Raw genomic sequence first — 144,179 nt, forward strand, 5'->3', positions numbered from 1 at the left:
CCCTGTCTCTACAAAATACAAAAAATTAGCTGAGTGTGGTGGCGGGCTTCTGTAATCCCAGCTACTTGGGAGGCTGACACAGGAGAATCACTTGAATCCGGGAGGCAGAGGTTGCAGTGAGCTGAGATCATGCCACCACTGCATTCCAGCCTGGGTAACAGAGCAAGACTCTCTATCCAAAAAAACAAAAACAAAAAAGGACCAGACATGTTGCATTGTTAACAAACTAGTTGTTAACCTTGTGACCTCTGTAAAGGTCTCAGGGATTTCCAGAGGTCTGGGGACCACACTTTGAGAATCACTAGATTAAAAAGGAGGAAACACAGGAGGAAAAAAGGTCACATAATGGAAACATATTGTTGAATTGAATTTAGTGTATAAAAACTCTTTAATGAAATAAAGAGTATAGACTTCAAGTACTAAGAGAAGCTAGAAGAGGAGGAATCCCTACAGTCCCTACAGAAGACTGTTAGGGATTGATCAGGTCAGGAGGCAGGGTTTTAAATGGGCCTTGAAGGGTTGGTGCAGTTTGGAAGGAAGGGATGGGAGGGAAAAGCTTGCTGAATGGTATAAATGAACAAGACCCTGATGGTGAGCTCTTGAGGATATGAAAGGCAAAAAAGCACTACGGAGGGGCTTTTGTTCCCCTGTGGCCCTGCATATATGAGGAGGTGATGAATAATTCTACATTTTTGTCAACTTTACCGTTTAAAACTCCAAGGGAGGAAAACGCTTCAAACTGATAGGCTTGGGGCTTGGTGAAGGTGGGCTATTAGTGACAAAGATGTGAAGTTTCTTTATCGAAAATACATGTATGTTCAAGAAGTTCTCTGTAGATAAAAACTAACTAGAAAAAGAGTTTGTCAGAGAGGAGAAGTAGTTTTACTAATATATTTTTGATCATTTGCAAAGCCCATGGAAGTGTGTGGCAAGACGATTGTGGTGTCTTAGGATATTCACAGAGGTCTGAAACAAGGAAAACATACTTCTGTTGAAAGCACCATTCCAACATATTGTTATTATCAGTCCCTGGACTAACGGGTAGTGAGTGGGTACTGTGTCCATCAGCTCAGCGAACCGCAATTGCCTCATTGACAGCAAGCCCAGCAAGGAATCACTTGGAATATTAATTTTCGTGGCCTTTCGCAATCACATGAAGCTTGGCTCCTTGCGCTTGCCGTAATGCGGCCTCTACCATTGCTTTCCGGTGGCGGGGGGGGATTTGGCAGCAGCGGAAGAAGGAGACCGGAGGGTGTGTTTTGGGGAAAGCCGGAGGCAGAGGAGGACGATTGTTTTACGAATCCCGTAATCGGCCCGTCCTTCTCCCCTTCCCCCCTCCCTACCGCCCCTGTCCCGCCGGGCAGCGGTGGCGGCCTTGGACTTCGCTGTCTTTCCTCGCGGAGACAGGTGAGTGTCGGCGCGCGGGCTCCCCGGGCTTCGCTCCCCACCCCCCGCGTCTCCGGGGCCGGTGGCGGCGGCCGGCCGGGGAGGCGGCCTCGGCGCACAGTAATGGCAGCGCTGTGAACAGGGGAACGCGAGCTGACAGCCGCCGCCGCCGCCTCCGCCCACCTTCCTCGCCGGGGCTTCGTCTTTCACTCCTTCGGGCTGCCTCCCCCTCCCCTTGTCCCCTACCCCTTGCCCTGCTTCTGCAGAAGGTAACCCCGCTGAGGGTCGGGGAGCCGGGCTGCAGGCGCCGGGAAACTTCCCTTCCCGGTTAATGGGTGGCGGGGCTGGGGCGGAGGAGAGGAGTTGGGGGCGACGAGGTGTGGGGAGAGGGATGAAACGGGGAGGCCCGGTAAGATGGTATCCTGTAAGTGACCTCGGCTCCCCAGAGCGCTGACCCCTAAGCCCTGCCACCCCCTGGACTGGATCCCGGGCCTCCCCAACCCGATCTTGGCCGCCTCTCCCGCGGCCCCATTTTCCTCCGAAGGAGGGAAGGTGAGAGTGCCTGTACTCTTCTAAATATTTACGTGCTCACACGAATACACAACTCTGTGTGTTTGTGTGTGTGTGGGGGGCATCTCATGCATCCTTACCACGAGTGTTTTCACTTTTGTTTCTGCAGACTGCAAAGATTGATAGCTTTGGGGAGGAGTATCCTACGTGCATGCTAGCTAGACCTCTTGTCTCAACACTTAGGGTCTGGTGAAATAAGATCCTCACAGGCTTTCTAGCACTTGCTTACCCTCTAGGGAGTCTGGACCATTCCCTACCATTACGTGCAAGCAAATAAAACATCTGTGAATTGCAGACTGTTATTAATGTTAAGCCCACATCTTTGCCCCATGGATTAATATTAACAGTTGAAGGCCAGTACCCTGGGCGTTTAAATTTTGAAGATAAGATGCAAAATATTAACATTCGCCATAGATTGTGACCGTTCAACATAAACGTCTTTGAACTAGACCTGGCCCAAGCCTACCTTCGTAGTAAAGTATGGGAAATAATCACTTTGATTTGATTGACAACTGACTACATAATAATCGCTTAAAAACATTCAAAACACTGTTGCCTACCCTTTAGAATCTTACATCCCTTTTCAAGACAAACACATGAACATAAATTAGCTATACTTTGCTTCTTTTGCCCATATACAGTATCTGGAAGATGCTTCGAAAAGAGTCACGTGAGGTAACAGAAGTACACAGGTTGTTTGTTTTGAGATGGAGTTTTGCTCTTGTTGCCCAGGCTGGAGTGCAGTTGTGCGATCTTGGCTCACTGCAACCTCCGCCTCCCGGGTTCAAGCAATGCTTCTGCCTTAGCCTTCCATGTAGCTGGAATTACTGGCATATGCTACCACGCCCGGCTAATTTTGTATTTTTAGTGGAGACGGGGTTCTCACTATGTTGGCCAGGCTGGTCTCGAACTCCTGACCTCAGGTGATCCCCCTGCTTAGGCCTCCCAAAGTGCTGGGATTACAGGCCTGAGCTACAGCACCCAGCCCACAGTGTTTTGAATTACTTGTTTTTTTCAGTTGCTGTTTATGAGTTGGGGGAACATTTCTACAATGTGCATGCACATAGCGTAGGAAAAATTCCTTTTCAATTGCCTTTTAAGTATTTGGATGTTCTCCTGCATCTGAAATACTCTTCATTCTCCATCCTTTCTGGTGGCTTTAAGTGTTCTATAATTGTGAAGATTATCCATGTCTTTTACCCTCAGCAGTTTGTTACTAGATTAAATGTTATGGACCTTCTTTAAAGTCGTTTTTGTGTTGTCTGTCAGTTGACAAATATTTATTAAGTACCTGGTTTATTTGTCAAGCAGTGCTGCAGGCATTAAAGATACAAGAGTAAACAAGACACATTACATTTTTTTTTTTTTTTTGAGATGGAGTCTTTCTGTCACCAGGCTGAAGTGCAGTGGCATGATCTCGGCTCACTGCAACCTCTACCTCCCAGGTTCAAGCAATTCTCCTGCCTCAGCCTCTTGAGTAGCTGGCACTACAGGTGCATGCCACCACGCCCAGCTAATTTTTGTATTTTTAGTAGAGACTGGGTTTCAACCTGTTGGCCAGGATGGTCTTGATCTCGTGAGCTCGTGATCCACCCTCCTCAGCCTCCCAGAGTGCTGGGATTACAGGCGTGAGCCACTGTGCCTGGCCGACCCATTAAATTTCTGTCCTCGTGGAGTGTCAATTCTGGCTTGGGATGGAGAGACAGATGGTAAATAAGAAGTAATCTCAGAGAATAAGTGCTGTGTGGGAAATAAGGTAAGGAGTTGTGGTAGTAATTGGGGGATTACTTCAGATACTGTAACCGGAAAAGACCTTCCTGAGGTAAAGTTTGAAATTCTGGGGGAAAAGTTTTCCTGTTTTAGGGAGGAGCAAATGGAAAAACCCTGAGGTGCTATCAAACTTGGATCCAACAAACTGAAATTGGCTTAAGGTGGACCCTTATAGAGATTAAAGGTGGGTCCTAGCCAGGGGCTGGATCATGTTGGCTTTTGTTCTTGTGATACATTAAAAGGCTTTTGGAACTCTTCTAAACTGGGAGTGATAAGGTCTGATTGAGAATCAGACTCAATTGGAGAAGAGGAGAGACGCAAGGAGACCAGTGAGAAGAGCAGTGGCTGTGGAGGGTTAAGGTACAAGTGAAAGGTTTTGAGATTTATTTTGGAGTTGAAGATACTTATTGAAATTGTCATGTTTTAGATGAGCATGCAGTGGGACAGGGGTCACTCCCGGGCTTTTGGCTTCCGCTGGAGAATGATGATGCTGTGTACTGAGATGAAGGTTGGGGGGAAGCAGACTGTTGGATGGGATGGGGTTGGGTTGGACATGTTAAGTTGGATCTCATTGTTCAAGTGGAGGTGAGAAGTAGGTGATTGGAAATAAGTGTAGAACTTAGTGAGAGGTTGAGGAGTGATTCACTCATTCAACAAGGGCTTCTCAAGCACCAGCTTTAAACCAGATGTGTGGATATAGTAGTTTAAAAATCTCTGGCTTCATGGAACTTGACTTCTAGTGAAGAGAGAAAGATGGATATGGAGAGTCCTCAGCATTTATTTATTGGTATACTAATGTTTTTAACAAAAACTATATTCACGTGACTCGAAATTTAAAATGTTAGTCTGGGCAACATGGTGAGACCACATGTCTACAAAAAATAATTTAAAAAAAATTTGCCAGGCTTGGTGGCACATGCCTGTAGTACCCACTATTGGGAAACTGAGGCCAGATGCCCAGGTTGGAAGTGGCAGTGATCTATGATTGCACCACGGCACTCCAGCCTGAGTGACAGAGTGAGACCCTGTCTCTAAAACAAACAAACAGAAAACCAAAATATACAACTGTTAATAGGGAATACAATGAAAATCTCTCTCCACTTCTTGTACCCTTGTCATCCAGCTTTCCTTAGAGCCAAACATTGTTAGCTGTTTCTTAGATATCCTTGGAAAAAATATTTGTGGACATATAAGCAAATATTGTCCCCACTTTGCAGAAATGGGAGTACACTTGCTTTGACATTTGTATTTTTTAGAGTGTTAAGTAGTACTTAAGTTACGACATAGGATGAGAACACAGAGAATGTAGAAAGAAGAGGAGAAAACTGGAGTACTGCAGTGTATTCTGATTTGGTCCCTGCCCTTGTTAAGTTCATTTGTTTATTTATTTATTTATTTTGAGATGGAGTCTTGCTCTGTCACCTAGGCTGGAGTTTGAATTTTTAGTAGAGATGGGGCTTCACCATGTTGGCCAGGCTGGTCTCATTAAGTTTTTGACCTACAGGTGTGGAGTTGTTTAAAAAGCTGTTTCCGGCCAGGTATGGTGGCTCAGGCCTGTAATCCCAGCACTTTGGGGGGTTGAGGTGGGTGGATCACTTGAGCCCAGCAGCTTGAGACCAACTTGGGCAACATGGCGAACCCTGTCTGTACAAAAAATGTAGAAAGTAGCCAGGTGTGGTGGTGCATGCCTGTAGTCTGAGCTACTAGGGAGGTTGAGATGGGAAGATTACTTGAACCCAGGAGGTGGAGCTGCAGTGAGCCACTGTACTCCGGCCTGGGTGTCAGAGCAAAGAGGAAGTCATTGTGTTACCCAGGCTGGTCTCAAACTCCTGGGCTCAAACAATTCTCCCACCTCAGCCTCCATAAGTGTTAGGATTACAGGTGTGATCCACTGTGCCCGGCCTTTTTTCTTTTTTCTTTTTTTATTTGAGACGGAGTCGCTCAGGCTGGAGTGCAGGGGCTCAGTCTCAGCTCACTGCAGCCTCCGCCTCCCTAGTAGCTGGGACTACAGGCACCCTCCACCACTCCCAGCTAATTTTTGTATTTTTAGTAAAGATGAGGTTTTACCATGTTGGCCAGGCTGCTTGTTTCTTTATTTTTATCTTTTTGAACTTTCATTTTAGATGCAGGAGGTACACACGTCGGTTTGTTAGCTGGGTATATTGTGTGATGCTGAGATTTAGGATACAATGATCCCGTCCCTCAGGTGCCGAACATAGTACCAAACGGTTTTCCACCCTTACGCCTTTCCTCCCTCACTGCAAAAAGCTGTTTCTTTTTGTGAGACTTTACAAAAGTTTGCACTGTTTCTTTTGTGTTCTACCTTATCTGCCTGTTCTTTGTGTATTCTGGAAAAATGTCTGGCTATGATTGAAAGCAATGTTTCATATGCACTATCAGTTTTGGGTTTTTTTTGAGATGGAGTCTCGCTCTGTCTCCGCCTCCCGGGTTCACACCATTCTCCTGCCTCAGCCTCTCGAGTAGCTGGTACTACAGGCACCCGTCACCATGCCCGGCTAATTTTTTGTGTTTTTAGTAGAGACGGAGTTTCACCACATTAGCCAGGATGGTCTCTATCTCCTGACCTTGTGATCTGCCCACCTCAGCCTCCCAAAGTGCTGGAATTACAGGCGTGAGCCACCGTGCCTGGCCCAATCAGTTATTTTTATTTTTATTTATTTATTTATTTTTTTGAGACGGAGTCTCGCTCTGTCACCCAGGCTGGAGTGTAGTGGCGCGATCTCAGATCACTGCAAGCTCTGCCTTGCAGGTTCACGCCATTCTCCTGCCTCAGCAGGGTTTTTTTTGAGATGGAGTCTCGCTCTGTCTCCGCCTCCCGGGTTCACACCATTCTCCTGCCTCAGCCTCCCGAGTAGCTGGAACTACAGGCACCCGCCACCATGCCTGCTAATTTTTTGTATATTTTTAGTAGAGACGGGTTTTCACCGTGTTAGCCAGGATGGTCTCAATTTCCTGACCTCGTGATCTGCCCACTTCAGCCTCCCAGAGTGCTGGGATTACAGGTGTGAGCCACCACGCCCAGCCAGTTATTTTTTATTATTATTTTTTGAGACAGAGTCTCGCACTGTCATCTGGGCTGGAGTGCAGTGGCGCAGTCTCAGCTTACTGCATTCTCCGTCTCCGAGGTTCAAGCGATTCTCCTGCCTCAGCTTCCTAAGTAACTGGGATTACAGGCTGCCCAGCTAATTTTTTTGTATTTTTAGTAGAGATGGGGTTTCACCATGTTGACCAGGCTGGTCTTGAACTCCTGACCTCATGATTCACTTGCCTCAGTTTACCAAAGTACTGGGATTAACAAGTGTGAGCCACCACGCCCGTCCTACTATCAGTTATTTGTAAGTAAATTGATGACAGGATCGGCCCTAGAATCTTAGGAAGACTTATGACTGGCTCATGTTAAATCTTAGAAGAACAAGCTGTGATTTGGAATGTTGTGAGATTTATTACAAGTTATTGATCTATGAGATGTATGACTGAACCCTCTCTCAGTAATCAGTTAATCACAATATCTATTCAGAGTGATTTGGCTCTGTGCCTGGGTTTGAATCTTAACAGTAATGTATCTGTCATATTGCAGTTAGCATAATCTTTGGGTTACCTTTAAGAATGTATAGATTTCTATGTCAGTACTTTATATTTGGCTTTTCATTGGGAAAGGCTTATTGGAGACAATTCCTTTGATTCTTAAAAGTTTTGAGACAGTAGTATGTTAGGTTAAGATTGTCGTGTTGAATCTGTAGAAACTTTTGGGGTATCTTGAACCCTGTTGATTTTTCTTTTGGAGGAGGAGAGGTGGGGTATTTTCTTTTGCTTTAAGGTGGGGTATTGTCTTGTTTGCTTGTTTATTTGAGACAGAGTTTCACTCTTGTCACCCAAGCTGTAGTGCAGTGGCCCGATCTCAGCTCAGTGCAGCCTCTGCCTCCTGGGTTCAAGTGATTCTCCTGCCTCAGCCTCCCAAGTAGCTGGGACTACAGGTGTCTGCCCCCAAGCCTGACTAATTTTTGTATTTTTAGTAGAGATAGAGTTTTGCCATGTTGGCCAGGCTGGTCTTGAACTCCTGACCTCAAGAGATCCGCCCTCTTCGGCCTTCCAAAAGTGCTGGGATTACAGGCGTGAGCCACTACACCTGGCCTCTTTTATATAGTTTAACATTATAAATAATATTAGTTATATCTATTAATTCAGTGACAGTCTTTTTATATTGTAGGTTGCTTTTCAAAGAATGAAACATGGATTTACTATATGTAAATTTTAAAAAATATCTTAGCCTTGTTTTAATTCAGTTGAAGGAGAGAAAGTACAGGTTATACTCCAGGCTGATTTTGAACTTCTTGGCTCAAGGATTCCTCCTGCCTTGGTCTCCCAAAGTGTTGGGATTACAACAGGCATGAATCACTGTGACCCGCCTATGTTTTATAATCTAATCCTATCAGTATTTTCTTGCTCTGATTTGTTCCAGTTTTGACCTTTAGTTTAGCCTGTGTCCTTTTGACATGCCCCCCACCCTCATTTTGTGGGGGGAAAGCACCTTCTGTTTTCTGGCATCATAGATGTTCTAGGTTCAACTTGTATTTTTTCCTGCTTCAGCCTTGGAATCAATCACTTTTCCAAGGAGGAGCTCTGGTTCCTTTTATTGGAGAATAATATTTAGAAACCAAGATCTAAGTTCTATGTGTGCTCATTGCCACCGTGGTGTCATTGCTCCTGGGCCCTTCTCAGTGAACAGAGCTAGAAATATATGTGTATTCATCCATGCATACACAAACATCTATGTGTATATCCCTTTATCTGCATGCATATGTGTGTTTGTGTATTCAAAACCATGAGTTTGTAAATGATGCCTTTGACTACAATTCATTACCACAGGATTAATGCTTGCCTTGCCCCTTTATTTATAACTGCTGTTCTCTGACGGTGGGAAATAGAAGATAACTTTCTTTTTTCTTTTTCTTTTTTTTTTGAGATGGAGTCCAGCACAGGCTGGAGTGCAGTGGCTCGATCTTGGCTCACTGCAACCTTTGTCTCCTGGGTTCAAGCAATTCTCCTGCCTCCACACCTGGCTAATTTTTGTATTTTTAGTAGATACGGGGTTTCACCATGTTGGCCAGGCTGGTCTCGAACTCCTGACCTCAAGTGATCTGCCCACCTTGGCCTCCCAAACTGCTGGGATTACAAGCATGAGGCACTGTTCTCAGCCAAAGATACCTTTCTAATAGTCATAGTAATTATGTAAGTAGTGTATGGTTACCAAAATAATGAATAATGTGACATCAAGAGAAAGATCCCCAAGTAGAGTAGTCCTGAGCCTTCAGAAAAATTTTATCTCAAAATATTTCTCTTTTATTTGATAATAGTCTGTCTGAACCAAAAATAATATTTTGTCATCATAGTTCCAAGTATTGTTTTGATTAGAATGCATCCATTTAAAAATTTTTAGAGAGCATTTTGCAGTGAGATTCAGATACTTCTCTGATATCAGAACTTTGTACCTGTGGTCTAGTTTTTAAGCACTTCAAACGTGCGTAACATAAAATTTACCAATTTAACCGTCATTAAGTGTATAGTTTAGTGGTGTTAATTGCATTTACAGTGTCATTGTGACCCTCACCAGCATTTCCAAAACCACCATTTCCAAAACTTTTTCGTTACTAGACAGAAACTGTGCAACCATTAAGCAGTAGCTCCCCATTTCCCTTTCCCCCAGCATCTGATAATGTCTCATCTTCTTTCTGTCTTTATGAATTTGCCCACATATATACTTTTGTTTAAGTAGGACCATAAGATATTTTTCACTTTGTGTCTGGTGTATTTGACTTAGCATAATGTCTTCAGGGTTAATCCTTGTTGTAGCATGTATCTGAACTTTTTATTTTGAGAGACAAGGTCTGGCTTTGTTGCCCAGGCTGGAGTGCAGTGGTGTGATCATAACTCACTGCAGGCGAAATTTTTTTTTTTTTTTTTTTTTCAGTCAAGATGATGTCTTGCTGTGTTCCCAGGCAGGTCTTGAACTCCTGAGCTCAAGTGATCCTCCCATGCTGGCCTCCCAAAATGCTGAGGTTACAATCTTGAGCCGCCTCACTGGCTCTCTTTGGGATTATAAACAGGAGGTGTCAAGAAGGTTGCTAGAGGGATAATTGATATGCATCTGCCATAACTGTATCCCCTGTTTAATTATTCTTCCGTGCCTGTGTCTTCTATAGCAGTGTCAGGACATAGGTTTTAATGTATTATATAGAAGCCAGCAAATACAGTAGATTGTAGTGGTGCGGTCACATCTTGGGCTCAAGCGATCCTCCCATCCCAACCTCCCTTGTAGCTGGGACTACAGGTGCATGCCACCACACCTGTCTAATCTGTTTGTATTTTGTAGAGGCGGGGTTCACCATGTTGCTCAGGTTGACTGCGAACTCCTGGGCTCAAGCAATCTGCCTGTCTTGTCCTCGCAAAGTGCTGGGATTATAGGTATGGGCCACTGCACACAGCCAAAAAATGTGTTCTCAGTGTTTTGATAATTTGTGTAAAGGCTGGTTGGTTCTAGCTTTGTCTAGTATTCATACAAAATGGGCTTACTTGTCATGAGGGACTCAGAAATTCAAATTCTCTAACTTACCTGAGATCGGGGATACATATATGAGAATAGTTTTTAAAAAAATGTCGGTTTCTTAAATTCATTGACTAGATTATTGAACAAAAAATGAGAAAGCAGGTGAAAATGGCATTAAACTTCAAGCTGATAAGAGCGATGTGAAAACTTAAAGTACAGACTGTGCAGGCTTATATGGGAGTCTAAAGTTCATTGCAGAGAGGGGTCTTTTATTCTGGTGCAGTGGGTTTATTTTTGGAAGCAGGTAGCTGCTTTTTTGAGACAAGATCTTGAACTTTTGGCCCAGGCTAGAGTGCGGTGGTGCCATTGTAGCTTACTGTAACCTTGAACTCTCCCTGTGCTCAAGCCAAGCTCCCACCTTAGCCTCCTGAGTAGCTGAGACTCCCTGCAGGCATATGTAACCAGAGGGCCTAACTACTGTAATTTTATTTTTTGTAAAGACCAGGTCTCTTAGACCTCTCACCAGGTCTGTTCACTCTTTTTCCCAACTCATTTCTTTTTTAAAAAAACATACTACTGGCCGGGCGTAGTGGCTCACACCTGTAATCCCAGCATTCTGGGAGGCTGAGGCAGGTGGATCACGAGGTTAGGAGTTTGAGACCAGCCTGATCAACATGGTGAAACCCCATCTCTACTAAAAAAAAATACAAAAATTAGCTGGGCGTGGTGGCACACGCCTGTAATCCCAGGTACTTAGGAGGCTGAAGCGGGAGAATGGCGTGAACCCGGGAGGCAGAGATTGCAGTGAGCCAAGATTGCGCCGCAGCACTCCAGCATGGGTAACAGAGCGAGACTCTGTCTCAAAAAAAAAAAAAAAAAAAAAAGCAAAAAACGTACTACTAGAAATTCTATGCTGGGTGCAGTGGCACATGCCTGTAATCCTAGCACTTTGGGAGGCTGAGGCTGGTGGAAGCTTGGAAGCTTGAGCTCAGGAGTTCAAGACCAGCCTGGGCAGCATCGTGAAACCCCATCTCTACAAATACAAAAAGGTAGCTCAGTGCAGTGGGTGTGCCTGTAGTCCCAGTTGCTCAGGAGGCTGAGGCGGGAGGATCACTTGAGCCCAGGAGGTCAAGGCTGCAGTGAGCCAGGATCATACCACTGCACTGGGCGACAGAACAAGACCCTGTCTCAAAAATAAATAAATAAACAAATAAATAAATAAAAGGAATTCTAAAGCAGGAGAGTCATGATGGAAATGATGTTTGTGGAGTACTTAGAGCTCTGTGGGTCAAACCTTACTGCAACAAAAAACATTGCACCCTTAACCTCCAAGTAAGAAAGGGAATTCTTAGTTATATCCAATGGCTTGCTCATTTGATACAGCAAGATGAAAATGTTTAGATGCATTCTTCGAGCTTTTTTTTTTTTTTTTGGGATGGAGTCTCGCTCTGTCACCCAGGCTGGAGTACAGCTCACTGCAAGCTCCACCTCAGCTCACTGCAAGCTCTGCCTCCCGGGTTTACGCCATTCTCCTGCCTCAGCCTCCTGAGTAGCTGGGACTACAGGCGCCCGCCACCTCGCCCGGCTAGTTTTTCTATTTTTTAGTAGAGACGGGGTTTCACCGTGTTAGCCAGGATGGTCTTGGTCTCCTGACCTCGTGATCTGCCCGTCTCAGCCTCCCAAAGTGCTGGGATTACAGGCTTGAGCCACTGCGCCTGGCCTCTTGGAGCTTATTTTAATATTAAATGATGGCAACATATTTGGTCAGTGTGCACCACTGGGAGCTTTGGGTCCACCTATGGAAATGGAAAATAATGCCAAGTTAATATGGTATTCCACCTGCCTGCCTCCCTTATTCGCAGTTTTGTTTTCTGCATTTTAGTTACCCATGGTCAGTGGGGTCTGAAAATATTACATGGAAAATTTCAGAAATAACTCATAATTAAATTCTGTACTGTCCTCAGTAGTGTGATGAAATCTTGCACTGTCCTGCAAAGACATGAATCATCCCTTTGTCCAGCATCTCTACGCTGTCGATGCCTCCTGCCATTATTCACTTAGTAGCTGTCTTGATTATCAGATAGACTGTTGCAGTTTTGCAGTACTTGTGTTCAAGTCACCCTGATTTTACTTAATAAGGGCCCCCAAAGTACAGGAGTAGTGATCCTAGCAATATGGATACACCAGAGAGGCTTCTGCCATAGAGTGCTTCCTTTATGTGAAAAGTTGAAAGTTCTCAATAAGGAAAGAAAAAAATAATAGGCTGAGGTTGCTAAGCCCTAAACAGGCTTAATAATAGGCTGAGGTTGCTAAGCTTACTAAACAGGTCTAGTAAGAATTTTTTTCTTTCTTCACAATTATGAAGGAAAAGAAATTGTGAAGAAAGACATTCTTACCAGTTTTGCTGTCAAACCTCAAACTGTAAAAGTGATAGTTACATTGTGTAATAAGTGCTTAGTTAATTTGGAAAAGGCATCACACTGGTGGGTGGAAGACATGAGCAGAGACAAGTTCCACTTGATGGCAACCTACTGCGCCAGAAAGCATTGAGCCTATTTGAAGACTCAGCAAGGGATCCCCAGAAACGAATGACACCAAGCCATGTAGTCTAAGTCAGGGACGGTAACACATATTCAGGAATACAGAAGGTTAGTAGTAAGTAGCCTGATGCCAACCTTCTGATGCCTGTGTCACTCACTTTACTTCATCTCATTACATAGGCATTGTATTTTCTCACACCTTCACAAGAAGGGCAAGTACAGCACAGTGAGATATTCTGAGAGACCATACTCATGTAACTTTTATTATAGCATATTGTTATAATTGTTGTATCTTATTGCTAGTTATTGTTAATCTCTTACTGTGCTTGATTTATATATTAAACTTCATCATAGGTATGTATGTATATGGAAAAACATAGTTTCAGGCATCCCTGGAGATCTTGAAATTTATCCCCTTGGATAAGGCAGGGGACTACTGTAAGGCTCTTTATTGGATCTTAAGTATTTTCTCATTTTGTGCATTTAGAAGGAAATCTGCTCTAAGCCTATTGAGTGGCATTTAAATTGTGGTGTCTTAACTATCTGAAGTCAGTTTAGAGCACTCTATTACATCTTACTGGTAATTTTTGGATGCCAGATTTTTATTGCTGCTGATGATCAATACTGAAATAAATCATCATTCAGGAGTTTTATTCACTATAAAGAGAATCAAAATAGTAAGAGGTTAGCCATTTACATTATTGATAATTATACTTTTAGAAGGTAAGTAAAATACGAAACACCAAAATCAATCTTTTGAGAGACTGTAACTTTTACCTGCTGAAGTTATCTAAATTGTTTATTTTTGCTCCAGCAAGTGAGTTCACAGGAACAAATCTCTTTATATGAAAAAAGTCGGGCTGGGTGCAGTGGCTCACGCCTGTAATCCCAACACTTTGGGAGGCTGAGGCAGGGGGATCACCTGAGGTTGGGAGTTTGAGACCAGCCTGACCAACATGGAGAAACCCCGTCTCTAGGAAAAAAAAAAATACAAAATTTTCCCGGTGTGGTGGCGCATGCCTGTAATCCCAGCTACTCGGGAGGCTGAGGCAGGAGAGTTGCTTGAACCTGGGAGGTGGAGGTTGCAGTGAGCTGAGATTGTGCCACTGCACTCCAGCAGCCTGGGCAACAAGACTGAAACTCCATCTCAAAAAAAAAAAAATTTCATCTGATCTTAAAAATATATATATATTTTTTATTTCTGCTATTAGTAATTTAAATTTTTGGGAGGTGGGCATTTGCCAGGCTATGTTAACACATCATATTTAGGGACAGTACTATGTGTTTTGTGAGCTCTCCTACAACTTTGGAAACCTAAAACTCACAGGAAAGTTAAGATTCTCAGAAGGGAAGAAGGTTAGTAACACCTTTCAGTTAGTAAGAAATGATGTGCTTTCTCCCCTAAATTTATGAAAATATTAATGATGTTTATGAGGAGTAGGATTTTTAAATTCCTTTATTATGGAAAATTGTAAACACATACAAACAAAAGAATACTGTAATAAATCCACATGTCCCTGTTATTTATCCTTAACAGTTATCAACTCATGAGCAAGCTGTTTAATTGTGAAGCGGATTTCAGACAGCATATCATTACATCTGTAAATATATATTTTTAATGCTATTTTTATTTCTTTTCCTTTCTTTTCTTTTTGAGACGGAGTGTCACTCTTGTTGCCCAGGCTGGAGTGCAGTGGCGCGATCTTGGCTCACCAAAACCTCCACCTCCCAGGTTCAAGCGATTCTCCTGCCTCAGCCTCCTGAGTAGCTGGGATTAGAGACATGCACCACCACACCCGGCTAATTTTGTATTTTTAATAGAGACAGGGTTTCTCCATGTTGGTCAGGCTGGTCTCGAACTGCTGACCTTAGGTAATGCGCCCGCCTTGGCCTCCCAAAGTGCTGGGATTACAGGTGTCAGCCACTACATCTGGCCTGATTTTTATTTCTTTTTACTTTATTATTACTATTATTTTTTGAGACGGGATCTTGCTCTGTTGCCCAAGATGGAGTGCAGTGGCATGATCTCGGCTCTCTACAACCTCCACCTCTCAGGTTCAAGCGATTCTCCTCCTCAACCTCCTAAGTAGCTGGGATTATAGGCAGCCACCGCCACACCCGGCTAATTTTGTTTTTGTTTTTGAGACGGAGTCTTGCTCTGTTGCCCGGGCTGGAGTACAGTGGCACGATCTCGGCTCACTGCAAGCTCTGCCTCCTGGGTTTCTGCCATTCTCCTGCCTCAGCCTCTGGAGTAGCCGCCCACAACCACACCCGGCTAATTTTTTTGTATTTTTAGTAGAGACGGGGTTTCACCATGTCAGCCAGCGGGTCTCGAACTCCTGACCTCAAGTGATCCATCCACCTTGGCCTCCTGAAGTGTTGGGCTTACAGGCGTGAGCCACTGCATCTGGCCCCAAATATACTCTTAAGAGAAAAAGGCAGATATATAACAATCTGAATAGTATACCATTTATGTAAAACAGATGAAAAAAAGATCATGTTTGTGTTATGTAAAAGGGAATAACAAATCACATATATGTGTAAAATACACCCAGGAACATATAACATTTATTGCCTCTGGCGATGGGAGGTGGCAGCCAGGGCGTACACGGGAGTGGTGGGAGAGAGACTGAAATTTCAGAATTTTATGCTAAACGACCGTGGGGATGTATTGATACTTATTTCCACCTCATCCCCATTAAATTGCTCTAAAATTTTTGGTAGGATTTTTATAATTCATTTTTAAATGTATAGCAACTTTATTGAGATATACATCACATACCATTCAATTTACCTATTTGAAATATATAATTTAGTGGTTTTTAGTATATTCCCAGAGTTTTGCAACTATCATCACAATCAACTTTAGAGCATTTTCATCACCCCGTTGGCAGTCATTTCCCATTTTCCCCCCAAGTTCCCTAGGCAACCACTCATCTACTTTCTGTCTCTATAGATTTGCCTATTCTTGATACTCCATATAAATAGAATCATACATTATGTGGCTATTTTGTGGCCCTCTTCATTCACTTAGTAGAATGCTTTTGAGAGTCATCCATGTGATAGTGTGTATCAGTACTTCATTTCCTTGTATTGCCAAATAACAATTTATTGTATGGATATATTGCATTTTATTTAACCATTTATCAGTTGATAGACACTTGAGCTATTTCAAGGTCCTTTATGAGTAATACTGCAGTGAACATTTGTGTACCAGTTTTTATGTGAATATGTTGTATTTCTCTTGGGAGTTTTATTTCTCTTTATACTTTCGGAGTGGAATTGCTGGGTCATATGGTAACTGTGTTTTATAATTCACTTTTGTAATTATTACTGACAGTCATGCATATTTAGAAATTATGCTGTGAGGAAATCAAATCTACAAGTGTTTTCAAATGTAACAAAAATGTTGCAAATATATTAACGTTGACATATGTTTTCTGGAAACAAGTAATTAAGTAGAAATTTTTATTTTGCAGTTTTTTAAAATGTGGAGCGTGTGTGTGTGTGTGTGTGTGTGTGTGTGTGTGTGTGTGTGTGTGTTTTAGGGCCCATAAGTGGCCCTAGCCACTGTACCTGTGTGCCTAAAACCCCATTGTTGGAAGGGTGGAACTCATAAGAAAACTAAAGGGGACTGGTGATTTCAGGAGATTTGGATTTTTGCAGTTACTTGATGGGACACAATCTGAGTGCTCATGGGAATCTTATTAAGGCACAGGAATGAAGAACAAGACTGATTTATGAGTTGTTTGACAGCTTGGGAGGTAGAAGTAGTGTGACTGTGGTCCTCTTTCTTCTTTGCTGTGTCTTTCACATCCTTATGTAAACTTTCCCTAAATGTTATTACTAAGCAATTTCAAGGAAACAAAGAAACTTAATTTTCCTAGTTATGTGAGCTTTCTGCTGGGGAAGCAGAGAATCTGATAGACTGTCTCAGCATACTTCCTGCTATTGGTTTGTCAGTTTTTGGTGTATTTCAGGAGGCTGGTGCTTCTCGCACCTTGGCTTCCAGATTTTCTGTCCATCCAAGCATGTATTGTAACTGTGTATTTTCCTATAGTACCAGAAATCTATCAGTCTCAACAGAGAAGTCAGTGTCAGTCTGATTCCACAAAGCAAAAAAAGTCTCTGCAACTGTTCAACTAATTTACAAGCAGTATGTATAAAATGATTCCATTTTATAAGAGGAGAAAGTGAACGTGAGGGGAGCATTGCCAGCTTTTTAGTATGCAGTTACAGAATTGTCCCCACTCTCAGAAACACTCAGGTAATTTCAGTTCAGAGTGATGAAGTGCTCTGATAGAGGAAAGTGTGGAGTTCTCAGATAATACCTATGCTAGGACACTTTACCTAGCTTAAATGGTCCAAGAAAGTTTCTTAAAAGCAGATGTAGGCCAGGCACAATGGCTCACACCTATAATCCCAACACTTTGGGAGGTCAAGGCGGGCGGATCACTTGAGTCTCAGGAGTTCGAGACCAGCCTGGCCAACATGGTGAAACCCTGTCTCTATTAAAAATACAAAAATTAGGGTGTGATGGCTCACACCTGTAATCCCAGGTCCTTGAGAGGCTGAGGCAGGAGAATCACTTGAACGCGGGAGGCGGAGGTTGCAGTGCACTCCAGCCTTGGTGACAGTGGAAGACTCTGTCTCAGGAGCAAAAACAACAAAAAGCTAATGGACCAAGTCCCAAGACTGTCAGTGGGAGTTAGGTGGAATGGGTGGAGGGGGCAGCTAAGGAAGAGAAGAGCACTTCAGGTAGAGAAAATAGGAAGGGTAAAGGCAAGTGTATGAATCAGGCTGATGTGTTCAGTGATCTCTAAGCAGAGAGAAGTTCCTGGATTATGATGTCACGGTAGGGAGTACCAGGAGGAGAGGAAGCTTGGGTGCCATGTTGCAGTTGAGCCTAAACTGAATACTGTCTATAGAAGGAAACAACAAACTTCATACTTTATGTACAAAGTAACATGGCCAACTTTTTGGCTTAGGTAGGTTATTTTTGTGTCTTTGATAAGGGCAAGGTCTGAGATTCTGATCTTGAAGTCAAGAACTTTGTTTTTGTCCGTTGTATCCTCAGAGCTTGGAATGGTGCCTGGCAAGGAGTAAGTATTCACCAGGTATGTTAGTGAGGCAGCATGGTTGCACACAGCAGCCGAGAGCACCGGCTGCAGCGCGGGTCTGAATCCTGATGCCACCATTACATAGCTTTGTGACCTTAAGCAAGTTTCTGAATCACCTGTGACTCAGATTTCTTATTCAGAAAATGGGGAGAACACGCCAGGCACGGTGCCTCATGCCTGTAACCCTAGCACTTTGGGAGGCCAGGGCGGGTGGATCACTTGAGGTCTGGAGTTTGAGACCAGCCTGGTCAACATGGTGAAACGCTGTCTCTACTAAAAATAAAAAATTAGCCGGGCGTGGTGGTGGATGCCTGTAATCTCAACTACTTGGGAGGCTGAGGCAGGGGGATCACTTGAACCTGGAAGGCAGAGATTGCAGTGAGCCGAGATTGCACCCTTGCATTCCAGCCCAGGCCGACATCAGCGAGACTCCGTCTCCAAAAAAAAAAAAAAGAAAAGAAAATGGGGAGAACAGTGGGACCTACCTGTCAGAATGTTGGAAGGATTAAATGAGTTTGCACGGGGTACTTAGACTAGTGCTTGACTCACAGTACACATAATGTAAATATTAACAGCTGTTACTATTTCTGCTGAGGGCCTAATTCTGAAACATTTGTGGGGCTACACAGGTATGGATGGATTCAGGAAATACTCATATGCACAGTTGATGATAGGATGTGGTAAACAAGGAAGGGAAGGAGGCATGGTTAATTCCCTTATATAGAGCTTAGGAAACTCAGTAAGTTCTCCCACCACCTCCTCTCCCACCTTCCCAACTTTGCACAGTAAAAAATCACTGCTAACCTGTTCTAGATAGTTCAGGAATGAGTTGAAGGCCAGGAGGTGGAGGCTTTGGTATGTTGAGGAAAGAGGATGTGATTCAACATGGCTTACCCTCTTTTGGATATTTGGCTTTTCTCTGATCTTTTTCATTCTTTTCCATGGAGTCTGTTCCTGAACTGTCTTCTCAGCTGGGAACGGAGAAGGGCCTCTCCCAGTCCGTGGCTGGTGGTGTGGCCGCCGTCCTCCCCACTCCCTTTGCTCGTTCTCTTTATGCATCATTCCCTCCTCCCATTCTCTGCCTCCCCTTTCCCCCATGGTGGGGGACAAGAGAAAAGATGTTTCATCCTTTTTTGGCCTTGGCTACAGACTAGGTTGGTGCCTCACAATCCTGCTAATGAGGGGAGACTTGAGGAAGGTTGTTAAAACATTTGCCAGAAAAATGTTCCTTTGAGCAATTAAATTTAACTTACAAAGTTTCTCTTTTAATTCTGATCATCTGATGTGATATTGAGAAAGATTTAGAATCTAGCTTGAACCAAGTTTCTGTAACCTTGGGACCCTTTTGTTCCAGAAACCAGCTAATTCCTAAATGCAGTTTGTCTGTGAGGCAGGAGTCTTTGAACTCCCTTAAAAGCTCATTCAGGGCTCACACCTGTAATCCTAGCACTCTGGGAGGCCGAGGCGGGCAGATCACGAGGTCAGGAGATCAAGTCCATCCTGGCTAACATGGTGAAACCCCCGTCTCTACTAAAATTACAAAAAATTAGCCAGGTGTGGTGGCAGGTGCCTGTAGTCCCAGCTACTCGGGAGGCTGAGGCAGGAGAATGGTGTGAACCTGGGAGGTGGAGGTTGCAGTGAGCCGAGATTGTGCCACGGCACTCCAGCCAGGGCAACGGAGTGAGACTTCGTCTCAAAAAAAAAAAGCCCATTAGGTTCACTGGAGCCAGGGGTTCCATGCTAGAGCCATGCTTTTCATTAGACCTGGGAAGTAGATATCCCAAGAATCTGGGAAGCTCTCCACTACAAACCTTAAGCTCTCCACTACAAACCTGACATTTCTTTGGAATCTTTTTTTAATCTTAAAAGGTCATGGGAATTTTATATTCTACTCCATAATTCATCCCTGTTTGGTTTAATATAAATGTAAATTTCTTCCCTAATCTTTTACCAAAACTGATGCTCCGGGAAGGTAAAACCTTTCATTTTCTTGTGTTTTCTCATATTCCCTTGCATGCTACCTCATTCCCCACTTTCAGGAGTGCAGACCACAAGGATTTGGGGCCAAAACCTTTCAGTTGAATGTCCTGCATTATTTCCCATGATGGAAGTTGGCTTGTTAAGTGGGTCCCCGTTTCTTTCCCTCGAGATATTAAATGAGGACTATAACTCTTTGAAATTATACCCTTGATCATAAATAATTTGTACTAGAAGCTTTCCATTTCCTAGAGTTTGTAATGAATGTAAATAGTCTATGAAATTTCTTGTCTGGATAGTCATGAAAAGATGGTAGCTTTCTCACTCCTTGCATATATCATGCTATTTAATTATGTAGTGCTTTAAAAACAAATAACTAAGCTTATGGAATTAATGCTAACTTTGTTATTGTTTTTAATTGACAGATTTCAACACTACACTTGCACAATGTCTTTGAAACCAAGAGTAGTTGATTTTGATGAAACATGGAACAAACTTTTGACGACAATAAAAGCTGTGGTCATGTTGGAATATGTCGAAAGAGCAACATGGAATGACCGCTTCTCGTATCCTTTTAATGGCAGCTCGATCAGTGTTCTAAAATTGATAAACTTGTTGAAAAGTGAGAAGATGTTCAATGTTATGGAGGAACTTTCCCATGTAACTATTTTCTAATATATTATTATCTATATTTCCAAGTTTGTCACCTCTTTTATGGCAATCAGTATTTGATAACCTTTCATTCAACAAGTATTTATTGAGTACTTAGTATCTGTCAAGGACTACTTTAGGCTTTGGGAATATAGTTGGTAAACAAAAAAAAATTCCTTTCTATTATAAAAATAGAAACAGACACTAAGCAGGTTAAAAAAAAATCTAATGTCATTGCTTTTAAGAAGAGGTCGTGATAAATGAAAGCAGGATAAGGAAGTGGGGGAGGCTTTAAGTACCTGTGTGTGTGCTGCTCTTTTAGAATGGGTGGCCAAGGAAGGCCTCCCTGAGGATGGTGACATTAGAGCAGAGACTGGAATGCAGCGAGGGAGCAAGCCATGTGATTTTTGGGGGAAGAGTGTGCTTGGTGGAGAGTGAACAGCAAGTTCAGTGACTGGGGTGGAAGTGTTTTTTTTTTTTTTGGAGACGGAGTCTCGCTCTGTTGCCCAGGCTGGAGTGCAGTGGCGCAGTCTTGGCTTACTGCAAGCTCTGCCTCCCAGGTTCACAACATTCTCCTGCCCTAGCCTCCTAAGTAGCTGGGACTGCAGGTGCCCACTACCATGCCCGGCTAATTTTTTTGTGTGTTTTTAGTAGAGACGGGGTTTCACCATGTTAGCGAGGATGGTCTCGATCTCCTGACCTCACGATCCGCCCGCCTCGGCCTCCTAATGTGCTGGGATTACAGGCATGAGCCACCACACCCAGCTGGAAGTGTGTTTTTCATTAGATCGCCTACATTTGTGAATTGAGAGCTTTATGTAACAATGCAGATTGGTGATTTCTCTAGGATGCCCTGAAGCCTAGTTTCCTGCATTCCTCCGTGACAGTGATCTGCTAGACCTAACTAGTGCTGCCCTCTCTAGTAATCTTCTGGGGCTACAGAAGGGCTGCCCTCATTATATGGGGCATACATTCTTTAGAAAAGCTCTGATTTCATAAGATAGTGGTTCAGCTTGTTCTCAATGCCTAATTCAGTTGTTAATATTAAGCTGAATGTGGATGCAAGAACAGTAAAGTTCTTTAGACCAACAGAAAACCATTTAATTCCTTACAACTCCAGTAGGCAGTAAGGGAAGTTTGTTAAGCCAACTATGTTCTGGGCACTGAAGACATGTAAAAGGGTGATGACATTTCGGAAGGCTTCATAGTTTGCAAAGATCTTTTATATTTTTTGTGCTATTTGATATCTCAAGTCCATCAGATCAGTGGTGCAAAAATAATCACTTGACTGTAACAGATGAGGAAACTGATGTCAGAGGTAAGGGACTTACTTGTCCAGGGTCACACAGGTAGTAATTGATGGAGCACAGACTTGAATATAGTATCTTAAGCATCCAATTTCCCATGCTTTCTAGTATATCTAGAGGATAACCAATGCAGATTCTGCCTTTGAATTAGATAGCTAATCTTTCTGTGGAACCTTATGGATTGGGGCAAGAATCTTAATAAAAGTTGAAAAAGTGTTGCTACTTGTATAAGTGTTACTACTTGTGAGATTGGTCTAGGCATGTTTTTAGGTGCTTTTAAGGATATTTTAACTAAAGGAGCAGAGAGGGAAGAGGAGTTGGTTATAGATGACTACAAGACGAGCAAGAGGAGGGAAAATGAACAGGAGGTAAAGAAAAAATAATTAAAATGTGTTCCTCATCGTTGTACAGAATTGACAATTTCTTGGTTTTTAAGTGGTTTTGAAATAGATTACGTCCCTGGAAAGTGACCCCTTCAGTCACTTTTATTTCTCTGATGTTACTTGTTTGGTCCATCTAATATGGTTTAGTTAGTCTTTTTTTTTTTTTTTTTTTTTTTAATCTTTACTTTTTAGAGACAGGGTCTCACTCTGTCACCCAGGCTGGAGTACAGTGGTGTGACCACAGCTCGCTGCAGCCTCAACCTCCTAGGCTCAAGAGATCCTTCCACCTCAGCCTCCTGAGTAGCTGGGACTACAGGCATGTACCACCACACCTGGATGATTTTGTTAATTTTTTTCTAGAGATGAGGTCTCACTATGTTGCCCAGGCTGGTCTTGAGCTCCTGGGCTCAATCACTTCTCCTACCTTGGCCTGCCAAAGTGCTAGGATTACAGGTGTGAGCCACCTTGCCCAGCTGGTGGCTGGGCCAGTTATTCTTCACTTGATCCTGAATTTTCTTTTCCCCCAAAATAAAAAAAAAGTCTGCAAAAATAATGATTAAAGAGTATAGACCGGGCACGGTGGCTCACGCCTTTAATTCCGACACTTTGATAGGCCGAGGTGGGTGGATCACGAGGTCAGGAGTTTGAGACCAGCCTGACCAACATGGCAAAACCCTGTCTCTACTAAAAATAAAAAAATTAGCCGGGCGTGGTTGTGGGTGCCTGTAATCCCAGCTACTCGGGAGACTGAGGCAGGAGAATTGTTTGAACCCTGAGAGGCAGAGGTTGCAGTGAGCCAAGATTGGGCCTGCACTCTAGCCTGGGCAACAAGAGCAAGACTCCATTTCAAAAATAAGTAAAAGGCTATGTTACTGATTGTTATAAGGTAAAATTCCATCATTTTTCCTGTTATTTTGCCCAAGAATATAAAATTCACTTCTGACCCTTAATATCTTAAGTAGAAATTTTAAGGGCCATACAATGTAAATATTTTGAAAAGGAAAAAACAGGTCCCCCCACATTGTTTCAAATATGCATTATTATTTGAACTTTTAGCATGCATTTGTGGGGAGTGTGGGTATATATATAACACAAATATGGACAAGTTCATAAAATATACTGTTCCACAAATAATTATAATGCAAGCAATTATGTTGTCAATAGAACATTGAACAATAAAACATTGTCAACATTCACTATAACCCCCCCGAAACACGTGACCCTCTAAGTTCACAATCCCACCCGTTTCTCTAGGAACTAACTACTATCTTGATTTTTGTGCCTGTTGTTTTTGTGGTTCTTTTTTTTTATTAGACATAATGCAGTGATCTCAGCTCATTACAGCCTCCACCTCCCAGGTTGAAGTGATTCTCATACCTCAGCCTCCTGAGTAGCTGGGATTAAAAGTGCCCACCACCATGCCTGGCTAATTTTTGTACTTTTGGTAGAAATGGGGTTTTGCCATGTTGGCCAAGCTGGTCTCGAACCCCTGAGCTCATGTGATCCAGGCACTTTGGCACTTCCGAAGTGCTGAGATTACAGGTGTGAGACATGGCTCCCAGCTTTTTGTGGTTCTTAAATGGTGAATTTTTTGATTCTTGGACTTTATATAAATAGAATAAATAATAATGGTGAATCTTTTTTTTCTTTTTTGTGGCAGGGTCTCTTGCCCAGGTTGGAGTGCAGTGGTGTGATCTTGGCTCGCTGCAACCTCCACCTCCTGGGTTTAAGTGATGCTCATGCCTCATCCTCCCGAGTAGCTGGGAATACAGGTACGTGCCACCATGCCTGGCTAATTTTTGTATTTTTGGTAGAGGCGGGGTTTCACCATGTTGGCCAAGCTGGTCTTGAACTCCTGATCTTAAGTGATCCCCCCCTGCCTCGGCCTCCTAAAGTTCTGGGGTTACAGGTATGAGCCACTATGACCAGCCAATGGTGAATTCTTTGATTTTTGGACTATGTATAAATAGGCTGTATCTGGCCCTGTTCTGGTTTACTTTTACTCAAGGTTTTCTCTCTTTTAGTAGCTGTTAGGACAGATTTCCAGACTCCAGCAGCATAATGTAGACATTTTTCTACTTGAGGAGAAGTGGCATCTAAAAGGTTATAGTAGGTCCAAAGTGATTGTTAGGGGAGACTTAATATTGTCTTCCCTCAATGTATTTCTTCCAGGTAGGAAAATGAGTTCATCCTCCCACCATTTAAACCCAGGCATACTGTTGTCTTCATTTGTTGTTTTTGTTTGTTTGTTTGTTTGTTTTTTCCTGAGACAGAGTTTTGCTCTTGCTGCCCAGGCTGGAGTGCGATAGTGTGATCTTGGCTCATTCCAACCTCTGCCTCCTGAGTTCAAGCGATTCTCCTGCCTCAGCCTCCCAAATAGCTGGGATTACAGGCATGTGCTATCACACCCGGCCAATTTTGTATTTTTTTTAGTAGAGACAGGGTTTCACCATGTTGGCCAGGCTGGTCTTGAACTCCTGACCTCAGGTGATCTACCTACCTTGGCCTCCCAAAGTTCTGGGATTATAGGCGTGAGCCACCACACCTGGCCATCATTTCTAGTTTATATTCTATCAGGCATCTCTTTCAAACAGACCAATTTTGATGTCATTTGAAAATATTGAGGCAGGTAATCTGTATCCTTGACACTTTTCACAAGTGTTAGAAGGAGAAGGTCTTAGTAGCCATGGAGTCTGTACATAGCAGCCCATCATTCTTCCTTGGATTTTACTGATGGGGAAAGATTTTATCTATAGTCAGGTGTGTTTGGTGCATCAGCAACTGCCTCACCCTATTCTAAATTGTATCAGGCTAATTGATATTTGTTCACATTGATTCACTAGCTGTACACTTGAAAATTTTCGATTTAATTAGTATTTTTTATCCTTGCTTGCTAATTCATGATTTCATAGATACCGCGTTTGTATTCTTTCTCATTAGAAATGTCAACAAATCTGGCGGGGCGCAGTGGCTCACGCCTGTAATCCCAGCAGTTTGGGAGGCTGAGGCGAGTGGATCACCTGAGGTCAGGAGTTCGAGACCAGCCTGGCCAACATGGTTAAACCCCATCTTTACTAAAAATACAAAAAAATTAGCCAGGCATGGTGGCGCTCAACCGTAATCCCAGCTACTCGGGAGGTAGGCAGGAGAACTGCTTGAACCTGGAGGGTGGAGGTTGCAGTGAGCCGAGATTGTGCCACTTCACTGCCTGAGCAAAAGAGCGAAACTCTGTCTCAAAAAAAAAAAAAAAAAAAAAAAGTCAGCAAATTCCTTTTTACTGTTAATTTAATTTAATTTTTTAATTGTCAAATCCTTTTTTGGTTGTCTTACCATTTTCAATTTTTAGATAACCTTTACTTTTACTCCATTGCAAAACTCTTACCGTTTTTGACCCACAGCATAATAGAGTTCATACTGTTAAATCTCAAAATTAAGCCCAATCATAGGAAACACCTTTTAATAGAGAACATGAAATAAAATAAATAACTTTGCTGCTGATTAGGACTATCTTTTGGTTGCAGCTAAGAGCTTTCATTCTGGAACAGCTTAGTTTCTGATTGAGACATTTTTAAACTGGAAAGTTCATAAATAGAAGAGTTTTTGTATTCTGGCTCCCTAAAAAATGACTTAGGAAAAGATAAGTCTAGTGAAAGAGTGTTTAAGTTGAAATCTGACCTCTAGTTATTTTGTGTTTTGTTTTTTTGTTTTGTTTTTTTTTTTGAGATGGTGTCTCACTCTGTTGCCAGGCTGGAACGCAGTGGTATGATCTTGGCTCACTGCAACCTCCGCCTCCCAGGTTCAAGCAATTCTCCTGCCTCAGCCTCCCGAGTAGCTGGCATTACAGGCATGTGCCACCACACCCGGCTAATTTTGTATTTTTGGTAGAGACAGAGTTTCACCATGTTGGCCAGGATGGTCTTAATCTCTTTTTTAAATTAATTAATTAATTATTTATTTATTTTGAGATGGAGTCTTGCTCTGTAGCCCAGGCTGTAGTGCAGTGGTGCGATCTCAGCTCACTTCAACCTTTGCCTCCTGGGTTCACGCCATTTTCCTGCCTCAGCCTCTCCAGTAGCTGGGACTACAGACGCCTGCCACCACGCCTGGCTAATATTTTTGTGTTTTTAGTAGAGATGGGGTTTCACCATGTTAGCCAGGATGGTCTCAATCTCCTGACCTCGTGATCTGCCCACGTTGGCCTCCTAAAGTTCTGGGGTTACAGGTGTGAGCCCCCACGCCTGGCCTCGGTCTCTTGACCTTGTGATCCGCCTGCCTTGGCTTCCCAAAGTGCTGGGATTACAGGTGTCAGCCACCATGCCCAGCCAACGTTTTTTGTCTTTTAAAGTGTCTTTGTCTATAATCGAATCATAGCTGAGTGTTGGAGGTTGAAAAGCTCATTTTCATAGGTGTTCTTCATAAGGGCTAAACATTTCCTGGTTGGTTTGATATTTAAATAGGTTAGAGAAAAAGAACATATTTAATTGGTTAAAATTATACAGTGGTTTGAAACTCAAAACTATGGTGAGTTAAAACATAAACTTTAAAATTTTATTAAGGTGGATTCACTCCATTAAAAAAATACGTATATTCTGGAAGAGTCCAACAGTGCAGAAGTACTATGTATGGAATGAAGTAGGAGAGTCTACCTGTACCACCTCTCTTGTGTAGCTCCTTTCTCCTTAAGCTGGAGATGTGACACAAATCCTTCCAGTAGATTTTGTTTACATTTACATGCAGTGGATATATTAATTTTGGCATTGTGAGACATTTGGGCACATAATTAACATATGCAAAAATCATGGTATTGAATAGTTTTAATTTTTCAGTACCAATTAAGTCATATCTTTTAGAAGGAAGTGTGTATATGGCTTTAGGAAGACATAGTTGGAGCAAATGACATCATTATGTTGTATGAAAATTCTAGAAGTAGGTATTCAGAACCATAAGACATAATCTTTGTTAAAATGTCCACATAGTCTTTGTTACAAAGTCTACGTAATCTTTGTTAAAATGATTTAATTACTAATTATTACTAAAAATAAGTAAAGCTGGGTGTGGTGGCTCATACCTATAATCCCAGCACTTTGGGAGGCCAAGGCAGAAGGATTGCCTGAGCCCAGGAGTTTGAGACCAGCCTAGGCAACATGGTGAGACCCTGTTTCTACAAAAAAATTTTTTGAAGTAAAAATATAAATAAAGCTTAAAAATATATAAATAGAACCGATCAAAAATTTATAAATAAGTAAATAAATGTGGAGAGGGCTGCTTGTGCTTTCTGGGGTAAGGGAGCATGTGAGACTGATTTTCCATCTCCTTTCCTTCGGTAGGATTTAATAAATCATCATGTGCTAGGAACTGTGCCTGGGAGCTGGGAGTATGGAGTTGCTGAAGGATAGGCTAATGTGGATGGGAAAGGTATAAGTAAATTTTACTGTATAAAAATAAATTTTGTAGAATAATATATAAAGTGTTGGGGGGGACATAGAGGAGGAAGAATTTGCATCCTTATTTTTAAGTTAACGTTTTTATTTCACAGTATTTCCTAATCTTTCTATTAAACGTAAACACCTGACTTCATCCTGAATCATCATCCTTATTATCAGTTTGTATCAGCATCTTTAGTTAGGCTGATCTCAGGTTGCTCATAGGTCCTTTATCTTCTACATTTGGTTAGTGATGGGCAGTTTTTAAAGTACTTTAACATATATGAGTTTATTTGGGTAAACTATGGAGATGTCAGGGAAAGGTTCCTTATCTTTACCTTGGAGACACTTGGTGGTGGTCATCGTACCAATCAGATGGCATAGCTTTATCATGGAATAGTCCTGGAGTATAACCACCTGGAGGTCCTGACCTCTGTGTTGCTCTGGTGTCAGTGTTCCTGTGGACAAATGAGCTGTTACCCCCAAAATGCCTTGTCACAGTGGTTGGAGGCAGCATATGAAACACCTAGTTCCCAGAATCATAATCTAATACCGTGTCTGGCCCCAAAGTTGTAAATGGGCTTTGCCTTAAGTCTTATCTTTTGTTCTTCTTGGTCTATAATGTTTCTAATTATTGGAGATGTTGAGAAGATCCAATAAAGCAAAGAATATTAAAAAAAAGAAAAAAAGGAAAAAGGAAATGCCACCCCAGAGAGGCTAGAAAACTTGGTGAAGATCACTAGCTAGTGAAAGGTAAAGTTTCAGGCCTTACTTCTTTCCACTCCTGTTATCAACCTCCGGTGAGACTTAGCAAGGTACTTAGTTGATGTTCAGAAACTTAATTGATATTCCTATTCATGGTATATTTCTTCTGATAGAATAACAGTAGAGTATCCTAACTGCTATGATGTAGGAGGCTGTGTCAAATGAATAATTTTTGTTTAGTTTCTCAGAATTGCTTAGACATATCTGCCTCTTGTCATATTCCATAGCCCCTCATTGATACTATGCTAATATCCATTCTAATATAAATATTATTTTGTAGGATTCTGGGTAATTTGAATTTCCAGAAACTCCCTCTGGATTTTAACCTCTCTGATAAGAACCGTTTTCCTTACAGTATCTTCAAATAATTCTCAGTAAATACTTGTGGAACAAATAAGTGAATGAATCTTATAGTGCTTTTTAAAGTAAGCGTGGTTATGTATTCTATCTTTGTCATATATATAACAGTATTATGTATATTATAAGCTAAACCATGGAAAGAAGTAATGTTTTTTCATTTTTTAATGCCAAACAAGGTAAATCTCATTATGTTTTAAACTTGTCTCCAATAAATATGAAAACCTTAATAATTTAACTAGAGATATCTATGCTTTATGTGTGGCCTATCCTGAACCCCTTGGAGAAAGACTTTATACAGAAACTAAGATTTTTTTGGAAAATCACGTTCGGCATTTGCACAAGGTAAGCAATGATACATACATGATATAAATATGTTGATAGTTGTGTACCTTACTAGTATACTGTTTTCCAGTGTAGAACTTTTATCAAGGTGAGCTTGTTTTGCTGCTGCTGCTGCTTTTTAAATTTTTTTTATTTTTTTATTTTTTTGAGATGGAGTCTCGCTCTGTCACCCAGGCTGGAGTGCAGTGGTGCGATCTCTACTCACTGCAAGCTCCGCCTCCCGGGTTCACGCCATTCTCCTGCCTCAGCCTCCCGAGTAGCTGGGACTACAGGCGCCTGCCACCACGTCTGACTAATTTTTTGTATTTTCAGTAGAGACAGGGTTTCACCATGTTAGACAGGATGGTCTCCATCTCCTGACCTCGTGATCCGCCTGCCTCGGCCTCCCAAAGTGCTGGGATTACAGATGTGAGCCACCGTGCCCAGCCTGCTTTTTTTAAATACAGGAGTAGGTAGGAATACAGACACACACCACCACACCTGGCAATTTTTTTTTCTTTTTTTTTTTTTGGTAGAGACAGGGGTCTCACTGTATTGCCCAGGCTGGTCTCAAACTCCTGGGCTCCAGTGATCCTCCCGCCTTGGCCTCCCTTGTTTTTGCTTCTTAATCGGCATTTAAAAAATATATACATATTAAGATCTTTGAGTCAAGCACTGTGTTGTTAGGGAAATCAGTTGACTTGTTCAGCATCTTGTAATTAGTAAATGAAGGACAGGGTCAGCTCAGAGTTTGTTGAGTTTTAAAACTCATAGGAATATCCTATTCCTCTGGATATTGTTTAACACAGCCAAATTTTCCCTTGTTTTTTATTCGTATCTCTTGGTAAATCTCTGTCTTTATTATTTTCAGCTTTTTAGCTGCCTTTCATATGCTATATAAAGTCTTCCCAAAATCTAAAATTAAAGAGAAATGGTAAACGATGATAGAAGCTGTCTCTGTGACCAGTTTTTTGATTAGTATGCTACACATAGAGGGGCAGCATCACAGACATGATCTGTGTATAAACAGTGAATTTCGCAGTATTTTGCTATAGACAGCATTTCTAACTTAATTTAGACTACTGATCTAATCAGGAACTGGGTGAGATAATTTTGTGCCTGCGTAAGAATCTTCACTTTGCTTTTTATTAGCTGTTGTAACCACAGGCAACTCACTTAACAACTACCTTATGGACTGAGTTTTGTCTGTCTTTATCTATAAAATGGGAGTAAAACAACACAGTTTATTTAAACTGTCTAACCCTGCACGTGGTCAGGAGTAGATACTTTTTTAAATAGTAAGAATTGGCCTGGTGTGGTGGCTTATACCTGTAATCTCAGCAGTTTGGGAGGCTGAGGCAGGAGGATCATATGAGGCCAGGAGTTCAAGACCAGCCTAGGCAATATAGTGAGACACTATCTGTACAAAAAGAAAACCAAAAACTCATAAGTAAGGCACAATTGATTGTGTGCTGTTTCCCTGAAAATACTGGAAAATGCTCTACTTTTGATTGTATATGGCATGTGCATTTTAGTGTTCTAATGTGATCGTTTATCCACTTATGAAAGCGCTTTTGATAGCAAGTGTGTTAAAGTGGTCTTAAAGTGTTTATGTTTAGTATGTTAATTTAAAGTTCTACTATTGTCAGCTAGTGAGCTTTGGTTACACCATAAATGATAACTATGTAAGACATTAATAATTTTTTTGCAATTTTATATTTTAGGTTACATTGTGTGAATTTTTTTTTTTTTTGTGAGAGATAGAGTCTTGCTCTGTTCCCCAAGCTGGAGTACAGTGGTAGGATCTTGGCGTGATTGAGTTCAAGTGATTCTCCTGCCTCAGCTTCCCAAGTAGCTGGAACTTACAGGCATGTGCCACCACGGCTGGCTAATTTTTTTGTATTTAGTAGAGATGGGGTTTCACCATGTTGGTCAGGCTGGTCTTGAACTCCTGACCTCAGGTTATCCGCTTGCCTCTGCCTCCCAAAGTGCTGGAATTACAGGCGTGAGCCACTGTACCCGGCTCACTTTATTCTCTATTATGGATGTTTCACTTTCATATTGAAGACTCACATCATTCCCAGTTGTTTCATTTTTAATAAGTGTAGTTAATATGTATTGTGTAAATGTAATTTATACAGTTTTAATTATGTAAATTATTTTAGAACATTAATTTTGATACATTTTATGGTTCACAGTGAAAATGATTATTGCTTTTCAAGTAAAAATATTTTTCCTCTTTATATAGAGAGTTCTGGAGTCAGAAGAACAAGTACTTGTTATGTATCATAGGTACTGGGAAGAATACAGCAAGGGTGCAGACTATATGGACTGCTTATATAGGTGAGTGTGCCTTTAAAGTCTAGACAAGCTAAGCAGCGTTGCCTGCATTCAATAGTTGACAGGATAATTTTTTTATTATCTATTTCTCATTCACATGTGCAGAACTAAAGCATCCTCTCTGACATGGACTTTTCTCTGCTATGGGGAAAGGTCTATAGTCAGGGTAGGGTGGGTATTTAGGAGCCAGGGAGTGTGTGGAATGTTCTGTGAAAAGTAAAACTGTACTCAATTGCATGGCTCTGTTTCTTCTGATTGTTTGCAACCTGTAGCATGTGTTTAATCTCAACAGAGGTCAATGTGAAAATTCAACTTGCTTGAAACTTAGTGGGAAAATCTCAGCTCATGTCCCCTCAATATGTTCTTATTTGGCTCTAGCATTCAGTATTTTATGTTTGATGCAAACGATGTTAGATAAATTACTGGGTTATTTTCCCCTTGAAGTTCTGCATTCCCCATGCTCTAGGCATATTGAATTACTTGTAGTTTCATGATGGCCCATGGTCTCTCCCATTTTCCTGCCTTTCCTGGTGCTGTTCCATCTGCCTGAATTGCTCTCTCTTTCTTTTTCTATTTTTCTTTCTTTTATTTAGTCCTTTTTTTTTTCTTTTTTTTTTTTGAGGCAGGATCTCACCTAGGCTGCAGTGTAGTAGCATGATCTCAGCTCACTGCAGCCTCAACCTCCTGGGCCCTAGCAATCCTCCCACCTCAAACCCTCTTCTCCCCAGTTGCTGGAACAACAGGTGTGCACCGCCATGCCCAGCTAATTTTGTTTATTTTTTGTAGAGATGCTGTCTCACCATGTTGCCGAGGATGGTCTTGAACTCCTGAGCTTAAGCAGTTCTCCCACCTCAGCCTCCCAAAGTGCTGGGATTACAGGCATGAGCCACTGTGTCTGTCTAAATTAGTACTATTAAATTGGTGCTACTTATGAACTTTTAGTCAATGTTGCAGCATATTTAGTATGTGTGTGTAAAATGATATGAGTAGTTAGTATCTCCATTGTTTACAGAGGAAGAAAGCAATGCTGAGAGCATGATTTTGTTGAAGGTCACTCAGCTAATGAGTCGCAAAGGCAGGATTTAAACCCAGATCAGTCTGAATCCGAAGCCCATCCATTTAACTACTTAATTCTACCATAATCTTGTTCCAGAAACATGCTATTTCACTTAAGTAGATTCTACTCTCAATCTTTTTCTTGTATAGGCATACTTTGGAGATGTTGTGGGTTCAGTTCCAGACCACCACACAATAAAGGGAATATTGCAATAAGACAAGTCACACAAATTGTTGGGTTTCCCAGTGCATATAAGTTATGTTTATGCTATACTGTAGTCAAAGTGTGCAGTAGCATTGTCTAAGAAAATGTGCACAACTTAATTTAAAATTACTTTATTGCTGGAAAAAAAAATGCTATTGATCATTTGAGCCTTCAGCAAGTTGTAATCGTTTTGCCAGTCTTCTTGCCTGGGTGTTGAGGGCTGCTGACTGATCATGGTGGTGGTTGCTGAAGGTTGGGGAGGCAATGTGGCAATGTGTCCGAATAAGACAACAATGAAGTTAGCTGCATCAGTTGACTCTTTCTTCACAAAAGATTTCTCTGTAGGGTGCAATGCTGTTGGATAGCATTTTACTTGCAGTAGAAATTCTTAAAAAATTGGAGTCAGTCCTCTCAAACCCTGCCACCACCTTACCAGCTAGACTTACATGATATTGGAATCCTTTGTTGTCGTTTCAACAGTGTTCATACCATCTTATTAGGAGTAGATTCTATCTCAAGAAACCACTTTTTCATCCATAAGAAGCAACTCCTTATCCATTCAAGTTATAGCATGAGATTGCAGCAATTCAGTCCCATATTCAGGATCCACTTCTGAGTTCTCTTGATGTTTCCACAACATCTCCAGTCACTTCCTCCCCTGGAGTCTTGACCCTCTCTAAGTCATCCATGAGGGTTGGAAGTGTTAACCAAAATGAGTGACTGAGGCAGGTATCTCAATCAAGGTTTATTGAGCCAGCTTAAGGATGCACCCAGGAAAATGCAAGGCACAGATGCATCTGTGGCTGTTTTGTCCAAAGAGGTTCTTAGGAGGTTTAGTGTTTGTACATTTTCCTTAAAACATGAGGGGTGGTGGCAGTGAGGCAAATAATTATCTACTTGTGAGACTAATTAATGCCCAGTAAATCTACATTTTATATAAGGTAAACCTTTGAAGAAAAAGGGTATAGAGGAAGAAAACAGTTGTTCAGACATCTCACGGAGAGGTAAAGAATGATTACTGTCATCTTGCCTTTGCTCTGTGCCTGGGAATATCAGCTAAGAATTGACACTTACCAGGTGGATGCTAACAGACCTTAGGTTTTAGGAACTAGACTTTAGATTACAGATCTGGAGTTATAATTGACCTGTCCATGTGTTATGGGAGGATTTACATTTTAACAGTTTCGAGGCTGGCAAAGAATTTACGTATGAGTGACTTTTTGAGGGGGGGTAGTCATAAGGAAATGGCTGAGGTTTTTTGCCTTACCCTAGGGGTCTGGCTAATATATAATGTTTCCACACAAAGTTGTAACAGTTATCCGTCCAGGAAAAGGATGACCATTTAGCATGACTCAGCCTCCAAGGTTAAATTCCTATTTTGGCATAGGAATTTTGGGAATCCTGAGATTTTATTTCCCTTTACAGAATTGGCATCTTCCAATCACCTGTTCGTAATGATATTTAGACCTTCTCCCATGAATCATAAATGTTCTTTTATTTTATTATTAATTTTTGAGACCGAGCCTCGCTCTGTTGCCATAGCTGGAGTGCAGTGGCACAGTCTCGGCTCACTTCAGCCTCTGCCTCCCAGGTTCAAGTGATTCTTCTTCCTCAGCCTCCTGAGTAGCTGGGATTAGAGGCACGTGCCACCACACCTGGCTAATTTTTGTATTTTTTTTAGTAGAGACAGGGTTTCACCATATTGGCCAGGATGGCCTCGAACTCCTGACCTCAAGTGTTCTGCCCACCTCAGCCTTCCAAACTGCTGGGATTACAGGCATGAGCCACCGTGTCCAGCCGCATGTCTTTATTAGGAAGCAAATATGTGGTTAATAAATTTGATTGTAAAATACTACAGTGACTTATAAAATAAAATTAATAATGGTGTCCATATTAAAATGAAAAATGGCACTGTTAATATTTTAAATCATGACTTAATTTAATTTAATTAATTAATTAATTAATTTTTTTCAGACGGAGTCTTGCTCTGTCGCCCAGGCTGGAGTGCAATGGTGCGATCTTGTCTCACTGCAACCTCTACCTCCTGGGTTCAAGTGATTCTCCTGCCTCAGCCTCCTGAATAGCTGGGATTACAGGCAGCCACCACCATGCCTGGCTAATTTTTGTATTTTTTTAGTAGAGGTGGCATTTCACCATGTTGGCCAAGCTGGTGTCCTGATCTCAGGTGATCCACCCGCCTCGGCCTCCCAAGGTGCTGGGATTACAGACGTGAGCCACCTCACCTGGCCATGACTTGATTTTAAAACGTTGTATTTCAAGCTTAAATTTACCAAGAGTAGCAATCTGCAATAAGAAAGACATAGTTAATGTAAGTTAGTTTAAATTTTATTCTGTGAGGAAAAGATAATACTGGTTTGTCCTAGCAGATACAAAGCATGTAAAGCTGCACTAAATTAGTAACCTGGCTCGAGAATATACATCCAGATCTTTGGAATGGATTAGTGAATTCAGGCCTGATCTGCAGATCTAGCATCTGCTTCTATGCTAAGCAGTTTACACTTATTACATAGTTAAAGAAAGCTCCTGTAGAATTCTGAATAGGGAAGTGACATCCTGACAGCAGAATTTTTAGATGAATTAAAGATGCCAGAAACTGAAGTAGAGCCCAGTCATAAAAGTGTTTCACATGATCGGGGTAGAGGGTAAGCAAGTACATTGGAAGTCAAAGGAAGTAGTGGGAGGAGGTGATGAATACTTTAGGAAGACAGGAAGACTGACTAATTAAAGCAGGCAAAATGAAAGGATGAGATAAGGGATTCTGATGTTTTAGGTGAGGTTACCGGAATGGTCTTGGTTCCAGTGACCAGAAAATAAAACCGGTTTGGAGCAGAGATTCCATATTGGAAGGCATATGTAAATGGTAATGATATGACAACTAAGTACCCTCTACTGAGGGAGCACCCCTCCTTGACGAAATCTTACATTTGTTTCTATATTCTAGCACAGAGTGAGCTCTGTGTGGGCAGAGATCATGTTTTTGCTTTTCATCTTTGTGTTTCCGTGCCTCATACTGTACCTGGCACACAGTACACCCTCGGCTGATGCGTATTGAATGGGAGTGGAAGACCTCCTGAGTTTCCGTGCCAGCCCTGCCACTTAGGAGCTGATTGACCTTTGGCAAGCTCTTTAACCTCTCTAGGCTGCAGCTTTCTTATGTATAAAATGATCATAGGAGTACCACATACATCTGTCTTATAGTATTCAGCCTCATAAAATGCTTAGGGCTGTGTCTGACAGGTGATCTCAATAAATTTAGTGATTACTTTTATTTCCTGGTATTCATGGCTTTTATGATCTGGCTGCAGGCTGCTTTTCCAAGTTTGTGTTCTACTGTTAGCTTTTGCTATCCTGGCTGTCTGGAATGTTATCCGTTTATTTATTCAGTAATTCATTCAGTAAGTATTTTTTGAGGACTTGACTTTTGCCTGCCACTACTGTGGATGCTGTCTACAAGAGGGGGTTCTTGCTTTTTAGACTTTACATTCTAGAGAGGAGATGAATGTACAAAAAAAGAAACCAATAAAAGCATAGGATTATTTCATGTAGTAGCAATTACTGTGAAGAAAGTAAAACAGTTGTGCGTTAAATAGTTACTTGCTTAGGGGCTGGGAAGTGAAGGCTAACTCCTCTGCGGTTCAGGGCGGGCCTGAAAGGTGTGTCTGTGCTGTGAGACTCAGATGAAAGGGGACTACCCTTAGATTATCTGGGATGGGGCACTTAGGTAGAGAGGCCATCCCGTCTCTACCTTTTACTTCTGTCTCTCAATCTTACTCCTCTTTCCTCAGCTGGAAGGCATGGTTGGAAACTCAGCATGAAATTTTGAGAATTACAGTGAGGATAGAGAGGAAGGAATAAATGGCATTTTAAAGGGGGAAAAAAGGAGTATGATTTTGTAACTTATGGTCAGAGGACACTAAAATGTCAAATGGTACATCAAGGTTGTAAGCCATGGGGTCTAGAGCCTTGACACTAGTGAATATGGAGGTGGAGCTTGTGTAAATGGTTGTGTATATACCACTTTGGAGTCAATTTTCTAGGAGTCATTATTTCTTTTAGAAACAGTCTCGCTGTTACCCAGGCTGCTCTCAAACTGCTGGCCTCAAGTGATCCTCTCACCTCAGCCTCCCAAAGAACTGGGATTATAGGCGTGAGCCACCACACCTGGCCAGGAATTATGTGTTTGTTTCCCAAAATTTTTGTCTTATTTTAGTTGTCTTTGTTTTTAAATTGTCTGAGTGGATGCTTCATTTTGGTATAGTGAACTTTGAAAAGTGTATATATTCACATATAGATTTCATGGGTTGTTGCCTAAAATGCTGTATTATCAGTAGCTGTTTACACTAGCGGAGGCTTTCAAATGAATAGTTTTAGGTGGTGATCATTAAAGGCATTAGAGTGAAATCTGGGGTCCTAAAAAGTACACATTTGAACGTTATGAGTCCTTTTTCCATGTTTTATTTTAGAATTCTGTATTCATCTCAGTTATTCTTAAGGCTAATCACATTTATTAGTCTTAAAATATATTAAACATTTTTATTATAATTCATATTCCTTTGGTAGACAAAGTCATCTTATCTCTGTCAATCTTGCCCATACTTACTATCGGTAACACTCTGTTCCATTTTCTTACCTACTGATTGTGATCTTTTTTGTTTAAAAATGAAAAATTGCATTTCTTCCTGGTGATTAGAATATAAATTAGAAAGCTAACTTGACTTTGATCTTTTAACCATTCTCTGTTTAATTTTTGGAAAGTGAACTTTATCTTGACTTTCCCAAGAAGAGTCTGGGAAGTAGCAAACGAGATTGTAGAAATTCTGAAACTTGGATAAGAGCTGTTGGCTAGAAGGGTAAGGGCTTGCAGAGAAAGGTGGGCTGATAATTTTAATTTTTATTATATTTCTAATCTCTACCTAATTCATTTCTTTTGGATTTATTAGTAGGCTATTCCATGGTTGATATGTAACCTTAAAAATATTCTTCTAAAGTTGCAAGTTATTTGCTTTCCTATTGACTTTAACTTAATATCCATTGATATTACATTTATTTTCCAGGTATCTCAACACCCAGTTTATTAAAAAGAATAAATTAACAGAAGCGGACCTTCAGTATGGCTATGGTGGTGTAGATATGAATGAACCACTTATGGAAATAGGAGAGGTAGGAAATTCTTTAAATGACTAGCAAACATAAGTATGTTTTTATACATTGAGGTAATTTGTGCATCATTTTTTAAGGACACTTAAAAAATGTGTTTGGCTAGCTTAATATGGTCAGGATTTAAAATATCCTAAATAAAATGCTATAGTGATTTCCTAAGAATCCTTAGAGGGATGAAAAAGATGTGACAACTACTCTTTTGATAATTAAATTTATAATGGATGAATGATAGGGTTAATGGTTCTGCATTGTGAAAAAACTCAAAAACAAGTATAAAGTGTTGACGGCCCTGTAGTTAAAAGTACAAGGGACAAGTACTTAAAAGACAGGCTAGAGGAGAGGAAACACAAATTTATGAATTTAACAAATTTATTGTAACTTTACTATAAAAGTAATTAAATTCAGAGTAAAACAAAAATCGGCAGTTTGGTCAGTTCATTCAAGTTCTTGAGGTACAGTGCAAATTGAAATATGGAAAATTATGCTGACTGTGAAAGAAATATTGTACAAGCTTGTTTATTCATTTAATACATCTTTATTGAGTAGCCAGGCACTGGGAATACAATGATGAACAGACAGAAGGTCCCTGCACACAAAAACTTGTAAGTTCATGTAAGGGAAGCAGATGCCAAATAGGAAATTAATGTTAACTTGTGATTTGTATTAATGAAGGAAATAAATGGCTAAGAGGCTAAGAGGCAGCATTAGTAGACATTTAAGTTAGTGTAATCCTTTCTGAAAGAAATTGATCAGTGTCTTTCTTTCATTACAATTTAAAATACTTAATAACTTTTGACCAAGTAATCCCAAGTCCTAAGCCTAGTGATCCATACTTGGAAAATAATAAATATGATAAAAGTGTTTAATGTTTAAAAGTATTCTTTGCAATCATTGTTAATAGGGTGCCTAATGGCTGAACAGTGTAAAATTTCAGCATCCAACATTCAGCAATAAAAAGCATGAAAGAAGAATGTATTATATATATGATTTTGTTATAAAAGTAGGCAACTGGATAAATTAATAGCAGAAAATTGTTCATAGAAACTTTAACAAAGGGGACATGGTTTATGAAAAAATTTGCACACAAAATTATAGGTATATGTTGAATACAAATACAATTGTAGGGAAAAGATGATGTAGAGAAAAGGATCAGTGAGAAATACCAAAATACTAACAGTAGTTGCTTTTAGTTAGTAGCATTGTAAGTGAATGATTTACTTAAAATTTTCCCTTATCACCAGCACCGTCAAGCACGCTTCTCTTCCCGGAGGAAATCACTGTAAATAATTTAGTCTGCATCTTTTCTGAACTTTACCAGTGTATTTACAAATATTTACATACAGACACACACATGCAGCAGTTTTCATTTTATTTTTCAAACTGCAATATAATGGCACACGTAAAGTTCTACAACCTATATTTCTTCCCTTTTTTTGTTATTAATATTTTTTTACATAAGTTTGTTTTTTATGAAAGCTTAATATTCTGTAGAGATACAGAATAATTTTTTAAACTATCCCCTTAATTTTTTTTTTTTTCTTTTGAGACAGAGTCTTGCTCTGTCACCCAGGCTGGAGTGCAGTGGTGCGATCTCGGCTCACTGCAAACTGTGCCTCCCGGGTTCACGCCATTCTCCTGCCTCAGCCTCCCGAGTAGCTGGGACTACAGGCGCCTGCCACCACGCCCGGCTAATTTTTTGTATTTTTAGTAGAGGTGGGGTTTCACCGTGTTAGCCAGGATGGTCTTGATCTCCTGACCTTGTGATCCACCCGCCTCGGCTTCCCAAAGTGCTGGGATTACAGGCGTGAGCCACTGCGCCCGGCCAATTTTTAAGTTTTTGTTATTACAAACAACACTGCAGTGAACACCACTATTCATTTATTCATTCATTATTTTTGAACCTCTCTGTGTTATATATGTTGAATACAACAGTGAACAAAATAGAGAAAAATCTTATGCTCATGGAGTTATATTTATGTATATATCTCTTGGTACATGAGCAGAACTTTTTATAGACTGGGTGTCAGGAAGTAGAGCCTCTGTTGAAGCACATCCTGAAGTTTCACAGCTCTGCCCCATTGCCTTTCAGAAGGGCCTTTACCAGTTTGCCCTTCTACCACATGTATAAAATACCAGTTTTTCATATATTGCCTCCCCAAACCCCGTTCATGCTATTTAAGAAGAAAGAAAGGCAAAACTTGAACAGTGTTCCTTGTGAGAAGACAGATGCTTAATTACCAATGGATCAGAATAAAATTACCCTAGGGAAACAATAGAGAGGCTAGCAACAGCCTATCTGGATATAGTTAGGGTGGAAAAAGAGAAGAGTCAAACAAACAAAAAAAAAATTGGTTTTCAGTACTGGAATAATTTATACTCTATGTGGGGAAAATATATTTGAAGTTTAAAGACCGAAATGTGAAAGGCAGAGCTTGAAAACTTGGAAGGCAGAGTAGGAGCACACACATGCCTCTTACCTTAGGGCAGAGAAGGATTTCTTAAAAAAAAAAAAAAAAAAAAAAACCCATGATAAAGGAAAAGATTGGTAAATTTGAGTATATTAAACTTTAATATATTTTTACCAAAACATAATAAAGAAACTGAGCAGTTGATTTACTAGGACAGACTGAAACTTTCAAGGGATTAATTTCCACAGTATGTAAAAAAACTCTAGCTTTTATTAAGAACAAGAAACTTTAACAGACTAATGGGCAAAATTAGGAATGGGCGTTTCACAGGAAAGAAACCAAAATGGACAATAAACCTTAAAGAATCCCCAGCTTCACGCAGTAAAATGAGAGTTAAAACCACAAAAAGACCCTGTTCTTTGTTTTTTTGTTTTTTTTTTTGAGACGGAGCCCTGCTCTGTCCCAGGCTGGCGTGCAATGGCAAGATCTCGGCTCACTGCAACCTCCACCTCCCAGGTTCAAGCAATTCTCCTGCCTCAGCCTCCCAAGTGGCTGGGATTACAGGCGCACGCCACCCCACCAGGCTAATTTTTGTATTTTTAGTAGAGACGGGGTTTTGCCGTGTTTGCCAGGATGGTCGTGATCTCCTGACCTCGTGATCTGCCCACCTCGGTCTCCCTAAGTGCTGGAATTACAGACGTTAGCCACTGTGCCTGGCCTAAATTAAGATTTTTTTTTTTTTTTTTGAGACGAAGTCTCACTCTTATCCCCCAGGTTGGAGTGCAATGGCACGATCTCGACTCACTGCAACCTCTGCCTCCTGGGTTCAAGTGATTCTCCTACCTCAGCCTCCTGAGTAGCTGGGATTATACGCGCCTGCCACCACGCCTGGCTAATTTTTGTGTTTTTAGTAGAGACAGAGTCTCACCATGTTGGCCAGGCTGGTCTCAAACTCCTGACTTCAGGTGATCCACCTGCCTGGGCCTCCCAAAGTGCTGGAATTATAGGCGTGAGCCATTGCACCTGGCCTAAAATTAAGATTTTCATTTAATAATAAAGCCTTAATAATGTTGATAGGGCTAGTAGAATGGTCATTGATATTTCAAATTAGAAATTTATTTTCTTTGAATTTTAAAATTTTTGTTTAGGTTTTATTTGAATTTTGAACTATTAGTGTAAATACTTCTTTTGATAAGTATTTTTAGTTAAAAAAAACCTTAAACAAATGTAAAAAGCATATACTAAGTAATTCAACCCTGATGATTTTCATTTTTCCTGGCAGCTAGCTTTGGATATGTGGAGGAAATTGATGGTTGAACCACTTCAGGCCATTCTTATCCGAATGCTGCTCCGAGAAATCAAAAAGTGAGTGCGGACATTTATCTAGCTGAGTCAATTTTATTTTGTTGTTTGATATGGTTTTAAAATACTGTACAGTTGCATAGCCAGTGGCTAGCGTTGGGGCTGGTTTTACCATAATAAGCCTCATTTTACTTCTAAGTGCCAGCATTTTTAAGTTGTTTCATTTTCTTCTTCTTCTTCTTTTTTTTTTGGTGGAGGGAGCTCTGGTCTTTTCTTATACCCTAATATACTTAGTATATAAATAAGTGTCTGAGGGAAGTGATTCATGTGCTTTTCAGAGCTGAAACCTCTTAGATTTTCTAGGCAGCGCCTTGAGTCGCTTGTACATATTTTCTGTTTAAATCCCAGTGAGGACTGCCTATTCAGGAAGACAGATTCTTCTAGTTAGTTGGTTGCCTCTTAGCCTCAGTGTTTTAATCAATAACTTGCCTAATTTTGTGATACAAATTTATGGGAAAATGGTTTTCCACTCTACCCATGGCTTAGAGTGGTTGATGCTTTTACCCTAATGCTGTGTGAATGCAATTTAGTACAAAGAATATTTTCCTGTGGAGTCTAGAATAGAACATCCTTGGATCAGCTCTGGCTCAAAGACTCTCAGAAGCACTCTGTCAGTCACACAAATACATATCCAATAAATTCCAGGTTACTGGGACTGATGTTACAGGAATTATCTAGACCAGTGAATTGTGGTGTAATAATGGCCACTCCACCTATATTTGTGTTCTTCAAGAAGACCTAAATGAGGACTTTTTTTATATGAGGAATAATTTGTCAAAGCCATGGTACTTAGTGTGGGACTCCTGGGAAGAAGTAAGGGATTAAACACACACACCCACCACCACGCCTCACATAAGAGGATAAGAGGATATTTTTAAATTTTTAATACCAAATAGAAAGTAGGTGGTAGCAACTGGTAACTTGATTTTTAAAAATTGTCACTGACCATTTGAATGATTTCATTGTTTTTAGAGATTGAGAGCTGGAGAGGAAAGGCAATAGTGAAGCACTAGGGTGTAACCCGTTGTTTTTCTTCCTCTTTTCTTTACAAAACTATGAGCTAAAAGAACATGCCCAACAAAACTTCTAAGTTCTAATATAATTCCTTCTGCTAAAATATACTAACTTTTCTTTTGACTTGGAATTCAAGTATTTAAAAGTATAATGACAATACTGCTATACTTTCCAAATGTACCTTTATGAAATATCTTTTTTAATATAATTTTGTCCCATCCTGGTAAATTTTTCTTAAGTGTGATTGTTAGTTTGCTAAAAATCAATGTGATGAAAAATATGTAAGAAAAATGATACAACTATAGCATATTAATTCTGGAAAAGATAGATTATCTGGTCTGCTTGTCTTATTTTTGTTGTTATAATCGGCTTCCGTTAAAGCATTGTTTTACATACTTTACTGAGATCTCACTTATTCTTCATGACAGCTCTCTTAGGTAGGGTTTTGCATGTTAAAGTTGAGGAAACTAAGACATATTAATAATAGAAATTAAACATGAGAACTACATACCAAGCATTGTTCTAAAATTTTTACATGCATCTTCCCATTTAATCCTTACAACACTAGAAGGCTAATACCATTAGTGTCACCATTTTACATGCATGACATCCTTGACATGCAAAGTCAGTGGTGGTGATCTGACTCAGATCATTTGACTCCAACCTCCATCTAATAATAATTCTAAGGATTCACATCTGGGCTAATCTAACTCTGAATTCATTATGCCTGTCCTTTTTTCCTTTTTTGAAATAGGAGTCCTGCTCTGTCTCCCAGGCTGGAGTGCAGTGGCACGATCTCGGCTCATTGCAGCCTCCGCCTCCCGGGTTCAAGTGATTCTTCTGCCTCAGCCTCCCGAGTACCTGGGCACCACCATGCCCTGCTAATTTTTGTATTTTTAGTAGAGACCAGTTTTCACCATGTTGGTCAGGTTGGTCTTGAACTCCTACCTCAAGTGATCTGCCTTTCTCGGCCTCCAAAAGTGCAGGGATTACAGGAGTGAGCCACCATGCCCAGCCTTTATGCCTTTTTTTTTTTTTGAGACAGAGTCTTATTCTGTCGCCCAGGTTGGAGTGCAATTGCATGATCTCAGCTCATTGCAACCTCTGCCTCCTGGGTTTAAGCGAATCTTCCGCCTCAGCCTCCCAAGTAGCTGGGATTACAGGCGTGCATCACCATGCCCGGCTAATTTTTGTATTTTTGGTAGAGACGGGGTTTCATCATGTTGGCCAGGCTGATCTCAAACTCCTGACCTTGTGATCCGCCCACCTGGGCCTCCCAAAGTGCTGGGATTACAGGCGTGAGCCACTGCGCCCAGCCTATGCCTGTCTTTTATGCACAGAATATTTCTTCCACTCCTGGCTCCAATACCTTTAACTCAGTGGGGAATACATTTCAGTTTCATAATGCTTTGAATATTCTAGTGTTTTCACACATTTTTCATTCGGTCTTAAGGAAACAGCAAGTTTTATTTACAGGTAAATAAATTGAATTTCAACAAAGAGAAATGAATTGAAAACTTGAATATAGCTAATGAAATGGACTTCATGCTTTTAGCCTTCCACTTGGGGTCTTTCCACTGCATTGCTTTAACTCTTTACACATTGTTGTTTGAGCTAATATGGTCAGACCGTAACTTCCATTACTATGTCTGAGAAGCTGTAGTAGAAACTCTCCATGTGTATTTTATCTAATCCTTATAAGAGGATATGATGGTGAATGTTATAAACTCATTTTAAAAGTGAGGAAAATGACACATGAGAGAGTAAGCAACTTACCTATGTCATGTAAGTAGTAAATGGCACAACTGGAATTAAAACTTAGGTCATTTTTTGGTCCCTAAGTCTGTGGTCTTACCCATATATTCATACATTTTTAGAAATAGTTCATTCAAGTTGCATCTTATTGCCATTTCTACTAAAGGAGAAGTATTTTATTGTGCATACCTACAACTTACTTTGTTGTAGAAGGTGCTAACCAGACTTACAGAATAAATTCTTTTCAGGTCTAGCAGAGCTTATCACAAATTTGATTTCGTGTCGATGTATTGACACTTTCCTTTTCCCATATGAATCCCTGGGTTCCTAGATACTTTTATAAGTCTGTAAAGAACATTTCTGGCTGGGTGCAGTGGCTCGCGTCTGTAATCCCAGCACCTTGGGAGGCTGAGGCGGGCGGATGACCGGAGGTCAGGAGTTTGAGACCAGCCTGGACCTAGTGAAACTAGACCTAGTGAAACCCTGTCTCTACTAACAATACAAAAATTAGCCAGGCGTGGTGGCGGGTGCCTGTAGTGCCGGCTACTTAGGAGGTTGAGACAGGAGAATCACTTGAACCCAGGAGGTAGAGGTTACAGTGAGCCGAGAGACTGCCCCATTGCACTCCAGCCTGGGCAACAAGAGTGAAACTCCGTCGCAAAAACAAACAAAAATACATTACGCTGTGCTAATGGTTTCTCAAATGTGGCAAATGAAAATGAAAGTTTAGTAGAAACAATTTTCCTTCTACAAAAAAATTACAGAGTAAGATATGCTGATTGTAAAAAAAGAATTGAAATGTACAGAAGGTTAAAGAGAAAAGTAAGAAACCTTTCTGGGCGATGTTAAGAGGACCATAGAGACTTTAGCCTGAACACAGAGAACCTTCAGCAGTCCCCCATTTTCTTGTGTTAAAAAAGGCGGGGAGGGGAGGGGAGGGCTGGGTGCAGTTGCTAACAGCACATTGGGAGGCCAAGGCAGGTGGATCACCTGAGGTCAGGAGTTCGAGACCAGCCTGGCCATCATGGTGAAACCCCGTTTGTACCAAATATACAAAAAATTTAGCTGGGCATGATGGCATGCACCTGTAGTCCCAGCTACTTGGGAAGCTAAGGCAGGAGGATTGCTTGAACCCAGGAGGCGGAGGCTGCAGTGAGCTGACATCACGCCACTGGACTCCAGCCTCAAAGACAGAGCGACAGAGCAAGATTTCATCTCGGGGGAAAGAAAAAAACGTTCTGGTTTCTCCTCATACCTTCCTATTTGAAGGAAGCTGCTATAAAGGATTTACAGTGTGTTCTAATAAAAATTTTCTATGCATTTACAGTTGTATATGTGTGCACACTAGTACATATACATTTATATGGACATGCATATCTGTATACAGATTTACGTATAGTATTATACATATGAACACACATGTTCATATGTGTATACATTTGGGGAGCATTTTGAACATAGATATCTGGCTCTCCCCCATAGCTACTGATGCACACTCCAGGAAGAGTAAGAACTTATATTGTTACAAAGCTCCCCAGATGTTTTTATGCATCCAGTTCAGACCAGTATTTGTGAGGTACTGGTCTGCAATAAATAATTCTCCATGTATTTCATAAAGCTTTTATTGTAGTGTTTCCTTTTTTCCTTTGGATGTATTACAAAAGTAGGTAGAATACTTAAAAATATATTCTTTTTAAAAGTTTAAACAAGAAGAGATTAATGGTTGGTGTGAGACTATAAAGTGGAAGTATGGGGAGATTCCTTAATGGTGGTAGAACAATTCTGTCTTGAATATGGTGGTGGTGAGATGAATATGGACATGTGATAACATTACATAGTACCATACACACATAAACACAAATGATTGTGTGTAAAAACTGGCAAAACCTGAATAAGGTCTATAGATTGCACCCACGTCAGTTTCCTCGTTTAAATACTGTACCAAAGTTATGTAAGATGCTACCATTGGAGAAAGCCAGGTGAAGGGTACATCAGATCTCTCTTTATTATTTTTGCAACTTCCCTTGAGTCTATAATTATTTCAAAATAAAATAGCTTTTTTTCAGTTTAAACAGTGTACAAAATATCAATGTTCCTTTTTTATTTTCTTCCTTTTGCCGTAGACTTCCTTTCCCCTCCTTGTAACTTTTGAAAACTGGTTGTACCTTTGTATTTATTTAAGTGCAGTGGTTTCATCTCTTTTGGGGGGACCTTTGTGTTCCTTTGGGATCATGATGAAAGCTGTGGAGCCTCCCGACATAAAAATGCTTGGTATGCATAGGCACACAAAATTGTTACATAATTTTAAGAAGGTTTATGGAATCCCAAGGCCAGAATTGCTGTTTTTGCATTTACTTAGTGGGTTTCTCTGTCCCCAGTCAATCAGGGAATTGCTTAGCAAATTTTAATCTGAAATAAGTCTCTGCAGTTAATATTTGATGAATCAGTAAAAGTTTTTTATGTTCTGAAGTAATAACTCAAGAGCAAGACAGTCATGACATACACACCCTCTCTCTGTTTCTTACAAGAGTGGTTCTGTTTCAGAACTCTTTTCTGTTCTCTTTATCAATTTGTTTATCCTGTGCCAATGCCTCACTGTGTTTATTATTGTAAGGCTTGCTATCTGGCAAGGTAAGTTTGCCCTCCAGAAACCAGAAGTGTTCTTGCTGTTGTTTGGCCCTTTGCTCTTTCATGTAAGTGTTATAGACCCCTTTCCTAAAACAAAATTTTCTGTGGAGACAAGCACAGTGGCTCATGCTTGTAATGCCAGCACTCTGGGAGGCCGAGGCAGGAGGGTTACTTTAGGCCAGGAGTTTGAGACCAGCCTGGGCAACATGGCAAGAACCTGTCTCTACAAAAATAAAAATAAAATTAGCTGGGTGTGATGGTGTGCACCTGTAGTCCCAGCTACATGGGAGGCTGAGGTGAGAGGATTGCTTGCGCCTCGAGGTGGAGGCTGCAGTGAGCCATGTTCGTGCTGCTGCATTCCAGCCTGGATAGCAGAGACCTTGTCTCAAAAGAAAAAAAAAATTCTGTGGGATTGATATTGAATTGAATCTATAAGTTAGTTTGAAGAGAGTTTGCTATAGGTCTTCACAGTATTAAGTCTTCTTATCTATGAACATAGCATCTTTTTCTGTTTATTATGCCTTCTTTAGTATCTCCTGGTTAACTTTTATAGAGTTTTCTGTAAGGGATTTGTGTGCTTTTGTTAGATTTATTTCAGGGTACTTGATATTCACTGATACTACAAAAAAGTGTGTTGGTTTTTTTTTTTTTTTTTTTTTTTGAGGTGGGGAGGCAGAGTCTCGCTCTGTCGCCCAGGCTGGAGTGCAGTGGCACGATCTTGGCTCACTGCAACCTCTGCTTCCCCAGTTCAGGCAATTCTCCTGCCTCAGCCTCCCGAGTAGCTGGGATTACAGGCGCCTGCCACAATGCCCAGCTAATTTTTGGTATTTCTTAGTAGAGCCGTGGTTTCGCCATGTTTACCAGGCTGATCTTGAACTCCTGACCTCAGGTGATCTGCTCCCCTCGGCCTCCCAAAGTGCTGGGATTATAGGCATAAGCCACTGTGCCTAGCTTGTTTATGGATTTTCTAATATTAAACTATGCTTGTATAACTAGGATAAAGGCTAGGTTGATCCTTGTCCATTATAGTTTTTATAGACTGTTGAATTTGATTTGCTGATGCTTTATTTGGAAGTTTGCATCTATGCCCATGAGTGGTACTGGCCTGTAATTTTTCTGTCTTGTAATGTCTTTGTCTGGGTTTGGCATCCAGCTTATCCTTGTAGAATGAACTATTGGGTATTTCCCTCTTTTTCTTTTGAGTAGAAAAGTTTGCATAGAATTGGGATTATCAGCTTCTTAAATGTTTAGTAAAACTGAAAAACCACCTGTGCCTGGGGCTTCTTTGTAAGATGATTTGCTTATATAAGATTTTTAACAATGCCTCTGTTATTTCAGATCTTAAGACTAGTCAAACTTGTGTTTCCTCTTAAATCAGTTGTGAATTTTTTTTTTTTTTTTTTGCAAAATCATTGGGAAGTAGTTGTGTAACAGTGTTCTCTTCTAAAAACTTTATTTGAAGTAATTTTAGATTCATACCCAGGTTCCCCTAATGTTACAACTGTTAGTATATTTATGAAAATGGGTATATCATTATTAACTAAAACTACAGTTTATTTGCATTTGCTTTTGCACTGATGTTCTCGTTCAATCCAGATCACACAATCACATTTAGCTATTATGCCTCTATTCTGTGGAAACCTTTCCTTTCATATATGACCATAAAAATGTTAAAGAGTAGTGGTCAGGTATTGATAGAATGTCCCTCAATTTTGGTTTTTGTGATGTTTTCTTATGATTAGACTGAGACTATGGATTTTTGGAAAAATACCAGAAGGTAATGTACCCTTCTTATCAGATTATATCAAGGAATAGATGGTGTCAACATGACTTCTCATTGGTGGTAACTTTGATCATGATGATTTGGCGAAGACATTGTTTTCATTTTCACCCAGAATAATGTCTTCCTTTCATTCATAATATTGCGTATTCACATTTTCTTTTTTTGATCACTTTTATTAGAGGCGTATATATTTTGTTGGATTTTATTCCCCCTAAAGAACTAACTTTGGCTTTATTTTTTATTTTTTATATTTGTTTTATTTATTTATTTTGAGACGGCGTTTCACTCTTGTCGCCTGGGGTGGAGTGCAATGGCGTGATCTCAGCTCACTGCAGTCTCCACCTCCCGGGTTCAAGCAATTCTCCTGCTTCAGCCTCCTGAGTAAGTGGGATTATAGGCGCCCGCCACCACGCCCAGCTAACTTTTGTATTTTTAGTAGAGATGGGGTTTCACCAGGTCGGCCCGGCTGGTCTCGAACTCCTGGCCTCAAATGATCTGCCTCCCAAAGTGCTGGGTTTACAGGAGTGAGCCACCGTGCGCAGCCCTAACTTTGATTTTAAATGATCTCAAGTATGTTGTTGTTTTCTCTTTCATTATTCTGCTCTTATTTTTTTCTTTCCTTCTTCTGGGAGACAAGTGTTTTTAGATTAGACTGAAATAGGTGCAGAACCCTTGGAGGGGGAGACATTTAGAAATCTTTAACCAAATTATTTTTTATTGTAATCTAATGTATTCACTCACAGAATTGAGCAACTATCATAGAGAATTAAGCAAATATGGAGGTTGAGGTAGGGTTTCTGATGTGAGTCACATCTTTCTTTTATAGTGAATAGAATTCTGGATATTTAAAATTGTTTTCTAGGTGGGAATGTCTGTTAAAGGAAATAAAGAAGTTAGCAATTTAGTCAGCATATTATAATACTGCTTGTTAGAGCTATCGATCATTTTGTTCTTCTTTATTACCTGGAAAATTTTATCAAGATATGCTGCTTCTCTCCTGCTGTTTAGTTACCCAATGGTAAGTTCATATAGGAAAAGCAAAATAAATGTTTATTTCTTTCCTTTTTAATAACCCAGTTTTTTGGGGTTTTTTGCTTTGTTTTGTTTGAGATGGAGTCTTGCTCTGTCACCCAGGCTAGAGTGCAGTGGCACGACCTTGGCTCACTGTAACTTCCTCCTCCTAGGTTCAAGCAATTCTCCTGCCTCAGCCTCCTGAGCAGCTGGGATTATAGACATGCACCACCAAGCCCAGCTAATTTTTGTATTTTTAGTAGAGACTGGGTTTCACCATGTTGGCCAGGCTGGTGTCCAACTCCTGACCTCAGGTGATCTGCCCACCTCGGCCTCCCAAAGTCCTGGGATTACAGGCGTGAGCCACTGCACCTGGCTGACCAGTTAGCTTTTTAAACTTTACTAGAATGAACTCAGACTTAAACTAGTGAGGCCTACCTCACTTTATTAAACTCTTCTCCTAGTGGCGTATATTAGGTCCCTTCCAGTTTTTCCACTAACACCACTCTTGTTTCTGTTGTGCACGTATGCAGATGTTTGCTTGGGATCATAGAGTATGTACACTTAGAGTTTTGCCAGTATGTCCTCCAGAGTATCTGTTCTTCCACCACAAGCAGAACATGAGAAAACAGTTCAGATCAGTATTACACCAGATTGAATGTGGGCTTATGTAAAGTCACACATGTGACTCAAGCCAAGGAAATGAGCTCACATGTGTGACCTTATTGTATGAACTAATCAGCAATATCAAGATATCAGGATTCTCTATGAATGACAGAATTACTGTAGCCATGTTAATTCATGTCCAAAAAAAGTTTCCCAGAATATCAAAATAATTAAAGGAAGAATCAAAGAGGACTAGAGGGCTTCAGAGGCAGGGAAGGACTCTAGTATATAAAGGTGATTCCTGGATCCTTTTCCTTGATGCCTTTCTTAAATGATAGAAAATTCTTACATCCTATATAAAGAGCAAGAAGCTCTTACTAGGGAATGATGATAATGTGTTTTCTGTTGCTCTCTTTGTGACATTAATGCAAAGAAGAAATTATTTTAAAGTAGGTTGGAAGAGTGCGTGTAGTGAGATAAAACATAATGGTTTGATTTGAGCATTGGTACTAGAGTCAAAAAAATCCCAATTTAGAGCTAGATTATTTTACTATGGCTTTAAACAAAGTTTTTTTTTTCTATTTTATTTTTCTTTTTAAAAAAATTTTTGAGACAGGGTCTTACTCTGTCACCCAGGCTGAAGTGCGGTGGTGCAATCATGGCTCACTGTAGCCTTAACTCCTCCTGGGCTCAAACGATCCTCCCACCTCAGCCTCCAGAGTAGCTGGGACCACAGGCATGTGCCACCGTGCAAGGCTGAGTTGTTTTTTTTTTTGTATGGGCTCTTCTATGTTGCCCAGGCTAGTCTCAAACTCAGGACTCAAGGGATCCTCCTACCTCAGCCTCCAGAGTAGCTGGGACCACAGGTGCGTGCCACCGTGCATGGCTAATATTTTTTTCCGAATGAGGTCTCGCTGTGTTGCCCAGACTGCTCACAAACTCAGGACTCAAGGGATCCTCCCACCTTGGCCTCCCAAAGTGTTGTGATTACAGGTGTGAGCCATGGTGCCTGGCTCTATTTCATATTCCTTTAATCAGAAAATCTAACATTCACCTACATGTCTTAATATGATTAAGACATTGTAGTTTGTAGTGAGTGAAATTCAAGCATTCTTAACCACCAGTATTAAAGTTTTGAATTGATGGGCTTGTATCTACTTTGTTAAAATTAAAGAAGTGTTATCTTAGTACTGGCATAGTATCTCGAACTTTACAATCAGTTTTCCTTTTATTTCTCGAAATGACATCTAATGTCTACGTTAACTATCATGAATATTATCTCAGCTGTAATATGAAAAAAATCGTTAAGATTCATGCATGTACCTTTTTATAGTTCTTTCCACTTTGATTAGACCAATGGAATAAGGAGCCGTATTTTGGCATACTTTGGTATGTTTCCATAGATAATTTGTATTCTGAAGAATGTTTTGTGTTATGCCTTGTTTTAGTGATCGTGGTGGAGAAGACCCAAACCAGAAAGTAATCCATGGGGTTATTAACTCCTTTGTTCATGTTGAACAGTATAAGAAAAAATTCCCCTTAAAGGTAAACAGCCTCCTTTAAAAATATAAATAATCAGACTCTTAATTTTTTAAACTGCTTGTTCTAATTTCTTCTAATATGATGTAATTGATTTATTCAGTTTTATCAGGAAATCTTTGAGTCTCCCTTTCTGACTGAAACAGGAGAGTATTATAAACAAGAAGCTTCAAATTTATTACAAGAATCAAACTGCTCACAGTATATGGAAAAGGTAAGAAATAAAACATATTAAATACGTTTATCTATTTTTGTATCTGGCCTGGTTTTATTTAACATCATTCTTAGTTTTTGGGGGTTTTTTGGTGGAAAAAGATTGTTTATTTAATCATTAACTCTGAGTTATAGTTATTATATAATATCGTTAAGTCATTGCTCTTGTTGTAACATTTTCCTGAGAAAACAGTACCCTTCCAGTTTTCGTCATAACTGATGCTTTTTGATAAATCCTGACTGCCTGGTTTAGTTGTCCTTGAAATTAATATATATGCACATTCTTGGCAGAATAATAAACTGGATTTCATGCTTAGTGGTTTGTTTAGAGAATAGGATAAGTGTAGAAGCTCTGTGTTGAGGTTTTTTTCTTCCTTTAACATGAGAGGAAAAATATGAGGGAAAATATAGTAATGTCTAGAATGACATTTGGATAAGTCACTCTTTTGGTCTGTTAAGTTCTTGGAAAGCTGCGAGACAACCCCACATGAGGTGGGTTTTTTTTGTTTTTTGTCTTTTTTTTTTGGAGACATGGTCTTGCTCTGATGCCCAGACTGGAGTACAGTGGCTTGATCTCATGGCTCCCAGACTCAAGTGGTCCTCCTGTCTCAGCCTACCAAGTAACTGGGACTACAGGCACACACCACCACGCCCAGCAACTTTTAAAATTTGTTATGGAGATGGGGTCTCGCTATGTTGCCCAGGCTGGTCTCAGAACTCCTCAACTCAAGCAGTCTTCCCGCCTCAGCCTCCCAAAGTGCTGGGATTATAGAAGTGAGCCATTGCACCCAGCCAAGAAATTTTAATTGATCACTAAACCAGTACATATTGGTTATCATATGTTAAATTCCATTTATATTTTCTCAGTAGTAGAAGAAAAAAAAGTGGTCATACAAATTAAATCACCATATATAAGAGATATTAGAATTTCTAGCCATGTTTTTTTATCTGCAGTGTTGTATTTCAAGCATTTTATTTTGGATGATTTGTGTTAGTTTATGTAGCCTAGAAAGGTCAAGTAGTATAAGTGGATGAGCTGTCGTCCTACATCTGTAGGCCACAAGTTACAAAGCATCTGTGCTTACCAATACACTGTTCTGTCGTCCACAAAGCCCAGATCTAAAGGTCTTAGTTGTTTGACTCTCTTCCTGCTTTTGTTACTAATTAGCTCTGTCCCCTGAGCAAATTATCTGGAACTTTCCCCCCATCAATTAAGTTCAGGTTATACTAGATCAGTGGTTCTAAGCTCTTAGCCCTTATTGCACCTTAGACTCTTGTTGAAATCTCTAGATCCAGCCCTAAGAATCGCACACAGATTATCTGTGATACATACACTTTGCTCTATCTGGCTCTCAAAAAGATGCCACTGGCAAGTGCTGGCAGTAGCCCAGATGTCTGTCAGAAGTTGAAAGGATAAGCAAAATGTGATACGTACGTCCTTTGGAATATTATTCATCCCGTGTAGTGAAAAACTCTCAAACCATGTTTTTTCCTCTGCTCTGACATCGCAGCAACGATCATCAGCACAGAAGGCTTCTGTAAACAAAGTTGTGGCTCTTTTCTCCCACACACCAAGCAGCAGACACCAGCCAGGTGTCCTCCAGTTCAACTCTAACACCATCTGCTTGAGATAGTGGCCGATCGCACAGATTGGGGGCTGAGTCTCCAAGACTGCCCTGCACACCCCCAGACACCAGTCACAAGTCTGGGCCTCCAGACTACTGACTGACTGGCTTTCAAGTTGAGGTCCTACAATATACTCTTTGGGTTCCATTAATTTCCTAGAGCAGCTTACAGAACTTAGGGAAAAACACTCAGTGTTTGCTAGTTTATTAAGAAGGATATTTTAAAGGATATAATTAAACAACCACTTGAGGAGATACATAGGGCAAGGTCTGAAATCATCCCCAAGTGCAGGAGCTTCTGTCCCTGTGGAACCGAGTCTTCTTCGATTTTTGTGGAAGCTTCATGATGTCAGTAGTCTTTCCCCCAGCTTATAGGGTGGGGCTTTCTCTGGGGAGGGTCTTATGACCCACAGTCAGAAAGGTGGGGCAAGATTAGAGTCCTGCCTTGAGGCAGATGAAAGGAGAGTAGGAGAGAAATTCTGTTTCCTGAGACCTAACACACTCAACATTATAACTAAAGACTGTAACTAGGGCTAAGGGAGTTACGAACCAGGAACCACAGAAGAAAACCAATGTACATGTATATCACAATACCACACAGTCTTAAAAAAGGATTGAAATTATGATACTTGATACAACATGAATGAACCATGAAAATGTTATGCTAAGTGAAAAAAACCAGACACAAAGGAGCAAATATTCTGTGGTTCAATTTATAGGAAATATCTCACAGACAAATTCAAAAGGACAGAAAGTAGATTAGAAGTTATCAGGGGAGGAAGATGTGGGGATTTGTTACTTAATGGTTATAAAGTTTCTGATGGGGTAATGAAAAATATTTGGAAGCAGACAATGGGGGTAGTTGCACAACAGTGAAAGTTATTTAATGCCACTGAATTGCCCATGTAAAAATGGCTAATGTAAATTTTATTATCTATGTTTTTACCACAGTTTAAAAGCACTGATAATGTAATATACCAAAACCACTGAATTTCACACTTTAAATGGGTGGATTATATAATATGTAAATTACATCTCAAGGTGTTAAAAGGGAGAGAGGGGCATTGGAATAAATTATGTTTGGAAAAGAGTGGTTATTAGAAAAGCTTATTTCAGGCCGGGCACGGTGGCTCAGACCTGTAATCGCAGCACTTTGGGAGGCTGAGGCAGGCAGATTACGTGAGTCCAGGAGTTCAAGACAAGCCTGGGCAACGTGGCAAAACCCCATCTCTACAAAAAGTTAAAAAACTAGCCACGCATAGTGGCGTGGTCATCTGGTCCTAGCTCTTGGGACGCTGAAGTGGGAAGATCACTTGAGCCCGAGGGGCGTAAGTTGCAGTGAGCCAAGATTGTACCACTGCCCTCCTGCCTGGGCGACAGAGCGAGATCCTGTCTGACAAAAAAAGAAAGAAAAAGAAAAGCTCATTTCAGGAAATAATGTTGGACCATATTAGCTTCAAGGGCAAAATCCTGGACTTTGTTCTCCATTTAGTTAATTGGGAGATGAGTCAGTACAGCCTTCCTGCCTCCCTTGCTGCATTCCTCTAGCTTTGGCCTTTCTTTCCCCCAGCGGTTTTACAGCTGTTTGAAGCCCTGCACTGGGGCAGTCCAACTTTGTCTACGTTTCTCTTGATACGCACCTCTCTCTCCTAAGTTATCAGTTTTATTTTTTCCTTCTTTCATCCTCTTTCACCTCTCTCAGACCCACTGTAATTCCTGTTGCATTAAGTTAATTTTAGCAAGCAGGTTAAAGTCACTGTAGTATGCTCTGAATGACTAATAGGCTTAATCCTTTTTATTTGTTATAAAAATAGCCCTTTTAAAGGATTTATTGTTAACCGAAGTGCCTTTCTTAGCTGATGTGATATGTGGTGAACACTTTTGTCCTCTAGACGAGGTGTCCCCGACCCCCAGGCTGAGGACTAGTACTGACCTGTGGCCTGTTAGGAACCGGGGAGGACCTACTGACCTGTGGCCTGTTAGGAACCTGGCCACACAGCAGGGAGTGAGCAGCCACTGTGTGAGCATTACCTACCGCCTGAGCTCCGCCTCCTGTCACAGCAGCAGCATTAGATTCTCATAGATTCTCACAGGAGCGTGAACCCTATTGTGAACTCTGCATGCGAGGGGTCTAGGTTGTGCGCTCTTTAGAAGAATCTAATGCCTGAAGATCTGAGGTGGAATACTTCATCTGGAAGCCACCTGCCCCCAACAATGCCGCCCCCACTCCGTCTGTGGAAAAAACACCTTCCACCAAACCAGTCCCTGGTGGCTAAAAGATTAGGGACCGCTGCTCTAGACCCCTTCTTGCCCAACCTGAGTCTATGACTTTGCCCTGAACTCCTGGCTTCAAAGGGTCGCACAATAAGAAAGACAGGACTGTGGGACCCTGCTGTCTAGAGCCTCATTTTTATTGAAAATTTCTGGCCGGGTGCGGTGGCTCAAGCCTGTAATCCCAGCACTTTGGGAGGCCGAGACGGGCGGATCACGAGGTCAGGAGATCGAGACCATCCTGGCTAACACGGTGAAACCCCATCTCTACTAAAAAAATACAAAAAAACTAGCCGGGCGAGGTGGCGGGGCGCCTGTAGTCCCAGCTACTCGGGAGGCTGAGGCAGGAGAGTGGCATAAACCCGGGAGGTGAAACTTGCAGTGAGCTGAGATCCGGCCACTGCACTCCAGCCTGGGTGACAGAGTGAGACTCCGTCTCAAAAAAAAAAAAAAATTTCTGATATGCTTTCGAGGAATGATTTTCACTCCTTGTGCCCTGGCCAACTCAGCAGCACTCTCCAAAGTGCCAGGTGTATGTAGTTTCCTGGACACACTTAATTTCAGAAACTCTAATTACACAACTTCATGTTACAGTGTTTCCAAGCCTGTGCATTTGTCTGTGTATATATTGTTGGTTTGTCTTGAGATAGAAATTAGTCAAATTCTTTGGTTATTTTCCTTATTAGCTAGTTTTTGTTAATATTAAACAGTGTTATTTGTAGCTCAGCACTTTACGTAGGATAAACTTTAATAAGTCTTGATTGACACACTTGACTATGACTAAATGTATATTTACTTTCAACATTTTTATTTTTTTATTTTATTTTATTTTTATTTATTTATTTTTTGAGACAGAGCCTCGCTCTTATTGCCTAGGCTAGAGTGCAGGGGCGTGATGTCGGCTCACTGCAACCTCCTCCTCCCAGGTTTGAGCAGTTTTCCTGCCTCAGCCTCCCGAGTAGCTGGGTACTACAGGCACCTGCCACCACGCCTGGCTGATTTTTTGTATTTTTGTGGAGACAGGGTTTCACCATGTTGACCAGGTTGGTCTCAAACTCCTGACCTCATGTGATCCGCCTGCCTCGGCCTCCCAAAGTGCTAGGATTACAGGCATGAGCCACCTTACCTGGCCTTATTTTTATTTTTTTGAGACAGCATCTCTCTCTGTCACACAGGCTGGAGTGCAGTGGCGCAGTCTCGGTTCACTGCAACCCCCGCCTCCCAGGATGAAGTGATTCTCCTGCCCCAGCCTCCTGAGGAGCTGGGATTACAGGCATGCCCAGCTAATTTTTATATTTTTAGTAGAGACAGGGTTTCGCCATATTGGCCATGCTGGTCTTATACTCCTGACCTCAGGTGATCCACCTGTCTTGGCCTCCCAAAGTGCTGGGATTACAGGTGTGAGCCACCGTGTCTGGCTCCTACTTTCAAAAATTTTAATGAAATCTTTAATATGATAGTTAACTATCATGCACATACAGTTCCATTTACAAGAAGAGAAACCAACGTAAAATAATTAGATTCATCTACTTTATCTCAATATAATTTATTTTTTAATTTGATAGTTATTCATACAGAGATCACCTGTTCTGATTTTTAATCATCTGTACCCACTTTTCCTGTTACATGTTATGTTGTCCATGTAATTGGATGATGGTGTAGGTAAATGAAGACAAAATGCAGACTCTTTAACTTTAGTTCTTGCTTATAAGACTGGTGGAATGTAGATGACAGCTAGTAGCTTAAATAAAAATTTGAAATGATTTATGGAATGTGGGTTTAAATTGCTTATGTAACCCTTATTACCTTTGCCATATTTAATTTAGCCATTAAAATTTGGCCGAGTTACTTGCTGATATTACAGATTTTTCCTCATAGTAAAACTTTGTGTTCATGACTGTAAGAATATATTTCTGTAGGTTCTAGGTAGACTAAAAGATGAAGAAATTCGATGTCGAAAATACCTACATCCAAGTTCATATACTAAAGTGATTCATGAATGTCAGCAACGAATGGTAGCAGACCACTTACAGTTTTTACATGCAGAATGTCATAATATCATTCGACAAGAGAAAAAAAATGGTAAGTTTCTACCAAACATGTGAGTAGAAATTAAATTATACATCTACCTTTTATATCATCTTCCAGTCACCGTTGGTTTAATGCATATTTTAGTAACAGTCTTTAAAATATTTTAAATAAACTTTGACAGATTATTAATACTTTATTTTGAAAGACTATTTTGGGCAAGTGTTTTCAAAGAGTGTTCTAAAATCAGAAGAAAAAGTGGGAAATTGTGTTTATACATTTTTATATATTACAAGAGCTAATTTCCTTAATACATTTAGAATTCCTGATAAACAGTAGGAATAAAGACAAAGACTATAAAAAGGAAATACAAATATTATATGACAAAAGTAATCATTTATATAACATGAAAAATCAGCAATATCTGATTTTATTTTATTTTTGAGACAGAGTCTCACTCTGTCACCCAGGCTGGAGTGCAGTGATGCGATCTTGGCTCACTGCAACCTCTGCCTCCTGGATTCAAGTGATTCTCCTGCCTCAGACTCCTGAGTAGCTGGGATTACAGGCGTGCATCACCACACCTGGCTAATTTTTTTGTATTTTTAGTAGAGACAGGGTTTCACCATGTTGGTCAGGCTGGTCTCGAACTCCTGACCTCATGATCTGCCTGCCTTAGCCTCCTAAAGTGCTGGAATTACAGGCTTGAGCCACCGCGCCCAGCCTCTCTGATTTTTTTAAAAAAACAAAAAACATGCATTAATTTTATAAGGAGGAAAGATAATAAATATGTATGCTTTATTTAATTAATTTATTTTTTTGAGATGGAGTCTCGCTCTGTCACCTAGGCTGGAGTGCAATGGCACAGTCTCAGCTCACTGCAACCCCCGCCTCCCAGGTTCAAGCAATTCTGCCTCAGGCTCCCGAGTAGCTGGGATTGCAGGTGCCTGCCACCACACCCGGCTAATTTTTGTATTTTTAGTAGAGATAGCGTTTTTTTAAGTAGAGATAGCGTTTCACCATGTTGGCCTCCTGGTCTCGAGCTCCTGACATCAGATGATCCACTTGCCCCGGCCTTCCAAAGTACTGGGATTACAGGTGTGAGTCACCGCGCCTGGCCATTAATCAGGTTTTTTGTTTTTTTTTGTTTTTTCTCCCTGAGATGGAGTCCCGCCCTGTCACCCAGGCTGGAGCGCAGTGGCGCGATCTTGGCTCACTGTAACCTCTGCCTCCCGGGTTCAAGAGAGTCCCCTGCCTCAGACTCCCAAGTAGCTGGGACTACAGGCGCCTGCCCCCACACCTGGCTAATTTTTGTATTTTTAGTAAAGATGGGGCTTCACTATGTTGGCCAGGCTGGTCTCGAACTCCTGAGCTCGTGATCTGCCCGCCTCCGCCTCCCAAAGTGCTGGGATCATAGACGTGAGCCACCGCACCCGGCCCCGTGTTTTTTAAAGCAACATTGATTTCGTAGACCCAGGACAATGTAGTCAAAACACAATAATTTTATTTTAATTCCGGAAGTCACTGTCTTGAAGAGTATGATGGAAAGACTTTAATGGCCAGCAAGACTTATTGTAAAACCTATAGTAATTAAGACAATGAGGCATTGGTACAAGGACAGACAGATATCCCAATAAAATAAGAGACCCCAGCAACAACCCATGCATATGTGGCCACTTGATGTAAGACCAAGGTGGCGCTGCAGAGCAGCAGGTAAAAGATGGTGTTTTCAACACACGTTGCTCAGTCAATTGGATATCCATTTAGGAAGAAAATGAAATTTGATCACTACGTCAGATACCATATACAAAATCAGTTCACTAGAGTTTTTATCTAAATGTACAAGGTAAAAAAAATAACACTTTTAGAAGATAATATCGGAGAATATCTTCATAACCTTGAGATAGGGAAAGATATTTTAAATAGGACACAAAAAGCCCTAACCACAAAGGAACAATTGATCCAGTGAACTACATTAAAATGAAAAAGTTTGGATTATTAAAAGGCCATTAAGAGGGAGGAAGATTGCTTGAGCTCAGGAGTTCAAGACCAGCCTGGGCAACATGACAATATCCCATCTCTGCAAAAAAATACAAGCATTAGCCAGGTGGGGTGGTGTGCACCTGTGGTCCCATCTACTTGGGAGGCTGAGGTGGGAGGATCACTCATGCCTGGAAGGTGGTGGTTGCAGTGAGCTGAGATCCTACCAGAGTACTCCAGCCTGGGTGACAGAGTGAGACCCTGTCTCAAAAAAAAAGAAAAAAAAAAAGAAAAAAGCCATGAAAACCACTGGATCATCAGAAGACACTTATAGGGTAATGTAGCTGCAATAGTAAAGATTTATATCCAAAATATAAAATGGCCAAAAAACAGACACTGCAGAGTAGAAGATACCCAGATGGCCAATAAACATAAAAAGAAATGTGAAGCAGCAGGAGCTTTTCGAACACTGAAGTGAGAGTATAAATTGATGCAACTACTTTGGGAAACTGGCATTGACCGCTAAGTGGGATATATTATGCATATTTTATGATCCAGCAGTTCTACTCCTAAACGTATAACCACCCCACCGTACCTTCTGACCGCCAGTGCCTGGACATACGTACAAAAAGACTTACAAAAATGTTCATATTATTAGTATTTGTAATAGCTCCGTAAACTGGAACGGCTCAAATGTCCAGTAACTGTAGAATAGTACACTATATTCATACAATGGAATATTATAGAGGAGTGGAAATGAACAAATTAAAGCCAGGTACAACAACATAGATATCCTTATACACATTTCGTTGAACACAAGAAGCCAGATGCGAAAGAATTGTGTGATCCCATTTTTATATATAGTTCAAACTCATCTGTGATTTAGAAGTCACAGCAGTGGTTACCTTTGCAGAGGAGCAAGAGTGTGTGATTGGAAGGAGGCATGAAGGGGACTCCTGGGTGTAGGTAATGCCTATTTCTTATCCTGCGTGTGATTACATGGGTGTGTTGTGTGTTCACTTGTAATAATTCAGTAAGATACACACTTATGGTTTGTATACTTTTCTCTGTATGTATGATGCTTTAATAAAACATTTAAAATAAAACCTACTACACTGAGAGATCATTATTTACCTCCCAGGGTTAGAGATCAAAATGTTTGGTAACACATTGTTGGCAAAGGAACTCTCTGCTGTTGGCAGCTGTGGTTAGAAGGATCTGTCTACAAGATTAAACTTTGACACAGTAACCTCACTTTTGGGAATTTATATTGCATATATTCTTGCTCATGTATAAGATTATTGATTGTAACATTGCAATATCAAGAGACTGGAAACCACCTAAATTTCCATTAGTTGTTAAGAAATTATAATATATCCACATAATGGAGTACTGTGCAGCTGTAAAATACATAGAAATGCTTTGTGTACTGATAGGAAAAGACTACTAAGTTAAAATGTGTTCTGAAGCTACAAATAATATACAAAATACAGTACACTGTATTAAAAGGGGCAAAGGGAAGAATATATGTATTCACTTGAATTTGCACAAAATATCTTTGGGAAGATGGTAAATAACCACATCCCTTTCCTGTGGGGAGAGGGGCTTGGGTGGCTGGGAGGTGGGCATGGGGGGCTTTTCTCTGGGTACTCTGCACTTGGACCCGTATATTGTATTCCTGCACTTGGATCCATATATTACCTAATAAATGAAAATATTCAGGAGTTAATCCTCAGATGTCTTTTTCCTCTCAGACATGGCAAATATGTACGTCTTACTCCGTGCTGTGTCCACTGGTTTACCTCATATGATTCAGGAGCTACAAAACCACATCCATGATGAGGGCCTTCGAGCAACCAGCAACCTTACTCAGGAAAACGTGAGTTGTGTGGGGAACTGCAGTGTTTTCCTCCTAATCAGATCCATCGTGGAGTCTTTCCTTTGACTTTACTATTTTGAAAGATGAAAGAAAAAGTCTTACCATGCCAACAAAAGAAATGTCTTTATTCAAATGTTTTAAACCTAGAGCTTGTTGGACTCATTTTGGAATTATCAAATTATTAGAAAGCTATTGATGAGATAGGCTGCTGCTTAGCCATACGGAGGTGTCCATTGAACAGTTGTTAACTTTTCACAGAAAAATAAGCTTGCCATTTCTAAGTAACTGTGTTTTTGTGTAATTGGCATTGATAACATTGTTTGTTGTCATGGTAGTAGTATTAATCAGCGGTAATATAGACAACTTGTAATTTTCCTCCTTTCCATATTCTGTGAATTTGGTTGTCTAGGAAGCAAATTTAGATTCAAATAATCTTCTGTAAGTATATGCTTGCTGCCCCAAATACCCAAAACAATAACGCTCGTGTCCCTAATACTCATCTTCCTTGAGTACTTTACCAATCACATGACTGTAACAGTTTGTCTTTCCTATCACCAAATCTTGTTATTACTGGTGACGGTTGATGAGCAAGAGAGACATAACTTCAACTGTTACTATCTCTTCTTAAGTAGAGCTGTTTGCCCTTAATCTGTAAGATAGTATCTGTCACGCCTGTAATCCCAGCACTTTGGGAGGCCGAGGCAGGCGGATCACAAGGTCAGGAGATCGAGACCATCCTGGCTAACACAGTGAAACCCCATCTCTACTAAAAATACAAAAAATTAGCCGGGCATGTTGGCAGGCGCCTGTAGTCCCAGCTACTCAGGAGGCTGAGGCAGGAGAATGGCGTGAACCCGGGAGGCGGAGCTTACAGTGAGCCGAGATTACACCACTGCACTCCAGCCTGGGCGACAGCACAAGACTCCGTCTCCAGAAAAAAAAAAAAAAAAAAGATAGTATCTGTGTGTATGTGTGTAGCCGTCACTGTTCAGGAGCACTTTTTAGAGGCTGTTACCTTAGCGACAGATTGGTCTTTGGCAAGTAATAATTTTTAGTTTTTATGTTCTGCCACAATAATGTGTAAGTTTTCTATTTTTTAATTTCTTCAAATTCCTTTTACCACAGTTTTCTATTTTTGTAGAACTATTAGTTTGTATTTTGCAGATTTATTACTCTGTATTATTCGTCAAACTTACTAGTTTATGTTATTACATTTATAGATTCCATGTCCAATGACATGGGGCATAGAAGCATAGAATTTTGTGTCAAGGCTGGGAGATGGAAACATAAGTGAATACATTTGTAGTAGACTCAAATCCAGCTGACTTAGTTAAGTCTTAGGTAGTAATTTCTTCATGGTTATCTCCATTAAGAGGGAAAACTCACTTTTGCACTATTAGGTATTTCTTCTCTCTGAGATGTGAGGGATTGTCTTGCTGAGTTCAAGGGGTCTCTGTTCTCAGGGTTACTGGCTTTTTAACTGTCCTCTCTCTCAGCCTTCAGTGACTTTGCAGGCAGTCTTTGCTTATATAAGCCTCTATGAAAGTGATAGACCTGGTAGTTCAGGTCTTGTTATCCTTAAGTTATTCCAACACGGTAGAAAAGTATACTTTTGGTGGGTTCTTCTGGCAGATACTAGACAGTCTATGACATTAGCTTGTTGTGTTGAATGACAAGCTATTTTCTTTCTTTTTTGTTGTTTTTTTGTTTGTTTGTTCTGAGACGGAGTCTTGCTCTGTCGCCCAAGCTGGAATGCAGTGGTGCGATCTCTGCTCACTGCAACCTCCACCTCCCTGGTTCAAGTAATTCCCCTGCCTCACCTTCCCGAGTAGCTGGGATTACAGGCGCATGCCACCACGCCTGGCTAATTTTTTTGTATTTTTAGTAGAGACAGGGTTTCACCATGTTGGCCAGACTGGTCTCGAACTCCTGACCTCAGGCAATCCCTCTGCCTCGGCCTCCCAAAGTGCTGGGATTATAGGTGTGAGCCACCATGCCCGGCTGACAAGCTATTTTCAACACCAAAGTTTTAAATTTTTAAAACCACTTTCTGAGAAGTGTGCATGTGTAAAACATAATTTCCTTGAGGAAAAATTTACTCAAGTCTAATAAACCTAGTAGTTTATTCTTGAACCTTTTAAAATGTGGTTTTGTACTTATATTTCATATTTTTAGATGCCAACACTATTTGTGGAGTCAGTTTTGGAAGTGCATGGTAAATTTGTTCAGCTTATCAACACTGTTTTGAATGGTGATCAGCACTTCATGAGTGCGTTGGATAAGGTAAGTTTTAAATACGTATATACTATATATGTACATAAAGCTCTGTCATTCTTTAGGCAGTTTCAGGATTAGACTCCTAGTATGAGATTTCTGACCTAGACATGGAGATTAAATATGAAATTCAAAATGGAAATAATATAACTTAAATTATTAACTGAATAGTAAATTGAATGCTTGTAGAATTTCCCATGATTATGCTATATGAGGGGAATTTTTAATCTGTTATCTTCTGGATAGACATGCATAATTTTACAATTTTTAATACTGATTTTTTTCTTTGGCCATAATACTTAGGCTATATGGAATAATATTTGAAAAGAGAATAGATATGTTTTATGTGAACTTTTGTATACTTTAAAGGAAAGTTACTTACAAGATTGTAAGTTTTTTTTTAAAGTAGTGTTATTTTATCTGTTCAAATTTTGGTAATGAGTTACAGAGTATCTTGCAATAGCAACAGGATGTATAGATATTTTGTAATTAGAGAATAAAGTCACGAGGAGTCCACTGTGTTAGGTGCGAAAATATTAACAAACTACTGGCAATGCTGTGTTGTATGTGGCCGGGTAATTTTGGATGTACGGATTATGGCTTGTAGTGAACTAGCTGTACTTTTTCCCTATGGCTGGTGGTTAATTATGGCCTGTTTTTTATGTAGGCCCTTACGTCGGTTGTAAATTACAGAGAACCTAAGTCTGTTTGCAAAGCACCTGAACTGGTAAGTTTGGTGTTTGCTGAAAAGTAATCTTATGAAAAGTCAGTATTAGAACATGAAAACTGAGAATATCAAATTAATTTGGTTTTTATAGCATTTTTCAGAAAAACAAAAGGAAAATTATCTACATTGTACATAGTTTGGCATTTATGTAAGGAATGCAACATACCGTGTGTCTTTTCTTAAAAAATAGTCATTTTACAAAGTTCGGATTTTAATGTATGTCTATTTTGAAATAATTTTAATACTTTTCATGTAGATTGTTATATCTGAAATCTAAAGGAAATCTGATGATAAAGTTTAGGTAACCTTTGAAGGAAACTTGCTTACAAGGTTTTTGTAACTTTTTTTAAAGTACTTATTCAATGTCAAAAATTATAAAACCGCTCGAAACTCACCCAGGTGTTCTTTTAAAAATTTATATTACCCATATCAGTTGCTTTATTGGTCAATAAGTGATAATTGGATATTTGACTTGTTCTTTTAAAATATATACCTTACGATGTGTATTTTATTTAGGTTACACTTATGATTATTACATAAAGCTTTAGAAGCCTGGTGTGGTTGTGCATGCCTGTAGTCCCAACTACTTGGGAGGCTGAGGCAGGAGGATCCTTTGAGCCTAGGAGTTTGAGGCTGCAGTGAGCTATGATGTTGTCCACTGCAATCCAGCCTGGGCAACAGAGCAAGACCCAGTCTCTTAAAAAAACAGTAAAAACTCTGTCCACTGATCTTATCTTGTATCACCACTTTGCCTCCTTTGAGGCATGATATATACAGAAGCACCCTTTGTAAGATTTATTATCAATTTCTACATGAGCTTGCTAAGTACTGTGACAACTTACTGAAGAAGTCGGCGAAAGGGATGACAGAGAATGAAGTGGAAGACAGGCTCACGAGCTTCATCACGGTGTTCAAATACATTGATGACAAGGATGTCTTTCAAAAGGTATGCTGTGAACAAAAAAGTTTTGTTTGTGTTTTGGTCAACTTTATTTCTGAATGCTAAATCATTAGAAAGGAAGTGATCTTTTAAAATATTTTTAAATGCAGTTCTACGCAAGAATGCTGGCAAAACGTTTAATTCATGGGTTATCCATGTCTATGGACTCTGAGGAAGCCATGATCAACAAATTAAAGGTAATATAAGTCTTTAATCTGGTACTGTCCTAGAAATTCACTCACAAGCATATAAAGATGTTCATTGCAGGATTGTATGCAGTAACAGGAAACAATTCATCCAGTTAAATGTATATTTTTATATTCACACAGTGGGATATACAAATACTATATTAAAAGGACAAAATATATATGCTTATATATGAAGATTCACTGGATAATCAGTATTAACGATAAAAGATTATTACTACTTTAAATGAATAGACCTAAAATATTCCTTTAAGTACAAATTTTGGAGTGCAATTCCATTTCAATTTATTTTTACATCATTTCAGCTTGCTTGCACACCGATAAGTGGTAGCAGGTTCTTATTTCTCCTGCGTTATTCAATAAATTTTCCTGCATAGTAGACATTTTGAATATAATATGCACCCCTTTTTTCCTTTTTCTTTTTTTTAAGAGATAGGATCTCACTATGTTGCCCAGGCTGGACTCTAACTCCTGGGCTCAAACGATCCTCCCGCCTCAGCCTCCTGAGCAGCTGGGACAACAGGTGTGCACCACTGCACCCAGTTGCTATGTGCTCTTTTTTAAACCTACCAAAAAAAAAAAAAAAACTTAGTTTTTAATTTCTAAAAGTAGAGTTGGCCAGGTGTGGTGGCTCACGCCTGTAATAGTAGCACTTTGGGAGGCCAAGGTGGGTAGATTGTTTGAGCTCAGTAGTTCGAGACCAGCCTAGGAAACATGGCAAAACCCTGTCTCTACCAAAAATACAAAAGTTACCTGGGCTTGGTGGCTAGTCCCAGTTACTCAGGAGGCTGAGGTGGGAGGATTGCTGGAGCCTGGGACATCGAGGCTGCTGTGAGCCATGATCACACCACTGCACTCCATCCTGAGTGACAGAGCAAGACCGTGCCTCTAAATAGATTAATTACCAGAAAAATAGTAGTGTTAATGAGCTTTTATATTTCAAGATTAGAGATTCAGATTTTCTGACCTGGTAAAAACATAATTTTGAATAATTTTAAAGAAATAATTTTCTTCATCACTCAGTAGATGCTATTAAAAATATGCCTAAGTAGACCTTTTTCAATTGACTACTGGCTAGAGTATTCCCAGTAATCATTTATGTAATCTTTCATTTGATACTATCTGTAAACCTTATAAGAGCCAGCAGCTGTGGTATGTGCCAGTAGTCCCAGCTACTGGGAGAGTGAGATAGGAGGATGGCTTGAGCCCAGGAGTTCAAAGTTGTAGTGCACCACGATGGCTCCAATGAATAGCCACTGTGTTACAGCATGGGCAACAGTGAGACCCCATGTCTTTAAAACAAAACACAACATAAAATCCTTATAAGATATCTTATGTATAGTAATGGGACGTTTTGCAGTGCTGAAATAAGAGATGAATGTATAAAAAAGTTTTTGTTTACGGGGAGATTTATTGTTCCTAGATAGGTGGATTTTATTCACTTACTTAAAATATGCCTTTAAAAAGAAGAAAGTTGGAAAGGTTTTGATTAGTTGCTTTGACTTACGAAGAATATATTACTAGTCCTTGGGTATAAGTGTACATGCAAGAACTCTTGACCAAAGACCTAGCAATACTGACACATTCTTATTAACCAATATGACTTATTATTTTTCTTTTGAAGTCATGTATTTTCTAAAACTTTTTTTATAGCAAGCCTGTGGTTATGAGTTTACCAGCAAGCTACATCGGATGTATACAGATATGAGTGTCAGCGCTGATCTCAACAATAAGTTCAACAATTTTATCAAAAACCAAGACACAGTAATAGATTTGGGAATTAGTTTTCAAATATATGTTCTACAGGTATGAATATGTGTTTTACTATGAGCATTTACTAATCATTTCAGGACTTTGATACAAAGGATTCATAAATGGATGCCTGATTACATTTGGTTCTGTCAGTAGATCGTGGCTTCCAAAGTCCTATTGATTTGGGCAGGGCGTAGTAGCTCACGCCTGTAATCCCAGCACTTTGAGAGGCCAGAGTGGGCAGATCTCTTGAGCTCAGGAGTTCCAGACCAGCCTGGCCAACACAGTGAAAACCCATCTCTACTAAAAATACAAAAATTAGCCAGGTGTGGTGATGCGTGCCTGTAATCCCAGTTACTGAGGAGGCAGAGACAGGAGAATCACTTGAACCCCCGGAGGCGGAGGCTGCAGTGAGTGGAGATGGTGCCACTGCATTGCAGCCTGGGTGATGGAGTGAGACTCTATCTCAGGAAAAATAAATAAATAAATAAAAGTCATATTGATTTGGAATGAAATGTGCCATAATAGAAATACTCAAATTTTATCAGCATTTTGAGGAAGAAAAAAATGTTTTAGATGCTTAGATTATTTAATAAATATTTACTTTCAATTTAGATGTTGATCCATTTAGCTTTTTATTTTTTCCTTCTAGGCTGGTGCGTGGCCACTTACTCAGGCTCCTTCATCTACGTTTGCAATTCCCCAGGAATTAGAAAAAAGTGTACAGATGGTAAGTTTGCAGGAAATATACTAGAAGACTAAAGGAATTTTAATAATTGTCTTCATATTGTATCACCTTTAATATTTTTTCAAAGTCTTAAGGGTTCATGTGATAAAAATAGATTCACAAATTATAGTCAGTCTGCCCTTTGGGAAGAATGTAAGTTGTTGTAGTTACTAATATTAAAACTAAAATGCTAAGAATGTCATACAGTTCTTTGTCAAACCATGTCTCTTATTCTGAATAAATCTGTCATCTGCTATTAAGCAGTTTTAAATTATAAAAATGTTGATATCAGAAGAAAGCTTAGAATTCAACACTTAAAATATCACTTACCAGTTTTCCTTTTGAATTTTGACCAAATACCTCATTCAACCCTTGTAATATTTTTTATTTCTGTCCTGTAATGTAGGTGAGTATATGTGAAGTAACTGCTAGTAGAGTAAGTAGTAACAGTGATCGACAGTGGTTATAGTTTCATGGTAATAATAGAGGAGAGTGCTGTAACCAGTCAGGTAGGTTTCAGGAAGGCAAGCATGATAGACTTTCAGAATAGGAGGCTAAATTAGGACTTCTTACATCTTCTTTGAAAAGAGATTGTAGCACAGACTGTTTTAGAAACCATGAAGAAGACCATTTATTTATGCAGACATTCATTGGATGAGGCAGACTATAATCCAAGGTTATTACAAATTTTGCAGAAAGGATACATCCCAAAGTGCTGGGATTTCAGGCATGAGCCACCATGCCTGGCCTTGGCAGTCTTTTACATTTCTTTTTAAAAATCCTGTGTCCCTGATTGAAATTAAGGGGGAGAGAATAGGAGCTGACAGAAATGAAGTTTTCCTTTAGTTTTTTTCTTTCCTCTTTCCTTGAAATAATTATTTTCCATTTATAGTTTTTAACTCCTTAAACTTTATTGATGTATAGCCTTCATCAGGTTTTAGTTTCCCCATTTACAAATAGGAAGTGAGTTTCTTTCTGTCTATAAAATTCTGGTTCCAAAAATACTGTTCTCTCCATTTGAATTGTCTCCAATTACCAGTAGAGGGAGTTTGTCCTTTATTTTTTTTCTAGTAAAGTCCAAGTTTTCAGACACATAGGATTGAAATCCATTTGTATACTTAATAATGTACAGTTTTCACATGTAAATTAATTCATCCTGCCTTAGTGATGATTTGCATTTTTTTACATCTTAATCTTAAATATGACTATTTATCAAGAATTACCTTTATTTTACACCAAAGTCTCAAAACTGTGGAATTAAAGATGTAATTAAAAGTAATTTCTTTTATACTTTAGGCCAATAAATCGTAATTGTTACATTTCTTTTTTACCTAGGCCAAAACCCTGAATAATATTAAGAAGTATTTAAAGTAGCCGGGCGCGGTGGCTCACGCCTGTAATCCCAGCGCTTTGGGAGGCCGAGGTGGGCGGATCACGAGGTCAGGAGATTGAGACCGTCCTGGCTAGCACAGTGAAACCCCGTCTCTACTAAAACACAAAAAATTAGCCAGGTGTGGTGGCATGCACCTGTAGTCCCAGCTACTCGGGAGACTGAGGCAGGAGAATCGGTTGAACCCAGGAGGTGGAGGTTGCAGTGAGCCGAGATTGCGCTGTTGCACTCTAGCCTGGGCGATAGAGCGAGACTCCGTCTCAAAAAAAATAAAATAAAATAAAAAGAAGAAGTATCTAAAGTAGAGTATAATAATGTAGCTATCTATTAAAGGTAAATAAACTCATTGAATTTTTAAGGCTCTTTGAGATCTAATTAATGCCCTTAAAGGGCATTAATTTCTTACTAATAAACTTTACTAACACAATTATTTTAATGACATAACCAAGGAAGGTTTTATAACTTTGGTCTTTGTAGTGCCAGATGAATTGATGAATTTATTGGAGTCTGTTCTTGATTAGCTATAGATATGAGAGTCTTTGTAGTCAGATTTTAAATGTAAGTATGAGTCATTATCTTCTTTTGGCATATTGATATTATCATCAATAAAATTTTACCAAATAGTAGTATTGAAGAGGTAAAAAAAGGTTTTAGAGCGTGGAATATACATTTTAAAGCCAGTTTTGCACTTTAAATTATGAGCATTTTAAAGCTGGAATTTATCATTTCCAAAAGCGTTTTGAGAAAAAATGAAAGTTTTTTTAAACTTTTATTTTGCTTTTGTCCAGAGATTCATTGTAAATGTGTTATAGATCAATTGTGAATTATATAGTAGTGATTGAATTTTATTGATATCCCTCGGGATTATTAGTCAGATCATACTTCTGTATTCCCCTTATGATGTATTTCAATTTGCTGTTTGTCTGGATTAGAACTAAGCAGGCAAGCTGAAGTATTCCAGGTGCTAGTCATTTCCTGTTCATCCTTCAAAGGGATTGGTGGATCTGCTGGTAGAGGAGGATTCTGCACCATTAGAGGGAAAATAGGCTCAACAAATTTCAGCTTCCCAGGACTAGGCAAACTTAAGAGTAACTACTGAAAGAACTGACTCATTTTCTTGGCTGGAGCTATTAACTTTTGCTGTTAAGGAGTGGTCATACTATAGGTGATAGGTCAGTCATTGCTGACTGCTTTATGTGAACTTCCTTTTTAAAGTACAAAAGGTAAAGTTTGATATACAAATAAAAGCTGTAAGTATGTTATATATGGTACATCATGCTAAAAGTTTATTCAGAGTTCTGAACTGGCATAATGCAGTTTATTTTTTAGTTTTGTAAAAAAATTGAGTTTTTATCTTTTTCACATTCAGCATCATTTTTCCTCTTTTTGTTGTATACTAGCTCTTTATTAAAGAAAAAGGAACTCCGTATTTTTGTCTTGTAATTACACATTCAGTCCAGGGAGGAATGTTTAAAATTTCAAGGCTACATTAATAGAATTTAAATTTAATTGTTCACAATAATATCAGCAAAAGAATATCCAGAGACATACTCTAAAACTTCGTATTTGTGTCTGATTGAATGTGGAAGCTATATGTTGGCAAATGGGAGATCAGAAATGAAGATGGGGTTGCTGTTTTCATGGTGAAACATATGTTGCTGTCTTTGGTTAGTAAGTGGAATTTATAAAGTCCATGTTAATATTATTTAGAAATGATAATCACTGTGTCATTTCAGAAAGTCAAATTTGTAGTGCTGTGGTTTAGTGGAGAGAGCTGTAGAACAGGTTGTCAATTAAAAGAGCTGGAATAACGTGTATAGCCTTGATTAGGGACTACAGGAACATGCTTTCTCCTCTGCAAAAGAAGGAGGTAAATCAGATTGGCTATAATGTCTTTTCTAATATGAATGCTTTTTATTGCTTTTGTAGTATAGTGTTAATTAACTAGGCAAGTTATAGTAGCTAAAAATAATGTGTTTTTTTTTTTTTTTTTTTTTTACAGTTTGAATTATTTTATAGCCAACATTTCAGTGGAAGGAAACTTACATGGTTACATTATCTGTGTACAGGTAAAATGCATTTAATTATATCTGACTTAATGAAATTTACCTGATGCTTATATTAATTTAGAAACAGATTTTCTGTGGCCCAATTACAGTTTTTAACCTTTTCTCTTCCATCAACCTTTTTCCCCATGAAAGCAACTAACAATGAAATTCAAATGAAAGTATAGCACTTTTTAATAGTATTTTATAATTATACTGTTTATAATCTTTCTGCTTTTAAAGAAATGTTCTGACTTTATACTGATTTATTACATTTCTGTAGCCAACCACTACATTAGCAAATTTATTAGAAACTCAGATTTGATGGGTCAGACACACTTAGAAACTTGTTCTCTAAATATGCCAGATCCCCTTGCCAATTTCATTATTAAAGCATCATAAGGAGACCTAACCATTTCATTTTTACTTGTGATACTGGAGTGAATGCAATAGATAGTAAAGCTTTTTGCAGAAAGTCCCACTTAATTTTCAATAGTTTCCGATTTTAAAACACTTTAGTCACAATCTAATTTCCTTTGCTTCTTTCTGGAACAATGAGGTCCACTTACTTACAGTGGGATTAATACCTGAATTATTGTGGACTGTGTATGGAGTTACCTGAAGATGTAAGCCAAAGCAAATACTTGAATTTTCTTTCTCTCTCTCTTTTTTTTTTAAACTAAACTATGCTTTGGCAAGTTCATTGAATCACTTTTCCTTTGTACAAGAAGGAAAAGGTATATATGCTAATATTTCTTAGAAATGGTACAAGAAAATCATTTGCCAAACCTTTATTAGGAAATGTGTTCTGTCTCCTCCCCAAGGAAGATTTCATCCAAGTAACTATGATACTTGCTGTTTATTTGACTGATTTACACCTTGGGAAATGTAATACATTAGTATAACATTTCTGTATCTCATTGTATTAGTAATACATTTTGCATTACTTATGTAAGTTGATCTTTATTGAGCAAGTTGGACATTCTAATTTTTAAAATAATTTTTGAAATAAGGAGATTTTCACCGATACTCTTAGTGGTGGTTAAAATTTGACCTTTGACTAAGGGCAATGGCTCACACCTGCAACCCCAGCACTTGGAGAGGCGGAGACGGGCGGGTCACTTGAGCCCAGGAGTTCGAGACCAGCCTAGGCAACATGGCAAAACCCCGTCTCTACTAAAAATCCAAAAATTAGCCAGGCGTGGTGGAGCACACCTGTAGTCTCAGCTACTCGAGAGGCTGAGATGGGAGGATCACTTGAGCCCAGGAGCTGGAGGCTGCAGTGAGCCATGATCGTGCCACTGCACTCCAGCCTGGGCAACAGAGCAAGACTCTATCTCAATCAGTCAGTCAGTAAGTTGACCTTTAATTTTACAAATATTCTATTTTCATTTAGCAAATAAATTGATTTTAAGAAAAAAATGCTGGACCAGGGTTTTATATATTTTTTTTTTCTAAGAAAGCTAATATATCTTAGTGTAGTTCAATTTAGCTTGCTTTTACTTTGCATAAATATCTGTCTAGGGGAGTTTAAACTTCCTTGGGTATTCTCATTTCAGCAATAATCATGTCTCCTAAAGTAATTTTAATAAGGGGCTCATTTTTTTCATAACAACTAGTGGTGGATAAGAAGAAAATAAATTTATGCACATAGTTTTTTATCCATTGGAATTTAGTTCGAAAATAGTCACCAATATCACCTAAATAGGAAAGAGAATAACTTTCTTTCTGTTTTTGAGCTATACTAAATTTCTAAGCTGATACATAATAAGTTGATTTGGGAGCTCTTTTGTTTGTTCATTTCTTTTATCTTATTTAATATTATTTGTGTTTTAGTTAAAACCAAATAGTTACATCCTTTGGAAAGAGAACGTTATAAGTTTATTTTTTGTTTTGATTCACTGAAGGTACTGAAAACACCTGTGACCTATCAGTGAAACCAGGAGTTAGAGTTGTTTTTATGTTTATATTGTAAAATGATTAACTCAAGCTAATTAACGTAAGTAGCATCTCACTTATCTATTTGTGGTGAGACCATTTAACATCTACTGTCACAGCAATTACTGTCACAGCAATTTTCTTTGTTTTTTTTTTTGTTGTTGTTGTTGCTGTTTTTTGAGACAGAGTCTTGCTCTGTCATCTAGGCTGGAGTGCAATGGCGCAATCTGGGCTCACTGCAACTTCCACCTTCTGGGTTCAAGTGATTCTCCTGCCTCCGCCTCCTGAGTAGCTGGAATTACAGGCACACACTACCACACCCAGCTAATTTTTGTATTTTTAGTAGAGACGGAGTTTCACCATGTTGGCCAGGTTGGTCTCGAACTCCTGACCTTGTGATCCACCCACCTCGGCCTCCTGAAGTGCTGGGATTACAAGCGTGAGCCACCGTGCCTGGCCTTGTCACAGTAATTTTCAAGTTTACTCCACAGTGTGATTAAGAGTCACCATGCTATATGATAGAGCTCCAGAACTTACTGGTCCTAACTGAAACTTTGTCCCCTTTGACCAACATTTTTCGTTTTATTTTTGTTCTCCATTTATTCATTTAACAAAAAGGTTCTCACACACCATGTGTATTGAAGATGCTTGTTCTAGATTACCCATATATGACCTAAGGCTCCAGGACTTCTTTAAAACACTGGCTCTGAGGCTGGACAGATCGCTCAGGGTTCTGTTTCTTGAGAACCGCTGTTACTTCCACTTAAACACAGAATGAAAATTATTCCTTCCTAGTCCATTGCTATATTTCCAGCTCAGTGAATACCCCAGAAAAGGTTAATTTTTCTATTGTAAATGAAGAGTCTTTACAAATGGTTGATCGTACACAAAGTGGTATTTGGGGGAATTTAGAATTAGAAGACCTGTGGTCAGAGTTATTAGCTCACAACTTACTAGCTGTGTAATCTTGAGCAAGTTACTTAACTCCTTTGAGCCTGTTTCCTCGTCTTTATCGTTGTAAAATTCATTGATCAATTCAAAGAACGTTTTCTGTGTCTCAAGTACTTCTAAACACCAAGTGGACAGAAATAAAATACAGAGCCTTGGCCCTCAAAAAAAGCTCATGTCTAGTAGGCAGACAGACAAGCACATAGTTACGGTACAGTGTTTTGAACGTTGTAGAGGTCAGCCCAGGGCATAATACAGAATGGTGGTGGCAGTCAGGTCCTGGCGAGGGAGGGCTTTTGGGGAAATCACATCTCAACTTGTTTTCAAGAACTAATAGGGCCAGGTGCAGTGACTTACACCTGTAATCTAGCACTTTGGGAGGCTGAGGCAGGAGAATCCCTTGAGCCCAGGAGTTCAAGATCAGCTTGGGCAACATAGTGAGACCCTGTCTTGAAAAAATAAAATAAAATAAAAATAATGAATAGGACTTAACCAAGCTAGGTAAAGGAGAGTGTTGAGAGTGTATTACCAACAGAGGTAAGAATTTTAAGAAGCAATCTGTGATGCCAGATGTGACAGAGTAAGAAAAATCCTGAAAATTCCAGTGAATTTATGACTAGGGCCTTGGATAGAATTAACCATAAGGAACAGTTTGATAAAGACATACAGATACTTGATAAAGAGATATGACCAGACAGTGTGACAGAAACTATTACACTGTCTGCATATAAATAAGTTTTATTTGTGGCAGAGCAAGAAGTTGCCGAGATTCCTGGTCAGTTGCTGAAAGACACGTTGAGAAATGATGAACTCAAAGAAGATAAAACTTCACCAGACAGTACATAGTATGGATCAAGCTAGAACTTTGTGAACCCTACATCGTAGTATGTGTTGGTAGTTACTAGTGTTTGCCAAAATAAAAGTAACACCATATAATTGTGCATACCTTAAAAGGTAACGATTCTATTGACTAAATTTGTCTCGCTTTTGTTTTCAAATACTTCCAACAGCTAAAAATAGGCAGGGGTATTAATATTGTCTAATGTCCAGTCTATACTCAAATTTCCCTGATTGTCCCAAGTTGACTTGCTTGACTGTCAGAGGTCACTAATTGTATTTGGTTGTTACGTTTCCCTTCCACCACCCCACTTCTCAGCATCCTCTGACATACCGTTTTGAACAGACCAGGCCAGTTGTCTTGTAGAATATCCAGTACTCTGGATTACTTATTTGGGATTTTTAAAATTTTTTACTTTTTAATTTGTTTTCTATTCCTTGTATGTTCTGGAAAGTGGAAATTAGTTCTAAAGGTTTGATTATATTCAGTTAAGTATTATTGGCAAGGTTATTTCATAGGTGGTCCTGTGTATTTCATATTGCGTATTTCAAAGGCATCTAATGTCAGGTTGTCTCACTATTAGAGATGCTAAATTTGGAAGGCAGTAACCACCAATTATCTCCATTGTAGAGGCACTCTTTCCCCTTTTCGGTTAGCTTAGCAGACAATCTGAGGGATGATACTTTGGCATGAATACCCTGTTCCAGGAACCTAATATAGTTTTAGCCTCCACTGATGATCCTTGCCAGAATCAGTTGTTTCACAACTGATTGCAAAATGGTGATATTCTATCATGCCTTCGGCATTCCCTGAGAGAGTAGAGAGCTGACACAGATACTGGGTAGTGACCTGGATGAAACTGTTATGAGAGTTCTGCCCACTCTTTATTTCCTGTCATGTAAATGCTGCTTGAATTATTGTTGGCTGGCTTTAAGTATCATGTATCAGAATGTTTTATTTTAGTTTTTAGTCTCTTAGAGTTCACCAGCCTATTCTGCAGGGTAAATCACCACTCTTGTCATTTCTCATTTGTGTTTACATCACAATAATTAAATGAATCATCCAAGTTTGGGGTTTCCTTTCCCCCTCCGCCCCCCTTGCCTTCCCACCCCTTCCCCAGTCTTTTCAGTAAGAGTATGGTGCTAAGAAAAGTGGGAAGAGGTCAGTGTACCCCAATCCCTGGTAAAGTATTGAAAAATAGCAAGAAAAGGCACAATGCAAGAATGAACTCAATAAGAAGTACGTGATACTTTGGCTCCTCACATAATCTCCTAATGCTCTTTGGATCTTGTGGTGCTAAACGACAACTTTTGTGTGGCAGAAGACTTATTCTGTTTTCAAACCCATGGCAGCATATTACAGCATCAGTGACGTCCTGGCTGATGGTGCCACTTAATCATCTTGGTGCTTGATGCATAATTCTGTTTGTTTCTGCATATGTTTAATTCATCATTGCAGAAATAACAAAATGCAATTTATGTAATGTTTTACTTCTTACCACATTTTCCAAATTTAATGTTGATAAGAGCCCTGTTTATAGAAAGTGTTAATAGTGTATGCCAAATGATAAGTTTTTACACAAGCTGTTTCTATGAATTGGATATTGAATTTAATATATTAAACCTCCTTTTGTGAACATTTAAAGGGTTATGAAATTTTTCTCTTGGTGTTCCCATCCAAATAATTCTGAAAAATATTTCTGAATATCAGTTTTATCTAAAATAAGTCAAGGCATAAATGATGATAATCAAGATAGTATTGCATTTATGGTGATATTAAGCTAATGAATTCACTCATGGCCTTTAAAACCTTTTTTTTTTTTTTTTTTTTTTTTTTTTCTGAGGCGGAGTTTCACTCTTGTTGCCCGGGCTGGAGTGCAATGGCGCGATCTCGGCTCACAGCAACCTCTGCCTCCTGGGTTCAAGCCATTCTCCTGCCTCAACCTACGGAGTAGATGGGATTACAGGCATGCGCCACCACACCCGGCTAATTTTGTATTTTTAGTAGAGACGGGGTTTCTCCATGTTGGTCAGGCTGGTCTCGAACTCCGGACCTCAGGTGATCCACCCGCCTCAGCCTCGCCAAAGTGCTGAGATTACAGGCTTGAGCCACCATGCCGAGCCTAAAATCTTTAATGAGGTAATGGATACATAAAGCAGAAAACCTTAATCGGAGTTACTAATTCTCCTTAAGAGGGAAAATGCAGTCTCTGGGGTAATTTCATGAGAAATACAACTTCCTTGAGTTAACAATGAAGAGCTTTAAAATCAAATCTCGTGTTGATTTCATTTATAGTCCGTTCAGCAGTCAAATAATGCAGGCTGTGTGTGTGTGTCATGAGCTTTCCGTGTGCTGATGTCATGCTGCTGTCTCCCAGGATGTTGCAGAACTGTAGTATACATAATACTTGCTCTATCTCTTGGAGCTCAGGGTCGTTTAGCATACAGAATTTCTTTTTTTTTTTTGAGACAGATACTCATTCTGTCTCCCAGGTTTGAGTGCAGTGGTACGATCTTGGCTCACTGCAACTTCCGCCTCCCAGGATCAAGCGCTTCTTATACCTTAGCCTCCCGAGTAGCTGAGATTACAGGCATATGCCATCATGCCTGGCGAAGTTTTGTATTTTTAGTAGAGACAAGGTTTCACCATGTTGACCAGGCTGGTCTTGAACTCCTGGGTTTAAGTGATCTGCCCACCTCAGCCTTTCAGAGTGCTGGGATTACAGGCATCATCCTTCGTGCCTGGCCCATATGGAACATATTTATGAAAACATTCAGATTAAATGTTTTTCATTTTTATGAAAACATTCAGATTAAATTAAATTCTTTTGCTATCAACTATTTCAGCAAAAGAATGAGTCTGCCTGTTTGTCTCTCCTTTCTTACCTATTTGCCTCTAGGAAGTTACTGGAAAGAAAAATGTTATTTATAAGACATAATAGCATTAATTTTGGCCGAAATTACAGCTTAGACAGGACCGTAAAAGCATTTTCCATATGGCTGTAGACCTCCCAGGAGGCTTGAACCTTCCGTGGGAGACTTGTGTCAGTTGTTGGTATCACTTTCCCCTTTGTCCGTCCATTTCTCCTTCACCCACCTCCTTTTATTGTTTGGATTTTTTGTTTTTTTCTTTTTCTGCCTAAGTCTTAGCGTTTCTATTAGTACTTAAAGGCTGTTTTTTTTTTTTTTGAGACGGAGTCTCGCTCTGTCACCCAGGCTGGAGTACAGTGGCGCGATCCCGGCTTGCTGCAACCTCGGCCTCCCAGGTTCAAGCGATTTTCCTGCCTCAGCCTCCCGAGTAGCTAGGATTACAGGCATGTGCCACCACGCCTGGCTAATATTTGTACTTTTAGTAGAGACAGGGTTTTACCATGTTGACCAGGCTGGTCTCGACCTCCTGACCTAAAGTGATCTGCCTGCCTCGGCCTCCCAAAGTGCTGGGATTACAGGTGTGAGCCACTGTGCCTGGCCTTAAAGACTGTTTTAACCTACTGGTGAAGTTATGATAGCTTAACTGATTTATACCATATACTCAAAACTAATAGAATTCCATCTTCACCTCCCCAAGAAACAAAATGACTACCTTGTTAACAGCAGTGGCTTTACAACAATTTAATAAAACTATTGGTTCACTCTTTCAGAGGAAAATGTCTGAAATAGAGTAAATTTGAAATGTTTCTTTGAATGGTCATTTCACTGTCAGTTTTTGTTTTAATTGTAGGTGAAGTTAAAATGAACTATTTGGGCAAGCCATATGTAGCCATGGTTACGACATACCAAATGGCAGTTCTTCTTGCCTTTAACAACAGTGAAACTGTCAGTTATAAGGAGCTTCAGGACAGCACTCAGATGAATGAAAAGGAACTGACAAAAACAATCAAATCATTACTTGATGTGAAAATGATTAACCATGATTCAGAAAAGGTATGTAGTAATATTCCAAAGAATTTAAGCATTATCAACATTAAAGCTTTTTCATGAGACATTTGCAGTTTTAAAGTAAGGCTGTAATTGTCATTGCACCTTGTGCTCTGGAAAGCACTTGCATTCACTACATTACTGCACGCTCCATAGAGCTGCGAGCGTAAGGCATCACAGAGCGTGCTGTGTGAGTTGGTGCCATGTGCCCTTTATAGTTTGATTTTATTTGTCCTATACTGTTAAAGCTTATTGAATAATTGTAAAAGAATTGCCATCTGGAAGATTTTGATTAATTGAGATTTTGAAACTAGCCTTTAAAGACTTTCTGGGTTTTTGGTTTTATAAATGTGCTTAATTTCATGGTTCTATACCAGGAAATGACAGCCTGTTGACATCTATTTGTACACATATTTAATATGTGTAACTCCATTCCAAGTGTTCTTAATGTCAGCACTCAATTAACTATCATCTGTTTTTAACCACCATATGTTTTTGATACCTGTCACAAGAATAACAAGCCATTAGTATATTACTTTTTTCTCTGTAACTTTTTTCTAGTTACAAGATTTCATTGTTTTGTTGTCATAGTATATCCTAGATGTTTAAATAGTTAAAAATGCAACAGAGGTGGGATTATATCTCCTTCAAATTACTGTGCTTATAAGAAAAAAATTTCTATAAATAATGTTTTGTTTTTATTTTGGTAAAGTTAATAGCCTACGGTTTATTTCTCTCATCAATTCATTTTGCTGACATCCCGAAGATGATGATGACATTTTATAGTCTACAATTGAACAACTGTAAAAGGCATATATTCTGAAATTCAAATCAATGTTTTCATAATTTTGAGAAATGATTTTTCTGGCATCAGAATCTTAGCAAAATACGGATTTTTTTTTTTTTTTTTTTGAGACGGTGTTCCACTCTTGTTGCCCAGACTGGAGTGTAATGGCGTGATCTCGGCTCACTGCAGCCTCCACCTTCTGGGTTCAAATGATTCTTCTGTCTCAGCTTCCTGAGTAGCTGGGACATGCCACCATGCCCAGCTACTTTTGTATTTTTAGTGGAGGTAGGGTTTCACAATGTTGGCCAGGCTGGTCAGGCTGGTCTGGAACTCCTGACCTCAGGTGATCCACCCATCTTGGCCTCCCAAAGTGCTGGGATTACAAGTGTGAGCCATCGTGCCTGGCCAAAATAGGGATTTCTTAAGGTTAATTAATTATGGTTTTTAATTTTAGGCTAGTAAATGCTTAAAGGTTTTATATTTTTTTCTAAAACATGCTGCCCAGAAATTGACAAAGTAAACATAGATTCCTTGTTTGCACTTTAAATTTTATTTTATATTATTTTTATTTGTTTTTAAGGTGAGATCTCATTGTACCACCCAGGTTGGAGTGCAGTGGTGCCATCTCAGCTCACTGCAACCCCCACCTCCTGGGCTCAAGTGATAATCCCGCCTCAGCCTTCCAAGTAGCTGGGACCACAGGTGTGAGCCACTATGCCAGGCTAATTTTTAAATTTTTAGTAGAGACCGGATTTTGCTGTATTGGCCAGGCTGGTCTTGAACTCCTGAGCTCAAGCACTCTGCCCACCTCAGCCTCCCAAAGTGGTGGGATTACAGGCGTGAGCCACCATGCCTGGCCTTTTAATTTAATTATGAATCCGTCCATTCCTTAGCAGAATGTCTTAGATTATTATTGAGAATTAGTTCATCTTCCAAATGCCTTTTGATCCTTCTGCCAGAGAAATTCCACCCTGTGATATCAGTGGCTTTCTTAAGCCTGATATGGAAGTTGTTATTCTAAAAATTGGCTTAACAGTTTTCCTCTGAGCAAAGGCCACTTGCTTCTTGAAGAGTGAATAAAAGATGGATTGAAGTAAACGTTTTCACCATCACCCCAGGTCATGGCAAATTGATGCTGTGTGCTACTGGAGGCACAGCTTTCTCCTGCCATCAGGCCATTTACAGTGGGTATTTTGTTATTGCAGCATTTGTAAAAAAAATTTGATTGGTTTTTCAGAATGGGGTGATGGAAAAGTTATGAACTTTGGTGTTTCATAGAAATTAAAATGTCAAACTCTAGGCAATGAGCTTGACTCTTTTTTTTTATCAAAAAGTAGTGTGTATGTAATAGTAGGACCAGAAAATATCTTATTGCCAAATATAAACTGCTTAAGATTCTGGCAGATGTAAAAGTAGAAAATAAAATTGGGTTTTTCCTGTTTGTTTGAACAAAAGAATTATTTTTCTCTTAAATTTGGTAATCTATAATATAAAAGTTATAAGAGTGGAGACTTTTTTGCTTGGTCATTAATTTAGTGGAATTGCTTACAGCAAGCTCTTATTTATAAGATTTTGGTTTTTGTAAATATAAATGTTTTATTTTTAAATGTAGGAAGATATTGATGCAGAATCTTCATTTTCATTAAATATGAACTTTAGCAGTAAACGAACAAAATTTAAAATTACTACATCAATGCAGAAAGACACACCACAAGTAAGTGTTTTTAATGTCAAGTTTTTTTGAGGGGGAAACATTTAAGCATTGGACTTTACAAGTGTTTACACTGAGATTGTGCAAAACATTGAACAGCAAAATTAATAGTGGGGTATGTCTTTTCTGGTTTGCTGTTGGTATTTATTAACCTTACAATCAAACAGAAATCTCTACTTGTATTTTAGTTTTTTCTAAGGAAAAGAGTATGGTTTTGTTGTATTTGCTCTTAAACCACTAGAATGTGTAACTTTACATTCTCTCTGAAAATTCCCACATTGAGAAGTAATAAAATTTCATATTTTTCATTTGTAAAATAAGGGAAAGTTCTACAGCTTTTGTGTTTTTTTCCTGAGACGGAGTCTCACTCTCTCACCCAGGCTGGAGTGCAGTGGTGTGATCTCGGCTCACTGCAAGCTCCGCCTCCCAGGTTCACACCATTCTCCTGCCTCAGGCTGGACTACAGGCGCCTGTCACCACGCCCGGCTAATTTTCTTTTTGTATTTTTAGTAGTGACAGGGTTTCACCTTGTTAGCCAGGATGGTCTCCATCTCCTGACCTCATGATCCGCCCGCCTCCCAACGTGCTGGGATTACAGGTGTGAGCCACCAGAGCGTGGCCTACAGCTCATTTGTTTCAAAGAAAACTTGTCAGTAGAGAATGCTTCTTAAACTTTTATATGCAAATGAGCCACCTGGGCATCTTGTTCAAATGCAGATTGTGATCTAGTGGGTGTGGAGTGAGGTCCTAACAGGCCAGTGTGAGGAGGGGACTTCTGCTCTTCATTCTTTTAACTTAGCAGTGATTGTTGCTTTGGTCTAGGATAGACTGTTACTATCACTTATGCTTCCTGATTGCCTCCCGTGTGCAGTCCTTGGGCTGGTGCAGGATTGAAGATAATATAAGACATTAGACCCTCTCCAGAAACTTAATTCCCCATGGGGGAGACAAATATTAATTGCGATTCACTTTGAAACCTAAAATGGTCAAGATTCCATTTTCCTCCAGGCTAATACGTAAATATATAGATTGTATTTTGTCTTTGAAAAGCTATGAGGAGATCCTATTAATGTGGCATGGCCTGCTTCTATGCCTTGCTTCTCCTGTGTTTCTTGAGCTCTGTGGAGATAGGCCCCCTCTCCTGGCTTCTCTGCTTGAGCCACATAAAATGGCACTTCACAGCTGTTCCCTTTGAAGCCTGATCCAGTATGCATTTGGAGCTAATTACCGCAGTTGACACAACTCCATCTAAAAGCATCGTGATACAGATTCTGTAATCACTGATAAGAAATGATCTTGCAAATTATTGCTGTGTCCTCTTTTATTACCTGTTTACCTTAACAGTACAGTTTATAATAATGTAAATTTTTTTCTAATAACTTTTCAACTTTAACCCTAGAAATTGTAGAGTAGATGTTTTAGCAGTGGTTATGTGATATTAGCACAACATAGCTGTATAATTTGCTCAGTATTGTGGTGCATGCCTGTAATCCCAGCTGCTCAGGAGTCTGAGGCATGAGAATCACATGAACCCAGGAGATGGAGGTTGCAGTGAGCTGAGATCAAGTCACTGAACTCCAGCCAGGACGACAGAGTGAAACCCTGTCTCAAAATAAAAAAAAAAAGTATTTGCACTCACTGATAAAATGAATTTAAAACAAGTTCAGTGACTTAATGTCTTGTTGGGTCTTTTTTCTTTTCTTCTGTAAAACAGGAAATGGAGCAGACTAGAAGTGCAGTCGATGAGGACCGGAAAATGTATCTCCAAGCTGCTATAGTTCGTATCATGAAAGCACGAAAAGTGCTTCGGCACAATGCCCTTATTCAAGAGGTAAAAAGAGGGCAGTCCTCAGGGCTTCTTAGGATAGAGGGCATTGTCATTGTACAGATTCAATCTCTTTCTTCTTAAAGAGAATATAGAAATAACCTGATCCTCAGATAGCATAAAGAAATGTTTTATACTTAATCAGAATTGTACTCACTTATAATTTCAGTATTAAATTCGGATTTGCAGGCTGGGCACAGTGGCTCATGCCTGTAATCCTTGTTGTTGTTGTTGTTGTTGAGACAGAGTCTTGCTGTGTCGCCCAGGCTGGAATACCGTGGCGTGATCTTGCTCACTGCAACCTCTGTCTACCAGGTTCAAGTGATTCTCCTGCCTCAGCCTCCCGAGTAGCTGGGAATACAGGCGTGCACCACCATACCTGGCTGATTTTTGTATTTTCATGGAGATAGAGTTTCACCATGTTGGTCAGCCTGGTCTCGAACTCCTGACCTCAGGTGATCCACCTGCCTCAGCCTCCAAAAGTGCTGGGGTTACAGGCATGAGCCACCATGCTCGGTGGACACCTGTAATCTGAATGCGTTGTTAGGCCAAGACAGGAGGATCACTTGAGTTCAGGAGTTTCAGACCAGCCTGGGCAACACAGGGAGATCCCATCTCACCTAAAAAAATAAATAAATAAATAAAAATTTAAATAATTAGTCAGGTGTGGTGGCACACCTGTAGTACCAACTACTTGGGAGGCTGAGGTGGGAGGATTGCTTGAGCCCAGGGATTGAGCCTGCGTGACACAGTGAGATGCTATCTCAAATGATAATAAATTCATATTTGCTTTGGCTTTATTTTAGAGGTCTAAAACTTACCGATTCATTGAGTCTTCTGTCCAGTTATTGAAGGAAGTTGACCCATCATTCATTCCATAACTACTTGAGCCTACCATGTGATAGACAGCTGGGCTGGTGCCTGGGATGTAGTACAGAGCAGCTGAAGATGTGGCAGGCTGTTTTGGAGTTCACAGTTTAATGGGGGAAGAAATACACTATTGAAGTAATATGCAAATAAATATAAAATTGTATTAACATGCACTAAAGGAAAGGCATGCAGTACTATGAGAATGTATTTAAATATCCTGGCCTGGGGTCTGCTGGGGGAAACTCTTGAGAAAGTGGTGTTTGAACTAAGAACTGAGAGTTGAATTAAAGTTGAATAGAAGCTTGGGGTTGTGTGTGAGTACTTAGATTAGTTTATTGTTTCACTTAATTATGTATCATTATTAGATTTTGCTGTATCCATTTTCCACAGTTTAGTTCCTATTTTCATACTTAATTTGGCCCATTTGTTGAAACCTCAGTACCTTTGAGGCACTTTAAACTGATTGGTTAAAAGTTATTACTTATAGCTGAAGAACTGGCAGTACTTTGACTTCGACGTCTCTCTTCCACAGGTGATTAGTCAGTCAAGAGCTAGGTTTAATCCCAGTATCAGCATGATTAAGAAGTGTATCGAAGTTCTGATAGACAAACAGTACATCGAACGCAGCCAGGCATCGGCAGATGAATACAGCTACGTCGCGTGATGTCGCTCTCCTCCAGCGTGGTGTGAGAAGATCATTGCCATCACCATTTGGTGTATTCCTGTGGGAAAAAGCAGGCCTGTGCCTCCATAATTTGGTCATTTGGCAGCCCCTGTTTTCTGCTGTTTACAACATCACCAGTGCCACGTCATGAGCGTCAAAGAAAATGCCTAGAGATATTTCAAGCTCATGTCATTATGACATTTCTTAAAACTTTATTAAAAGAATGAGTGAAGTATTGCTGAAATGTGGACATTCGGTTGGGTACCATGCTTTTTCTCCCCTTCACGTTTGCAGTTGATGTGTCTTTTTTTTTTTTTTTTTTTAATGTATCTTAAAGGACATAAAATTTAAAAACTTAAATATTGTAATATGACAGATAACCTAATAATTGTATCTACATTAAAATGACAAACATGATACTGCTGCTTGTCAAATAAAAAAAAAAAATAAAGAAATAGAATGCCTTTTTTATGTGGATGGAGTATCAGGTTGACCACACAATATATTGACTCAAAGCAGCTAATGCATCTTCAGTTGCGTTTTTATCTGAATGGTTTAATTCACTTGTACTCTTATTTAAGTCCTACATGAAAAATGTCTAGATTATTGTTCTTGAATGCATAGAACTGCATTCAGGATAAAGAATGCTTTATTTTTATGGATTAGATATACTGGATCTAAACATTTTGAATCTTGAAGATGTAATTCCATCAGCAGTTTCTGTTGGTGTGCTACCCCAGAGACATCGCAGAGTGTGAGCAGGATGTGTGGTGACCTCAAGTCTGGCACAAAGAGAGCTTTTCATTCAAAAGTTGTCTTTCTTCTGTTGCATAATCCATTAGTTCTAGCATAGACTAGTACCCTAGCTCTATGGCCTTCCCTGAGTCTTAGGAAATCTGTAATACCAACATATTCCTTCTATATGCCTTTCCTACCTGTTACGCTTATAGCCCTCCTCCAACAGTTTAGATACTAGAGTCACTCTCATCAGTTACAGATGTGCTTAGCAATGCATAACCTAAATACTTTTTTAAAAAAGGAAAATTGTACATTGTACTGGGTGCCACATATATAAATCCCATTATTTTGTTTATTTTATATATATATATATATATATATATCAACAGCAGTGTTAGAATACTGCGATCTATTATCATATTTATTGTCTATCCACACCATCACCACCACCACACCCCTCCTCCCTTGACAGACAAACAATTTTCCTTTTTTTTTTTTTTTTTTTTTTTTTTAAATAAGAGATGGAGTTTCGCCATGTTTCCCAGGCTAGTCTGGAACTTCTGGCCTCAAGCAATCCTGTCTGTCTCCCAAAGTGCTGGGATTACAAGCGTGAGCCACTGCATGCATCCAACACACAATTTTTAAAATCCAGAATATTTTAAAGCAAATCACACAAAGTATTTCACTTATAATACTTAAATAAGACCTTTAAAAAATATCCACAATTTTATATTATTACTCCTAACAAAAACAATAATTACCTAGTATCATCTAATAGGTGGTTCATATTTAAATTTGTTGTTGTTTTGAAATGGCTTTTACAATTGGTTTATTTGATTGCATTTTTTCTAACTCGTGTCTCAAGTGTTTTAAAAATCTGCTGAACTTATAATGACATATACTGTATTTCTCATTTTACCTTTCTTCCAAATGAGGAAATAATGGCAAACCATATAATATTGTACATTCACTGTCAAAAAGCAAACCCTTGTTTTGATAACTTGTTGATTGATAAAAGTTTTACAAATTGATTCCTTTTTTCTTAAATATTTATAAATGTTAAATTAAGTCTTATCCTGGTATCTAATTGTCAAGAAAATATACTGAAAAATGGACAAAGTACTTGTGCGAAGGTCTACAGAGATGGCTTACAAGAGTTTTCTTCACATCCTTTCTCCATTTTACCTGAAAGGAAACATCTCTCGCATGAGGAAGAAAAGAGGCCAGATCCATTCAACCAAGGCACCATTCAGAAAATGAGCAATGTTTGGAATTCATTGCAGCACACACCTTCCCCTGCAGAGTGCAGGGAAGAGTTGCAGTCTTCTCAAGTTAGGTCAGGAGATTGAAGTCATCACTGCAGAAGCTGTAGCACACAGCCCAGAGCTCTGACCTGGCTGCCCTGCTGTGCAATAACTAGTGCAAGTGGACAAAATAGCCCAGAGCTACGAAAAGGAAAAAGGAGCAAGGAGAGGAGGATTTTCTATGCTTCACTGCAGAAAACACAAGTGAGCAAAACCCTCAGAAGTTTTTTAGAAGTCATTAATACTAAGGTAGTTTACGTGTATGAGTCAGTGATGCATTTTATAGCCAGTCAGCATGAGGCCGTGTCAACATGCCAATATCCTTCCCCTTTGAAAGCAAATATTTAATTGCTCCTGAAGGTGCAGACTTATTTTAAGGTTTAGTCCAATATTTTATGACCATTTGCTTTAATATAAACAAACACTCTGGGGGTTGGGTGCTTATTTTGTTGCTTTAAGGCAGGGTCTTGCTCTGTCACCCAGGCTGGAGTGCAGTAGTGCAATCACGGCACACTGCACCCTTGACCTGCTGGGCTCAAGTGATCCTCCCACCTCAGCTCCCAAGTAGCTGGGACCACAGGCACATGCCACCACACTTTTAATCTTTGTATTTTTTGTAGAGACAAGGTTTTGCCATGTTGCCGAGGCTGGTCTCAAACTCCTGAGCTCAAGCAATCCGCCTGCCTCAGCCTTCCGAAGTGCTGGGATTAGAGGTGTGAGCCACCATGCCAGGCTTTATTTTCTTTATAACTTACTATCTTCTTAGGATTTTGTAACCTATATATGCTACCATGCTATCCCATGTCCACTTTTTAAAAAAACTTTTTGAGTATAACTGATGACAGGTGCTTCCACCTATGTTATTTTATTTAATCTTCAGGTAATCCTGTTTGGTAGGCAATGCTTCTTTTTTCATAGGCGAGGAAGCTAAATGAGACTTTTCCAGGAGTTACTGTTGTAAACTGCAGAACCTGAATTTAAATGCCAATCAATTCCATGGATGTTATAAGTATGGCCTCTCTATGTATATAGCCTCTAAAATAAGTAGAAATAACTTCATTTCATACATAAAGAATAGTTTTTCCTGACTTTTTAGAATAACAATTTATTTCCAGTTAAATAATGTATGATAAACACTTCATATTTTTCTTAAGATATTTATTTAAGATGATGTAAATACACACGATTAAGGAATTTGTCTTGGCACATAGCTGATTCATGACAAAGGGTATTTGTGAATTTAGTATTTTACATTCACATGTACTATTACAAAACATTTATTTCACAGTGTATATATACTTAAAAGTTGTTACCAGTTAATTTTGTTGAGCTATGTACTTAATTTTTGGTTCCAAGAATAAATTCTTGGTTGAGCAAGGTCAAAGTCAAGATGCGAACTTTAAAAATACTAGTCCGTGGCTGGGCACAGTGGCTCACGCCTGTAATCCCAGCACTTTGGGAGACTGAGGTGGGTGGATCACCTGAGGTCAGGAGTTCAAGACCAGCCTGACCAACATGGAGAAACCCTGTCTCTACTAAAAATACAAAAAATTAGCTGGGCGTGGTGGCGGGCACCTGTAGTCCCAGCTACTGAGGAGGCTGAGGCAGGAGAATCACTTGAACCAAGGAGGCGGAGATTGCAGAGAGTCGAGATTGCGCCATTGCACTCCAGCCTGGGCGACCAGCAAAACTCAGTCTCAAATAAATAAACAAACAAACAAAATAGTCCTAAGGGCTGTTGCACATGGGCCATAGCGAAATTAATGGAAATTAATGTGGAGAGACCCACTAGTAGAAGATTGCTGTGTTCTTGGAGCATATCAAGGCCAAAGCAATTAAATTAGGCACTCCTTTGAAATATATGGCCCCATAGGCCAGAATTTATTAAAGGTAGGATTTACTAATGGGGAAAAATGATAATTTTCATAAGGAATGGCTGTACTACCTACGAAATTGTAAGAGATTTTTTTTTTTTCTTCCCTTGGCCCCTATCCACAACCCAGGAAATTCCTCCTCTTATCATCTAGCAAACAGGTACTGGTGCCAGGGCGTTACGCTGGGTGAAAGATATGCAATGATGTGCAGAAAAGATGCGGTCTGTGCTCACATGAAGCTTCCGGTCTTTAACAGTCAGTCAGAGCTGTGTCATTCCAGATGTGGTAAGTGCTTGTGAAAGAAATCCTGACTGCTCAGGAGGATTTCATAAGAGAGGTTAATGGGTGGAGAATGAAGGTGGGAGAGCACATTCTAAACGGAAGTGACAGCAAAGATCCTGAGATAAGAAGCATCCAGAACCTGGAAATAAAAAAGACCAGTGTGGCCGAATTATTTGCATTTTATGCAGAGAGTGATTTGGTTATATTTACATTTTTAAAAGATGATGGCAGTGTTTTCATAACTTGGCTAGTCAGTGTGTGAATATTCATTTTGTTAACATGCTTTATGGTGTACATATTTATATATTATTTTGCTTTGGCATTTGTGAACTATGTCATAATATTTGTAAAATTTTTTTTTTTTTTTTTTGAAACAGAGTCTTGCTCTGTTGCCCAGGGTGGAGTGCAGTGGCATGATCTCTGCTCACTGCAATCCCTGCCTCCCAGGTTCAACTGATCCTCCTGCCTCAGCCCCCCTAGTAGCTGGAATTATGGGCACACACCACCATGCCCGGCTAATTTTTGTATTTTTAGTAGAGATGGGGTTTCACCATGTTGACCAGGCTGGTCTTGAACTCCCAGCCTCAGGTGGTCCACTCGCCTCAGCCTCCCAAAGTGCTGGGATTTCAGGTGTGAGCCACCACGCGTGGCCAATATTTGTAAATTTTAAGGGAAAATGGATCGGAAGAAATTAGGAGGTCTGGGCAGGAGTAATCTTTTACAGAGTCTTGCTCTGTCGCCCAGGATGGAGTGCAGTGGTGCCATCTCAGCTCACTACAAACTCTGCCTCCCAGGTTCAAGCGATTCTTGTGCCTCAGCCTCCCAAGTAGCTGGGATTAGTTTGCATGACCATGCTTGGCTAATTTTTGTATTTTTAGTAGAGTTAGGGTTTCATCATGTTGGCCAGTCCGGTCTTGAACTCCTGACCTCAAGCAATCCGCCCGCGTCAGCCTCCCAAAGTGCTGGGATTACAGGCATGAGCCACTGTGCCCAGCTCAGGAGTTATCTTAATGACAGTGGCTACTTCTAGAGGGATCAAGTGGATGAACCGGAGTGAGTTATGGTTTGAGACAGGGTGAGTAGGGGAACGGATGAGTCAAGTATGGCAACCTAGATTTTTGGCTTTCACAACTAATACCATTTAGCGAGTTAGGAGGATCCTAGAAGCCAGAATGGAGAAGGAAGTTAGTAGGCTGGGTTTTAGACAATGTGCACTGGATGTGCTTTTGAGATGTCCAAGTGCAGCAGGTGGTTGGTTGTAAAGGCTGAAAGTTCACTGTGCACCTATTCCCATCCTGATTCTTAGAAACCAATCCTTAGAAGCTGTTTGAACCATTCTCCTCTCTCTGACCCTAACCCGTGAGTCAACACTTTCCAGGTTCATTGTGACTAGAGAATAACAAACATTTACTGCCACATGAATGTGTTGCAGACATGTTAAGTCATAAAAATGGGAATGAATAGGAATGAGATTTTTCCTTTAGTTATTTATATATTAATACATTCTAGGATTTGCCTTCCTGTGTTTCAGTGAGTGGTCTTTTCACCCCCGCTTTGAGGTGAGGACACATTTACAGAAGCGGGGTCATTGAGCCCAAGGTGAACCTGCTGGATTCTCTGTCACCAGGCTGGAGTGCAGTGACGTGATCTCAGCTCACTGCAGCCTGCACCTCCAGGTTCAAGTGATTCTCCTGCCTCAGCCTCCCGAGTCGCTGGGACCACAGGTGTGCACCACTACCCCCAGCTAATTTTTTTGTATTTTTCATAGAGACAGGGTTTCACCATGTTGGCCAGGATGGTCTCTATCTTTTGACCTCGTGATCCACCCGCCTCGGCCTCCCAAAGTGCTAGGATGACAGGCGTGAGCCACCGCGCCCGGCTGGTTCTTTCTTATATTCATAAATCTTCGCTCACTACTGCTTTTGCACTGTACTCCTGGCAAGCTTAAAATGAGTCATCAGCAAAGGAAGAAACCTTTGAAAACCAACATGTGGAAAAGAATTTGAATAACAAAGGGCAGTATTAGATGTTTTGTTATTGTTTTCTTTTTTTCCATTGTTAGTAGCTTGCTATTTATAGTTCTAGTAATTGAAGAATTGTAGACTGTGTTGAAGTTTGCAGCCTTGGGTAAGGAGTAAACTTAGTGGGTTGCTATTTTTGTAGTTGGATGGCCATACTGATATTTTCCTTGGAGGAACTTTGATGTTGCAGAAAAAAAGATGAAAATTTTCTGTGACTTTCATAAGCAGCCCTGTTCAGGTATCAACTAGCTTATGGGGCTGTCCCTAGCTCAGTAGTACTCAATCCTATGCCGAGAGCCTCAGCATTCTTAAATGGATGGTTTTCAGGCTGTTTGTCTTTAGGGGAAAAAACAGGTATGATAAGCTCAGATCTACTTTTAGCAGAAACAAAGCTGGTCTAGTGGCCGGGCGCAGTGGCTCACACCTGGTGTGAGTGGCTTAATCCCAACACTTTGGGAGGCTGAAGTGGGCAGATCATTTGAAGTCAGGAGTTCAAGACCAGCCTGGCCAATGTGGTGAAACCGAGTCTTTACTAAAAATACAAAAATTAGAAGGGCGTGGCACACACTTGTAGTCCCAGCTAGTCGGGAGGCTGAGGCATGAGAATCGCTTGAATCCAGTAGACAGAGGCTGCAGTGAGCTGAGATCCTGCCACTGTGCTCCAGCCAGGGTGACAGAGCCATCTCAAAACACACACACACACACACGAAAAAAAGAACGCTGGTCTAGCATCAAGTGTACCAAATTTTGGCCTGAGGAGGTCAGTGATGCAGGAGAAGTATACTGATGTTAAAGGAAACCCGCCAAATGCATATCAGTGCAGTGCTGCAAAGTAGATATCTGACACACCTTGTTTAAATTGTACATTTTATTTTTTTTGTTTTTTGAAATAGAGTCTCATTCTGTCCTCCAGGCTGGAGTACAGTGGCACAGTCTCAGCTCACTGCTGCCTCTGCCTCCTGGGTTCAAGCAATTCTCCTGCCTCAGCCTCCAAGTCACTGGGATTACAGACGTGTGCCATCATGCCCGGTTAATTTTTATTTTATTTTTTTTGAGATGAAGTATTGCTCTTGTTTCCCAGGCTGGAGTGCAGTGGCGCGATCTTGGCTCACTGCAACTCTGCCTCTGAGGTTCAAGCGATTCTCCTGCCTTAGCCTCCCAAGTAGCTGGGATTACAGGCATGCACCACCATGCCCAGCTAATTTTGTATTTTTAATAGAGATGGGGTTTCTCCATGTTGGTCAGGCTGCTCTCAAATTCCTGACCTCAGGTGATCCACTAGCCTCGGCCTCCCAAAGTGCTGGGATTACAGGTATGAGCCACTGTGCCTGGCCACCCCGGCTAATTTTTTAATTTTTGGTAGAGACAGGGTTTCGCCGTGTTGGCCAGGCTGGTCTCGAACTCCTTATCTGAGGTGATCCACCTGCCTCAGCTTCCCAAAGTGCTGAGATTATAGACTGAACCACCCTACATTGTATATTTTAAACTAATCGTCTCTAACTGTTGACAGCCAAGAAAGATGAGGACCTCCAGCCACTTGGTAATGGTAAATTGGAAATACATGGTGTCAGCCGTCAGGCAGGTGCACGTGCCTTCACTTGTAAGTTACTTACTTGGCTCTGGTTTGGGCCACCATCTCCACTGCTCCGTAAAGTAGGGAAGAGAGCTACTCAAATTAAGGAAGAGGCTTCAATAGCCAGCCACCACTACTTTTCTGAACTATTTCTGGCATTTGGCCTCCAAATCTAAATGGAGTGAGCCAGTTTGCATTTCTTGGGCAGTTGCACCCTTAGTGGGGGTCAACCTCAGCTCTCCAAAAGTCGGATCAGGCTCACTGCTGACCCAGTAATTAAAATTCAATCTAATTAGATCTGAAAGTTCTGACAGCAATTGGAAGTCCTTGAAGCAACCAATGTGGGATTCTTTAGGAAGCAGAGATGAGGGGAGAGAAAGCAGAGAAAGGTCAGACAGCCAGCTCATTTTGATCCCTGCTAGACCATCAAACCCACCAGGGACTATCCATAAAAGGGCAAGTACGTGACCAACCAAGGAATCTCCTGGGATGCAGCAGAACACAATATTATAGTGCTGTGGTTTCCAAAAATACACTTGAAAAGTACAAGTGTAATGTGAAGTGTGATGTGAACTCAAAATTAGGGTATTTGCATGGGTGTGAATGTTCATTTTTATGAAAATCATCTGTGTATTCGAGTTTTCCAGAGAAACAGAACCCACAGGGTATATATATACACACACACACGTACACACACACACACACACACAGTTGTCTCTCAGTTTACATAGGGGATTGCTTCCAGGACCCCTCACGGATATCAAAATCCACAGATGCTCAAGTCCCTTATACAAAATGATGTAGTATTTGCATAGAACCTATGCACATCTTCCTGTATGCTTTAAATTATCTCTAGATTACTTATAATCTCTAACACAAGGTAAAGGCTATGTAAGTAGTTGTTATACTGTGTTGTTTAGGAAATTATAAGAAGAAAAAGAAGTCTATACATGTTCATTACAGATGCAACTGTTCTTTTCTTTTTTTCAAATGTTTTTGATCTGTAGTTGGTTGAATCCATGGATGTGGAACCCATGAATACAGAGGGCTGACTGTTCATGTAAAATGAGATTTACTTATTTATTTATATTTATTTATTTATTTATTTATTTATTTTTGAGACAGAGTTTCAGTCTTGTGGCCCAGGCTGGAGTGCAATGGCACAATCTTGGCTCACTGCAACCTCCACCTCCCGGGTTCAAGCGATTCTCCTGCCTCAGCCTCCATAGTGGCTGGGATTACAGGTGTGTGCCACCACACTTGGCTAATTTTTTATATTTTTAATAGAGACGAGATTTCACCATGTTGGCCAGGCTGGTCTCGAACTTCTGACCTCAGGTGATCCCCCTGCCTCGGCCTCCCAAAGTGCTGGGCTCATAGGCATGAGCCACCACGCCTGGCCCAAAATGAGATTTATTATAAGGAATTGATTCACAAGATATTGGTGGTTGACTAATCCCACAATCTGCTGTCTTCTAGCTAGAGACCCAGGAAAGCCAACGGCATGAATTCCAGTCTGAGTCTGAAGGCCTGAGAAGGAGTGCTAATTGGCATAACTCATATTTCAAGATAAGGAAAAGACTGATGTCTCAGCTCAAGCACTCAAGTAGAGAGACAGAATTCAACCTTCTTTCACCTTTTTCTTCTGCTTCGGCCCTCAAAGTGTTGAATTATGCCTACCCATATTGGAGAGGACAATCTACTTTAGTCAGTCCACTGATTGAAATGCTACTCTTTTCCAGAACCTCCTCACAGACATACCCAGAAATAATGTTTAAGCAGATATCTGGGCATCCTGAGGGCTAGTAAGGTTGACACATAAAATTAACCATCACAAGTCTACCTCTTGTCAACTTGGCACCTGTATGCCTTGCTGTAAAACATATTTAATCTCCAAATGAAAACAGTAACAGGCTGGACACAGTGGCTCATGCCTATAATCCCAGTACTTTGGGTGGCTGGGAAGGGTGGATCATTTGAGGTCAGGAGTTTGAGACCAGCTTGACCAACATGATGACACCCCATCTCTACTAAAAATACAAAAACTTAGCCAGGTGTGTTGGCATATGCCTGTAATCCTAGCTACTCAGGAGGCTGAGACAGGAGAATTGCTTGAACTCAGGAGATGGAGGTTGCAGTGAACCGAGATCATGCCACTGTACTCCAGCCTGGGTGACAGAGCGAGACTCCTCACAACAAACAAAAAAAGTCAATAACAAGGTCATAGTTCCACCTAACATGATACAACTAACTACCCTATATGCAACTGAAAACGCACCAATCCTTTCCCCAAAAGAGGAGGTAAAATCCATCAGTGATGTTGATTCTTCTGTTGATAGCCCATAACTTAAATACTATGGTGTAAAATTAATAAATACTATGATATAAAGTCAGTATTTATGTTATATGATAAGGGAATAAGAGATGAAAAATAGAAACACAAACATTCATAACAAGATGAGGAGGAAATAGGACAATTACATTCCTTGTTTTTGTAACTGGTCACATGGCCATAGCTGGTATTTGTAACCACCTTGTTTCTACTACCCACTGTATATTCCCTTTGCAGCTGGTTGTAGCTCTTCATCTGGTGGGGTGATCCAAACCTTTATTTATGAAGAGTCTAGGCCATTAAAAGTCCTGCCTGAATTGAGGAGTTGTGGTTTTCCATTGACCCTAATCATAGGTGGTACCAAGAGACAACCTTAAGGGATCTCCTGTAATCCAAATATACTCTTCCTGATCTTCACTGTGGAGTAGTTGTCCAATTTCCTCCTGGTATTCAGCATCAGTCACCCCAGCCATCACAGGAACTCCCTTCTTTGCCTGTTGATTCAGAGCCATGAGAAGTTCAAAGTGGCTGGGGATACTCTTAACTTCCAGTTCAATGAAATCATTGCTGTGTTTCCCAGTTGAAGCATTCTTCCCTCCGGAACTAAGACCTCTAGGTCACCAGAGCATAAGATTACGGGGCCAGGAAGCAAAGATTTTGCTAATGGGTTACCAGGGGTAATAGTGAACAGTGATGCTGTCACTTTCACCCCTTGATTCCTGGACCTGTGAGTCCTGACTGGGTGGAAAGGCTGATACCACTGTGAGGAGAGAGGCTGATACCACTAGGGTTGTAGAGACCTCTTCCACTGGCAAAAAGACTCATCAGAATTTAGGGACTCAGTGCCCCCTGCTTTGCCAGGATCTTGCCATACATTCCCACCTCAACTAACAAGACTCCATTCTTTCTCAATCAATGCTCTCACTTTAATAGTGGGCACTCTGTAAGGCCAGGAGTACAACTTGCAATGAGATTCAGCCAGACACAGGGTGAAATTCTGTGTTTGATTTTCAGCAATCTCAGCCCTGCAGCTATAGGGAATAAGAGTGAGGAGGCACCCTTATCTATGAAGCAGAGCAAATGAGCCCTCACCAGATACAGAACTGGCTGCTGCCTTGATCTTGGACTTCCCAGCCTCTAGAACTGTAAGACATAAATTTCTGTTGTTTATAAATTATGCTGCCTAAGGTATTTTGTTATAGTAATCTGAGCTAGTCAAGACAATCTTCCTCCAGCCTTTCCCATCTTGGTTGATGGCAACTCCTTCCTTCCAGTTTTTCAGGCCAAAAACCTCGGAGTTTTTCTTTACTCATGTCTTTTTTTTTTTTGACGGAGTCTCACTCTGTCACCCAGGCTAGAGTGCAAGGCCTCTCGGGTTCAAGTGTTCTCCTGCCTGAGCTTCCCAAGTAGCTGGGACTATAGGCACGCGCTACTGCACTTGGCTAATTTTTGTATTTTTAGTAGAGATGGGGTTTCACCATGTTGGCCAGACTGGTCTGGAGTTCCTGACCCCAGATGATCCACCTGCCTCGGCCTCCCAAAGTGCTGGGATTACAGGCGTGAGCCACTGCGCCCGGCTCTTTACTCATGTCTTTCATACTCTACATGTAATTCATCTTGAAACCCTGTTGGCTCTATTTTCATTTTCTTATTTTATTTTTTCAAGAGGCTATGTTGCCCAGGCTGGTCTCGGACTCCCAGACTCAAACGATCCTCCCACCTTGGCCTCCCAAAGTGCTGGGATTACTGGCATGAGCCACCACACATGGCCAGGTCTACTTTCAGAACATATTCAGCACCTGGCAGACAGGTCCCACCAGAGACAATGACGGTAGGCCAGCAGAATAGCAGATGTGTGTAAAGCGGTAGGCTGCCAGATCAATATATCAGGATGACTAGAGGCAAGGGATGTTCAGCAGGGTGGACAAGCAGAAGGTGCCATCAGGAAGGAAGTCCACAGTTACCAGGGCCCCAGCTACTGAGCCCAGAATGGGCAAGCCAGGCACAGGACTGGAGGAACTGAAGCACCAGGCAGGCTTCCATGACAGAGATCCAAGTGGAAGAAGCAAGGCAGATGTCTAGTTCACCCAACTAGGGCCTGAAGGTCTCCGAAGCAGGAGGAAATTCATGCATCATCATTGGGCACCAAATAAGCCTGAATGAGCAGTGCTGGGCTATGGGCCTCTTACCCCAAAGCAGGGAATGGACCTGGAGGCTAGAATGGAGAAATGCCTGCAAGGGAGGTCAGCAGGTCCCAGGTTGGGGAGACTGGGGGAAGCTGATCTGGCAGTCAAGCTGACTGGACACCATTCAAACAAGAAATACCACAGGATCCTGCTTCTGAAGCACTCAGCTCCCAAACAAAAAGCATGGAAGACAGTTGGGTGGCTATAGTGAGGATCTACAGATGGTATTTCCTGGGTCTTGTGTCTCCTGGGCCCTAGGAGGATAGAGGTTGAGTTGAGTCTTAAAGGCTTAACTTTTCACACACTGAAAAACCCTCTTCCCAGCAGCCCGACAGCAAGTCCTCTGACCTCTGTAGTAACTTTTCTGGTATTTAAGTCATTATCACCTCCCAAAGTTGCCTCTTCAGTGGACTCCACGTTGTGGTCCCTCCCTCTGTCTTTCCTGGTCTTCCCCAGCTCTGCATGCTGCTCTCCATTCCCCAGACCCACATGTTCTGCCACACCTCTCACCAGCCCCTAGATACTTTAATACATAGGAATGTCTGTTGTTGCTACATGTCCCTAAGTCAAAATTTTTTCTTTTTTCTTTTTTGAGACAGAGTCTCACTCTGTCGCTCAGGATGAAGGTCAGTGGTGTGATCTTGGCTCATTGTAACCTCCACCTCCTGGGTTCAAGCGATTCTTCTGCCTCAGACTCCTGAATAGCTAGCGCTACAGGCACACGCCACCATGCCTGGCTAATTTTCATACTTTTAGTAGAGATGGAGTTTCACCACATTGGCCAGGCTGGTCTTGAACTCCTCACCTCAGGTGATCTGCCTTCCTTGGCCTCCCAGAGGGCTGGGGTTATAGGCGTGAGCCACCGTGCCTGGACTCAAAAATGTGTTTTCTAATACTATTTTGATAACAATCTTTCAATGTTGTTGGTTTCCTTTATAATCCTGGGTATTTTATTTCAGGCACTAAAAACATTACTGTGAGAAGAAGATCAGAGACTCCAGAATACCACATGCTCTGCCACAGCTCTCACGGCAGGGCACCACAGGCCTCGTGCATCCTGGGCCGTGTGAAGCTCAAGCCACAGTGTTCCTCGTGCTTCTCCTTCCTGCTTAATCCTCCTGTTTTATTGGCTGAGTCCACCAGCTGGGCTTTAAACAAGAGTCTACTCCCCTAGTTCCTTTTTCTTTCTTCAATTTTTAGAGACAAAGTCTTGCTCTGTCACCCAGGCTGGAGTATAATGGTACCATCATAGCTCACTGCAGCCTCAAGCTCCTGGGCTCAAGCAGTCCTCCCACCTCAGCCTCCCGAGTAGCTGGGACTACAGGCACACACCACCATGCCCTGGCTAATTTTTTTTATAGAGATGGGGTCTCCCCTTGTTGCCCAGGCTGGTCTTGAATTCCTGGCCTCAAGAGATCCTCCTGCCTCAACTTCCTAACGTGCTGGGATTATAAGTATTAAATCAAATTTCGCCTAAAGCTACCTCCTTACATATTTTAAGTTCAACCTAAAGGTTTCTCTGTACATTGTGGACTATAAGCTAAATGGAATTGTAAACAGACTATAGCCTACTCTTGTGCCAATCAACCAGTTTTGGCCAATCAAATGTGGTCAACTGTTCCAACCATGTTCTAATAAGGCAAAGGCTGAGCTATAACCAATCTGGCTGTTTTTGCACTTCTTTTCCATTTTCTGTATGTCACTTTCCTTTTTCTGCCCATAAATCTTCCACCACGTGACTACACTGGCGTCTCTGAGTCTACTTTGGCTCAGGAGATGGCCCAATTTGCCAGTCATTCTTTGCTCAATTAAACTTCTTTAAATGTAATTTGACTAAAGTCAAATTTTAATTTTTTTTTTTTTTTAAACCACAGATTTGAGCCACTGAACCTAGCCCCTTAGTTTCTATTTAGTGACCTAGCTTCCTGCCAGGCCTTCACCAGGCCTTGTCCTGGTGATGGAATGCTGGTACCATGCGTTCTCTTTTTTGCCTCCTGCCCTCCACATGCCCCACCACCAGCTGTGACGGTCTTTTGAGGAAAGATCTTTGGAAAGCTTCCTGGCATCCTTTGTCCTGCCTGCTGGAGGGGAGTGCCTGGTCCCAGTGATTGTCCCAAGTGGTGCTGAGTTTATTACATCCTCTGACACTAGGCTTTGAGCTGCCTAGAAGCCCTGGCTAGAGTCAGACTCTATCTGCATTGATTATTTTTGTTTGTTTGTTTCCATTATCTGGTTCTACTACTTCTCCACAGACCTCTTCCCTACCTAGTTCTCCTCATGCCTCATGCCCAGGACCACCCTTTGGTTCTAGTCTAGTTCTCTGGAGCAGCAGTGAAGACATGTCATTCCCCTGCTATCTGGTAATTCTTCATAACTTTTTTCCTGCAAGCTCAACATTCCTCCTTTATGATAGTTTCTAACTCTTTTTCTGCAGCAGTGCATACACTTCTCTGCTCCCGAAAGTGCTGCTGGAAGGGCCACTAATTAGAACCAGACCAATTGTTCACGTGCTTACTGCTTAAGAGACTCATGACTTGTGTCTAATGACTAGAAGCAAAGAAAGAAACTGTTTTAAGGGGAGAATCTGCTTTTGAATCCAGCCCCCACTTATGTTTTTGGCCAAAATGAAATCGCTTCTTTCTTCATGCACAGCAGAAATACCCAGGAAGCCACCTCAGTTCTCTGGGTTAGAGTATAAATGTTCTAGGTGTTTCCTCTCTGAGCCAAATAAAAGGAATCCCCAGAATTCCTAGAGGAATTTGATATGTAAGAGTTAACACATGTTATCCTGCTTTTTCCAGATGAACGAGGACGGAGGGCATCTTCCTCCCTGACGCCAGGCTGGAATTGCTTGGGTTGCAAGCAGGTTGCCAGCATCTATGCCACTATGAATCGAAGGGTCTGGAAAAATCTTGACCAAAATACTTTCTGAGCACCACCCTTACCTCAGTGTCCAAGATTTCTCTACTCAAGATTCCCATGGGTTTAAGGTGTCAGAGTTCCTGGTCATTGTGCAAACTGGTTTACTGGAAGGGCTCTCGTTTCTGAATGCCTCTGCTTTTTCCCCCAGCAGATGCAAGTCACCTTTCTGTCACCCTCAAGGTGCCAGGTCCCAAGTCCTGAGCTCTGGTTGGGAGGAGATAGTCTGAGGAGCTCTGAAAGAGGGAGGGTCAACCCTGGAGACTGGGCAGAGGTCCTTAGTGTGGGGAAAAGGCGGGAGCGCTGGGAGGCAGCTGCATTTGGAATACAGATTCCCCCGCCTGTGGCAATCTCTGTCTCCCTCTGGTGGTTTAAGCTCTCAAAATTACAGGCATTCTTTGTAAGTAACTCATACATTCCAGTACCGGGGTAAGTTTTTAATCTTTTGGCTCATGTCATTTTCTCCCAGCAACTAGGGTCTCTGCATTTTGTCCTGTTGTCATGGCAACTGGTTCTCTGCAAGCTTTGGGAGCTGAAGCTGTAGAGCTGGCTCGTTAGGGAGGCTGCCCTCTCTCTCCAGCTCAATGGGGAACTATAGACATTTGGAAGTTGAATCATTCTAGTCCATTGAATAGCTTACCGAGGTGACCCTGAGCAAGTTCCTTCACATCTCTTAACGAACGAAAACTATAGTGTTGTCGTGAAGATTGTATGAGATAACTTATCTGAAGTTCCTAGCGCCATGCCTGACATACTATTTTAAGTGTTCAATAAATAATACTTGCCTTCCCGTTGATTCAGACTCCACAGGCAACAATAAAAAATTACTGCTCTAAATATTTCTCTTTTTCTCTCTGCAGCCTTTCACGGAAGTTGCCATGATTCCACATCCCTAAACCAATGAGACACAATGGCAAGTTTTTCTTCCTACCTCTATTTCAACCACCAGCTTAACTCCCCTTCCTGAGTGCAGCTAAAGCTGTGGCCATCAGGCAGGTGAAGCTTGGTGCCTCCATTCAACCAACAGGAATGACTGAAGCAGGATGGGGGTGGGACCAGCAGTAAGAAGCCCAGAGCAATGACCAGAGCTCCCTTTCTGGGGAGAGCTGGGCTGGAGAAAATCAGTGCACTGCTGATCTCCTAAGGAGAGAATTTCAAGGATGAAAAGATGGTGTCCCATAGGCCTGAGGCTGTACAGATCTAGCTTTTGCCATTGAGGACAGCAGGGACAATAAAGCTTCCCAGATCCCCTTTCAACCTGCTAGCTGGCATGTCACCTACCATAGGGAAAGCCAATCCTAGACTTTGCACTACTTGAGAGATTGCAAAAGTATCCAGTTAGCTCGGTCTGGACCACAATGATAAATAGACTCACGAGTGAGCTAAGGAAAGGAACTGGCCCATCTGAAAGGAACCAGCCCAAGGAAAAGCAGGAATCTATGAAGGCATTCAATAACTTGGACCAAAAAGGAACAAGAAAGTAAAATTGAATATTTGGGTGATGGTTACACTAAAAGCCTAGATTTCCCCACTACAAGATATATCCATGTAACAAAACTGCACTTGTACCCCTTAAATTTATATACTAAAATAAAATAAAATAGAAGAGATTCCTTTTCATTTTGTTTTTGAGTCTCACTCTGTCACCCAGGCCTGGAGTGCAGTGGTGCCATCTCAGCTCACTGCAACCTCCTCCTCCTGGGTTCAAGCAATTCTCCCAACTCAGCCTCCCCAGTAGCTGAGACTACAGGTGCATGCCATCACGCCCAGCTAATTTTTGTATTTTTAGTAGAGACAGGATTTCACCATGTTGGCTAGGCTGGTCTCGTATGCCTGACCTCAAGTGATCCGCCTGCCTCAGCCTCCCAAAGTGCTGGGATTACAGTTGTGAGCCACTGTGCCCAGCCAGAATAGAAGAGATTCTATTACAGCATAAAATACTTTGCGGAAATAAGAAACAAGGCCGGGCGGAGGTTGCAGTGATGCGAGATCATGCCACTGCACTCCAGCCTGGGCAACAGAGCAAGACTCTGTCTAAAAAAAGGAAAGAAAGAAAAATAAATAAGAAACATGAGTTTTTCATTTTAAATTTCAGTTGATGATTGAAGAAGAGGATAGTTGCAGGCTAAATTAGTGGCCCAGAAGATTCAGTGAGAGAAGAATCTCAAAACATAAAATTACAAGCAGATGGAAATATTGAAGAAACTGACAAAGTCTTTGAAGTCTAGATTCAGACAACCTTACATGTAAATGATATAATGCCTAGAAATGTTTTTAAAAAAGAAACGTAGAAGAGAAGCTATAATTAAACCAAATCAATAATAATAATAAATCCTATGTACTAAAAAGAAATTGAGTATTCAAAATGAAAGAATTCACCAAATCCCAATCTGGGTTAATAAAACACTTAAGGAATATCCTGGTGAACTGGGCGCGGTGGTTCATGCCTGTAATCCCAGCACTTTGGCCAGGCTGGTCTTGAACTTCTGACCTAAAGTGATCTGCCTACCTCAGCCTCCCTCAGTGCTGGGATTACAGGTGTGAGCCACTGTGCCCAGCCTATATAACTGTTAAGGTAAAAGAAATATATTCAAAATTACACAAGATTTAGAAAATAAATCCTACACCTACTTCTGTTTGATGAAAATATTCCAGAAGAACTCTAATTAAATGATAAGTAAATCAGAAAGAAGACCACAAGATTGTCATGATGAGTAATGAACTTGTGTGTGTGTGATATTGTGTGTGTGTGTGTGTGTGTGTGTGTGTGTTGCAATACTGGGTAAGGGAGCAGAAGGATAGTTACAGCATTCTTAAGATTTTATCTTACTGCCCAAGGAATGGAGTGCCTTGGTGAACAGAAATATTTGATAGTGTGCTTTTGTTTTTCTTTTCACAGGTAATGGTAGAGAAATATTTGTTTATGTGTATCCAGTATAAAATGGAATCATTAGTGAAATGGAAAATTACATCAGAACTTTGCATTTTTCAGGTCTGTTAAGGAATGACAGAATGACACACCCATTCCTTGCTCCATCCCCACTTCCGATTTCCACATCCATACACTGGAAATTCTTGATTTCTTTAGCCAAGGACACAGAAGCTCAACAAATTAAAGATACAATGCAGGACTAAAAAAGATTGTTTTTTGGTGCTGATAGAATCTTGCCTGATTTGAGAGGTTTAATTCTAGGGTGTTTAACAGTCCTTTATTTTTTAGGACTTGCATTCTGTTCAGGAAAAATTTATATAAACGACCTTAATACTTCTGTGTAATGAACGAATACAAACATGAGGGGCTGCTTGTTGTGTGTGTGTGACAATCTATGTCTATCGGAGTATTTATGACATTAATGTTTAATAAAAGTATTGATCTATTTAGGTTTAAATGTACCATCTAGTTATGAGGGTCTTTAAATTTTAATTTGTTTTTATTTTATTTCATTTTTTTTTTTAGAGACAGGGTCTCCCTCTGTCACCCAGGCTGGAGTACAGTGGCATGATCATAGTTCACTGCAGCCTCAAACTCCTGGGCTCAAACAATTCTCCTGCCTGAACCCCTGAGTAGCTGGGACCACAGGCATGTGCCACCATACTTGGCCAATTTTAAAATTTTTTGTAAAGATGGGGTCTTGCTATGTTGCCCAGGCTGGTTTCCAACTCCTGGCCTCAAGTATTTTTTCTGCCTGGGCTTCCTAAAGCCCTGGGATTACAGGCCAGGTTCGGTAGCTCATACCTGTAATTGCAGCACTGTGGGAGGCTGAGGCATGCAGATCACCTGAGGTCAGGAGTTCAAGACGAGCCTGACCAACATGGTGAAACCCTGTCACCCTGTCTCTACTAAAAATACAAAATTAGCCGGGTGTGGTAGCACTTGCCTGTAATCCCAGCTACTCAGGAGGCTGAGGCAAGAGAATTACTTGAACCCGAGAGGCAGAAGTTGCAGTGAGCCGAGATCCCACCGTTGGACTCCAGCCTGGGCGACAAGAGGAAAACTCGTCTCAAAAATAAATAAATAAATAAACAAACAAACAAACCAAAGCACTGGGATTACAGACAGGAGCCACAGAACCTGACCTAATCTTATTTATTTTATTTTATTTTATTTTATTTTATTTTATTTTATTTTATTTTTTTGAGACAGAGTCTCGCTCTGTCACCCAGGCTGGAGTGCAGTGGCACAATTTCAGCTCACTGCAACTTCTGCCTCCCGGGTTCAAACGATTCTTCTGCCTCAGCTTCCTGAGTAGCTGGGAATACAGGCGCCTGCCACCATGCCTGGCTAATTTTTGTATTTTTAGTAGAGATGGGGTTTCACTGTGTTAGCCAGGAGGGTCTTGATCTCCTGACCTCGTGATCTGCCCACTTCAGCCCCCCAAAGTGCTGGGATTACAGGTGTGAGCAACCACGCCAGGCCCCTAATTTTATTTTTAATTTACAAAGTAATAATTGTATATATTCATGGAGTACAATGTGATGATTTGATACATGTTGACAATGCAGACTGATTAAATCAAGCTAATGAACATATCCATCACCTCACATACTGTCATTCCTTTGTGGCGAGAGGTTTTTTTTGAGACGGATCTCACTCTCTGCCCAGGCTAGAGTGCAGTGAGGCTGTGTAGACCCACTGCAACCTCCGCCTCCCAGGTTCAAGCAAGCCTTCCACCTCGGCTTCCCGAGTAGCTGGAATTACAGGCACATGCCACCACACCCAGCTAATTTTTGTATTTTTAGTAGAGACAGGGTTTCATTATGTTACCCAGGCTGGTCTTGAACTCTGACCTCAAGTGATCTGCCCATCTTGGCCTCCCAAAATGCTGGGATTACAGGCATGAGCCATCACACCCAGATCTTTGTGGTCAGAACCTTTACAATCTAATTTTGGGGGTCTGCAGTTTCTTGAGTTAATTTTAGAGCCAGGAAGGTCATATCTTTGGAGTGGGAGTAGGGATCAGGGTCAGTTCCTCGGCATCACTGAGTGGTCCCTCACCATCTTTCCAGCTGGAAAGCATCTTGCTGGCCAGTCTCCAAAATAACAAGCAGGAAGGGTAAAATAAAGGAGGATGTGGTCACATCAGCAAAGAAAAAAGAAAAAAAGAAAAAAAGTAAAGAGAGGAAATGCCAGTGTAAAATAAATGAAATAAATAGTAAAGAAGTAATATTACTAACAATATTAGTAATATTGTTGCTAATGAATAGAATGCATCGTGGTATATTATATGTGGATCTTCTGTTTATCATCTTGCTAAACTCTCTCCTTTATATATTCAATCTTCTAGGAGAGGATTCATACAATCACAAAATAATTACAATTTTATTTCCTCCCTTTCAGGCCTTTGACTCGAATTTGTTTTCTTTGTATTGGCCGGAATATGTGGAATAGACATGGTCATATGGGGCATCTTTGTCTTCTTCCTGATTTTAAAGGATACTAATTATTTTAATGGAATTTATATAGGCCTCATGAAATGAGTTGGGGAGTAATCTATTTTTCTCTCCTCTCTAGGAAAATCTATAAAATTAGAATGACATTTTTCAAAAAAGTTGACTTGTCTGTGAAACTAACTGGGTTTGGTATTTTCTTTGTAGAAAAAGAGACCATTTCTGACATTCATCATACTGTTTAGCAAGCCACCAATTTTACAAATGAAACCTATTTATGACATTCATTTTGCTACTAAAACCCTGCTCTATTGATCAACATATGTACAGTGAAGGCTTTGTGGTAACTGACTCTGCTGTGTGGCCTTAAGGTGAAATGTTAGCTGACCACTCTTGAAGAGCGAGTTCCTGATTAAAGACATTGACTTCCCTGAAGTGTATCTTAAACGAACATACACACACACACACACACACACACACACACACACACAGAGAAGCAGGCATGCCTACACACATCACATTATCCTTGCCAAAGTACCTTAAAGAAAGTTACAGTATTTTAAAGTAAATTAATCTCCATGCATTGATTTTTTTAAATCTAATTTTGGGATCCTGGGCTGACGTCTTTTTGACACCAAATTAACGTCAAATCATTTGCTTCCTGACTTGTTGAAACACGAATACCTGGAAAGAAAAGTTCTCTGTGAAGCAGAGATTAGTGCTATGAGAAAGAGGAAGAAAGGCATCTACGGCAAGCCTGAGCAGGCTCTGTAGGTTCAGTCCTTAAGAGTCAGTCCTTGAAAAACAGATTGAACTCTTACTCCCAAAGATAAGATCACCCTTTTGGAGGAAATGTCAAAATTTAAGAAATCAGAATAAATCCTTTCTTAACCATTCCTTCATTCAGGTAGCAGTTATTGGAGGTCTCCTAGGAGCAGGGCACCGTGATAGACACCACGGACACAAAGAGTTACTTGTCCTCAAGTAACTCACAGTCTAGATAGGATTAAATAGAGAATTAGCCAGGCATGGTGGCTCACACCTGTAATCCCAGCACTTCGTGGGGCTGAGGTGGGCGGATCACTTGAGGTCAGGAGTTGGAGACCAGCCTGACCAACATTGTAAAACCCTGTCTGTACTCAAATAAAAAAATTCGCTGGGTATGGTGGTGCGTGCCTGTAATCCCAGCTACTCGGGAAGCTGAGGCAGGAGAATCACTTGAACTGGGACCTGGGAAGTGGAGGTTTCAGCGAGCTGAGGTCACGCCACTGCACTCCAGCCTGGGCTATAGAGCGAAACTCTGTCTCAAAAAAACAAAACAAAACTGTAATGACCAACACAAAATCAGATCCAATTGACTACTTGAGGGAACAAGGCCAAATAATGAGAATCAGTATCAGCAGACAGTAGGGACAGACTCACAGCTACTCCTGATAGTGCAACTACTAGATACAAACTGTAAAATCCCTATGCCTATTATGTTCATGGAGATGGAAACCAACATTTTCAGGAAGGAATTATATCTATAAAAAGTTACACTGGGCTGGGCACAGTGGCTCAGGCCTATAATCCCAGCAATTTTGGAGGCTAAGGCAGGAGGATCACTTCAACCCAGGTGTTCAAGGCCAGCCTAAGCAACCCTGTCTCTACTTTTTTTTTTTTTTTTTTTTTTTTTTGAGACAGAGTCTCACCCTGTCATTCAGGCTGGAGTGCAGTGGCGTGATCTTGGCTCATTGCAACCTCTACCTCCCAGGTTCGAGCAATTCTTGTGTCTCAGCACCCCAAGTAGCTGGGATTACAGGCTCACACCACCATGCCTGGCTAATTTTTGTATTTTTAGTAGTGATGGGGTTTCACCATGTCGACTAGGCTGGTCTCAAACTCCTGACCTTAAGTGATCTGCCCGCCTCAGCCTCCCAAAGTGCTCAGATTACAGGCATGAGCCACTGCTCCAGGTCAAAAAAAAACTTTTTTAATTAGCTGGGCATAGTGACTCACACCTGTTACCCCAGCATTATGAGAGGCTAAGGTGGGAGGCTCACTTGAACCCAGAAATTTGGGGCTGCAGTAAGCTGTAACTGCACTCCAGTCTGGGGGACAGAGCGAGACCCTGTTTAAGGAAAAAAAAAAAGTGACATGCATATTTGAACAAAAAAATTATATCTGCCTAGGTCCAAATTCAAGAGAGAAAACACATTGTAATTTAAACAGGGAAACTTAATATAAAGAATTATTGGCCAGGCACGGTAGCTCACACCTGTAATCCCAGCACTTTCAAAGGCCAAGGCAGGAGGAGGGCTTGAGCTGAGGAGTTTGAGACCACCCTGAGAAACATGGCAACACCCCATCTCCACAAAAAAAATACAAAAATTAGCCAGGTCCAGTGATGTATGCCTGTAATCCCAGCTACTCAGGAGGCTGAGATTAGTGGATCGATTGAGCCCAGTCAAGGCTGTAGTGAGCCATGATCATACCACTGCACTCAAGCCTAGGTGACAGAGCAAGGCCCTGTCTAGGAAAAAAAAAAAAAAATTACTATAACAAAGGATTAGAGCTGGGTGCAGTGGCTCATGCCTGTAATCCCAACACTTGGGAGGCTGAAGTGGGTGGATCACCTGAGGTCAGGAGTTCGAGACCAGCCTGACCAGCCTGGCCAACATGGTGAAACCCCATCTCTACTAAAAATATAAAAAATTAGCAGGGCGTGGTGGCAGGCACCTGTAATCCCAGCTACTCGGGAGTCTGAGGCAGGAGAATCGTTTGAACCCAGGTGGCGGAGGTTGCAGTGAGCTGAGATTGTGCCACTGCACTCCAGTCTAGATAACAAGAGTAAAACTCTGTCTCCAAACAACAACAAAAATCAAAGCATTAGAGTAGCAAGGGATTGACTAGTAAGAAGTAAATGCCTCTAAAAAATATAGAACTGGCAGATTTGAAGAGCAGTCGCTAACTCCAGGACTGAGATAGAGCACCTTAGCCCATGTCCGGGGCTCAGATTCTGACCCTGTTGAGAGGCCATGGACAGCTCTGGCTCACTGGAAGGCAGAGAAGTTGCTGAGCTACTGCACTGGTGGAAATGCTGGAAATCTGCCTGATGTGATTTGGCTGTGTCCCCACCCAAATCTCATCTTGAATTCCCACATGTTGTGGGAGGGACCCAGTGGGAGGTAATTGAATCATGGGGGCAGATCTCGTGATATTGAATAAGTCTTATGAGATCTGGTGGTTTTAAAAAGAGGAGTTCCCCTGCACAAGCCCTCTTCTATTGTCTGCTGCCCTGTGAGATGTGTCTTTTGCCTTCTGCCATGATTGTGAGACCTCCCCAGCCAGATGGAACTGTAAATCTATTAAATCTCTTTCTTTGGTAAGTTGCCCAGTCTCAAGTGTGTCTTTATCAGCAGTGTGAAAACAGACCAATACACTGCCCTTTAGGGTGCTGGGGAAAGCTGCCTACAGGGAAGGACGTCACTAGAGATGAGATGCTCTACTACAAAAGTGCCAGGGGAGAGAGTACTGGGTGCATTGCTTCAGCTGGGTGCTGAGGAAGCTGCACTCACTGCAGAAGCCTGCACGGGAAAAACCATGCCCTCTGCAAGAGCCTGCCCAGCCGAGTACACTGGGACCTTCACCTGCAGTGTCTGTCCATCATTCTCCACTGAGAAAGCCTTGGTGTCTGCTAGCATGGGAAAAATAGTTAAGGGACAAGATCCACTTTCACAGAGCATCGAAAGGGGTGAATTTGCTTTGTTTTGTTTTGTTTTTGAGATGGAGTTTCACGCTTCTTGCCCAGGCTGGAGTGCAATGGCACAATCTCGGCTCACTGCAACCTCCGCCTCCTGGGTTCAAGTGATACTCCTGCCTCAGCCTCCTGAGTAGCTGGGATTACAGGTGCCCACCACCATGCCTAGTTAATTTTTGTATTTTTAGTAGAGATGGGGTTTCACCATGTTAGCCAGGCTAGTCTCAAATTCCTGAGCTCAGGTGATCTGCCTACATTGGCCTCCCAAAGTGCTGGGATTACAGGCATGAGCCACCATGCCTGGCCTAAAAGGATGAATTTGGAGGCAAGAAGCAATACATTGATAACCAGAACAAGAAATCAGAAGAAATTTTCGAAGTGAAAAATAAAATAGATAAAATTCAAAACATAATAGAAAGATGTAACATAGATTAGACACAACTGAAGAGAGAATAAGGGTACTGGAAGATAGATGGGAAGGATAGAACATACAGAGGAGAGAGCAAAAGACATTTATGACAGAGTTGGAAGGTTCTAAATCTGCACCATTCAATAGGGTAGCCACTAGCTATATGTGGTTATTTAAATTTAAATTAATTGCAGTTAAATAAAATATAAAAATTCAGTTTCTCGATTGCACTAATCACATTTCAAATGTTTAATAGTCACATACTGATATATAACACAAATGCTCAATAGCCCCAGCATGGACACAGATTCAGTAGGTTGTATTAGTGCTGGTCTAAATTGATTTAATTGGAGTTCCACAAATAAAGGAGAAAAGGGAGCAGAAGCAATATTTGAGGAGTTTTAGCTGAACAGTTTCCAAAACAAAGACATAAAGCCACAGTTTTCAGAAGATCGAAAACCCCCAAATCCAAACAGGATAAATAAAAAAGAAATCTACAGCCAGACCTAGTAAATCTCCAGGAATACCAAAGACTTAGTGGCAAAGAGTTGAAAGCTTTCTCTTTAATGTCGGAAACAAGATAAGGATATCTGCTGTCACCATGTCTATTCAACATTTCTTGGCCAGTGTCATAAATCAAGAAAAGGAAATCAGAGGCACCACAACTGCAAAGAAAAGACCAACTGTTATTTGAAGGCAATGCTATTATGTACTTAGAAAATCTTTTAAGATTTACAGAGAACTTGTTAAAATCAATAAGTTGCTGAATACAAAGTCAGTATACAAAAATTTCGTTACAAATGGTGGTTAAATTATTTGAAATAGAATACCACTTACAGTGATATGAAAAATATAAAGTACCTAAAAATAAATCTTATAAAACATGAGTAAGATCCCTATATAGAGAACTATAAAATAGCTTTTCAGGAAACTAAAAACAGCTAAATAAATGGAGAGAGATATGCCATGCTTATGAACTGAAAGACTCACTATTGTAAAGATATAGGTATCCCTAAATTGATGAATAGATGCAGTGCTATTCTATCTCAAGAGTTTCTTTTGACAATCTGATTTTTAAATTTATATGAAATACAAAGGGCCAACAATAATTGAGACCCTCAGCCAGGAACAGTGACTCACACCTGTAATCCCAGCACTGTGGGAGGCCGAGGCAGGAAGATTGCTTGAGCTCAGGGTTTCAAAACCAGCCTGAGCAACATAGTGAGACCCTGTCTCTACAATTTTTTTTTTTTTTTAGATAGAATCTTGCTCTGTCACCCAGGCTGGAGTGCAGTGGCATGATCTCAGCTCACTGCAGTCTCCGCCTCCCGGGTTCAAGCAATTCTCCTGCCTCAGCTTCCCAAGTGGCTGGGACTACAGGCATGTGCTGCCATGCCCAGCTAATTTTTGTATTTTTAGTAGAGATGGGGTTTCACCATGTTGGCCAGGATGATCTTGACCTCCTGATCTCGTGATCCACCTGCCTCGGCCTCCCAAAGTGCTGGGATTACAGGCGTGAGCCACCGCACCCAGCCAAAATATTTTTTTAAAGTTAGCTGGGCATGATGGCACATGCCCGTAGTCCTAGCTACTCAGGAGTCTGAGGCAGGAGGATCTCTTGAGCCCAAGAATTCAAGGGTGCAATGAGCTGCGGTTGCAGCACTGTGGTCCAGCCTGGGTGACAGTGAGACCCTGTCTCAATTAAAAAAACAAAAACAAAAGAGGGCTAGGTATGGTGGCACATTCCTCTAATCACAGTACTTTGGGAAGCCGAGGCTGGTGGATCACCTAAAGTCAAGAGTTGTAGACTAGCCTGGCCAACATGTTGAAACCCCATCTCTACTAAAAATACAAAAAATTAGCTGGGTGTGGTGGCAGGCATCTGTAATCGCAGCTACTCAGGAGACTGAGGCAAAAGAATCACTTGAACCTGGTAGGCGGAGGTTGCAGTGAGCTGAGATCTTGCCACTGCACTCCAGCCTGGGTGACAAGAGTGAAACTCCATCTCAAAAAAAAAAAAAAAAAGAAAAGAAAAGAAAAGAAAAGGAAAAAGAAAAGAAGATCCCTCTTTGAAGTAAAGCAAGATGGAAAGAGTTACTCTTCTAAGCATCGAGACTTATAAAATTGTACAATAATAAGCCAACACTGTGATGGTCTAACAATTAGCAATAGAACAGAATAGAGGGCCCAGACACAGATCCTTAAATACATAGACATTGATACCTTTTTTCTTTTTTTTTGAGATGGAGTCTTGCACTGTCACCCAGGCTGGAATGCAATGGTGCGATCTTGGCTCGCTGCAACCTCCGCCTCCTGGGTTCAAGCGATTCTCATGCCTCAGCCTCCAGAGTTGCTGGGACTACAGGTGTGTGCCACCACATCCAGCTAATTATTTGTATCTTTAGTAGAGATGGGGTTTCACCATGTTGGCCAGGATGGTCTCGATCTCCTGACCTCATGATCTGCCCACCTCAGCCTCCCAAAGTGCTGGGATTACAGGTGTGAGCCACCACACCCGGCTGATTCTTGACAGAGGTGTCACTGCAAAGAAGGGGGGGAAAAATGTACTTTAAAATAAATGATCCTGAAATAACTGGGCATCCACAAGGAAAAAAAAAAAAAAAAGAAACTTGTCCCCCACCTAACACCATGCATAAAAGTCGATCCTAGAGAGGCTGTAGAAAAAAATGTGATAGGCAGAAAAAGCTTTTAGAGGATGATATAGAATTTCATGATCTTGCGTTAATGCTCTTTTTTAAAAAAAGATCAATACATTTGCCTACATTAAAATGAAAGGCTTCTGATCATGAAAAGACACTATGGGCAAAATAAATAAGGCCAGCCTGCCACAGACTGGGAAAAGATACTGAGAACAGGTGTAACTGACAAAAGGATTATACCAAGAATATTGAAAGAATTGCTACAAATCGTTAAGAAAAGAACAGATAACCCAACTGAAATTTTGGGAAGAGACTGAATTTTACAAAAGCAGAAATCCAGATGGTCAATAAACATATGAAATAATGCTCAACTTCATTAGTAATTGGGGAAATAAAAATTTAAATCACAATGAAATACCATTACCAATCCCACCAGAATGGTTAGAATTTTAAAAACAGGCTATTTGAGGAGTGAAGCAACTGAAAATTTCATGCATTACTGGTGGGAGTTAGTTGGAACAGTCTCTTTAGGAAACAGTGTGGCACTGTCTTCTAAAGTTGAAAATGTGCATACCCTGTGATTCAGCAGTTCTACTCCTAGATATACACCCCCCCCCCGCAAAATATGCTCATAGCAATGAAAAGAGGTGTATAAGAATGTACATAAGCCAGGTGCAATGAGTCACAACTGTAATTCCAACAGTTTGGGAGGCCAAGTCAGCAGGATCGCTTGAGTCCAGGAGTTCAAGAGCAGCCTGGGCAACATAGTGAGACCCCCATCTCTACGAAAATTTTAAAAATTAGTTGAGTGTCATGGCACTTACCTGTAGTCCCAGCTATTTAGGAGGCTGAAGTGGGAGGATCGCTCGAGCCCAGCAGTTTGAAGTTACAGTGAGCTATGATGGTGCCACTGCACTCTAGCCTGAGCAACAGAGCAAAACCTTATCTCTAAAGAAAAAGAATTAATAAAGATAAATTTAAGAACACATAAAAAAATTAAAGAATATACATAGCAGCATTATTTGAAATATCCCAAGACTGGAAGGAACTCAAATGTCCATCAACAGCAGAATGGATAAGTGGTACAATGAAAATTGTATTCATCGGAAACAATAAAGATAAACTCCAGCTACATGCAGCAACGTGGGTGAATGGGCTCCAGTAACAACCAAAGTCACAGGAGGAGTCTCATGTGAACTAGAGAAAAGTGAACACGCCACACAGCGAAGCACTTATTTGGAGATGCCTCTGTTTCCAGCCCCCAAACCTGCAGTCCTACCAGCTTCTGCCTGGTTCACACCACCTCCTCTTTCTTATAATAGAAGGGGTATTCATTTTTCCATCTCTCATGCTGTGGATTCCTTCCCATTCTTGTATCTTCAACTCGTCCTCTTGACGGGTGCCCCCTCTTCTCCCAGGGTTCCTTATCTTAGCAGTTATTTATTTACTGTTTGTTCCCGCTGACCTGAGCTGTGCCTGGCCACAAGGATGGGGCTCAGAGACTGCAGTTGTCTGATGCATGCAGGGTTTGGGACACTTCGCCATGGTCTTACTCTTTCCTCTATTCCCATCGTTCCCATCTCTACTCTAGAATCCCCCATTCTCTCGGTTGCTGTCTCTGGCCTCTGTGATATAATACCCACAGTGCTAGGAAGCATTATTTAAAATGTTTGCTGGGCACAGTGGCTCACGCCTGTAATCCCAGCCCTTTGGGAGGCCGAGGCGGGGGATCATTAGAGGTCAGGAGTTTGAGACCAGCCTGGCCAACACGGAAACCTTATCTCTACTAAACATACAAAATTAGCTGGGGGTGGTGGCATGTGCCTGTAATCCCAGCTACTCAGGGGCTGAGGCAGAAGAATTGCTTGACCCCAGGAGGTAGAGGCTGCAGTGAGCTGAGATCGCACCACTGCACTCCAGCCTGGGCAACAAAGCAAGACTCCGTCTTGAAAAAAAAAATTTTTTTAATTTTTTGATTTTTTTAGAGATAGGGTCTCACTTTGTCACCCAGGTTGGAGTGTAGTGATGTGATCACAGCTCACTGCAGCCTCAAACTCCTGTGCTCAAGTGATCATCCTGCCCCAGACTCCTGAGTAGCTGGGACCAGAGGGGCACACCATCACATTAGGCTAATTTTTAAAATATCTTTTTGTAGAGACAGGAGTCAGTCAATGTTGCCCAGGGTGGTCTCAAACTCCTGGCCCCAAGCGATCCTCCTGCCTTGGCCTCCCAAAGAGCTGAGTTTACAGGCATGAGCCACTGTACCCGGCCCTAGATTTCTTACCTAGAATGCATCTTGTGGAACGTCTCTTTTCTCTTAATTGGTCCTTCGTTTCTCTGTTCAGAAGGTACAAGCTGAGAAGAACAAAGGTTTACCTTAGTTTCTGATGGCTCATAAGGTGACACCCAGAACATCAGACCTCTACTCAGGCCAGGATTGTCCTTAGAACACCCTCTCAATGCAGTTCTCTTCCTCACCTGCTTCCTCCACCTCTATTTTGAAAGAGAGATGCTCAGCTGAAAGAGTTGCTTTGAGGCTAAGTTATGAGAGCTCCTGACAGTGGCAGCCTGGCCTGTGGTCACTGCAGGGCCCTACATGTGGTGAAAGTTGATAGTAAGGGAGCCAGGTTCAATGGCTCCCGCCCAGCTCACCCAGCACTTTGGGAGGCTGAAGTGGAAGGATGGCTTGAGCTCAGGAGTTTGAGAGCAGCCTGGGCAACATAGTGAGACCCCATCTCCACAAAAAATCAGAAATGTAGCCAGGTGTAGTGGCACACACCTGTGGGCCTAATTACTTGGGAGGGTAAGGCAAGAAGATCGCGTGAGCCCAGGAGTTCAAGGCTGCAGTGAGCCACGATGGCACTAATGCACTCCAGCCTGGATGACAAAGCAAGACCGTGTCTTAAAAACAAACAAACAAACAAACAAATGCTCAGGGCAGTTTAGAGGAGGAGGCATGGTTCTTATTCTGGAAGGAGATAATGGGATTTCACTGTTTCAGGAACCCTCTGTGTTCTCTAACCCAGCGGCTTAGGGTCTGACTCCACACACTCCCCTCCGTGCTATTTGGGGTCTACCAGCATCCGAGGTCTCTGCTTCTGGGTGAAGGCCCTCACAATCCTAAGGACCACAGCACACAGCCGGGGCCTCAAACCAGGGCATCATCCTGTATCCTGTGCCCAAGGTCATGACCTTATCACCAACCTTACCCTTGCTGGTCCTTCCTGCCTTCAGGGTCTTCTCACGGTTTTACTCTGTTTCCCCAGCTAAACCCCTGTGCCCACCTGATTCTTTTTTATTTCACAAACCTTCCTGGCTCTGAATTTAGGTTTTCTGGGGAGTGCTCATTTGAATTTGACAAACATTCTTTGAGCTTCAAAGACAGGTATGGTGTCAGCCTTGGAGGAGGCTTTAACTTTGTAGTAAAAATCAGCTGGCCAGGCACCATGGCTCAGGCCTGTAATCCCAACACTTTAGGAAGCTGAGGCAGGCGGATCACCTGAGGTCAGGAGTTTGAGACCAGCCTGGCCAACATGGTGAAACCCCATCTCTACTAAAAATACAAAAATACAGCTGGGTGTGATGTCGTGTGCCCGTAATCCCAGCTACTTCGGAGGCTGAGGCAAGAGAATCGCTTGGACCTGAGAGGCAGAGGTTGCAGTGGGCCAAGATCGCGCCACTGCACTCCAGCCTGGGCAACAAAATAAGACTCTGTCTCAAAAAAAAAAAAAAAAAGCCACTAAAAGTACTTTTTTTTTTTCTCCACCAAAAGTACAATGCAGAATGTGATGAGTATTTCACCAGATGGAGAAGCAACTTGTTAGGAGATTCGTTACAAAAGAGTAGTGGGAAGGAGAGGAGAGCAGGCTTCCCAAGGCTTTCTTTAGAATGTGGTATTGGGCTGGGCTTGAAGGATGGAGATGCTTTCAGAAGCCCAGGTTTGGGGAGAGGGACATGAGATGAAGGGACAGCATGTCCAGGGAATCACTGAATTCCAACGTGCTTCAAGTACAAGTAGAGAAGGGAAAGAGAGAGAGAGAGATGACAAAGCAAGGTTGAAGTGATGTCACTGAGGATCCCCATGTCAAGCCAAGAAGCCTAAATCTTTGTAGATAAAGGAGAGCCAGTGAGGAATCTTGAGTCAATAAATCCCCAGGCCTCCATGTGTGAGCCATTCTGATCCCCACTCAGTCACCAATTTTATATCTGTAGCTTCTTAAGAATCCACCCATGTCCCTCCATCCCTACAACCTTAGTTCACGCCACCACCTTGTCTCACTGGGATACATACAACAGTTCTGTAACAAATTCTCCAATCTCCAGACTCCCCTCCGCCCCCTCCACTCCTAAGGGTTTCCCCCCAGCAGCCAGACTTGGTTGTTGTCAAAGTCCAAATCCAATCGCGTCAGTTTCCTGCCTTGGAACTTTCAAGAGCTTCATGTTACCCTTGGGATCAAGTCAAAATTCCTTGTATATTACACACCTGGCCCTTCCCAGCTCCACTACACCAAACTGTCTCTACTTCTGCAATCCCTTCTGCAGGAATGCCACTCCACCCATCACCTAGTGACCACGGCTCAGCTCTGGGCGGCCCCCTAGCGGCCTCTCTGACTCCCACCTCCTTCTCGGGCTTCGTCAGTGTACTGTGCTTCTCACTGTCTGTCCTAGCACCTGTCGCAGTGTTGAAACGGCCAGTTCCTTCATTTTTCCTCTGCTCTCGGTTTTATTTTTTATTTTTTACTTATTTGTTTTTTGAGACAGAGTCTCACTCTGTCACCCAGGCTGGAGCACGATCTTGGCTCACTGCAACCTCCACCTCCCGGGTTCAAGCAATTCTCCAGACTCAGCCTCCTGAGTAGCTGGGATCACAGGTGTGCGCCACCACGCCGGCCCTGGTTTTATCTCCAGACTCTGCCTCCTGAGTAGCTGGGATCACAGGTGTGCACCACCACGCCCAGCCCTGGCTTTATCTTAGCATCTCTATTTTCACAGTGCAGGTACTAGGGGCTCAAAAAAAAGAGGTCCTCAAAAAGATGGATAAAACACCCACCCACTTTCTCAGCTGACCTCTCCTGGCTCATGTCAGTCCCATACCCGCTGGGCAAATTTGCTTCTTTCTTTCTTCTCTTCCCATCATCTTTTTTTTTTTTTTTTTTTTTTTTTTTCCTGAGACAGGGTCTCACTCTGTTGCTCAGGCTGGAGTGCAGTGGCACCATCATGACCCACTGCAGCCTTGGCATCCTGGGCTCAAGCAATCCTCCCACTTCAGCCCCCCAAAATTACAGGTGTGCACCACCATGCCCAGTTAATATTTTAATTTTTTTAAAGAGACACGGTTTCATTACGTTGTCCAGCCTGGTCTTGAACTCCTGAGCTCAAGGGATTCTCTCGCCTTGGCCTCCAAAATTCCTGAGATTACAGGTGTGAGCCACCTGACCTGGCCCCATTGTCTTTCTGTCCCTAGTTCTGCCCCAAGAGGTGACTGTGGTATAGCAGAAAGAGTCCACACAAAATCATTTACGAACAAAGCCTGGAGTGAAACAGCAAATGGTTAACAGCGGTGGCTCTCGGGGGCAAGACAAGAGACAATATTCTTTCCACCTTTTTTTGTATTTATCAAATTCACTACATTTTCTAAAGGGAAAATACGGTTTTTTTTTTTTTTTTTTTTTTTTTTTTTGGTAAGAAAGAGCAGTCCGCCGGGTGCAGTGGCTCATGCCTATAATCCTAAAATCCAACATTTTGAGAGGCCAAGAGCCCAGGAGTTTGAGACTGCTCTGGGCAACATGGCAAGGCCTTGTCTCTAAAGAAAATTAGCTTGGCATGGTGGCACATGCCTGTAATCCCAGCTACTCTACTCAGGAGGCTGAGGCAGGAGGATCGCTTGAGCCCAGGAATTCGAGGTTACAGTGGGCTATGATTGTGCCACTGCACTCCAGCTTGGGCAACACAGTGAGACCCTGTCTCTAAAATAATAATAGTAATAATAATAAAAGATGGAGCACTAGATCAAGACTGAAAGAGCTTGATTTAAGTGAGAATAGCAGAGTAGTGTGTATAGTAAATATCGTCTGTCTAAAAAAAGAAAAGCAGAAAAATATGTATTTATAAAATCTCTATAGGCTGGGTGTGGTGGCTCACGTCTGTAATCCCAGCACTTTGGGGGGCCAAGGTGGGCAGATCACCTGAGGTCAGGAGTTCAAGACCAAACTGGCCAACACGGAGAAACCCCATCTCTAATAAAAATACAAAAAAATTAGCTGGGCGTGGTGGTGGGCACCTGTAATCCCAGCTTCTAGGGAGGCTGAGGCCGGAGAATCACTTGAACCTGAAAGGCAGAGGTTGCAGTGAGCTGAGACTGTTCCACTGCACTCCAGCCTGGGTGACAGAGAAAAACTCTGTCTCAAAAAAAAAAAAAAAAAAAAAAAAAAAAAAAAAAAAATCTGGAAGGTTACATAAGAAATGAAAAACACCAAAGGCTTCTGCAGAGAAGAGGCAGGAGGCTGGAGCCCAGGGAGACAGGATTTCCACTATATCCCCAACTATACTTTGGATTTTGAACTATGTGAATGTATTACCTATGCAAAAAATAAATTAAAAAGTATACATATATTTATTATAAATATTAAAAAGTATAAATAAAAAAGATTTGAGGCTGGGAGTAGTGGCTCACATCTGTAATCCCAGCACTTTGGGAGGCTGAGGAGGGAGGATTGCTTGAGGCCAAGAATTCGAGTCCAGCCTGGGCAACATAGTGAGACACCCCCTCTCAACAAAACAAAACAAAAGTGTTGAGTTTGAATTCTGTGCCACTAGATAACTTTGGAAACATCACTTTCCCCATCTGTAAAATGGAGAAAACAGTACCTGTTTCAGGCAGTCTTTGCAAGAAGCGAGTGACATGTGAGTGTCTTTGGTGACCCTCTGAGGCACCCCACAGAGGTAAGGGCTTGTCCTCTGGCCTCCCGATTCCCCTGGGCCCTCCCTCCTTCTCACCCTCTCTTGCCCTCCAAATGAAGCTGTCAAGGCCAAACTGTGCGCCTGCCAAGATGGCCCCCACTGGAATCCCTCCCTTGGCTCTCTGCCTGTTGGAACATAGCTAATAGCAAGGAGGAAAAGCCACACTTCGAGGATCTGGGCATTTCAAAGCAGCCAAGCAGCTCTTTTTGTTTTCTCAGGCTCTCCGCTTGCCAGCTAGTTCCACACATTAGAAATATTTTGGGTCAGCTCTGCAGTTCTCAACCATAGCACATCCGTCTTGTTTCATGACTACTTCCCTATAATAGCTCTGGGAAAAACTGCACTGGGCCTCGTCCCAAACCACGCTGCTGGCATCCCAAGCTGCATTCAATATGGTGCCTTCGGGCAGTAATTATGAGAAGTTGAAAACTCCTGCGACTTCCTCGGGTTTGGTCTGGAGCAACGAGGAGTTGTTTGGGTTGAGTTTCTAGAGAGTTGTCATCACTATGACCTTCAAAATGCTTGAGGCAGGAAGAGGAGCTTAATTGACCATGTTTCTGCTGATTCCAATAACCCTGCTCTTCTCTGCAGCCCAGTGGCTTTTTTTTTCCTCCTTGATGTGGATATTTATTGAGTGTCGGTGCAAACTGTGATGCTGAAGGAGGTGCTTTTTTTTTTTGGAGACAGATTACATGCGTGAGCCACTGCACCCGGCCGAGGTGCTTTCTTTGTTGCCTGGGATAGGGTTGCCAGATTTGGCAAATGAAAACGCAGGATCCCCAGTTATATCAGAATTCCAGGTAGTGAAGAATTTTTTAGTATAAGTATGTCCCATGCAAATTTTAGGACATACATTGAAATTATTTATTGTTTTAGTATATAAATATGTCCCACGCAATATCTGTTTTTCTGTTGGTTTGATTGAGTTATTTATTTATTTATTTATTTATTTATTTATTTTTGCCTTTGTTTTTTGAGACAAGGCCTTACTCTGTTGCCCAGGTTGGAGCGCAGTGGCATAATCCCAACTCACTGCAGCCTCGACCTCCTGGGCTCAAGCAATCCTCCCGCCTCAGCTTCTCGTGTAGCCGGGATTACAGGTGCACAACACCATGCCTGGCTAATTTCTAAAGGTTTTCGGAGATAGGGTCTTTCTATGTTGCCCAGGCTGGTCTCTAACTCCTTGGTTCAAACAATCCTTCTGCCTCAGCCTCCCAAAGTGCTGGGATTACAGGTGTGAGTCACCATGCTTGGGCCTCCCGTGGAGTATTTGTACATACTTACATTGTAAATTATTCACTGTTTCTCTGAAATTCAGATTTAACTGGACGTCCTGTATTTACTGAATTTATTTATTTATTTATTTTCTGTCCCTAATACTTTATTGGTCATCTCTAGGCCTGTGTGCAGCTTGGTGGGTTTGGGGGAGGGTGTCACTATTCACCAGCTCCCAGTTGGAGGCATGAGAAGGCCTTGGCCTAACTTTTCAGGGTCCCAGACTGTGGAGTTTGGAGGGGCAGATCTGGCCTTTCCTGGGTCAACCTAGGGCACCCGTGTAGGGGCACAAGCTCACGATCCATCAGCCAGCCTAGTTGTGTTTGAAGAAGTATTCCTTGCTGTCATTCACGCTGGGCTTGATCATGTCACTGTCAGGCTTCCAACCAGCAGGACAAACTTCCGGGTGTTCATCTGTGTACTGAAAGGCCTGGACCAGCTGCAGGGCCTCATCCACAAATTGTCCCACAGGCCAATCATCAACAGTGATCTAGGGAAGGACATCCTTGCCATGGATGATAAAGAGGCCCCTGCAGGCCAGGCGTGGTGGCTCACAGCTGTAATCCCAACACTTTGGGAGGCCAAGGCAGGCAGATCACCTGAGGTGGGGAGTTTGAGACCAGCCTGACCGACATCAAGAAACCCCATCTCTACTAAAAATACAAAAATTAGCCAGGCGTGCTGGCACACTCCTGTAATCCCAGCTGCTCGGGAGGCTGAGGCAGGAGAATCACTTGAACTGGGGAGGCAGAGGTTGCAGTGAGCCGAGATCGTGCCATTGCACTCCAGCCTGGACCACTCCGTCTCAAAAAAAAAAAAAAAAGAAAGAAAAAAGAAGAGGCCCCTGCAGACAATGCCCTCGTCTGTTTTCGGCACGTCATACTTCTCAGACACACTTCAGGTCACGTCAGCAAGCAGAGGGTTGTCCAGGGGGCCCAAGCCTGCCTCCCTCCTTCCAGGGGTGTTGCTCCAAGCCAGATGGGTGAACTGAGTCCACTGAGGTCCCTAGCACTTCGCAGCTTTCAGAAGTCCTCAGCATAGTCGCTGAATGCGATGATCTCTGTGGGGGCACACGAAAGTGAAGTCCAAGGCTCAGTGGCTCACACCTGTAATCCCAGCACTTTGGGAGGCCGAGACTGGCAGATCACCTGAGGTCAGGAGTTCAAGACTGACCTGACCAACGTGGTGAAATCCCATCTCTACTAAAAATACAAAATTAGCAGGGCGGGGTGGCACATGGGCGTCCCAGCTACTTGGGAGGCTGAGGCAGGAGAATCGCTTGAACCCAGGAGGCAGAGGTTGCAGTGAGCCGAGATCGAGCCACTGCACTCCAGCTTGGGCAACAAAGCCAGACTCTGTTTCAAACAAAAAAAGTGCAGTCCAGAGGATGGAAAAAGAGGATCACGTGCTTCCCTCTGTAGTCCAACAGCTTTACCTCCTGTAGGCTCCATCCACCACAGCAGTGGCCTTGAAGTCAGGGGTAAGCTTTCCGATGTGCATGTTACCGGAGGCCATGACTGAAAGCTCCATGGGCAAAGGCCAGACGCGGGATAACCAGATGTGTGGACCTGCGTTCTCAGCACCCTGGGCACCCTGTATCTATTTACCCAGCCACTCTGCCTGTGAAAGACACGAGCAGAATTCTCTTAAGTCATGCAGAGGAGACAGGAGGCCCGTTCCTCTTGTTTTCCAGCCTGAGCCTGCTTCTTTATTTTCTTACTATTTTTTATTATTATTATTATTTAGAGGTGATCTTACTCTGCTGCCCAGTCTCAAGTTCAGTGGCACGATCATGGCTCACTGCAGCCTCTAACTCCTGGCTCAAGCGATCCTCCTACCTCAACCTCCAGAGTAGCTGGGACTACAGGCACACACTACCTCGCCTGGCTAATTATTATTATTTTTTAAATTTCTTCTAGAAACAAGGTCTTGCTCTGTTGCCCAGGCTGCTCTTGAACTCTGGCCTCGAATGATCCTCCCACCTCAACCTCCCAAAGTGCTGAAATTACAGGTGTGAGCCACTGTGCCCAATCTGGCCTGAGCTTGCTTCTTTAGCCCAACTCTCTACCCCTGGGTCACAACATGAGAACACCTGTAGGGACAAGGCCCCAGTGCACTTGCTTTGACTGGCACTCTCTACTGTGCACAGGGCCTCGACAAGAGCGAAACTCTATCTCAAAAAAAAAAAAAAAAAAAAAAAAAGATGGAGTTTGGCTCTGTCACCCAGGCTGGAGTGCAATGGCACAATCTCAGCTCACTACAACCTCTGCCTCCTGGGTTCAAGCGATTCTCCTGCCTCAGCCTCCCGAGTAGCTGGGATTACAGGCACACGCCTCCATGCCCAGCTAATTTTTGTATTTTTAGTGGAGATGGGGGGACGGTTCCACCATGTTAGCCAGGCTGGTCTCGAACTCCTGACCTCAAGCGATCCAACTGCCTCGGGCTCCCAAAGTGCTGGGATTACAGGTGTAAGCCACCGCGCCCTACCCTGTCCTCTTAAAATGGGTCTGCCTGCTGACTTGGTGTTAGAGTGTAGCTCAGAGAGGATTTTTGTTTTTAAGAAGCAGCAGCCACTATCAGTCTAGAGGCCCTACTTCCATAAACCCAGCCACTCTCCTTGAAATCTTGTTATCGAAAGCCCTGAGCCAATTCTGAAGGCAGGAGTCCATATGCAGCCAGGCAGAGTCCCAGCCAGCACCCTCTCCATGGGCTTGCTTTGCTCGGGGGCGGCAGCGACTGGGGGGCACTTTCTGCACTTTTATTCTGGCTCAGCAGGTGAGTCTCCAATAGAGTCTGGGCCAGAGTCCTTAGAGAGAGCTGTGGCATCCAAGAAAACAGAATTCAAACTCACTTCTGGATCTCTTTGTGATGCCAGATGCTCTGCTGGCTCCTGGGGACACACGCTCACTCAACGACCAAATGCCCTGGGACTCCCTTGCAATGGCAGGCCATGTGAATGGGGCCATCCTGCCAGCTGGTGGCCTCCAAGATGGGACACAAAGATGCCTCCCTGTGACCTCTTAAAGTCTGACCTTCAGCCAGAGGACATAAAGTACCAAATCTGTGTTTGTTTGCTGGTCTGCCATGACAAAACACCACCAACTGAATGGCTTAAAGCCACATAAATCTATTGTCTCCCAGTTCTGGAGCCCAGGAGTCAAAATCAAGGTGTTGGCAGGGTCGTGCTCCCTCTGACGCCTGCAGGGGAAAAGCCTTCCTTGACTCAGCCTAACTTCTGGTGGTTTGCTGGTCACCTTTGGCATTCCTTGGCTTCTGACAGGTCCCTCCCACCTTCTTTTGTCACATGGCATTCTCCCCTGTCTTGTGGGCCAGAGGCTGCCCATGAACAAAATATTTTAACACACACTGGTTCGTATTTAACAGACGAAAATCAGAAAAGTGTGGATTTCCATAGGACTTTGTAACTGTGACCACAGCTTAGGCTTTGCTGGGGAGCAGGTGACAGTCTTATCACCAGTGTGAGTGTACATGGGTTTGTTGTGTCTTTTTCCAAGAATAAGCACAGAAGAAGGGTGGAGGGAATAGATTCTGTGCATGTGAGGGGGGATGTGAGAGTGGGGACAGAGGGAGAAAGACAAAATGCCCAGAGGCAGGCTGGACGCAGTGGCTCATGCCTATAATCCCAGCACTTTGGGAGGCTGAGGTGGGCGGATCATAGCCTGGCCAACATGGTAAAACCCTGACTCTACTAAAAATACAAAAATTAGCTGGTCATGGTGGTGCCTGCCTGTCTTCCCAGCTACCTGGGAAGCTGAGGCAAGAGAATTGCTTGAACCTGGGAGGTGGAGGTTTTCTGTGAGCCAAGATCACACCACTGCACTCCAGCCTGGGCAACACAGCAAGACTCCATTTCAAAACAAACAAACAAACAAACAAACAAACAAACATATATATATATATAAAGGAGTTCACTCCTTTTTATATATAAAGAAAGGAGTTTCGCTCTTGTCACCCAGACCGGAGTGCAGTGGCGCGATCTCGGCTCACTACAACCTCCGCCTCCAGGGTTCAAGCGATTCTCCTGCCTCAGCCTCCTCAGTAGCTGGGATTACAGGGGCCCGCCACCAAAAGCAGCTAATTTTTTCTGTATTTTTAGTAGAGACAGGGTTTCATCATGTTGGCCAGGCTGGTCTTGAACTCCTGGACTATATATATATATATATATATATATATATATAGTCCAGAGGCAGGAGCTGGTGGCAAATAATGCCCTGGGTAGGTTGGGGCAGGATAGCTCTGTGTGAGGAGCTGGAGGCCCAACACTCACCCCTCTGTGACCCTGTCCCCGGGCTGTGTTCCTGAAATTCACACAACTGTCCTCACCAGCCCTGGGTCCCTGCAGAACCATCCATCCAACCTCTCAAGGATTTCCTACTTCTCCGACAATTTCCTCAATCACCAGAAGAGGATTTTCTTTTCTTTTCTTTTTTGAGACAGAGTTTTGCTCTCTTTTGCCCAGGCTGCAGTGCAGTGGAGCAATCTTGGCTCATCACAACTTCCATCTCCTGGGTTCAAGCGATTCTCCTGCCTCAGCCTTCTGAGTAGTTGGGATTACAGGTGCCCGCCACCATGCCTGGCTAATTTTGTATTTTTAGTAGAGACAGGGTTTCACCATGTTGGTCAGGCTGGACTCGAACTCCTGGGCTCAAGCCATCCTCCTGCCTCAGCCTCTCAAAGTGCTGGGATTACAGTCATGAGCCACTACATCCAGGAAAATGGATCCTTAATGTATAAATATACTGGGAGTGAAAGAGGGAAAATAGGAATATGTTGTACTGGGAAGAAAAAACTTTTTCTCAATCCTCTTAGGTTTGGAAATTGGAACCCAGGCTGGGCATGGTGGCTCATGCCAGTAATCTCAGCACTTTGGGAGGCTGAGGCAGGCGGATCACCTGAGGTCGGGAGTTCGAGACCAGCCTGACCAACATGGAGAAACCCCATCTCTACTGAAAATACAAAATTAGGCCAGGTGCGGTGGCTCACGCCTGTAACCTTAGCACTTTGGGAGGCTGAGGCGGGTGGATCACGAGGTCAGGAGTTCAAGACCATCCTGGCCAAGATGGTGAAACCCTGTCTCTAATGAAAATACAAAAATTAGCTGGGCGTGGTGGTGGTTGCCTGTAATCCCAGCTACTTGGGAGGCTGAGGCAGAGAACTGCTTGAACCTGGGAGGTGGAGGATGCAGTGAGCCAAGATCATGCCACTGCACTCCAGCCTGGGCAATAGAGTGAGACTTTGTCTCAAAACACAAAAAACAAAACAACAACAACAACAACAAAAAATTAGCCAGGTGTGGTGGCATATGTCTGTAATCCCAGCTACTCGGGAGGCTGAGGCAGGAGAATCGCTTGAACCTGGGAGGCGGAGGTTGCGGTGAGCCGAGGTGGCTCTGATGCACTCACACCTGGGCAATAAGAGCAAAACTCCATCTCAAAAAAAAAAAAAGAAAAAGAAAAAAAGAAAGAAAATAAATTAGAGCCTTGCGAATTAAACTCACAATACAGATTAGCAAGAGGAAAGACAGATTTAATTATGTACATCTGGGATTTTGCAGAAAAATGTGACTCCAGCGAGTGGTTAGAATTTGGGGGTTAAATATCAGCTTCATAGGTGAAGGGAGGGGAGCAGGGCACTTAAGGGAAGACCAATGACTTTTTTTGTTTTGAGACAGAGTTTCACTCTTGTTGCTCAGGCTGGAGTGCAATGGTGCGATTTTGGCTCGCCACAACCTCTGCCTCCCGGGTTCAAGTGATTCTCCTGCCTCAGCCTCTGGAGTAGCTGGGATTATAGGCATGCGCCACCACACCCGGCTAATTTTTGTATTTTTCGTAGGGACGGGGTTTCTCCATGTTGGTCAGGCTGGTCTCGAACTCTTGACCTCAGGTGATCTGTTTGCCTAGGTGACAAATTATTTTTAAGAAAGATATATGGGTCCTTAGAACCGATGGGAAATAGGAGAGTTTTATGACAACGTCTAGGTGTGGTGACAGCTTCTCTTTGTCTCCAGTGATAGAAGTCAGTCTTCCCCGCCCGCTTCTCTGAAGGGAATGTATGGTAATTAAGGTTTTTCATGTTATTTTTGGGGAGGCTCTGCTTGTTAGGCAGATAAGAACTCAAAGGACTTCTCAAAATATTTTTTATGGCTGGCGTGGTGGCTCACGCCTGTAATCCCAGCACTTTGGGAGGCCGAGGTAGGCGGATCATTTGAGGTCAGGAGTTCGAGACCAGCCTGGCCAACATGACGAAACCCTGTCTCTACTAAAAATAGAAAAATTAGCCGGGCCTGGTGGCACGAACCTATAATCCTGGCTAGTCAGGAGGCTGATGCAGGAGAATTGCTTGAACCTGGGAGGTGCAGGTTGCAGTGAGCTGACATTGTGCCATTGCACTCCAGCCTGTGTGACAGAGCAAGACTCCGTCTCAAAAATAAAGACGGGAGTTTATTATTTATTTATTTGCTTTTAGAGCTGGGTGTCCCCCGTCACTCATCCTGGAGTGCTGTGGTATAATCATAGCTCACTGCAGCCTCAGACTCCTGGGCTCAAGTGATCCTCCCACCTCTGCCTCTTGCATAGCTGACACGACAGGCATGTGCCCCTGCACTTGGCTAATTTTCTTATTTTTTGTAGAAATGGAGGACTGGCTATGTTGCCTAGGCTGGTCTCAAGCACCAAGACAAGTGTATTTATTTATTTATTTAAAACATTTTTAAAACAGAAATGGGGTCTTCTTACATTGCCCAGGCTGGTCTTGAACTCCTGACCTCAAGTGATCCTCCTGCCTTGGACTCCCAAAGTGCTGCGATTATAGGCATGAGCCACCACACTCAGCACTTAGCAAGACATGAGTTTATTAAGAAATATTGGCTGGGCGCGGGGGCTCATGCCTGTAATTCTAGCACTTTGGGAGGCCGAGGCGGGTGGATTGCCTGAGCTCAGGAGTTCGAGACCAGCTGGGCAACTCGGTGAAACCCCATCTCTACTAAAATACAGAAAATTAGTTGGGCGTGGCGGCATGTGCCTGTAATCTCAGCTACTTGAAAGGCTGAGACAGGAGAATCGCTTGAACCCAAGAGACGGAGGTTGCAGTGAGCCGAGATCGTGCCATTGCACTCCAGCAGGGGTGACAGAGCAAGACTCCATCTCAAAAAAACAAAAAACAAAAAACAAAAAAAAAGAAAAAGAAAATAAAGAAATAAATATCTACAGCTGAAGGACTCATGGGGAGACCTGAAGAGGGAGACTCTAGACTGTGCTTCCATACAGGTTCCTAAGTGCACTCAGAAATGGCCACCAAGGGAGTGACGGCCACTACCAAAACCAGGGACCACTGTGCCCGATGGTCACTGCCCCAGCTGTCAGCAGCAGGCCAGCCTGTACTCCACAACCCACACCTGCAAAACGCAGGCCTGTCGCGCTGCCTCCCTCCCCACTCAGTTCCAAATCAACGAGGGACAAAGGTCCAGGTGATAGGTGAAACCCACCCCCCAAATCCATCCCTTAGTGGTGAGAGATGCTGGGAATGGAAGTGATTTTTAAATGCTCTGTTGGGAAAGTGGCTTTACTATATGTGGAACTCTTCAGTAGAATTTTATGCAGCGTGGTAGCTCATGCCTGCAATCCCAGCACCTTGGGAGGCTAGGGTGAGACAATTGCTTGAGGCCAGGAGTTCAAGACCAGCCTGGGCAATATAGTGAGATCCTGTCTCTACAACAAAACAAAAACATTAGCGGGGTGTGGTGGTGCATGCCTGTAGTCCTAGCTACTCAAGAGACTGAAGTGGGAGGATCACTTGAGCCCAGGAGTTCAAGGCTGCAATGAGCTATGATTTTGCCACTATACTCCAGCCTGGGCTAAGTATGCATATTACTTTGATAAAAAGAATTTTAAAAGCTGGGCGTAGTGGCTCGCGCCTGTAATCCCAGCACTTTGGGAGGCCAAGTCAGGCAGATCACTTGAGGTCAGGAGTTCGAGACCAGCCTGGCCAACATGGTGAAACCCCATCTCTACTAAAAATATAAAAATTAGCCAGGCTTGGTGGTGCACACCTGTAATCCCTTCTACTCAGGAGGCTGAGGCAGGAGAATTGCCTGAATCTGGGAGGTGGAAGTTGCAGTGAGCTGAGATCGCACCACTGCACTCCAGCCTGGGTGACAAGAGTGAAACCCTGTCTCAAAAAAAAAAAAAAAAAAAAAAAGAAATAAAAAGTATAAAAAAGAAAAAGGTTTTGTGATCTTTAAATAGAGCTAACTTCTAGCATTATCAAGCAATAGGATGCATTGGCATTTTCATGGGAGTAGGCGGAACATTCTCGGAAGCTTTGGTTTTCGTCTTCTCCTTTGTTCTAAAGGCTACAGAGACGCCATCTCGCTGGCCGCACTTAAGTAGAGGGTAGGCAGGGAGCTATGTCTTTAATTAGGAAAGAAAGGCCCTTGGAAAGCTGGTGCCTTCTTCCCCAGGGCCTTCTTACAAGCTCATACTCCTCACTTCCCCTTTTCCAAGGTCCCTGAACATCCAGATCTGTATCAGCATTTGAAACTTGATGATCCTAACAGCAGTCCTCTGAAATTGCACTGTGTCTTTGGTCAGACAGCTGGCTGAGCACCTCCCCAGGGAGAGGTGGCCAAGAAGGAAGGCGGAAGTTGCATACACCCAATGGCATGTTTATAGCAGTTTTGCAGCTTATACACACACACATGCATACACACACACACATATATATTTTTTACAACCTGCCTCATCTAAAGCTTTGTGTTTGGTGTGAGAACCTCTGTGATGAACCAGCCCTGGAGAGCAAAGGAACAGAACAGGGGTAGGAAGAAAGGACCACTTGTCACAGAGAAGGGCAGCGTCAGTCCAGCAGGGGTCTGTGTTACCTGTGAACATGGGTACACTGGAGTGAACCGGCCACACGCAGCCAGGGCTCCCCTGGGCATGTCTGGCTTCGCTGGATGGCAGATCACGGAACACAGAGGGGAAGCCCAGAAGGAACTGCAAGGAATTTTTTTTTTTTTTTTTTTTTTTTTTTTTGAGATGGACTCTTGCTCTGTCACCCAGGCTGGAGTGCAACGGCATGATCTTGGCTCACTGCAACCTCTGTGTCCCAGGTTCAAGCAATTCTCCTGCCTCAGCCTATGGAGTAGCTGGGATTACAGGCACGTGCTACCACACCCGGCTAATTTTTGTATTTTTAGCAGAGACAGGGTTTCACTATGTTGGCCAGGCTGGTCTTGAACGCCTGACCTCTAGTGATCCGCCCGCCTTAACCTCCCAAAATGCTGGGATTACAGGTGTGAGCCACCATGCTTGGCCAGGAATGCTTTTAATGGAATCTTCAGGAAAGGGAGAAATTTCCAGAACAACTTCACATTTAACTAACTTTTAAGGTTCACAGTTTTTATTTATTTGTTTGTTTGTATTTTTAATGGTATAAAGATCACTGATCGGCCGGGCGTGGTGGCTCATGCCTGTAATCCTAGCACTTTGGGAGGCCGAGGTGGGTGGATCACCTGAGGTCAGGAGTTCGAGACCAGCCTGGTCCAACATGGTGAAACGCCGTCTCTACTAAAAATACAAAAATTAGCCAGACGTAGTGACATGTGCCTGTAATACTAGCTACTGAGGAGGCTGAGGCAGGAGAATTTCTTGAACCTGGGAGACGGAGGTTGCAGTGAGCCAAGATCATGCCATTGCACTTGAGCCTGGGAGACAAGAGCAAATTCCATCTCAAAATAAAATAAATAAATAAATAAAAATAGAAAAATAAAGATCACTGATCAATGGGGACACCATACAGTGTCAAGGCCACATTCACTTTCACCGTCCCAGAGTGGAAAGGCATGCGTTTCTTTTCTCCTCGCTGACTTGCTAACTACTCTCACTCTGGCACTCAGCAGAGAGAGCAGCCCCCGCCACACCCCAAATGCACACAGGGCCTGACCCCGGTTCAGTTACTCTTTTATTCACAAATTAGACCCTGGGCACATTGATGACTGATGTACGTTGTGTTTTTTTCTGTTGAAATTCACTTCTGGAAATGGACGGTTGGGGAAAAGAGGTTCCACAGTGAAAACATTATAAAAACCACTTTCTGAAGAAAGAAAGAGGTTGGGCTGAGTGTGGTGGCTCAGCCTATAGTCCCAGCACTTTGGGAGGCTGAGGCAGGAGGATCGCTTGAACCCAGGAGTTTGAGACCAGTCTAGGCAATATAGCGAGATTCCCTCTCTACAAAAATTTTTTTTAAAAAGGTAGGCATGGTGGTGTACGCCTGTAGTCCTAGGTACTCAGGAGGCTAAGGCAGGAGGATCCCTTGAGCTCAGGAGGTTGAGGCTGCAGTGAACTATGACTGAGCCACTGCACTGCAGCCAGGGTGACCGCAAGACCCTGTCTCAATAAATAAATAAATAAACATAAAAGAAAGAAAAGAGAAAAAGAAAATGGCTAAGAGGAGAGGCAGGGGAAGATGCCTCTTTGGAAATGGTGTCTCGCATACTGTCCAGGCTGGGCTCAAACTCGTGATCCTCCTGCTTCAGCCTCTCAAGTAGCTGGGACTACAGATGCATGCTGCTGTGTCCAGCCACTGTGCCCTTTTGCCCCAACTACCTCGGACTCCGGTGCAGAATGAGCACTGTATCCTGGTGTGGCCAGGGACCCAGGTGCCAGGTGGCAACTGGAGCTCAGAGGCTGTCATTCAGGCCTGGACTCATTGCACGCACAGCCAGAAAGGGCTCCGGAGAGGCATCAGCAGCTGGGCACTTCCACCACCATCCAGGGATTGAGGCTGGGAAGGCCTGAGCCCTCACCCCACATGAGGCTGCCTCTGGGAGTGGCTGGCTGGGCCTGCCTTGGGAAGTCGGACAGAACTGAGGAGAGGGAGAATCTAGAGACCATTCCTGACCCTTGAAAGTGTGTCCTGAGATGATGCAATGTAGGATCCTTGAAGAAGTAGTATCAAGACAAGAATAAAAAAGAAAGGTGGGATGCAATGGCTCACACCTATAATTCCAGCACTTTGGGAGGCCGAGGAAGGCAGATCATGAGGTCAGGAGTTCGAGACCAACCTGGCCAACACAGTGTAACCCAGTCTCTACTAAAAAAGCAAAAATTAGCTGGGCGTGGTGGTGCATGCCTGTCATCCCAGCTACTCAGGAGGCTGAGGCAGGAGAATTGCTTGAACCCAGGAGACAGAGGTTTCAGTGAGCCAAGATCGCACCACAGCCCTTCAGCCTGGGCAACAGAGTAAGAGTCAGTCTAAAAAAATGAAAAAAAGAAAGAGAGCTAAAAGGAAACTCACTCACAGGAGACCTGGGTATAAGCGGGCATTTCCCCTTCCCCTGGGTGTAAGTGGGCCTCTCCTCTTCCCCTGGGTTCTGTGCACTTCATCAGGTTGATGACTCACGGTGACTGGGTTATGGCAGCAGCGTTCATCCTGGCGAGCTGGACAAGCACAGCTTTGAGGGTTAGACAAGATAAAGAAGCATTATACCCATGTGTACCTCTAGTGGCTAAGAGGGAAAGGAGAAAACAGAAGCTCCTCCTCAAGCTGATGATGGGCTGGGAGCGGTGGCTCAACCCTGTAATCCTAGCACTTCAGGAGGCTAAGGCAGGAGGATTGCTTGAGGCCATGAGTTCAGGACCTGCCTGGCAACAAAGTAAGACCCCATCTCTATAAAAATACATTGAATTATTTATTTTGAGACATAGTCTTGCTCTGTCACCCAGGCTGGAGTGCAGTGGCATGATCTCGGCTCACTGCAACCTCTGCCTCCCAGGTTCAGGTGATTTCGTGCCTCAGCCTCCTGAGTAGCTGGGATTCCAGGCGTGTGCCACCGCACCCAGCTAATTGTTGGTATTTTTAGTAGAGACAGGATTTTACCACGTTGGCCTGGCTGGTCTTGAACTCCTGGCCTCAAGTGATCTGCCCGCCTCGGCCTCCCAAAGTGCTGGAATTACAGGTGTGAGCCACCCTACCCGGCCTAAACTAAATTTTTTATTTTTGCTTTTATTTTTCGAGACACTCTTGCTCTGTCACCCAGGCTGGAGTGCAGTGGCAAGATCACCAGCTCACTACAACCTCCGCCTCCCGGATTCAAGTGATTCTCGTGCCTCAGCCTCCGAGTAGCTGGGACTACAGGTGCGCACCACCACATCTGGCAAATTTTTGTATTTTTAGTAGAGACAGGGTTTCACTGTGTTGGCCAGGCTGGTCTCGAACTCCTGACTTTGTAATCTGTCCAGCCCAGCCTCTCCCAAAGTGTTGGGATTACAGACATGAGCCACTGTGCCTGGACTAAACTAAATTTTTAAAAAAGCTTATGACTGGCCTGGCGCAGTGGCTCACGCCTGTGATCCCAGCACTTTGGGAGGCCAAGGTGGGCGGATCATGAGGTCAGGAGATCGAGACCATCCTGGCTAACACGGTGAAACCCCGTCTCTACTAAAAATACAAAAAGTTAGCCGGGCATGGTGGCAGGTGCCTGTAGTCCCAGCTACTCGGGAGGCTGAGGCAGGAGAATGGTGTGAACCCAGAAGGCAGAGCTTGCAGTGAGCTGAGATCGGGCCACTGCACTCCAGCCTGGGCGACAGAGCGAGACTCTGTCTCAAAAAAAAAAAAAAGGAAAAAAAAGCTTATGACTAACTGGAAAAAACAATGTTCCCTGAGACCCTGACCAGAGGTGAGAATTATGTTTATCAAATCTTGAGCCCTCTTCTCTTTCTCCTTACTCTACCTTTCCTTGCCCAGGCTAGTTTATAGACATAGAGTGCTGAAAAAAAAAATTCGAACTAGATTTTCAAGTCCCCCTGGGTACCCAGCCCAATTTATGCTAATTTCGAAGTGGTTAAATCAATGATTCCCAGCCCTGATTTTAGGACACCTCCAGGCGTCTTGAATTATTCCAAGGGCTATTGTGAAATTCCAAAAATAAAATCGTTTTTATTTCCTGCATTTAAAAATAAGTACACACCTTGTGCTCTCTAAAATCACACGCTTTTGGAGGAGAAAGATTGTGAAATCCTGCAGAAAATCTCATTTGGATTCCAGCAGTTTGGCCACAGCAATCAAAATACCACTTTATATTTGGGTAACGCTCTGTGGCTTTGAGAGCACTTTCTGATAAGTAGGTTAGTGGGGACATGTGTGAATCAACACAAAATATGCTTTTTCTAGCCTGGACATTGCACCACAGGTAGGAAACAACCACGTGGCCTTCCTTTGGAGCACATACTGGTTCCTCTGGGACATTGCAGTTTGTCACCAGCTGGTGGAGGGGGAGTCTGGAAGGAGGTTGGTGGCACAGGCGTGGGCGGCAGTGGCCTGGTATGGGCAAGGCCAGCTGGGTGATGGGGGCATCTGGTCACTGTCAAAGTGAAGAAAGAGGAGGCTTTCCCTTGAGCCCCAATGAGTCTCCAAGTCAAAGCTCGAGGCAGCACCACAGGATGGCCGGGTCCCCGACTCCAGAACTTTCCCTGGCTGCCACATGGGCAGCATTCTTTGCTTTATAGTGAGAAAGGGAGGCCATCAAACCTTATGTAATTGATGTCACTGTCGAGGATCCTGTGACTGCCATGGCTACTGTCTCCAATGTGTCTTCCCTGTACAGTGTCCCCGGGGTCCTGGGGAGGCCCAGGGTTGAGGACTGTCTCTGGAGCCCTGAGGAAATGGACATGGCACCTGAGTTGGGGTGTGGGAGAGAACCTGTGAGCTTGCTGAGCTTCCAGTGGAGCCAGGGGAGCAAAGAGCAAAATGCCAAGGCTGGCGTGGAACACGCTATACTCTAGGGAGCAACTTTTCTTAAAAGCCACTTTAGGCCAGTGCAGCAGTGGACACCTGGGAGCCCCAGCACTTTGGGAGGCCGAGGCAGGTGGATCACTTGAGCCTGGAAGTTCGAGACCAGCTGGCCAACATGGTGACACCCCGTCTCTACTAAAAATACAAAAATTAGCTGGGTGTGGTGGTGGGCTCCTGTAATCCCAGCTACTCAGGAGGCTGAGGCACAAGAATCGCTTGAACCCGGGAGGCGGAGGTTGCAGTGAGCCGAGATCATGCCACTGCACTCCAGCCTGGGTGACAGTGTGAGACCTTGTCTCAAAATACACACAAAAAAGGAAAAAGAAACCCTTATCCACAAGCCATCAAAAAGATGGGGACTCCCTTTCCTCCTCTCTTGGCTCCCTACAAATAGACACCTTGCTTTCTCCCACTACCAACGTCAATATAAATATCTGGTCTTACTACACCAGGGAGCCAACCCCAGTTTGGTTCTACAACACTACAGCAACTTCTGCCATTTTTGCAGATTAGAGCACGAGCCTTAGGCCATCAGCGGGGAAGGCAGGAACCTGTTTCTCCGGCTCTGGCTGGGCTCGGTTCCCTGGTTGCTTCCTCCTGCCGGCAGCCCAGGTTAGCAACCTGAGTTCGGGAGTGGTTTCTTGGCAGTGAACCAGGCACTTGGGGACTGAAGAGAGCAATTTACCTTTTCTAGGTTCTTCCACCTCAAGGGCCTCCCAGCAGCCTAAATAAGTTGCTAATCCAAAGTTCCTACAGCACTTTACAGTTTACAAGATGTTTGAGCAAGTATCAATTCAGTCCTCCAAACGACATTATGAGGCAATAACCTGATGTTAATGTACCTACCCTGGGTTGGCAGATGCTTCCTTACCTTAGTGATTGGGTTTGCTATTTTGCAGATGAGGAACTGGGAGGTCCAGCAAGTAACGGAGCTGGTGACCAGCAAGGATGGGACTGAAGCTCAGCTCTGCTTTATTCCGAAGCTCATGCTCCTCACCAACTCAGTGTGCCGCCTCTCCGTAAAATTCTTGGAACTTGGTTAGTTCAGACATTCAAGGGTCTGCTCCCATGGGAGGTGGGGTACCTGCATTCATAATAGGTTGGTAATTATTTTACTTATTTTATTTTTATTTTTTTGAGACAGAATCTCAGTCTGTCGCTCAGGCTAGAGTGCAGTGGTGCTCACTGCAACCTCCGCCTCCCGGGTTTAAGTGATTCTCCTGCCTTAGCCTCCCGAGTAACTGCAATTACAGGCACCCATCACCATGCCTGGCTAATTTTTTGTATTTTTAGTAGAGACAGGGGTTTCACCATGTTGGCCAGGCTGGTCTTGAACTCCTGATCTCAGGTGATTCGCCCGCCTCTGCCTCCCAAAGTGGTGGGATTATAAGCATGAGCTACTGTGCCTGGCCTGATAATTATTTTAAACCAATACCATGGAAATTGAATATCCGAGAGCAAACTTGGTTTAAAAATATATATATATATATGCATAGGCCAGATGCGGTGGCTCACACCTGTAATCCTAGCACTTTGGTAGGCTGAGGCAGACAAATCACCTGAGGTCAGGAGTTCAAGACCAGCTTGGCCAACACGTTGAAACCCCATCTCTTCTAAAAAAACCAAAAAATTAGCCGGGCATTGTGGGACTACATGCCTGTAATCCCAGCTACTCAGGAGGCTGAGGCAGGAGAATCTCTTGAACCTGGGAGGAGGAGTTTGCAGTGAGCCAAGATTGTGCTACTGCACTCCAGCCTGGGCAACAAGAAAGAAACTCTGTCTCAAAACAAAACAAAACAAAACAAACAAACAAAAAAGATAGATAAACATAAGACAAAAACCAAGAGAAAATACTTCTAGATACTTCTAGTGGAAATAAAATTTGGAGAGGTTCAGGAAGGCCTCTACTTAACTGATAATGCTCTTCCCTCCTCTTGCCTCCAGGATCACCCTGCTCAGCACTGCGCCCACCTTGTCTATTCCCATGTGCAGGGCTAAATCAGGCATTCTCCTTGTGCTTTTGATGTCGTGGTGGACAGGATAGCTCAGGGGTCTCAGGACTGAGCAAATGGCTAAGGGTGGAGGAAGTACTCAAATGACAGATAAGACCAGCTAGAAAAAGTTAGCAAGGGACGTAATCAATGAGGTTTTGGGTATTTGTCCTCAGAAATCTATTCCAAAGGGTATACTTAGTGTTTAATGAGTGAACTAAAGTTGAAACATAAAACTGCGTATTAGGCTGGGCACATTGGCACAACAAATCTGTAATTCCAGCACTTTGGGAGGCCAAGGCAGGAGGATTGCTTGAGCCCAGGAATTTGAGGCCAGCCTGGGCAAGAGCAAGACCCTGTCCTATTAAAAAAAAAGAAAGAAAGAAAGAAAGAAAGAAAATTTAAATAGCTGGATGTGGTGGTATGTGCCTATAGTCCCAGCTACTGGGGAGGCTGAAGTAGGAGAATCACTTGAGCCCCGGAGATCAAGGCTGCAGTGAGCTAGGATCACACCACTGCACTCTAGCCTGGGCATCGGAGCAAGACGCTGCCTCAAAAAAATAAAAATCAATTAAGAATAAATAAAAATTAAAAGTAAAAATGCATATTATACCAATAATTCATGCGACTCATGTATGAAATTCACACATAATGTGTATTATGGTAATGTTGCCGGAAATGGTCCTGATCCAGACCCCAAGAGAGGATTCCTGGATCCAGTGCAAGAAAGAATGCAGGGCGAGTCCAGAGAGTAAAGCGAAAGTACATCTATTAAGAACGTAAAGGAATAAAAGAATGGCTACTCCATAGGCAGAGCAGCACCGAGTGCTGCTGGTTGCCTTTTTTTTTTCTTTCTTTTCTTTTTTTTTTGAGATGGAGTCTCGCTCTGTCGCCCAGGCTGGAGTGCAGTGGCACAATCTTGGCTAACTGCAACCTCCCGGGTTCAAGCAATGCTCCTGTCTCAGCCTCCCAAGTAGCTGGGATTACAGGCGCCCACCACCACACCTGGCTAATTTTTGTATTTTTAGTAGAGATGGGGTTTCACCATGTTGGCCAGGCTGGTCTTGAACTCCTGACCTCAAGTGATCTGCCCGCCTCGACCTCCCAAAATGCTGGGATTACAGCACAGTAAACCACCTCGCCCAGCTGGTTGATCTGCCCACCTTGGCCTCCCAGAGTGCTGGGATTACAGCGTGGTAAGCCACCGCTCCCAGCTGGTTGCCTATTTTTATAGTTATTTCTTGACTATATGCTAAACAAGTGGTGGATTATTCGTGAGTTTTCCAGGAAAGGGGTGGGCAATTCCCAGAACTGAGGGTTCCTCCTCTTTTTAGACCACAGAGGGTAACTTCCTGCAGTTGCCATGGCATTTGTAAACTGTCATGACACTGGTAGAAGTAACTTTTTAGCATGCCAATGCATTACAATTAGCGTATAATGAGCAGTGAGGACGACCAGGAGTCACTTTCGTTGCCCTCTTGGTTTTGGTGGGTTTTGGCTGGCTTCTTTACCACAGCCTGTTTTATAGCAAGGTCTTTGTGACCCGTATCTTGTGCTGACCTCCTAATCTCATGCTGTGGCTTAGAATGCCTATTCTGCTGAGAATGCAGTCCCTAAAATAGGTCTCAGCCTTATTTTATCCAGCCCCTACTCAAGATGGGGTTGCTCTGGTTCAAATGTCTCTGACAGTAATAAACACAATTTTCTGATCCATAGGTGAAAATCATTTGGCAAATTAATAATAATGATAATCAGTTGGGGAAGGGGCAGGAGCAAATAAATAAATAAAATCATGATAATCATATCAGCTATAGATAACCAACACATAAATCCACATAGACTCCTAGGATTTGGCATAGTTTATTTTTATTTGTGAAAATCATAGCTAAAGCTGTGTAAGTACATCAAGGTTCACTTTATCATTTGAAGAATTATCCTATTATGTTTTTGTTTTTTGTGAGGTGGAGTCTCACTCTGACATCCAGGCTGGAGTGTAGTGGCATGATCTTGGCTCACTGCAACCTCCGCCTCCCTGGTTCAAGTGATTCTCCTGCCTAAGCCTCCCGAGTAGCTGGGATTACAGATGTCTGCCACCATGCCTGGCTAATTTTTTGTATTTTCAGTAGAGATGGGTTTCACCATGTTGGCCAGGCTGGTCTTGAACTCCTGACTTCAGGTGATCCTCCAGCCTTAGCCTCCCAAAGTGCTGGAATTACGGGCGTGATCCACTGCACCTGGCCTTATTATGTTATATTTTACTCTCAAAAAATAAGACTATAGTTTTTTGAGTAAAAAAAGTATTTCAGGCTGGGCGAAGTGGCTCACGCCTGTAATCCCAGCACTTTGGGAGGCCGAGGCGAGTGGATCACGAGGTCAGGAGTTCAAGACCAGCCTGACCAACATGATGAAACCCCGTCTCTACTAAAAATACAAATATTAGCCAGGCATGGTGGTGTGCGCCTATAATCCCAGCTACTTGGGAGGCTGAGGCAGGAGAATCGCTTGAACCTGGGAGACGGAGGTTGCAGTGAGCCGAGATCAGGCCTCTGCACTCCAGCCTGGGCGACGGAACAAGACCCTGTCTCAAAAAAAAACCAAAAAAAAAACAAAAAAAAAAACCCAGTATTTCAGAAAAGTATTTCTTTCCTCTTTGAATAGATCATATCTGATCATATCTGACTGTGTGCTTTTAATTTATTTCAGTATTACTACCATGTGAAGTTAGATCTGACTAAAAAACAACTGTCATTCCCCAAGGAATAATATAGAAAATTGCTGTCATTCTGCATTTATACTGACAGACAATTACTAAATGAAAGATCTGGGATTTAGATTTTACTTCATTTTCTGCAGTTGTCATGCAAAGCAAATGTCTATTTTCATCTGGGAAATAAGATACATTTAAAAAATCAGATTAAAAGATGCATATAGTTGAAACTGTGTGTAGCTTCAAACACTGGAGAATATTCTTAATGTAATGTTTTATTCTTCCTCATTATTAGCTTCCATTATCAGATATGGATGAAAGGAAAGGACAATTTCTGAAAATTACTTTTTCAGAAATCATGTGGCCAGGCGCAGTGGTTCACGCCTATAATCCCATCTCTTTGAAAGGCTGAGGCAGGCAGATCACTTAAGACCAAGAGTTTGAGACCAGTCCGGGCACTATAACAAGACGTTGCCTCTACTAAAAAATAAAAGAACTAGCTGGGCATGGTGGTGTGTGCCTGTAGTTCCAGTTACTTGAGAGGCTGAGGTGGGAGGATTGTTTGAGCCCAGGAGGTGGAGGCTGCAGTGAACCATGATTACACAACTGCACTCCAGCCTGGGCAACAGAGCGAGATTCTGTCTCAAAAAGAAAAAAAAGATATAGGTCATAAAGACCTTACTGATAAAACAGGCTGTGGTAAAGAAGCCGGCCAAAACCCACCAAAACCAAGATGGCAATGAAAGTGACCTCTGATTGTCCTCACTGCTCATTATACGCTAATTATAATGCATTAGCATGCTAAAAGACACTCCCACCAGTGCCATGACAGTTTACAAATGCCATGGCAACATCAGGAAGTTACCCTATATGGTCTAAAAAGGGGAGGAGCCCTCAGTTCTGGGAATTGCCCATCCCTTTCCTGGAAAACTCATGAATAATCCACCCTTTGTTTAGTATATGATCAAGAAGTAACTATAAGTATGCTTAGTCAAGCAGCCCATGCCACTGCTCTGCCTATGGAGTAGCTGTTCTTTATTCCTTTACTTTCTTTTTTTTTTTTTTTTTTTTTTTTGAGACGGAGTCTTTCTCTGTCCCCCAGACTGGAGTGCAGTGGTGCAATCTTGGCTCACTGAAACCTCCGCCTCCCGGGTTCAAGTGATTCTCCTGCCTCAGCCTCCAACCTTGGCCTTCCAAAGTACTGGGATTATATGCATGAGCCACCATGCCCAGCCTCCTTCACTTTCTTAATAAACTTGCTTTCACTTTACTCTATGGATTCACCTCGAATTCTTTCTTGCACAAGGTCTAGGAACCCTCTCTTAGGGTCTAAATCAGGACCCCTTTCCAATAACAATAAGGCTACTGTAACTAACGGACTGAACTTATAATGTTATGATATTTTCAACAATTTTAATTTAAATAGCCACCAGTACTAGTGGCTATTGCTAACCAAAAATAAAATTCTATGCCTGCCCCTGCAACCAGCTGAACAGACCCCTCCTCTTGGTCAAGGGCATTCCAAAGTTAATATGAAACACTAATTCAGGCTGTGATGGGAATGGGTGGTCGGACATGCCTCATTCCACCTTCCTCCCTTTGGAATTCAGGTACAGCAACCAGCATTAACGTTAAAACAGAGAGCTTAAGACTGACCAAACAGACTTTTAGTAGAAATACGATACCAATGTGATAGATAGCAAGCTCTGAAATAAACTGAAGAATTTTACCCTGAAATACATTTCCCTGCAAAGCTGTCAGTTGGGAAAATCTACATTCTGTAGAGAATCCCTTTCCCTTTCCAGGTTTTTTTCCTGATCCAGGAGAAATTAACTAAGAATCTGGCACATTTTAAAATCTGATAAGAAACATTTCTCATCTATTCTCTCTGAAGCCACCTACTTGGAGGCTTCATCTGAATAATAAAAACCTCGGTCTTATTAAATGTCTTAATCTAGACATTTCCTTCTAGAGATTTCAGGTCTTTAGATAAACTCTTTCAACCAAGTGCCAATCAGAAAATCTTTGAATCTGCCTATTCTTACCAGAAAAGGATCTGATCCTGATCCTAAGAGAGGGTTCTTGGATCTTGTGCAAGAAAGAATTCAAAACGAATCCATAAAGTGAAAGCAAGTGTATTAGAGAAGGAAAGAAAAAAGGCTGGGCGCAGTGGCTCCTGCCTGTAATCCCAGCATTTTGGGAGGCTGAGGCGGGCGGATCACTTGAGGTCAGGAGTTCAAGACAAGCCTGCCCAACGTAACGAAACCCTGACTCTACTAAAAATACAAAAAGTAGCTGGGCATGATGGCTGGTGCCTTTAATCCCAGCTACTTGGGAGGCTCAGGCAGGAGAATCGCTTGAACCGGGGATGCGGAGGTTGCAGTGAGCGGAGATCGAGCCACTGCACTCCAGCCTGGGAGACAGAGTGAGACTCTGTCTCAAAACAACAACAACAACACACAAAAACAAGAAACAAAAGAACAGCTATTTCACAGGCAGAGCAGCAGCATGGGCTGCTCAACTGCTTATATTTATTGTTACTTCTTTTTGGCGGGGGGCAGGGGGTGGGGGGTTGCGACAGAGTCTTGCTTTGTTGCCCAGGCTGGAGTGCAGTGGCATGATCTCGGCTCACTGCAGCCTTCGTCTCCTGGGTTCAAGTGATTCTCCTGCCTCAGCCTCCCGAGTAGCTGGGATTACAGGCGCCCACAATCACACCCAACTAATTTTCGTATTTTTATGCGGAGTTTTGTCATGTTGTCCAAGCTGGTCTTGAACTCCTGACCTCAAGTGATCCTCCTGCCTCAGCCTCTCAAAGTGCTGGGATTACAGGCGTGAGCCACCACACCTGGCCATTACTTCTTGATTATATGCCAAACAAGAGGTGGCTTATTCATGAGTTTTCTAGGAAAGCGGTGGTCATTTCCAGGAACTGAGGAGTCCCCTTTTTAGACCATATAGCGTAACTTCCTTATGTTGCCAGGCATTTGTAAACTGTCGGCGCTGATGGGAGTGCGTTTTAGCATGCTAATGCATTATAATTAGCATATAATGAGCAGTGAGAACAACCCGAAGTTACTTTCATTGCCATCTTGGTTTTGGTGGAGTTTGGCTGACTTCTTAACCACAGTCTGTTTTATCAGCAAAGTCTTTGGAACGTGTGTCTTGTGCTGATTTCCTATCTCATGACGTGACTTAGAGTATCCTAACCTCCTGGGAATGCAGGCCAGTAGGTCTCAGCCTTATTTTACCCAGTCCCTATTCAAGATGAACTTGCTCTTGTTCAAATGCCTCTGACACTATCCAGGTAAGTGTAATCCAGGTTTCAAAAACCTGGATTCCAGTTGTCTCGCCTTTCCAGGTTAAACCAATGTACATCTTACATGTATCGATTGATGTCTTGTGATGTCTCCCTAAAACGGGTGAAACCAAGCTGTAGCCCAACCAACTTGGGTGCACGGTCTCTGGATCTCCCGCGCCTGTGTGATGGGCCATGGCCACTCATATTTGGTTCAGAACAAATCTCTTCAAATATTTTACAGAGTTTGACTCTTTTCACTCATACTATTATATCAGACAATGCAGCTCCAGATCCTAATATCCTAACTTAATCAAAAATCCTAATTTTGCCCATTAGTTCAATTACATTTGATACTAAATCCTTTGTCAGATCTACTGTCAGGAAGCCAAATGGATTTGAGATTTGCCTCCTCTCCAGGTTCACAGAGACCTTAGGGCCAAGAGCTGAATGAGAGAGGGAGAATGAAAGCTTAGCTAAGAAATGGAATTAACTTAAAAATTTTTTCAATTTTAATTTTATATTGCGTGTCATCCTCGCTCAGGATCCATGCTAATCTCTGTATCATTGCAATTTTAATAAATGTGTTCCGAAGTGAGCATGAAATTGAACATTTAAAAAAATGTCTGTAGGGCCAGGTGCAGTGGCTCACACCTTAATCCCAGCACTTTGGGAGGCCGAGGTGGGCGGATCACCTAAGGTCAGGAGTTCGAGACCAGCCTGACCAACATGGAGAAACCCCATCTCTACTAAAAGTACAAAATTAGCGGGCGTGGTGGTGCATGCCTGTAATCCCAGTTTCTTGGGAGGCTGGGGCAGGAGAATAGCTTTAACTCGGGAGGCAGAGGTTGCAGTGAGCCAAGATTGCGCCATTGCACTCTAGCCTGGGCAACAAGAGTGAAACTCTGTCTCCAAAAAAAAAAAAAAAAAAAAAAAAAAAGTCCGTGGTGGACCTGGAGGCACATAATCACTTTTTGCAATACAGTTTGTCACTTTTAATTGAAAATAACTAAATAATGTCAATGTGTAACTGAAGATCAGATGTCAAGGTTGGGAAGGGAGCATCTTCCCTTAAATGCTGTTTGTTGTGACAGAAGCACATGCTATCATCGAAAGCAAACAAAAGAGAAAAACAA

The 144,179-nt window shown here is 42.0% G+C and overlaps 1 protein-coding gene, 1 non-coding gene and 1 pseudogene across 4 annotated transcripts; 1 reads left to right on the forward strand and 2 right to left on the reverse strand.

The window, feature by feature from the left end:
• Window positions 1-1,224: 1,224 nt before the first annotated feature.
• On the forward strand, window positions 1,225-87,350 carry CUL2 (cullin 2). 3 transcript variants are annotated; one of them, XM_008002789.3, is made up of 21 exons: window positions 1,225-1,407; window positions 20,354-20,494; window positions 29,057-29,159; window positions 31,387-31,481; window positions 37,815-37,920; window positions 41,611-41,693; window positions 51,936-52,032; window positions 52,130-52,240; window positions 58,055-58,217; window positions 61,898-62,022; window positions 64,198-64,305; window positions 64,964-65,023; window positions 65,841-65,969; window positions 66,074-66,160; window positions 67,823-67,975; window positions 68,574-68,651; window positions 72,041-72,107; window positions 79,528-79,730; window positions 82,124-82,225; window positions 83,937-84,053; window positions 85,450-87,350. In XM_008002789.3, the coding sequence occupies exons 2-21, from the start codon at window positions 20,376-20,378 to the stop codon at window positions 85,579-85,581; spliced, it is 2,238 nt and encodes a 745-aa protein (XP_008000980.1). In that variant the 5' UTR covers window positions 1,225-1,407; window positions 20,354-20,375; the 3' UTR covers window positions 85,582-87,350. The 3 variants fall into 3 exon arrangements, with proteins under 3 accessions (XP_008000980.1, XP_008000981.1, XP_008000982.1); XM_008002790.3 differs by lacking the exon at window positions 1,225-1,407 and adding an exon at window positions 1,473-1,655; XM_008002791.3 differs by lacking the exon at window positions 1,225-1,407 and adding an exon at window positions 1,830-1,938.
• Window positions 87,351-121,307: 33,957 nt separating this feature from the next.
• On the reverse strand, window positions 121,308-122,756 carry LOC119620006 (peroxiredoxin-2-like; annotated as a pseudogene).
• Window positions 122,757-143,539: 20,783 nt separating this feature from the next.
• On the reverse strand, window positions 143,540-143,645 carry LOC119620023 (U6 spliceosomal RNA). Its single transcript, XR_005236420.2, has one exon. It is a non-coding gene; the product is annotated as a U6 spliceosomal RNA (small nuclear RNA).
• Window positions 143,646-144,179: the final 534 nt, after the last annotated feature.

This window comes from Chlorocebus sabaeus, chromosome 9 (genome assembly GCF_047675955.1).
Source record: "Chlorocebus sabaeus isolate Y175 chromosome 9, mChlSab1.0.hap1, whole genome shotgun sequence".
NCBI classification, from domain to species: domain Eukaryota; kingdom Metazoa; phylum Chordata; class Mammalia; order Primates; family Cercopithecidae; genus Chlorocebus; species Chlorocebus sabaeus.

What these genes read in the sequence shown, in the direction of transcription:
- CUL2 (XM_008002789.3), top strand. Translation starts at nt 20,376, where the DNA reads ATGTCTTTGAAACCAAGAGTAGTTGATTTTGATGAAACATGGAACAAA. An exon ending in CTGCTCCGAGAAATCAAAAA is followed by an intron (nt 41,694 to 51,935) that starts GTGAGTGCGGAC and finishes GCCTTGTTTTAG; the next exon opens with TGATCGTGGTGGAGAAGACC. An exon ending in GCAACCTTACTCAGGAAAAC is followed by an intron (nt 62,023 to 64,197) that starts GTGAGTTGTGTG and finishes TCATATTTTTAG; the next exon opens with ATGCCAACACTATTTGTGGA.